At 45.8% G+C, this 144,179-nt stretch overlaps 4 protein-coding genes across 5 annotated transcripts; 1 reads left to right on the top strand and 3 right to left on the bottom strand.

Annotated features, from left to right (window-relative positions):
• Positions 1–11,101: 11,101 nt before the first annotated feature.
• On the bottom strand, positions 11,102–62,185 carry LOC135526797 (protein FAM193B-like). 2 transcript variants are annotated; one of them, XM_064955462.1, is made up of 12 exons: positions 61,665–62,185; positions 59,729–60,007; positions 55,036–55,222; positions 53,867–54,079; positions 50,879–51,768; positions 50,805–50,842; positions 30,212–30,401; positions 20,051–20,287; positions 18,738–18,980; positions 11,977–13,318; positions 11,758–11,833; positions 11,102–11,566 (listed from the first exon to the last, which is right to left on the bottom strand). In XM_064955462.1, exons 1-12 carry the CDS (start codon positions 61,809–61,811, stop codon positions 11,470–11,472), a joined length of 3,939 nt encoding a protein of 1,312 aa, XP_064811534.1. In that variant the 5' UTR covers positions 61,812–62,185; the 3' UTR covers positions 11,102–11,469. The 2 variants fall into 2 exon arrangements, with proteins under 2 accessions (XP_064811534.1, XP_064811533.1); XM_064955461.1 differs by having other exon boundaries at positions 50,805–51,768.
• Positions 62,186–83,627: 21,442 nt separating this feature from the next.
• LOC135526799 (PRELI domain-containing protein 1, mitochondrial-like) lies at positions 83,628–103,563 on the bottom strand. Its single transcript, XM_064955463.1, has 6 exons — positions 103,447–103,563; positions 102,828–102,964; positions 98,223–98,448; positions 95,812–95,925; positions 90,998–91,076; positions 83,628–86,824 (listed from the first exon to the last, which is right to left on the bottom strand). The coding sequence occupies exons 2-6, from the start codon at positions 102,917–102,919 to the stop codon at positions 86,700–86,702; spliced, it is 636 nt and encodes a 211-aa protein (XP_064811535.1). The 5' UTR covers positions 102,920–102,964; positions 103,447–103,563; the 3' UTR covers positions 83,628–86,699.
• A 10,408-nt stretch (positions 103,564–113,971) lies between these two features.
• Positions 113,972–129,574, bottom strand: LOC135526800 (neuropeptide Y receptor type 2-like). Its single transcript, XM_064955464.1, has 2 exons — positions 129,147–129,574; positions 113,972–116,625 (listed from the first exon to the last, which is right to left on the bottom strand). The coding sequence occupies exon 2, from the start codon at positions 116,253–116,255 to the stop codon at positions 115,164–115,166; it is 1,092 nt and encodes a 363-aa protein (XP_064811536.1). The 5' UTR covers positions 116,256–116,625; positions 129,147–129,574; the 3' UTR covers positions 113,972–115,163.
• On the top strand, positions 116,710–126,588 carry LOC135527294 (uncharacterized). Its single transcript, XM_064955882.1, has 4 exons — positions 116,710–116,721; positions 123,323–123,904; positions 124,560–125,330; positions 125,731–126,588. The coding sequence occupies exons 1-4, from the start codon at positions 116,710–116,712 to the stop codon at positions 126,586–126,588; spliced, it is 2,223 nt and encodes a 740-aa protein (XP_064811954.1).
• Positions 129,575–144,179: the final 14,605 nt, after the last annotated feature.

A 144,179-nucleotide genomic window follows, 5' to 3' on the forward strand; every position in this document is an offset into this window, starting at 1 on the left:
AACCCACACATGGTGTCTATGACAGTACAGATAACCAACCCACACATGGTGTCTATGACAGTATAGTTAACCAACCCACACATGGTGTCTATGACAGTATAGATAACCAACCCACACATGGTGGTGTCTATGACAGTACAGATAACCAACCCACACATGGTGTCTATGACAGTACAGATAACCAACCCACACATGGTGTCTATGACAGTATAGATAACCAACCCACACATGGTGTATATGACAGTATAGATAACCAACCCACACATGGTGGTGTCTATGACAGTATAGATAACCAACCCACACATGGTGTATATGACAGTATAGATAACCAACCCACACATGGTGGTGTCTATGACAGTATAGATAACCAACCCACACAAGGTGTATATGACAGTGTAGATAACCAACCCACACATGGTGTCTATGACAGTATAGATAACCAACCCACACATGGTGTCTATGACAGTATAGATAACCAACCCACATATGGTGGTGTCTATGACAGTACAGATAACCAACCCACACATGGTGTCTATGACAGTACAGATAACCAACCCACACACGCTGTATATGACAGTATAGATAACCAACCCACACATGGTGTCTATGACAGTACAGATAACCAACCCACACACGCTGTTAACCAGCCCACACATGGTGGTGTCTATGACAGTGTAGATAACCAGCCCACACATGGTGTCTATGACAGTATAGATAACCAGCCCACACATGGTGTCTATGACAGTATAGATAACCAACACACACCTGGTGTCTATGACAGTATAGATAACCAACCCACACATGGTGTCTATGACAGTACAGATAACCAACCCACACATGGTGTATATGACAGTATAGATAACCAACCCACACATGGTGTCTATGACAGTATAGTTAACCAACCCACACATGGTGTCTATGACAGTATAGATAACCAACCCACATATGGTGTCTATGACAGTATAGATAACCAACCCACACATGGTGGTGGTGTCTATGACAGTACAGATAACCAACCCACAAATGGTGTCTGTGACAGTATAGATAACCAAACCACACATGGTGTATATGACAGTGTAGATAACCAGCCCACACATGGTGGTGTCTATGACAGTACAGAGAACCAACCCACACATGGTGTCTATGACAGAACAGATAACCAACCCACACATGGTGTATATGACAGTGTAGATAACCAACCCACACATGGTGGTGGTGTCTATGACAGTACAGATAACCAACCCACACATGGTGTCTATGACAGTATAGATAACCAACCCACACATGGTGTATATGACAGTGTAGATAACCAGCCCACACATGGTGGTGTCTATGACAGTATAGATAACCAGCCCACACATGGTGGTGTCTATGACAGTGTAGATAACCAGCCCACACATGGTGTCTATGACAGTATAGATAACCAACCCACACATGGTGTCTATGACAGTATAGATAACCAACACACACCTGGTGTCTATGACAGTATAGATAACCAACCCACACATGGTGTCTATGACAGTACAGATAACCAACCCACACATGGTGTCTATGACAGTATAGTTAACCAACCCACACATGGTGTCTATGACAGTATAGATAACCAACCCACACATGGTGGTGTCTATGACAGTGTAGATAACCAGCCCACACATGGTGTCTATGACAGTATAGATAACCAGCCCACACATGGTGTCTATGACAGTATAGATAACCAACACACACCTGGTGTCTATGACAGTATAGATAACCAACCCACACATGGTGTCTATGACAGTACAGATAACCAACCCACACATGGTGTATATGACAGTATAGATAACCAACCCACACATGGTGTATATGACAGTACAGATAACCAACCCACACATGGTGTCTATGACAGTATAGTTAACCAACCCACACATGGTGTCTATGACAGTATAGATAACCAACCCACACATGGTGTCTATGACAGTATAGATAACCAACCCACACATGGTGGTGTCTATGACAGTACAGATAACCAACCCACACATGGTGTCTATGACAGTACAGATAACCAACCCACACATGGTGTCTATGACAGTATAGATAACCAACCCACACATGGTGTATATGACAGTATAGATAACCAACCCACACATGGTGGTGTCTATGACAGTATAGATAACCAACCCACACATGGTGTATATGACAGTATAGATAACCAACCCACACATGGTGGTGTCTATGACAGTATAGATAACCAACCCACACATGGTGTATATGACAGTGTAGATAACCAGCCCACGCATGGTGGTGTCTATGACAGTATAGATAACCAGCCCACACATGGTGGTGTCTATGACAGTATAGATAACCAACCCACACATGGTGGTGTCTATGACAGTATAGATAACCAACCCACACATGGTGTATATGACAGTATAGATAACCAGCCCACACATGGTGGTGGTGTCTATGACAGTATAGATAACCAGCCCACAACATGGTGTATATGACAGTGTAGATAACCAGCCCACACATGGTGGTGTCTATGACAGTATAGATAACCAGCCCACACATGGTGGTGTCTATGACAGTATAGATAACCAACCCACACATGGTGGTGTCTATGACAGTACAGATAACCAACCCACACATGGTGTCTATGACAGTATAGATAACCAACCCACACATGGTGTATATGACAGTATAGATAACCAACCCACACATGGTGGTGGTGTCTATGACAGTATAGATAACCAGCCCACAACATGGTGTATATGACAGTGTAGATAACCAGCCCACACATGGTGGTGTCTATGACAGTATAGATAACCAACCCACACATGGTGTCTATGACAGTATAGATAACCAACCCACACATGGTGTCTATGACAGTATAGATAACCAACCCACACATGGTGGTGTCTATGACAGTACAGATAACCAACCCACGCATGGTGTCTATGACAGTACAGATAACCAACCCACACATGGTGTATATGACAGTATAGATAACCAACCCACACATGGTGGTGTCTATGACAGTATAGATAACCAGCCCACACATGATGGTGTCTATGACAGTATAGATAACCAACACACACATGGTGTCTATGACAGTATAGATAACCAACCCACACATGGTGTCTATGACAGTATAGATAACCAACCCACATATGGTGGTGTCTATGACAGTACAGATAACCAACCCACACATTGTGTCTATGACAGTACAGATAACCAACCCACACATGGTGTCTATGACAGTATAGATAACCAGCCCACAACATGGTGTATATGACAGTGTAGATAACCAGCCCACACATGGTGGTGTCTATGACAGTATAGATAACCAGCCCACACATGGTGGTGTCTATGACAGTATAGATAACCAACCCACACATGGTGGTGTCTATGACAGTACAGATAACCAACCCACACATGGTGTCTATGACAGTATAGATAACCAACCCACACATGGTGTATATGACAGTATAGATAACCAACCCACACATGGTGGTGTCTATGACAGTATAGATAACCAACCCACACATGGTGGTGGTGTCTATGACAGTATAGATAACCAGCCCACAACATGGTGTATATGACAGTGTAGATAACCAGCCCACACATGGTGGTGTCTATGACAGTATAGATAACCAACCCACACATGGTGTCTATGACAGTATAGATAACCAACCCACACATGGTGTCTATGACAGTATAGATAACCAACCCACACATGGTGGTGTCTATGACAGTACAGATAACCAACCCACGCATGGTGTCTATGACAGTACAGATAACCAACCCACACATGGTGTATATGACAGTATAGATAACCAACCCACACATGGTGGTGGTGTCTATGACAGTACAGATAACCAACCCATACATGGTGTCTATGACAGTATAGATAACCAACCCACACATGGTGTATATGACAGTATAGATAACCAACGCACACATGGTGTCTATGACAGTATAGATAACCAACCCACACATGGTGTCTATGACAGTATAGATAACCAACCCACATATGGTGGTGTCTATGACAGTACAGATAACCAACCCACACATGGTGTCTATGACAGTATAGATAACCAACCCACACATGGTGTATATGACAGTATAGATAACCAACCCACACATGGTGGTGTCTATGACAGTATAGATAACCAACCCACACATGGTGTATATGACAGTATAGATAACCAACCCACACATGGTGTCTATGACAGTATAGATAACCAACCCACACATGGTGTCTATGACAGTATAGATAACCAACCCACACATGGTGGTGTCTATGACAGTACAGATAACCAACCCACACATGGTGTCTATGACAGTATAGATAACCAACCCACACATGGTGTATATGACAGTATAGATAACCAACCCACACATGTTGGTGTCTATGACAGTATAGATAACCAACCCACACATGGTGTATATGACAGTGTAGATAACCAGCCCACACATGGTGGTGTATATGACAGTGTAGATAACCAGCCCACACATGGTGGTGTCTATGACAGTATAGATAACCAACCCACACATGGTGTGTATGACAGTATAGATAACCAACCCACACATGGTGTCTATGACAGTATAGATAACCAACCCACACATGGTGTCTATGACAGTATAGATAACCAACCCACACATGGTGGTGTCTATGACAGTATAGATAACCAACCCACACATGGTGGTGTCTATGACAGTACAGATAACCAACCCACACATGGTGTCTATGACAGTATAGATAACCAACCCACACATGTGGATATGACAGTGTAGATAACCAGCCCACACATGGTGGTGTCTATGACAGTATAGATAACCAGCCCACACATGGTGGTGTCTATGACAGTGTAGATAAACAACCCACACATGGTGGTGTCTATGACAGTATAGATAACCAACCCACACATGGTGTCTATGACAGTATAGATAACCAACCCACACATGGTGTCTATGACAGTATAGATAACCAACCCACACATGGTGTATATGACAGTATAGATAACCAGCCCACACATGGTGGTGTCTATGACAGTATAGATAACCAGCCCACACATGGTGGTGGTGTCTATGACAGTATAGATAACCAGCCCACAACATGGTGTATATGACAGTATAGATAACCAACCCACACATGGTGGTGGTGTATATGACAGTATAGATAACCAGCCCACAACATGGTGTATATGACAGTATAGATAACCAACCCACACATGGTGTCTATGACAGTATAGGTAACCAACCCACACATGGTGTCTATGACAGTATAGATAACAAACCCACACATGGTGGTGTCTATGACAGTATAGATAACCAACCCACACATGGTGGTGTCTATGACAGTACAGATAACCAACCCACACATGGTGTCTATGACAGTACAGATAACCAACCCACACATGGTGTATATGACAGTATAGATAACCAACCCACACATGGCGGTGGTGTCTATGACAGTACAGATAACCAACCCACACATGGTGTATATGACAGTGTAGATAACCAGCCCACACATGGTGGTGTCTATGACAGTGTAGATAACCAGCCCACACATGGTGGTGTCTATGACAGTATAGATAACCAACCCACACATGGTGGTGTCTATGACAGTGTAGATAACCAGCCCACACATGGTGGTGTCTATGACAGTATAGATAGCCAGCCCACACATGGTGGTGTCTATGACAGTATAGATAACCAACCCACACATGGTGTATATGACGGTATAGATAACCAACCCACACATGGTGTCTATGACAGTATAGATAACCAACCCACACATGGTGGTGTCTATGACAGTATAGATAACCAACCCACACATGGTGTCTATGACAGTTTAGATAACCAACCCACACATGCTGTCTATGACAGTATAGATAACCAACCCACACATGGTGTCTATGACAGTATAGATAACCAACCCACACATGGTGTCTATGACATTATTGATAACCAACCCACACATGGTGTCTATGACAGTATAGATAACCAACCCACACATGGCGGTGTCTATGACAGTATAGATAACCAACCCACACATGGTGGTGTCTATGACAGTATAGATAACCAACCCACACATGGTGGTGTCTATGACAGTATAGATAACCAACCGGCACATGGTGGTGTCTATGACAGTATAGATAACCAACCCACACATGGTGTCTATGACAGTATAGATAACCAACCCACACACGGTGGTGGTGTCTATGACAGTATAGATAACCAACCCACACATGGTGTCTATGACAGTATAGATAACCAGCCCACACATGGTGTCTATGACAGTATAGATAACCAGCCCACACATGGTGGTGTCTATGACAGTATAGATAACCAGCCCACACATGGTGTCTATAACAGTATAGATAACCAACCCACACATGGTGGTGTCTATGACAGTATAGATAACCAACCCACACTTTCCAGTTAGGAATGCATCTTTCAAGGTAATAAGCATTTTTCTATGGTTGGCCATGCTTTCCATCCGGCTACCCCTACCCCGGTCAACTGCCCAGCACCCTCCACAGCAACCTGCCAAAGCCCCCACCATTTCTCCTTCACCCAAATTCAGATAGCTGATGTTCGGAAAGAGCTGCAAAACCTGGACCTGTACAAATCAGCCGGGCTAGACAATCTGGACCCTCTCTTTCTAAAATGATCTGCCGAAATTGTTGCAACCCCATTTACTAGCCTGTTCAACCTCTCTTTCGTGTCGTCTGAGATTCCCAAAGATTGGAAAGCTGCCGCGGTCACCCATCTTCTTCAAAAGGGGGAGACACTCTAGAAACTGCTATACACCTAAATCTATCCTACCCTGCCTTTCTAAGGTCTTTGAAAGCCAAATTAACAAACAGATGACCAACCATTTCGAATTCCACTGTACCCTCTCCGCTATTCAATCTGGCTTCAGAGCTGGTCATGGGTGCACCTCAGCCACGCTCAAGGTCCTAAACGACATCATAACCGCCATTGATAAGAGACATTACTGTGCAGCCGTATTCATTGACCTGGCCAAGGCTTTCGACTCAACCGCCACTGTCAACCACCACATTCTTATTGGCAGGCTCGACAGCCTTGGTTTCTCAAATGACTGCCTCGCCTGGTTCACCAACTACTTCGCAGACAGTGTGTCAAATCGGAGGGCCTGTTGTCCGGACCTCTGGCAGTCTCTATGGGGGTGCCACAGGGTTCAATTATCGGGCCGACTCTTTTCTCAGTATACATCAATGATGTCGCTCTTGCTGCTGGTGAGTCTCTGATCCACCTCTACGCAGACAACACCATTCTGTATACTTCTGGCCCTTCCTTGGACACTGTGCTAACTAACCTCCAAACAAGCTTCAATGCCATACAACTCTCCTTCCGTGGCCTCCAACTGCTCTTAAATACAAGTAAAACTAAATGCATGCTCTTCAACAGATTGCTGTCCGTACCCACCCACCTGTCCAACATCACTACTCTGGACGGCTCTGACTTAAAATATGTGGACAACTACAAATACCTAGGTGTCTGGCTAGACTGTAAACTCTCCTTCCAGACTCACATTAAACATCTCCAATCCAAAATTAAATCTAGAATCGGGTTTCCTATTTCGCAACAAAGCATCCTTCACTCATGCTGCCAAACATACCCTCGTAAAACTGACCATCCTACCGATCCTCGACTTCGACGATGTCAGTTACAAAATAGCATCCAACACTCTACCCCGCAAATTGGATGCAGTCTATCACAGTGCCATCCGTTTTGTCACCAAAGCACCATATACTACCCACCACTGCGACCTGTATGCTCTCGTTGGCTGACCCTCGCTTCATATTCATCGCCAAACCCACTGGCTCCAGGTCATCTATAAGTCTTTGCTAAGTAAAGCCCCACCTTATCTCAGCTCACTGGTCACCATAGCAGCACCCACCCGTAGCACACACTCCAGCAGGTATATCTCTGTAGTCACCCCAAAACCAATTCTTCCTTTGGCCGCCTCTCCTTCCAGTTCTCTGCTGCCCATGACTGGAACGAACTGCAAAAATCTCAAACTGGAAACACTTATCTCCCTCACTAGCTTTAGGCACCAGAGGTCAGAGCAGCTCACAGATCTCTGCACCTGTACATAGCCCATCTGTAAACAGCCCATCTATCTACCTCATCCCCATACTGTATTTTTTTTTCTGCACCCCAGTATCTCTACTTGCACATTCATCTTCTGCACATCTACCATTCCAGGGTTTAATTGTTATATTATAATTACTTCACCACCATGGCCTATTTATTGCCTTAACTCCCTTTTACCTCATTTACACTCACTGTATATAGACTTTCTTCTACTGTATTATTGATTGTATGTTTTGTTTGTTCCATGTGTAACTTTGTTGTTGTTGTTTGTGTCACACTGCTTTGCTTTATCTTGGCCAGTTGCAAATGAGAACTACCAGGTTAAATAAAGGTTAAATAAAGGTTAAATAAAACGCAAAAAATAAATAAATTAACACACACATGGTGGTGGTGTCTATGACAGTATTCAGTTGAAGTTGGAAGTTTACATCCACTGAGGTTGGAGTCATTAAAACTTGTTTTTCAACCACCCCACAAATGTCTTGTTAACAAACTATAGTTTTGGCAAGTCGGTTAGGACATCTACTTTGTGCATGAGACAAGTAATGTTTCCAACAATTGTTTACAGACAGATTATTTCACTTATAATTCACTGTATCAAAATACCAGTGGGTCAGAAGTGGCTTAAGGACAATGGCTTAAGGACAACAAAGTCAAGGTATTGGAGTGACAAAGCCCTGACACAAAGCCCTGACCTCAATCCTATAGAAAATATGTGGGCAGAACTGAAAAAAAAACACACGTGCGAGCAAGGAGGCCTACAAACCTGACTTAGTTACACCGAGGAATGGGTCAAAATTCACCCAACTTATTGTGGGAAGCTTGTGGAAGGCTACCTGAAACGTTTGACCCAAGTTAAACAATTTAAAGGCAATGCTACCAAATACTAATTGAGTGTATGTAAACTTCTGATCCACTGGGAATGTGATGAAATAAATAAAAGCTTAAAGAAATAATTCTCTATACTAATATTCTGACATTTCACATTCTTAAAATAAAGAGGTGATCCAGACTGGCCTAAGACTGGAATTTTTACTAGGATTAAAAGTCAGGAATTGTGGAAAACTGAGTTTAAATGTATTTGGCCAAGGTGAATGTAAACTTCTGACTTCAATTGTAGATAACCAGCCCACACATGGTGTCTATGACAGTATGGATAACCAACCCACACATGGTGGTGTCTATGACAGTACAGATAACCAGGCCACACATGGTGGTGTCTATGACAGTATAGAAAACCAGCCCACACATGGTGGTGGTGTCTATGACAGTATAGACAACCAGCCCACACATAGTGTTGGTGTCTATGACAGTATGGATAACCAGCCCACACATGGTGGTGTCTATGACAGTGTAGATAACCAACCCACACATGGTGGTGTCTATGACAGTGTAGATAACCAGCTCACACATGGTGTCTATGACAGTATACATAACCAACCCACACATGGTGTCTATGACAGTATAGATAACCAACCCACACATGGTGGTGTCTATGACAGTACAGATAACCAACCCACACATGGTGTCTATGACAGTATAGATAACCAGCACACAAATGGTGGTGGTGTCTATGACAGTATAGATAACCAGCCCACACATGGTGGTGGTGTCTATGACAGTGTAGATAACCAGCCCACACATGGTGGTGGTGTCTATGACAGTGTAGATAACCAACCAACACATGGTGGTGTCTATGACAGTATGGATAACCAGCCCACACATGGTGGTGGTGTCTAAGACAGTATGGATAACCAGCCCACACATGGTGGTGTCTATGACAGTATAGATAACCAACCCACACATGGTGTCTATGACAGTATGGATAACCAGCCCACACATGGTGGTGTCTATGACAGTGTAGATAACCAGCCCACACATGGTGGTGGTGTCTATGACAGTGTAGATAGCCAGCCCACACATGGTGGTGGTGTCTATGACAGTGAAGATAACCAGCCCACACATGGTGGTGGTGTCTATGACAGTGTAGATAACCAGCCCACACATGGTGGTGGTGTCTATGACAGTGTAGATAACCAACCCACACATGGTGGTGTCTATGACAGTGTAGATAACCAGCACACAAATGGTGGTGGTGTCTATGACAGTATAGATAACCAGCCCACACATGGTGGTGGTGTCTATGACAGTATAGATAACCTACCCACACATGGTGGTGTCTATGACAGTATGGATAACCAGCCCACACATGGTGGTGGTGTCTATGACAGTATGGATAACCAGCCCACACATGGTGGTGTCTATGACAGTATAGATAACCAGCCCACACATAGTGTTGGTGTCTATGACAGTATAGATAACCAGCCCACACATGGTGGTGTCTATGACAGTATAGATAACCAACCCACACATGGTGGTGTCTATGACATTATGGATAACCAGCCCACACATGGTGGTGTCTATGACAGTATGGATAACCCGCCCACACATGGTGTCTATGACAGTATAGATAACCAACCCACACATGGTAGTGCCTATGACAGTATGGATAACCAACCCACACATGGTGTCTATGACAGTATAGATAACCAACCCACACATGGTAGTGTCTATGACAGTGTAGATAACCAGCCCACACATGGTGGTGTCTATGACAGTGTAGATAACCAGCCCACACATGGTGGTGTCTATGACAGTGTAGATAACCAACCCACACCTGGTGTTTATGACAGTGTAGATAACCAGCCCACACATGGTGTCTATGACGGTATATTGTGTTTTAACATTTTGTTTTTAAATGCCCGTGTCCTCCACACCGTAAATCAGAAACCTTGTAAAATAGTTCAGAGGCGATTGATCATCTAAACAGTGCCTATCCACAGACAAAGACATATATCCACAGGGTTGTGCGTTGAGCGAGAGATACCCTAAACCTCGTGGGTCGTGGGTCAGTACCTTTGGAGAACAGAAGCACCAAATAAAACCAACCAATAACAATCCAAGAGGTTTTCAACAATGTTAAAATGTGCCACAATTGCAATAAAAACACATTTTTTATTGTATAAGGTAACTGTTTTCCATACTACATAGTGAAGTACACAGATCTGATAAACAGAAGGTTGTCAGTTCTCCCTGTTTCAACCTGGATCTCTTCTCCCTCGTTGCAAAACAGCAAAGTCTAGTCTCAGTCGCCCTTGTGTGTGAATGATCCCTGGCTGTCAGCCAATAGCAACGCAGTATCGCAGTCCTGAATGGAAAATGGTGTTGCACCAGGGTCCCTTGGCTTGGTGAGGAAAAAGAGGAGGAGGACGAAGAGTGGGAATGAGAGAAGGCCTCAGGCCGTCGCGGTTGTATGGACATAGTTGTGTTGGGGGGGGGGTTCTGCATTCTAGAACCCGTCAGTTACTGGGCTGCGTTGGAAGGAACCTTTTTGAGGGTAAAGTTGGACCAGTTTACTGCAACCTTCTGACGGGTCTGTTTAGCAGAGTCAAGGCAAAACCTACAGAGAGACGAGAGATATATCAGTATCTGGTTCAATGAACAGGAGGCTGGTGGCGGCAACACAACAAACAAAACAAGGGCCAGTTTCCCAGACAAGGACCAAGTTTAGTCTTCTTAGACTAAGAATCTCTTGTCTGCTTGGTAAAGCGGCCCTAAATGTTTCGGATTGTCACCGAGGCCGAGCGTTACCTTTTGAAGTATTCCACCTCACGATCAATCTCATCCATTTCTTTTGGGTCCACGTCTTTCGGGAGAAACACATCGTCTGGGGAAGAAAGAAACAGGACAGAAACATCACAACCAACGAACGGTCACGCTGTCTGATTGCTTTAACATTCACACTGACGTCTCCTACAACATGTATAACACAAGAGACAGTCAACTAGAGGGTTATCTAAACTAACGTACCGATGTTGCGGCTGGTTTTCTCTCCCTTGTTCTTGTTCTTCTTATTCTTCCCCTTGGGTTGCTGCTGCTGCTGGGCTTGGTTGTGATTGGTTGAGGTGACAGAGTGACCTTTGGCCTCTTGCTCCTCCCCCTTCCCTCTTTGGGTGCTGGGAGCACCAGAGCTACTCACTGTCCCGTTGGTGGCCTGCTGACGGGTGGGTCTGGTCTCCTCTGCCCTCCTTGCCCCGGTTCTCTGACTCTCAGCTGAGTGAGGTGGTGGTTTGGAACCAGAACCAGCCTTAGAACCCACAGCATCAGAACTGTTGGAAACAGTTTTCTGCAACTCTGCAGCTGCTTTGGATCCGGGTCTGATCTGGTTCTGTTCTGGAGGCAGCTGGTCCTGACGTTGCTGCTTCTTGCCCTTCTTCAGCTTACCAGCCCCAGCACTAACCCCAGACCCAGGGGTAGTAATGTTCTTACCAGCCCCAGCATTAACCCCAGACCCAGGGGTAGTAATGTTCTTACCAGCCCCAACATTAACCCCAGGGGTATGGGTTGTCATGTTCTTACCAGCCCCAACATTAACCCCAGGGGTATGGGTTGTCATGTTCTTACCAGCCCCAGCATTAACCCCAGACCCAGGGGTAGTAATGTTCTTACCAGCCCCAACATTAACCCCAGGTGTAGGGGTTGTCATGTTCTTACCAGCCCCAGCATTAACCCCAGGTGTAGGGGTTGTCATGTTCTTACCAGCCCCAACATTAACCCCAGGGGTAGGGGTTGTCATGTTCTTACCAGCCCCAACATTAACCCCAGGGGTAGGGGTTGTCATGTTCTTACCAGCCCCAACATTAACCCCAGGGGTAGGGGTTGTCATGTTCTTGGGCTCCACTGGGATCTCCTCTTTAGGCTTAGCTACCTTAATAGAGGCCTGGGTCTGGATCGAAGCAGGGGCCTGGTGTTTATTCTCAGGCCTCGCAGAGGGGCACCTCTCTGGGGAGCGCACCCGGATCAGCTTGGAGAGGCTGGGGGTGGTGTGGAGCCTGTGAACATCCTTCGCCCCAGTACCAACCCCTGGTCCCCCTACCCCAGGTACAGTATTACTAGCCGGGGGTGAGATGGGGCCGATGGGGGAGTTGTCCCTGGGGTGGGCCTCCTCCCAGCCGCTGACCAGGTCCAGATGGCTCTTGAAGGTACCCAGGGAGAGAGGGGCCAGATCGAGGTCTATCTGCTGCAGGTCAGAGCAGGAGGAGCCGTTGAGGTGGGAGAGAAGATGGTTGCCCTCCAGAGTAGCAGCTTTTTTGGGGAAGTCATTCACATCCAGGTTGAGATCGTACATGGAGAACGAGGCCCGGATAGAGTCCTGCAAGGTCAAAGGTCAACGTTTTTATTTTGGAAAAGAGAAGAAAAGCGTCAATAAATTTAATAAACCAACATTTAAAACAGCTAAAAATGCCTTAAATCAGGGTTTCAACTGTTTCTCAGATTCAGATTAAGGACTGGTTTCATGGGCAGATTAAGGACTGGTTTCATAGACAGATTAAGGACCGGTTTCATGGACAGATTAAGGACCGGTTTCATAGACAGATTAAGGACCGGTTTCATGGACAGATTAAGGACTGGTTTCATAAACAGATTAAGGACTGGTTTCATAGACAGATTAAGGACTGGTTTCATAGATTAAGGACTGGTTTCATAGATTAAGGACTGGCTTCATAGACAGATTAAGGACTGGTTTCATAGACAGATTAAGGACTGGTTTCATGGACAGATTAAGGACCGGTTTCATGGACAGATTAAGGACTGGTTTCATAGACAGATTAAGGACTGGTTTCATGGACAGATTAAGGATTGGTTTCATAGACAGATTAAGGACTGGTTTCATAGACAGATTAAGGACTGGTTTCATGGACAGATTAAGGACTGGTTTCATGGACAGATTAAGGACCGGTTTCATGGACAGATTAAGGACTGGTTTCATAGACAGATTAAGGACTGGTTTCATAGACAGATTAAGGACTGGTTTCATGGACAGATTAAGGACTGGTTTCATAGACAGATTAAGGACCAGTTTCATGGACAGATTAAGGACTGGTTTCATGGACAGATTAAGGACCGGTTTCATAGACAGGTTAAGGACTGGTTTCATGGACAGGTTAAGGACTGGTTTCATGGACAGATTAAGGACTGGTTTCATAGACAGATTAAAGACCAGTTTCATGGACAGATTAAGGACTGGTTTCATGGACAGATTAAGAACTGGTTTCATAGACAGATTAAGAACTGGTTTCATAGACAGATTAAGGACTGGTTTCATAGATTAAGGACTGGTTTCATAGACAGATTAAGAACTGGTTTCATGGACAGATTAAGGACTGGTTTCATGGACAGATTAAGGACTGGTTTCATAGACAGATTAAGGACCGGTTTCATGGACAGATTAAGGACTGGTTTCATGGACAGATTAAGGACCGGTTTCATAGACAGGTTAAGGACTGGTTTCATGGACAGGTTAAGGACTGGTTTCATGGACAGATTAAGGACTGGTTTCATAGACAGATTAAAGACCAGTTTCATGGACAGATTAAGAACTGGTTTCATGGACAGATTAAGAACTGGTTTCATAGACAGATTAAGAACTGGTTTCATAGGCAGATTAAGGACTGGTTTCATAGATTAAGGACTGGTTTCATAGACAGATTAAGGACTGGTTTCATAGACAGATTAAGGACTGGTTTCATGGACAGATTAAGGACTGGTTTCATAGACAGATTAAGGACTGGTTTCATAGATTAAGGACTGGTTTCATAGATTAAGGACCGGTTTCATGGACAGATTAAGGACTGGTTTCATAGACAGATTAAGGACTGGTTTCATAGACAGATTAAGGACCGGTTTCATGGACAGATTAAGGACTGGTTTCATAGACAGATTAAGGACTGGTTTCATAGACAGATTAAGGACCGGTTTCATGGACAGATTAAGGACTGGTTTCATGGATTAAGGACTGGTTTCAGAGACAGATTAAGGGCTGGTTTCATAGATTAAGGACTGGTTTCATAGATTAAGGACCGGTTTCATGGACAGATTAAGGACTGGTTTCATAGACAGATTAAGGACTGGTTTCATAGACAGATTAAGGACCGGTTTCATGGACAGATTAAGGACTGGTTTCATAGACAGATTAAGGACTGGTTTCATAGACAGATTAAGGACCGGTTTCATGGACAGATTAAGGACTGGTTTCATGGATTAAGGACTGGTTTCAGAGACAGATTAAGGACTGGTTTCATAGATTAAGGACTGGTTTCATAGACAGATTAAGGACTGGTTTCATGGACAGATTAAGGACTGGTTTCATAGACAGATTAAGGACCGGTTTCATGGACAGATTAAGGACTGGTTTCATAGACAGATTAAGGACTGGTTTCATAGACAGATTAAGGACCGGTTTCATGGACAGATTAAGGACTGGTTTCATGGATTAAGGACTGGTTTCATAGACAGATTAAGGACCGGTTTCATAGACAGATTAAGGACTGGCATTCCTGTGTTAGCATCATTGCTAACGGCTCCACAAAGTGGTAGGAAAACAGACAGGGGCATTCCTGTGTTAGCATCATCGCTAACGGCTACACAAAGTGGTAGGAAAACAGACAGGGGCATTCCTGTGTTAGCATCATCGCTAACGGCTCCACAAAGTGGTAGGAAAACAGACAGGGCATTCCTGTGTTAGCATCATCGCTAACGGCTACACGAAGTGGTAGGAAAACAGACAGGGGCATTCCTGTGTTAGCATCATCGCTAACGGCTCCACAAAGTGGTAGGAAAACAGACAGGGGCATTCCTGTGTTAGCAGCATCGCTAACAGCTCCACAAAGTGGTAGGAAAACAGACAGGGGCATTCCTGTGTTAGCATCATCGCTAACGGCTCCACAAAGTGGTAGGAAAACAGACAGGGGCATTCCTGTGTTAGCATCATCGCTAACGGCTCCACAAAGTGGTAGGAAAACAGACAGCGATGATGCTAACACAGGAATGCCCCTGTCTGTTTTCCTACCACTTCGTGTAGCCGTTAGCGATGATGCTAACACAGGAATGCCCCTGTCTGTTTTCCTACCACTTTGTGGAGCCGTTAGCGATGATGCTAACACAGGAATGCCCCTAACGGCTCCACAAAGTGGTAGGAAAACAGACAGGGGCATTCCTGTGTTAGCATCATCGCTAACGGCTCCACAAAGTGGTAGGAAAACAGACAGGGGCATTCCTGTGTTAGCATCATCGCTAACGGCTCCACAAAGTGGTAGGAAAACAGACCGGGGCATTCCTGTGTTAGCATCATCGCTAACGGCTCCACAAAGTGGTAGGAAAACAGACAGGGGCATTCCTGTGTTAGCATCATCGCTAACGGCTACACGAAGTGGTAGGAAAACAGACAGGGGCATTCCTGTGTTAGCATCATCGCTAACGGCTACACGAAGTGGTAGGAAAACAGACAGGGGCATTCCTGTGTTAGCATCATCGCTAACGGCTACACGAAGTGGTAGGAAAACAGACAGGGACATTCCTGTGTTAGCATCATCGCTAACGGCTACACGAAGTGGTAGGAAAACAGACAGGGGCATTCCTGTGTTAGCATCATCGCTAACGGCTACACGAAGTGGTAGGAAAACAGACAGGGGCATTCCTGTGTTAGCATCATCGCTAACGGCTACACGAAGTGGTAGGAAAACAGACAGGGGCATTCCTGTGTTAGCATCATCGCTAACGGCTACACGAAGTGGTAGGAAAACAGACAGGGGCATTCCTGTGTTAGCATCATCGCTAACGGCTACACGAAGTGGTAGGAAAACAGACAGGGGCATTCCTGTGTTAGCATCATCGCTAACGGCTACACGAAGTGGTAGGAAAACAGACAGGGGCATTCCTGTGTTAGCATCATCGCTAACGGCTACACGAAGTGGTAGGAAAACAGACAGGGACATTCCTGTGTTGCCTCTTCAGAAAGTTGAAGGACAATACGCATCACTGATGATGTCCATGTCTTGTGGGTAAATTAATACATTTTCGAATAAATTCAATACATTTACACTGAACGAAAATATAAAAACGCAACTTGCAACAATTTCAAAAGATTTTACCGAGTTTACATTTCATATTATGAAATCAAGTCAATTTAAATAAAATCATTAAACCCTCGATTGACTGGGCTGTGGCGTAGACATGGGTGGGAGTGGGTGGGCCCAGGCCAAACCATTGAGGAGCCATGCCAAACCATTGAGGAGCCAGGACCAGCTAATCTGAATGCGTTTTTCCCCACAAAAAAAGGATTTATTACAGACAGAAATGCTCCTCAGTTTCATCAGCTGTCCGGGTGTCTGGTGACCGACGACCCCGCAGGTGAAGAAGCCGGATGTGGAGGTCCTGGGCTGGTGTGGTTACACGTGGTCTGTGGTTATGAGACTGGTTGGACATACTGCCAAATCTCTAAAACGACTTTGGAGGCAGCTTATGGTAGAGAAATTAACATTAAATTCTCTGGCAACAGCTCTTGCTGACATTCCTGCAGTCATCATGCCAATTGCACAATCTGTCAAAACTTGAGCCATCAGCAGCATTCTGTTGTGTGACAAAACTGCACATTTTAAATTGGCCTTTTACTGTCCCCAGCACAAGGTGCACCTGTGTAATGATCATGATGTTCAATCAGATTCTATGATATGCCACACCTGTCAGGTGGATGTCAACAAATTTGTGCAGAAAATTTGAGAGAAATGAGCTTTATCTGCATGTGGAACATTTCTAGAATCTTTTATTTCAGTTCATGAAACATGGGATCAACACTTTACATGTTGTGTTTATATTTTTGTTCAGTATAGTTGATTTCCAACTAAATTTGATCAAAAAAATGTTGTTGAATTCATTCCGCCTTCCGGATTTTATAGTGCCCTACATATGGACAATGATCATATGAGTCCCAGATGGCTCCCGGACAATGATCATATGAGTCCCAGATGGCTCCCGGACAATGATCATATGAGTCCCAGATGACTCCCGGACAATGATCATATGAGTCCCAGATGGCTCCCGGACAATGATCATATGAGTCCCAGATGACTCCCGGACAATGATCATATGAGTCCCAGATGACTCCCGGACAATGATCATATGAGTCCCAGATGGCTCCCGGACAATGATCATATGAGTCCCAGATGGCTCCCGGACAATGATCATATGAGTCCCAGATGGCTCCCGGACAATGATCATATGAGTCCCAGATGGCTCCCGGACAATGATCATATGAGTCCCAGATGGCTCCCGGACAATGATCATATGAGTCCCAGATGGCTCCCGGACAATGATCATATGAGTCCCAGATGACTCCCGGACAATGATCATATGAGTCCCAGATGGCTCCCGGACAATGATCATATGAGTCCCAGATGGCTCCCGGACAATGATCATATGAGTCCCAGATGGCTCCCGGACAATGATCATATGAGTCCCAGATGACTCCCGGACAATGATCATATGAGTCCCAGATGGCTCCCGGACAATGATCATATGAGTCCCAGATGACTCCCGGACAATGATCATATGAGTCCCAGATGACTTCCGGACAATGATCATATGAGTCCCAGATGACTCCCGGACAATGATCATATGAGTCCCAGATGACTCCCTATTTCCTATATAGTACATTAGTTTTGCCCATGGGCCCTGGTTAAAAGTAGCTCACTATTTAGGGAATAGGGAGTCATTTGGGATGCAGATATCCTTACCTTGATGGTGTTTTTGATCTCCTCTAGCCGAGAGGTCAGGAAGGAGTTGACCCTCTCTAGTTCCAGCTGGGGCCACTCCAGCAGCCGACTAGCCTCCGGGCCCTCACCGTACTCCCCATCCTCCTCCTCCTCCTCCTCCTCCAGGCTGAGGTGGTCTGGGTCCTCACTGGGCTCTGGAGGGGTGGAGGGGGGGTCGCTACCAGCTCCCTCACCATCACCACTACCCGCCTGGGTCTGCTTCTCCTGAAGTGGGGAGAGACAGACAGATGGTTCGACAGGGGGCCGTCATTGTAAATAAGAATTTGTTCTTAACTGACTTGCCTAGTTAAATCAAGGTTAAACAAAAATAAAATTAGACAGGACAGACAGTCTCACTACAGAAACAGGAGATAGACTAGTGTCCTGTCCAGGGGGTGTCCTGGTACATCAAGCTGTCTCACTACAGAAACAGGAGATAGACTAGTGTTCTGGTACATCAAGCTGTCTCTCTACAGAAACAGGAGATAGACTAGTGTCCTGTCCAGGGGGTGTCCTGGTACATCAAGCTGTCTCACTACAGAAACAGGAGATAGACTAGTGTCCTGTCCAGGGGGTGTACTGGTACATCAAGCTGTCTCTCTACAGAAACAGGAGATAGACTAGTGTCCTGTCCAGGGGGTGTCCTGGTACATCAAGCTGTCTCTCTACAGAAACAGGAGATAGACTAGTGTCCTGTCCAGGGGGTGTACTGGTACATCAAGCTGTCTCTCTACAGAAACAGGAGATAGACTAGTGTCCTGTCCAGGGGGTGTCCTGGTACATCAAGCTGCCTCACTACAGTAACAGGAGATAGACTAGTGTCCTGTCCAGGGGGTGTACTGGTACATCAGAAACAGGAGATAGACTAGTGTCCTGTCCAGGGGGTGTACTGGTACATCAGAAACAGGAGATAGACTAGTGTCCTGTCCAGGGGGTGTACTGGTACATCAAGCTGTCTCACTACAGAAACAGGAGATAGACTAGTGTCCTGTCCAGGGGGTGTCCTGGTACATCAAGCTGTCTCACTACAGATCCAGGAGATAGACTAGTGTCCTGTCCAGGGGGTGTCCTGTACATCAAGCTGTCTCTCTACAGAAACAGGAGATAGACTAGTGTCCTGTCCAGGGGGTGTCCTGTACATCAAGCTGTCTCACTACAGAAACAGGCGATTACTACTAATATTACATCCTACTGACACAAATACATATTTCGATGTTCTGAACAAACACCAATACTTTAATATGTATTAACTGATCTGTATTGATGACTATTCCCACCACGTCATGTGACATCACCTTCTTCTTCTGTTTATGGCGTGCCCGCTTGGCAGCCTTAGCGCTGTTGGCTGGTTTGTGCTCTGAGGAGTTGATGAAGTCCAGCAGCTCGTCCACGTCTCGGTGGTCGATGGAGGTGGACACGGCCGGGTCAGAGTCCCGTCTCTGGGGAAGACACTCCTCCTTACGACGCGTCAGACGAGACCGGAGCTTCTCTCGGATCTCTGTGTAGTTACGGCTGGTCGGAGCCGCCGGGGGCTAGGGGGAGGAGAGGAGGGAGGACAGGAGGGAGGAGAGGAGGGAGGACAGGAGGGAGGAGAGGAGGGAGGAGAGGAGGGAGGACAGGAGGGAGGAGAGGAGGGAGGAGAGGAGGGAGGAGAGGAGGGAGGACATGAGGGAGGAGAGGAGGGAGGAGAGGAGGGAGGAGAGGAGGGAGGAGAGGAGGGAGGACAGGAGGGAGGAGAGGAGGGAGGAGAGGAGGGAGGACAGGAGGGAGGAGAGGAGGGAGGACAGGAGGGAGGACAGGAGGGAGGAGAGGAGGGAGGACAGGAGGGAGGACAGGAGGGAGGGAGGACAGGAGGGAGGACAGGAGGGAGGACAGGAGGGAGGACAGGAGGGAGGACAGGAGGGAGGGAGGACAGGAGGGAGGACAGGAGGGAGGACAGGAGGGAGGACAGGGAGGGAGGAGAGGAGGGAGGACAGGAGGGAGGACAGGAGGGAGGACAGGAGGGAGGAGAGGAGGGAGGACAGGAGGGAGGACAGGAGGGAGGACAGGAGGGAGGGAGGACAGGAGGGAGGGAGGACAGGAGGGAGGGAGGACAGGAGGGAGGACAGGAGGGAGGACAGGAGGGAGGAGAGGAGGGAGGACAGGAGGGAGGAGAGGAGGGAGGAGAGGAGGGAGGACAGGAGGGAGGAGAGGAGGGAGGAGGGAGGACAGGAGGGAGGACAGGAGGGAGGAGAGGAGGGAGGGAGGACAGGAGGGAGGACAGGAGGGAGGACAGGAGGGAGGAGAGGAGGGAGGACAGGAGGGAGAGACAGGAGGGAGGACAGGAGGGAGGACAGGAGGGAGGACAGGAGGGAGGGAGGACAGGAGGGAGGAGAGGAGGGAGGACAGGAGGGAGAACAGGAGGGAGGAGAGGAGGGAGGACAGGAGGGAGGACAGGAGGGAGGACAGGAGGGAGGAGAGGAGGGAGGACAGGAGGGAGGACAGGAGGGAGGGAGGACCGGAGGGAGGACAGGAGGGAGGAGAGGAGGGAGGACAGGAGGGAGGAGAGGAGGGAGGACAGGAGGGAGGACAGGAGGGAGGGAGGACAGGAGGGAGGACAGGAGGGAGGACAGGAGGGAGGAGAGGAGGACAGGAGGGAGGACAGGAGGGAGGACAGGAGGGAGGAGAGGAGGGAGGACAGGAGGGAGGACAGGAGGGAGGGAGGACAGGAGGGAGGGAGGACAGGAGGGAGGACAGGAGGGAGGAGAGGAGGGAGGACAGGAGGGAGGACAGGAGGGAGGGAGAGGAGGGAGGAGAGGAGGGAGGAGAGGAGGGAGGACAGGAGGGAGGACAGGAGGGAGGAGAGGAGGGAGGAGAGGAGGGAGGACAGGAGGGAGGAGAGGAGGGAGGACAGGAGGGAGGAGAGGAGGGAGGAGAGGAGGGAGGACAGGAGGGAGGAGAGGAGGGAGGACAGGAGGGAGGAGAGGAGGGAGGACAGGAGGGAGGAGAGGAGGGAGGACAGGATATGATCAGAGGAGAGAGGACAGATAACCCAATGTGTCAAAGGAAAATAAATGCGATTAGAATTCATTTCTAAAAGACAACACGGTGTCAGAAGAATTCACAGTAGCAGCAGTCAAATTACTTTTGTCAATCAATGTTTATATTGTTATTTTAATGCTATTTCAATCAATGACTAAGTGTGCCAAAATGAAAAGTGATCCCAAATACAGCGCCAATCAAAAACGGAAAAATTGGGCATAAAAACAGGTTTCTTGCACGCCCAATTTTTCAGTTTTTGATTTGTTAAAAAAGTTTGAAATATCCAATAAATGTCGTTCCACTTCATGATTGTGTCCCACTTGTTGTTGATTCAAGGGGGCCGAATACTTTCGCAAGGCACTGTACATTAACACTATTGCAATAGTTCTGAATGGTTTTAGATTTCAGGTAGCAAAGTAATCAATATCCTATTCTACAACTTCCTGTCATTATTGGTCATTCTGAGCCACGTCCCATTTCTTGCAGGCCACTTCCTCCTAGATGGAAAAAAGCAACACCAATCTACTGCTTTTAGTCTCCGACGGGGATGAGAAGGGACTGAGTTATCCTCAGTTAGTTGACGTCTCAGAGAAATAGCCATGTTGCTTGTTGTTTGATTTAGCTAGTTGTCATTACTTTGAGCCGTCGGTATGCTCTGGACTACTGCTAATCAAATGACTATTTTACAATGGTCTGTCACTGCATCTCTCCATCCAGGATGAGAGCTTCTTCAACGAGGAACAAGCAAAGTATGTTACGCTAGTTAGCTAGCTAAGTGCACCACATATACATGCTCAAATGCATGTGTGTGTGTGTGTGGGGGGGGACATTGTAGTAAACTAAAACAGAGGGACTCTAGCTCTGCTTTCTATTTGTTGGCGAGTGCTCCAACTCATTTCTACCTCGAATTAGTCCTTTTGGAAGTTTTTCCTTGGAAAGCGCCTCACACAATACATTAATAAAACTAAAATCAGGCCTTCATTACCTGCCTGTATTTTGTTTTGTTGTTTCCTGACCCCTCCTGTCTCAGCCTCCAGTATTTATGCTGCAGTAGTTTATGTGTCGGGGGGGGGGGGGGCTAGGGTCAGTTTGATATATCTGGAGTATTTCTCCTGTCTTATCCGGTGTCCTGTATGAATTTAAGTGTGCTCTCTCTAATTATCTCTTTCTTTCTCTCTCTCAGAAGACCTGAGCCCTAGGACCATGCCTCAGGACTACCTGGCCTGATGACTCCTTGCTGTCCCCAGTCCACCTGGTCCTAGGACCATGCCCCAGGACTACCTGGCCTGATGACTCCTTGCTGTCCCCAGTCCACCTGGTCCTAGGACCATGCCCCAGGACTACCTGGTCTGATGACTCCTTGCTGTCCCCAGCCTGGTTCATTTGAATATCTTGGCCATGTTCTGTTATAATCTCCACCCGGCACAGCCAGAAGAGGACTGGCCACCACTCATAGCCTGGTTCCTGTCTTGGTTTATAATCTCCACCCCTCAGAGCCTGGTTTCTCTCTAGGTTTATAATCACCACCCGGCATAGCCAGAAGAGGACTGGCCACCCCTCATAGCCTGGTTCCTCTCTAGGTTTATAATCTCCACTCGGCACAGCCAGAAGAGGACTGGCCACCCCTCATAGCCTGGTTCCTCTCTAGGTTTATCATCTCCACCCCTCAGAGCCTGGTTTCTCTCTAGGTTTATAATCACCACCCGGCACAGCCAGAAGAGGACTGGCCACCCCTCATAGCCTGGTTCCTCTCTAGGTTTATCATCTCCACCCCTCAGAGCCTGGTTCCTCTCTAGGTTTATAATCACCACCCGGCATAGCCAGAAGAGGACTGGCCACCCCTCATAGCCTGGTTCCTCTCTAGGTTTATAATCTCCAACCGGCACAGCCAGAAGAGGACTGGCCACCCCTCATAGCCTGGTTCCTCTCTAGGTTTATAATCTCCACCCGGCACAGCCAGAAGAGGACTGGCCACCCCTCAGAGCCTGGTTCCTCTCTAGGTTTATAATCTCCACCCCTCAGAGCCTGGTTCCTCTCTAGGTTTATAATCACCACCCGGCACAGCCAGAAGAGGACTGGCCACCCCTCATAGCCTGGTTCCTCTCTAGGTTTATAATCTCCACCCAACACAGCCAGAAGAGGACTGACCACCCCTCAGAGCCTGGTTCCTCTCTAGGTTTATAATCACCACCCGGCACAGCCAGAAGAGGACTGGCCACCCCTCAGAGCCTGGTTCCTCTCTAGGTTTATAATCACCACCCGGCACAGCCAGAAGAGGACTGGCCACCCCTCATAGCCTGGTTCCTCTCTAGGTTTATAATCTCCACCCAACACAGCCAGAAGAGGACTGACCACCCCTCAGAGCCTGGTTCCTCTCTAGGTTTATAATCTCCACCCGGCATAGCCAGAAGAGGACTGGCCACCCCTCATAGCCTGGTTCCTCTCTAGGTTTATAATCTCCACTCGGCACAGCCAGAAGAGGACTGGCCACCCCTCATAGCCTGGTTCCTCTCTAGGTTTATCATCTCCACCCCTCAGAGCCTGGTTTCTCTCTAGGTTTATAATCACCACCCGGCACAGCCAGAAGAGGACTGGCCACCCCTCATAGCCTGGTTCCTCTCTAGGTTTATAATCTCCACCCAACACAGCCAGAAGAGGACTGACCACCCCTCAGAGCCTGGTTCCTCTCGAGGTTTCTTCCTAGGTTCTGGCCTTTCTAGGGAGTTTTTCCTAGCCAACGTGCTTCTACACCTGCATTGCTTGCTGTTTGGAGTTTTAGGCTGGGTTTCTGTACAGCACTTTGAGACATCAGCTGGTATAAGAAGGGCTTTATAAATACATTTGATTTGATATTGTTCAAGGTAGGCTATAGCCCCCGTTGCTGGAATGATAGTACTATTGAAGACAAGCTGCTCAAGCTAACGTTAGCCTAAACGTTTCACTGCCTATTTCACCAGCTGTGGTATTCTTCATCCCTGTTTCCCACAAAACAAAATGAGCTAGCTTACAAGTTCATGTTAATTCATTGAGGGAGAGAGAAAGATACGAAGAGGAAGTGAATCCCCTTCGTCATTGTGTGCGTGAAAACATTATTCATCTCTGTGACAAATGACTTTATTGTAGAGCCTAATAAAAAAGACTGATAAAGTACTGAAACATGTTTTTCTCCCTCAGGTGGTGAAGGGCAGGCTCATAGATCTGGTGTCCAGCACTGGATCCAAGATGGCTGTCAACATGGAACCCTCAGCTCAGGTAAGGGCGATGACCTAGTAGTTTGTTAGTGATCTCTGTGTTCGTTTGTCAAAGAGAGCTCTGTCAGGTTGGATGGGTCGCTGCACAGCTATTTTCAGGTCTCCCCAGAGATGTTCGATCGGGTTCAAGTCAGGGCCACTCAAGGACACAGTCCTTTAGGTGCCTTTTGGCAAACACCAAGCAGGCTGTTATGTGCCTTTTACTGAGGAGTGGCTTCCGTCTGCCCACTCTACCATAAAGGCCTGATTGGTGGAGTGCTGCAGAGATGATTGCCCTTCTGGAAGGTTCAACCATCTCCACAGAGGAACTCTGTCAGAGTGACCATAGTGTTCCTGGTCACCTCTCTGACCAAGGGCCTTCTCCCCTAATTGTTCTGTTTGGCCGGGCGGCCAGCTCTATAAAGAGTCTTGGTGGTTTCAAACTTCATCCATTTAAGAATGATAGCTGTACATAGTCCATCTGTAAATAGCCCACCCAATCTACCTACCTCATCCCCATATTGTTTTTATTTACTTTGCTGCTCTTTTGCACACCAGTATTTCTACTTGCACATCATCATCTGCTCATCTAGCACTCCAGTATTAATCTGCTAAATTGTAATTACTTCACTACTATGGCCTATTTATTGCCTTACCTCCTCACGCCATTTGCACACACTGAATAAAGACTTTATTTTTTCTATTGTGTCATTGACTGTACGCTTGTTTATGTATAACTCTGTTGTTTCTGTAGCATTGCTTTGCTTTATCTTGGCCTGGTCTCAGTAAATGAGAACTTGTTCTCAACTGGTCTACCTGGTTAAATAAAGGTGATCTGGCCTACCTGGTTAAATAGAGGTGATCTGGCCTACCTGGTTAAATAAAGGCGATCTGGCCTACCTGGTTAAATAAAGGTGATCTGGTCTACCTGGTTAAATAAAGGTGATCTGGCCTACCTGGTTAAATAAAGGTGATCTGGCCTACCTGGTTAAATAAAGGTGATCTGGCCTACCTGGTTAAATAAAGGTGATCTGGCCGACCTGGTTAAATAAAGGTGATCTGGCCTACCTGGTTAAATAGAGGTGGAATAAAAAATATATATATCTACACACGATATCCCATAAGGATGAAGTGAAAACAGGGTTTTAGAATTATTTGCAAATATATATATAAAAAAAACAGAAATAGTTTATTTACGTAAGTATTCAGACTCTTTGTTATGAGACTCTAAATTGAGTTCAGGTGCATTCTGTTTCCATTGATCATCCTTGAGATGTTCCTACAAATTGATTGGAGTCCACCTGTGGTAAATTCAATTGATTGGACATGATTTGGAAACAAATACACCTGTCTACATAAGGTCCCACAGTTGACAGTGTATGTTAGAGCATCTGGCTGATGTGTAGCTGACCACGACTCCATTTTGCTGATACCTGCATACAGACAAAAGCTAAAAAAATAAGCTCCCACGCTGAGGTCTGTCCAACGCTGGTCCGACCAAGCTGACTCCACACTCCAAGACTGCTTCCATCACGTGGACTGGGACATGTTTCGTATTGCGTCAAATAACAACATTGACGAATACGCTGATTCGGTGTGCGAGTTCATTAGAACGTGCGTTGAAGATGTCGTTCCCATAGCAACGATTAAAACGTTCCCTAACCAGAAACCTTGGATTGATGGCAGCATTCGCGTGAAACTGAAAGCGCGAACCACTGCTTTTAATCAGGGCAAGGTGTCTGGTAACATGACTGAATACAAACAATGCAGCTATTCCCTCCGTAAGTAGAATCCCAATTCAACGGCTCAGACACAAGAGGCATGTGGCAGGGTCTACAGTCAATCACGGACTACAGGAAGAAATCCAGCCCAGTCACGGACCAGGATGTCTTGCTCCCAGGCAGACTAAATAACTTTTTTGCCCGCTTTGAGGACAATACAGTGCCACTGACATGGCCTGCAACGGAAACATGCGGTCTCTCCTTCACTGCAGCCGAGTAAAACATTTAAACGTGTTAACCCTCGCAAGGCTGCAGGCCCAGACGGCATCCCCAGCCGCGCCCTCAGAGCATGTGCAGACCAGCTGGCTGGTGTGTTTACGGACATATTCAATCAATCCCTATATCAGTCTGCTGTTCCCACATGCTTCAAGAGGGCCACCATTGTTCCTGTTCCCAAGAAAGCTAAGGTAACTGAGCTAAACGACTACCGCCCCGTAGCACTCACTTCCGTCATCATGAAGTGCTTTGAGAGACTAGTCAAGGACCATATCACCTCCACCCTACCTGACACCCTACACCCACTCCAATTTGCTTACCGCTCAAATAGGTCCACAGACGATGCAATCTCAACCACACTGCACACTGCCCTAACCCATCTGGACAAGAGGAATACCTATGTGAGAATGCTGTTCATCGACTACAGCTCGGCATTCAACACCATAGTACCCTCCAAGCTTGTCATCAAGCTCGAGACCCTGGGTCTCGACCCCGCCCTGTGCAACTGGGTACTGGACTTCCTGACGGGCCGCCCCCAGGTGGTGAGGGTAGGTAACAACATCTCCTCCCCGCTGATCCTCAACACTGGGGCCCCACAAGGGTGCGTTCTGAGCCCTCTCCTGTACTCCCTGTTCACCCACGACTGCGTGGCCACGCACGCCTCCAACTCAATCATCAAGTTTGCGGACGACACAACAGTGGTAGGCTTGATTACCAACAACGACGAGACTGCCTACAGGGAGGAGGTGAGGGCCCTCGGAGTGTGGTGTCAGGAAAATAACCTCACACTCAACGTCAACAAAACTAAGGAGATGATTGTGGACTTCAGGAAACAGCAGAGGGAACACCCCCCTATCCACATCGATGGAACAGTAGTGGAGAGAGTAGCAAGTTTTAAGTTCCTCGGCATACACATCACAGACAAACTGAATTGGTCCACTCACACAGACAGCATCGTGAAGAAGGCGCAGAAGCGCCTCTTCAACCTCAGGAGGCTGAAGAAATTCGGCTTGTCACCAGAAGCACTCACAAACTTCTACAGATGCACAATCGAGAGCATCCTGGCGGGCTGTATCACCGCCTGGTACGGCAACTGCTCCGCCCTCAACCGTAAGGCTCTCCAGAGGGTAGTGAGGTCTGCACAACGCATCACCGGGGGCAAACTACCTGCCCTCCAGGACACATACACCACCCGATGTTACAGGAAGGCCATAAAGATCATCAAGGACATCAACCACCCGAGCCACTGCCTGTTCACCCCGCTATCATCCAGAAGGCGAGGTCAGTACAGATGCATCAAAGCTGGGACCGAGAGACTGAAAAACAGCTTCTATCTCAAGGCCATCAGACTGTTAAACAGCCACCACTAACATTGAGTGGCTGCTGCCAACATACTGACTCAACTCCAGCCACTTTAATCATGGGAATTGATGGGAAATGATGTAAAATATATCACTAGCCACTTTAAACAATGCTACCTTATATAATGTTACTTACCCTGCATGATTCATCTCATATGCATACGTATATACTGTACTCTATATCATCGACTGCATCCTTATGTAATACATGTATCACTAGCCACTTTAACTATGCCACTTTGTTTACATACTCATCTCATATGTATATACTGTACTCGATACCATCTACTGTAACTTGCCTATGCTGCTCTGTACCATCACTCATTCATATGTCCTTATGTACATATTCTTTATCCCCTTACACTGTGTATAAGACAGTAGTTTAGGAATTGTTAGTTAGATTACTTGTTGGTTATTACTGCATTGTCGGAACTAGAAGCACAAGCATTTTGCTACACTCGCATTAACATCTGCTAACCATGTGTATGTGACAAATAAATTTGATTTGATTTTTTAGCTGTATAATATGGAGCCATGTGTAGCTGTATAATATGGAGCCATGTGTAGCTGTATAATATGGAGCCCTGTGTAGCTGTATAATATGGAGCCATGTGTAGCTGTATAATATGGAGCCATGTGTAGCTGTATAATATGGAGCCCTGTGTAGCTGTATAATATGGAGCCATGTGTAGCTGTATAATATGGAGCCATGTGTAGCTGTATAATATGGAGCCATGTGTAGCTGTATAATATGGAGCCATGTGTAGCTGTATAATATGGAGCCATGTGTAGCTGTATAATATGGAGCCATGTGTAGCTGTATAATATGGAGCCATGTGTAGCTGTATAATATGGAGCCATGTGTAGCTGTATAATATGGAGCCATGTGTAGCTGTATAATATGGAGCCATGTGTAGCTGTATAATATGGAGCCATGTGTAGCTGTATATTATGGAGCCATGTGTAGCTGTATAATATGGCTGATGTGTAGCTGTATAATATGGAGCCATGAGTAGCTGTATAATATGGAGCCATGTGTAGCTGTATAATATGGAGCCCTGTGTAGCTGTATAATATGGAGCCATGTGTAGCTGTATAATATGGCTGATGTGTAGCTGTATAATATGGAGCCCTGTGTAGCTGTATAATATGGAGCCATGTGTAGCTGTATAATATGGAGCCCTGTGTAGCTGTATAATATGGAGCCCTGTGTAGCTGTATAATATGGAGCCCTGTGTAGCTGTATAATATGGAGCCATGTGTAGCTGTATAATATGGAGCCATGTGTAGCTGTATAATATGGAGCCATGTGTAGCTGTATAATATGGAGCCATGTGTAGCTGTATAATATGGAGCCATGTGTAGCTGTATAATATGGAGCCATGTGTAGCTGTATAATATGGAGCCATGTGTAGCTGTATAATATGGAGCCATGTGTAGCTGTATAATATGGAGCCATGTGTAGCTGTATAATATGGAGCCATGTGTAGCTGTATAATATGGAGCCATGTGTAGCTGAATAATATGGAGCCATGTGTAGCTGTATAATATGGAGCCATGTGTAGCTGTATAATATGGCTGATGTGTAGCTGTATAATATGGAGCCATGGGTAGCTGTATAATATGGAGCCATGTGTAGCTGTATAATATGGAGCCATGTGTAGCTGTATAATATGGAGCCATGTGTAGCTGTATAATATGGCTGTAATGCAGCTGTATAATATGGAGCCATGTGTAGCTGTATAATATGGCTGTAATGTAGCTGTATAATATGGAGCCATGTGTAGCTGTATATTATGGCTGTAATGTAGCTGTATGCATTTTTCCTCCATCACTACTATACATACCGCGTTGTGTCCGAAGAACTCACAGTAGCAGCAGTCACAGTACTTCCCATCCTTCTGGTTGTTTGAGGAGGAAGCACAGGAGCTCCTCTCAGAACTAGAGTCCTCGTCCTCTCCCTCCTCCAGCTCCGAAGGGGGGTGACACAACCCCCCCGCCCCGTTAGACAGCTTATGTCCTTTACACGCCTGGTCCCTGGACACAGGACACAGAGAACACGCAGACAGAACATGCTTAGTGAGGTGACATTTTTAATTGAGCAGTGATGACCGGTTGAAACACCACCATGTCTCATCACTAGATTCTAGAGCAGTGATGACAGGTAGAACCACGACCATGTCTCATCACTAGATTCTAGAGCAGTGATGACCGGTAGAACCACGAGCATGTCTCATCACGAGATTCTAGAGCAGCAAACAGTGATGACAGGAAAAGCCACAACCATGTCTTATCACTAGATTCTAGAGCAGCAGACAGTGATGACCGGTAGAACCACAACCATGTCTCATCACTAGATTCTAGAGCAGTGATGACAGGTAGAACCACGGCCATGTCTCATCACTAGATTCTAGAGCAGTGATGACAGGTAGAACCATGACCATGTCTCATCACTAGATTGTAGAGCAGTGATGACAGGTAGAACCAAGGCCATGTCTCATCACTAGATTCTAGAGCAGTGATGACAGGTAGAACCACGACCATGTCTCATCACTAGATTGTAGAGCAGTGATGACAGGTAGAACCACGGCCATGTCTCATCACTAGATTCCAGAGCAGTGATGACCGGTTGAACCACGACCATGTCTCTTCACTAGATTCTAGAGCAGTGATGACAGGTAGAACCACAACCATGTCTCATCACTAGATTCTAGAGCAGCAAAACAGTGATGACCGGTAGAACCACGACCATGTCTCATCACTAGATTCTAGAGCAGTGATGACCAGTAGAACCACAACCATGTCTCATCACTAGATTCTAGAGCAGTGATGAACGGTAGAACCACGACCATGTCTCATCACTAGATTCTAGAGCAGTGATGAACGGTAGAACCACGACCATGTCTCATCACTAGATTCTAGAGCAGTGATGACCGGTAGAACCACGACCATGTCTCTTCACTAGATTATAGAGCAGTGATGACAGGGAGAACCACGACCATGTCTCATCACTAGATTCTAGAACAGTGATGACCGGTAGAACCACGACCATGTCTCATCACTAGATTCTAGAGCAGTGATGACCGGTAGAACCACTACCATGTCTCATCACTAGATTCTAGAGCAGCAAACAGTGATGACAGGTAGAACCACGACCAAGTCTCATCACTAGATTCTAGAGCAGTGATGACCGGTAGAACCACGACCATGTCTCATCCCCAGACTCTAGAGCAGCAGACAGTGATGACAGGTAGAACCACGACCATGTATTATCACTAGATTCTAGAGCAGCACACAGTGATGACCGGTAGAACCACGACCATGTCTCATCACTAGATTCTAGAGCAGTGATGACAGGTAGAACCACGACCATGTCTCATCACTAGATTATAGAGCAGCAGACAGTGATGACAGGTAGAACCACGACCATGTCTCATCACTAGATTCTAGAGCAGTGATGACAGGTAGAACCACGACCATGTCTCATCGAGATTCTAGAGCAGTGATGACAGGTAGAACCACGACCATGTCTCATCACTAGATTCTAGAGCAGCAGAAAGTGATGACAGGTAGAACCACGACCATGTCTCATCACTAGAGTCTAAAGCAGTGATGACAGGTAGAACCACGACCATGTCTCATCACTAGAGTCTCGAGCAGTGATGACCGGTAGAACCACGACCATGTCTCATCACTAGATTCTAGAGCAGTGATGACCGGTAGAACCACGACCAAGTCTCATCACTAGATTCTAGAGCAGTGATGACCGGTAGAACCACTACCATGTCTCATCACTAGATTCTAGAGCAGCAAACAGTAATGACAGGTAGAACCACGACCAAGTCTCATCACTAGATTCTAGAGCAGTGATGACCGGTTGAACCACGACCATGTCTCATCACTAGATTCTAGAGCAGTGATGACCGGTAGAACCACTACCATGTCTCATCACTAGATTCTAGAGCAGCAAACAGTGATGACCGGTAGAACCACGACCAAGTCTCATCACTAGATTCTAGAGCAGTGATGACCGGTTGAACCACAACCAAGTCTCATCACTAGATTCTAGAGCAGTGATGACCGGTAGAACCACTACCATGTCTCATCACTAGATTCTAGAGCAGCAGACAGTGATGACCGGTAGAACCACGACCATGTCTCATCACTAGATTCTAGAGCAGTGATGACAGGTAGAACCACGACCATGTCTCATCACTAGATTCTAGAGCAGTAATGACCGGTAGAACCACAACCATGTATCATCACTAGATTCTAGAGCAGTGATGACCGGTAGAACCACGACCATGTCTTATCACTAGATTCTAGAGCAGTGATGACAGGTAGAACCACAACCATGTCTCATCACTAGATTCTAGAGCAGTGATGACCGGTAGAACCACAACCATGTCTCATCACTAGATTCTAGAGCAGTGATGACAGGTAGAACCACGACCATGACTCATCACTAGATTCTAGAGCAGTTATGACCGGTAGAACCACAACCATGTATCATCACTAGATTCTAGAGCAGTGATGACCGGTAGAACCACGACCATGTCTTATCACTAGATTCTAGAGCAGTGATGACAGGTAGAACCACGGCCATGTCTCATCACTAGATTCCAGAGCAGTGATGACCGGTTGAACCACGACCATGTCTCTTCACTAGATTCTAGAGCAGTGATGACAGGTAGAACCACAACCATGTCTCATCACTAGATTCTAGAGCAGCAAAACAGTGATGACCGGTAGAACCACGACCATGTCTCATCACTAGATTCTAGAGCAGTGATGACCAGTAGAACCACAACCATGTCTCATCACTAGATTCTAGAGCAGTGATGAACGGTAGAACCACGACCATGTCTCATCACTAGATTCTAGAGCAGTGATGAACGGTAGAACCACGACCATGTCTCATCACTAGATTCTAGAGCAGTGATGACAGGTAGAACCACGACCATGTCTCATCACTAGATTATAGAGCAGCAGACAGTGATGACAGGTAGAACCACGACCATGTCTCATCACTAGATTCTAGAGCAGTGATGACAGGTAGAACCACGACCATGTCTCATCACGAGATTCTAGAGCAGTGATGACAGGTAGAACCACGACCATGTCTCATCACTAGATTCTAGAGCAGCAGAAAGTGATGACAGGTAGAACCACGACCATGTCTCATCACTAGAGTCTAAAGCAGTGATGACAGGTAGAACCACGACCATGTCTCATCACTAGAGTCTCGAGCAGTGATGACCGGTAGAACCACGACCATGTCTCATCACTAGATTCTAGAGCAGTGATGACCGGTAGAACCACGACCAAGTCTCATCACTAGATTCTAGAGCAGTGATGACCGGTAGAACCACTACCATGTCTCATCACTAGATTCTAGAGCAGCAAACAGTAATGACAGGTAGAACCACGACCAAGTCTCATCACTAGATTCTAGAGCAGTGATGACCGGTTGAACCACGACCATGTCTCATCACTAGATTCTAGAGCAGTGATGACCGGTAGAACCACTACCATGTCTCATCACTAGATTCTAGAGCAGCAAACAGTGATGACCGGTAGAACCACGACCAAGTCTCATCACTAGATTCTAGAGCAGTGATGACCGGTTGAACCACAACCAAGTCTCATCACTAGATTCTAGAGCAGTAATGACCGGTAGAACCACAACCATGTATCATCACTAGATTCTAGAGCAGTGATGACCGGTAGAACCACGACCATGTCTTATCACTAGAATCTAGAGCAGTGATGACAGGTAGAACAACAACCATGTCTCATCACTAGATTCTAGAGCAGTGATGACCGGTAGAACCACAACCATGTCTCATCACTAGATTCTAGAGCAGCACACAGTGATGACCGGTAGAACCACGACCATGTCTCATCACTAGATTCTAGAGCAGTGATGACAGGTAGAAGTACGACCATGTGTCATCACTACATTCGAGAGCAGTGATGACCAGTAGAACCACAACCATGTCTCATCACTAGATTCTAGAGCAGTGACGACAGGTAGAACCACGACCATGTCTCATCACTAGATTCTAGAGCAGTGATGACCGGTAGAATCACGACCATGTCTCATCACTAGATTCTAGAGCAGTGATGACAGGAAAAGCCACAACCATGTCTTATCACTAGATTCTAGAGCAGCAGACTGTGATGACCGGTAGAACCACGACCATGTCTCATCACTAGATTCTAGAGCAGTGACGACAGGTAGAACCACGACCATGTCTCATCACTAGATTCTAGAGCAGTGATGACCGGTAGAATCACGACCATGTCTCATCACTAGATTCTAGAGCAGTGATGACAGGAAAAGCCACAACCATGTCTCATCACTAGATTCTAGAGCAGTGATGACAGGTAGAACCACGGCCATGTCTCATCACTAGATTCTAGAGCAGTGATGACAGGTAGAACCATGACCATGTGTCATCACTACATTCTAGACCACGGCCATGTCTCATCCCCAGACTCTAGAGCAGCAGACAGTGATGACAGGTAGAACCACGACCATGTCTCATCACTAGATTCTAGAGCAGTGATGACAGGCAGAACCACGCCATGTCTCATCATTAGATTCTAGAGCAGTGATGACAGGAAGAGCCACAACCATGTCTCATCACTAGATTCTAGAGCAGTGATGACCGGTAGAACCACGACCATGTCTCTTCACTAGATTCTAGAGCAGTGATGACAGGTAGAACCACGACCATGTCTCATCACTAGATTCTAGAGCAGTGATGACAGGTAGAACCACGACCATGTCTCATCACTAGATTCTAGAGCAGTGATGACCGGTAGAACCACAACCATGTCTCATCACGAGATTCTAGAGCAGTGATGACCGGTAGAACCACGACCATGTCTCTTCACTAGATTGTAGAGCAGTGATGACCGGTAGAACCACGACCATGTCTCATCACTAGATTCTAGAGCAGTGATGACCGGTAGAACCACGACCATGTCTCATCACTAGATTCTAGAGCAACAAACAGTGATGACAGGTAGAACCACGACCATGTCTCATCACTAGATTCTAGAGCAGTGATGACAGGTAGAACCACGGCCATGTCTCATCCCCAGACTCTAGAGCAGCAGACAGTGATGACAGGTAGAACCACGACCATGTCTCATCACTAGATTCTAGAGCAGTGATGACAGGCAGAACCACAACCATGTCTCATCACTAGATTCTAGAGCAGTGATGACAGGTAGAACCACGACCATGACTCATCACTAGATTCTAGAGCAGTTATGACCGGTAGAACCACAACCATGTATCATCACTAGATTCTAGAGCAGTGATGACCGGTAGAACCACGACCATGTCTTATCACTAGATTCTAGAGCAGTGATGACAGGTAGAACCACGGCCATGTCTCATCACTAGATTCCAGAGCAGTGATGACCGGTTGAACCACGACCATGTCTCTTCACTAGATTCTAGAGCAGTGATGACAGGTAGAACCACAACCATGTCTCATCACTAGATTCTAGAGCAGCAAAACAGTGATGACCGGTAGAACCACGACCATGTCTCATCACTAGATTCTAGAGCAGTGATGACCAGTAGAACCACAACCATGTCTCATCACTAGATTCTAGAGCAGTGATGAACGGTAGAACCACGACCATGTCTCATCACTAGATTCTAGAGCAGTGATGAACGGTAGAACCACGACCATGTCTCATCACTAGATTCTAGAGCAGTGATGACAGGTAGAACCACGACCATGTCTCATCACTAGATTATAGAGCAGCAGACAGTGATGACAGGTAGAACCACGACCATGTCTCATCACTAGATTCTAGAGCAGTGATGACAGGTAGAACCACGACCATGTCTCATCACGAGATTCTAGAGCAGTGATGACAGGTAGAACCACGACCATGTCTCATCACTAGATTCTAGAGCAGCAGAAAGTGATGACAGGTAGAACCACGACCATGTCTCATCACTAGAGTCTAAAGCAGTGATGACAGGTAGAACCACGACCATGTCTCATCACTAGAGTCTCGAGCAGTGATGACCGGTAGAACCACGACCATGTCTCATCACTAGATTCTAGAGCAGTGATGACCGGTAGAACCACGACCAAGTCTCATCACTAGATTCTAGAGCAGTGATGACCGGTAGAACCACTACCATGTCTCATCACTAGATTCTAGAGCAGCAAACAGTAATGACAGGTAGAACCACGACCAAGTCTCATCACTAGATTCTAGAGCAGTGATGACCGGTTGAACCACGACCATGTCTCATCACTAGATTCTAGAGCAGTGATGACCGGTAGAACCACTACCATGTCTCATCACTAGATTCTAGAGCAGCAAACAGTGATGACCGGTAGAACCACGACCAAGTCTCATCACTAGATTCTAGAGCAGTGATGACCGGTTGAACCACAACCAAGTCTCATCACTAGATTCTAGAGCAGTAATGACCGGTAGAACCACAACCATGTATCATCACTAGATTCTAGAGCAGTGATGACCGGTAGAACCACGACCATGTCTTATCACTAGAATCTAGAGCAGTGATGACAGGTAGAACCACGAACATGTCTCATCACTAGATTCTAGAGCAGTGATGACCGGTAGAATCACGACCATGTCTCATCACTAGATTCTAGAGCAGTGATGACAGGAAAAGCCACAACCATGTCTTATCACTAGATTCTAGAGCAGCAGACTGTGATGACCGGTAGAACCACGACCATGTCTCATCACTAGATTCTAGAGCAGTGACGACAGGTAGAACCAAGACCATGTCTCATCACTAGATTCTAGAGCAGTGATGACCGGTAGAATCACGACCATGTCTCATCACTAGATTCTAGAGCAGTGATGACAGGAAAAGCCACAACCATGTCTCATCACTAGATTCTAGAGCAGTGATGACAGGTAGAACCACGGCCATGTCTCATCACTAGATTCTAGAGCAGTGATGACAGGTAGAACCATGACCATGTGTCATCACTACATTCTAGACCACGGCCATGTCTCATCCCCAGACTCTAGAGCAGCAGACAGTGATGACAGGTAGAACCACGACCATGTCTCATCACTAGATTCTAGAGCAGTGATGACAGGCAGAACCACGCCATGTCTCATCATTAGATTCTAGAGCAGTGATGACAGGAAGAGCCACAACCATGTCTCATCACTAGATTCTAGAGCAGTGATGACCGGTAGAACCACGACCATGTCTCTTCACTAGATTCTAGAGCAGTGATGACAGGTAGAACCACGACCATGTCTCATCACTAGATTCTAGAGCAGTGATGACAGGTAGAACCACGACCATGTCTCATCACTAGATTCTAGAGCAGTGATGACCGGTAGAACCACAACCATGTCTCATCACGAGATTCTAGAGCAGTGATGACCGGTAGAACCACGACCATGTCTCTTCACTAGATTGTAGAGCAGTGATGACCGGTAGAACCACGACCATGTCTCATCACTAGATTCTAGAGCAGTGATGACCGGTAGAACCACGACCATGTCTCATCACTAGATTCTAGAGCAACAAACAGTGATGACAGGTAGAACCACGACCATGTCTCATCACTAGATTCTAGAGCAGTGATGACAGGTAGAACCACGGCCATGTCTCATCCCCAGACTCTAGAGCAGCAGACAGTGATGACAGGTAGAACCACGACCATGTCTCATCACTAGATTCTAGAGCAGTGATGACAGGCAGAACCACGCCATGTCTCATCACTAGATTCTAGAGCAGTGATGACAGGAAGAGCCACAACCATGTCTCATCACTAGATTCTAGAGCAGTGATGACCGGTAGAACCACAACCATGTCTCTTCACTAGATTCTAGAGCAGTGATGACAGGTAGAACCACGACCATGTCTCATCACTAGATTCTAGAGCAGTGATGACCGGTAGAACCACGACCATGTCTCATCACTAGATTCTAGAGCAGTGATGACAGGTAGAACCACGACCATGTCTCATCACTAGATTCTAGAGCAGTGATGACCGGTAGAACCACAACCATGTCTCATCACGAGATTCTAGAGCAGTGATGACCGGTAGAACCACGACCATGTCTCATCCCCAGACTCTAGAGCAGCAGACAGTGATGACAGGTAGAACCACGACCATGTCTTATCACTAGATTCTAGAGCAGCACACAGTGATGACCGGTAGAACCACGACCATGTCTCATCACTAGATTCTAGAGCAGTGATGACAGGTAGAACCACAACCATGTCTCATCACTAGATTCTAGAGCAGCACACAGTGATGACCGGTAGAACCACAACCATGTCTCATCACTCGATTCTAGAGCAGTGATGACAGGTAGAACCACGACCATGTCTCATCACTAGATTCTAGAGCAGTGATGACAGGTAGAACCACGGCCATGTCTCATCACTAGATTCTAGAGCAGTGATGACAGGTAGAACCACGGCCATGTCTCATCACTAGATTCTAGAGCAGTGATGACAGGTAGAACCATGACCATGTGTCATCACTACGTTCTAGAGCAGTGATGACTGGTTGAACCACGACCATGTCTCATCACTAGATTCTAGAGCAGTGATGACAGGAAGAGCCACGACCATGTCTTATCACTAGATTCTAGAGCAGTGATGACAGGTAGAACCACAATCATGTCTCATCACTAGATTCTAGAGCAGTGATGACTGGTAGAACCACAACCATGTCTCATCACTAGATTCCAGAGCAGTGATGACCGGTAGAACCACGACCATGTCTCTTCACTAGATTGTAGAGCAGTGATGACCGGTAGAACCACGACCATGTCTCATCACTAGATTCTAGAGCAGTGATGACCGGTAGAACCACGACCAAGTCTCATCACTAGATTCTACAGCAGTGATGACCGGTAGAACCACTACCATGTCTCATCACTAGATTCTAGAGCAACAAACAGTGATGACAGGTAGAACCACGACCATGTCTCATCACTAGATTCTAGAGCAGTGATGACTGGTAGAACCACGGCCATGTCTCATCCGCAGACTCTAGAGCAGCAGACAGTGATGACAGGTAGAACCACGACCATGTCTCATCATTAGATTCTAGAGCAGTGATGACAGGCAGAACCACGCCATGTCTCATCACTAGATTCTAGAGCAGCAAACAGTGATGACAGGTAGAACCATGACCATGTCTCATCACTAGATTCTAGAGCAGTGATGACCGGTAGAACCACGACCAAGTCTCATCACTAGATTCTACAGCAGTGATGACCGGTAGAACCACTACCATGTCTCATCACTAGATTCTAGAGCAACAAACAGTGATGACAGGTAGAACCACGACCATGTCTCATCACTAGATTCTAGAGCAGTGATGACAGGTGGAACCACGGCCATGTCTCATCCCCAGACTCTAGAGCAGCAGACAGTGATGACAGGTAAAAACCACAACCATGTCTCATCACTAGATTCTAGAGCAGTGATGACAGGTCGAACCACAGCCATGTCTCATCACTAGATTCTAGAGCAGTGCTGACAGGTAGAACCACGACCAATCCCATCACTAGATTCTAGAGCAGCAGACAGTGATGACCGATAGAACCACGACCATGTCTCATCACTAGATTCTAGAGCAGTGATGACAGGTTGAACCACGACCATGTCTCATCACTAGATTCTAGAGCAGTGATGACAGGCAGAACCACGCCATGTCTCATCACTAGATTCTAGAGCAGTGATGACAGGAAGAGCCACAACCATGTCTCATCACTAGATTCTAGAGCAGTGATGACCGGTAGAACCACAACCATGTCTCTTCACTAGATTCTAGAGCAGTGATGACAGGTAGAACCACGACCATGTCTCATCACTAGATTCTAGAGCAGTGATGACCGGTAGAACCACGACCATGTCTCATCACTAGATTCTAGAGCAGTGATGACAGGTAGAACCACGACCATGTCTCATCACTAGATTCTAGAGCAGTGATGACCGGTAGAACCACAACCATGTCTCATCACGAGATTCTAGAGCAGTGATGACCGGTAGAACCACGACCATGTCTCATCCCCAGACTCTAGAGCAGCAGACAGTGATGACAGGTAGAACCACGACCATGTCTTATCACTAGATTCTAGAGCAGCACACAGTGATGACCGGTAGAACCACGACCATGTCTCATCACTAGATTCTAGAGCAGTGATGACAGGTAGAACCACAACCATGTCTCATCACTAGATTCTAGAGCAGCACACAGTGATGACCGGTAGAACCACAACCATGTCTCATCACTCGATTCTAGAGCAGTGATGACAGGTAGAACCACGACCATGTCTCATCACTAGATTCTAGAGCAGTGATGACAGGTAGAACCACGGCCATGTCTCATCACTAGATTCTAGAGCAACAAACAGTGATGACAGGTAGAACCACGACCATGTCTCATCACTAGATTCTAGAGCAGTGATGACCGGTAGAACCACGACCATGTCTCTTCACTAGATTGTAGAGCAGTGATGACCGGTAGAACCACGACCATGTCTCATCACTAGATTCTAGAGCAGTGATGACCGGTAGAACCACGACCATGTCTCATCACTAGATTCTAGAGCAACAAACAGTGATGACAGGTAGAACCACGACCATGTCTCATCACTAGATTCTAGAGCAGTGATGACAGGTAGAACCACGGCCATGTCTCATCCCCAGACTCTAGAGCAGCAGACAGTGATGACAGGTAGAACCACGACCATGTCTCATCACTAGATTCTAGAGCAGTGATGACAGGCAGAACCACGCCATGTCTCATCACTAGATTCTAGAGCAGTGATGACAGGAAGAGCCACAACCATGTCTCATCACTAGATTCTAGAGCAGTGATGACCGGTAGAACCACAACCATGTCTCTTCACTAGATTCTAGAGCAGTGATGACAGGTAGAACCACGACCATGTCTCATCACTAGATTCTAGAGCAGTGATGACCGGTAGAACCACGACCATGTCTCATCACTAGATTCTAGAGCAGTGATGACAGGTAGAACCACGACCATGTCTCATCACTAGATTCTAGAGCAGTGATGACCGGTAGAACCACAACCATGTCTCATCACGAGATTCTAGAGCAGTGATGACCGGTAGAACCACGACCATGTCTCATCCCCAGACTCTAGAGCAGCAGACAGTGATGACAGGTAGAACCACGACCATGTCTTATCACTAGATTCTAGAGCAGCACACAGTGATGACCGGTAGAACCACGACCATGTCTCATCACTAGATTCTAGAGCAGTGATGACAGGTAGAACCACAACCATGTCTCATCACTAGATTCTAGAGCAGCACACAGTGATGACCGGTAGAACCACAACCATGTCTCATCACTCGATTCTAGAGCAGTGATGACAGGTAGAACCACGACCATGTCTCATCACTAGATTCTAGAGCAGTGATGACAGGTAGAACCACGGCCATGTCTCATCACTAGATTCTAGAGCAGTGATGACAGGTAGAACCACGGCCATGTCTCATCACTAGATTCTAGAGCAGTGATGACAGGTAGAACCATGACCATGTGTCATCACTACGTTCTAGAGCAGTGATGACTGGTTGAACCACGACCATGTCTCATCACTAGATTCTAGAGCAGTGATGACAGGAAGAGCCACGACCATGTCTTATCACTAGATTCTAGAGCAGTGATGACAGGTAGAACCACAATCATGTCTCATCACTAGATTCTAGAGCAGTGATGACTGGTAGAACCACAACCATGTCTCATCACTAGATTCCAGAGCAGTGATGACCGGTAGAACCACGACCATGTCTCTTCACTAGATTGTAGAGCAGTGATGACCGGTAGAACCACGACCATGTCTCATCACTAGATTCTAGAGCAGTGATGACCGGTAGAACCACGACCAAGTCTCATCACTAGATTCTACAGCAGTGATGACCGGTAGAACCACTACCATGTCTCATCACTAGATTCTAGAGCAACAAACAGTGATGACAGGTAGAACCACGACCATGTCTCATCACTAGATTCTAGAGCAGTGATGACTGGTAGAACCACGGCCATGTCTCATCCGCAGACTCTAGAGCAGCAGACAGTGATGACAGGTAGAACCACGACCATGTCTCATCATTAGATTCTAGAGCAGTGATGACAGGCAGAACCACGCCATGTCTCATCACTAGATTCTAGAGCAGCAAACAGTGATGACAGGTAGAACCATGACCATGTCTCATCACTAGATTCTAGAGCAGTGATGACCGGTAGAACCACGACCAAGTCTCATCACTAGATTCTACAGCAGTGATGACCGGTAGAACCACTACCATGTCTCATCACTAGATTCTAGAGCAACAAACAGTGATGACAGGTAGAACCACGACCATGTCTCATCACTAGATTCTAGAGCAGTGATGACAGGTGGAACCACGGCCATGTCTCATCCCCAGACTCTAGAGCAGCAGACAGTGATGACCGGTAGAACCACGACCATGTCTCATCACTAGATTCTAGAGCAGTGATGACAGGCAGAACCACGCCATGTCTCATCACTAGATTCTAGAGCAGTGCTGACAGGTAGAACCACGACCATGTCCCATCACTAGATTCTAGAGCAGTGATGACCGGTAGAACCACGACCATGTCTCATCACTAGATTCTAGAGCAGCAGACCGTGATGACAGGTAGAACCACAACTATGTCTCATCACTAGATTCGAGAGCAGCAGACAGTGATGACAGGTAAAAACCACAACCATGTCTCATCACTAGATTCTAGAGCAGTGATGACAGGTCGAACCACAGCCATGTCTCATCACTAGATTCTAGAGCAGTGCTGACAGGTAGAACCACGACCAATCCCATCACTAGATTCTAGAGCAGCAGACAGTGATGACCGATAGAACCACGACCATGTCTCATCACTAGATTCTAGAGCAGTGATGACAGGTTGAACCACGACCATGTCTCATCACTAGATTCTAGAGCAGTGATGACAGGCAGAACCACGCCATGTCTCATCACTAGATTCTAGAGCAGTGATGACAGGAAGAGCCACAACCATGTCTCATCACTAGATTCTAGAGCAGTGATGACCGGTAGAACCACAACCATGTCTCTTCACTAGATTCTAGAGCAGTGATGACAGGTAGAACCACGACCATGTCTCATCACTAGATTCTAGAGCAGTGATGACCGGTAGAACCACGACCATGTCTCATCACTAGATTCTAGAGCAGTGATGACAGGTAGAACCACGACCATGTCTCATCACTAGATTCTAGAGCAGTGATGACCGGTAGAACCACAACCATGTCTCATCACGAGATTCTAGAGCAGTGATGACCGGTAGAACCACGACCATGTCTCATCCCCAGACTCTAGAGCAGCAGACAGTGATGACAGGTAGAACCACGACCATGTCTTATCACTAGATTCTAGAGCAGCACACAGTGATGACCGGTAGAACCACGACCATGTCTCATCACTAGATTCTAGAGCAGTGATGACAGGTAGAACCACAACCATGTCTCATCACTAGATTCTAGAGCAGCACACAGTGATGACCGGTAGAACCACAACCATGTCTCATCACTCGATTCTAGAGCAGTGATGACAGGTAGAACCACGACCATGTCTCATCACTAGATTCTAGAGCAGTGATGACAGGTAGAACCACGGCCATGTCTCATCACTAGATTCTAGAGCAGTGATGACAGGTAGAACCACGGCCATGTCTCATCACTAGATTCTAGAGCAGTGATGACTGGTTGAACCACGACCATGTCTCATCACTAGATTCTAGAGCAGTGATGACAGGAAGAGCCACGACCATGTCTTATCACTAGATTCTAGAGCAGTGATGACAGGTAGAACCACAATCATGTCTCATCACTAGATTCTAGAGCAGTGATGACTGGTAGAACCACAACCATGTCTCATCACTAGATTCCAGAGCAGTGATGACCGGTAGAACCACGACCATGTCTCTTCACTAGATTGTAGAGCAGTGATGACCGGTAGAACCACGACCATGTCTCATCACTAGATTCTAGAGCAGTGATGACCGGTAGAACCACGACCAAGTCTCATCACTAGATTCTACAGCAGTGATGACCGGTAGAACCACGACCATGTCTCATCACTAGATTCTAGAGCAACAAACAGTGATGACAGGTAGAACCACGACCATGTCTCATCACTAGATTCTAGAGCAGTGATGACTGGTAGAACCACGGCCATGTCTCATCCGCAGACTCTAGAGCAGCAGACAGTGATGACAGGTAGAACCACGACCATGTCTCATCACTAGATTCTAGAGCAGTGATGACAGGCAGAACCACGCCATGTCTCATCACTAGATTCTAGAGCAGCAAACAGTGATGACAGGTAGAACCATGACCATGTCTCATCACTAGATTCTAGAGCAGTGATGACCGGTAGAACCACGACCAAGTCTCATCACTAGATTCTACAGCAGTGATGACCGGTAGAACCACTACCATGTCTCATCACTAGATTCTAGAGCAACAAACAGTGATGACAGGTAGAACCACGACCATGTCTCATCACTAGATTCTAGAGCAGTGATGACAGGTGGAACCACGGCCATGTCTCATCCCCAGACTCTAGAGCAGCAGACAGTGATGACCGGTAGAACCACGACCATGTCTCATCACTAGATTCTAGAGCAGTGATGACAGGCAGAACCACGCCATGTCTCATCACTAGATTCTAGAGCAGTGCTGACAGGTAGAACCACGACCATGTCCCATCACTAGATTCTAGAGCAGTGATGACCGGTAGAACCACGACCATGTCTCATCACTAGATTCTAGAGCAGCAGACCGTGATGACAGGTAGAACCACAACTATGTCTCATCACTAGATTCGAGAGCAGCAGACAGTGATGACAGGTAAAAACCACAACCATGTCTCATCACTAGATTCTAGAGCAGTGATGACAGGTCGAACCACAGCCATGTCTCATCACTAGATTCTAGAGCAGTGCTGACAGGTAGAACCACGACCAATCCCATCACTAGATTCTAGAGCAGCAGACAGTGATGACCGATAGAACCACGACCATGTCTCATCACTAGATTCTAGAGCAGTGATGACAGGCAGAACCACGCCATGTCTCATCACTAGATTCTAGAGCAGTGATGACCGGTAGAACCACGACCATGTCTCATCACTAGATTCTAGAGCAGTGATGACAGGTAGAACCACGACCATGTCTCATCACTAGATTATAGAGCAGTGATGACAGGTAGAACCACGGCCATGTCTCATCCCCAGACTCTAGAGCAGCAGACAGTGATGACCGGTAGAACCACGACCATGTCTCATCACTAGATTCTAGAGCAGTGATGACAGGCAGAACCACGCCATGTCTCATCACTAGATTCTAGAGCAGTGATGACAGGAAGAGCCACAACCATGTCTCATCACTAGATTCTAGAGCAGTGATGACCGGTAGAACCACGACCATGTCTCATCACTAGATTCTAGAGCAGTGATGACAGGTAGAACCACGACCATGTCTCATCACTAGATTATAGAGCAGCAGACAGTGATGACAGGTAGAACCACGACCATGTCTCATCACTAGATTCTAGAGCAGTGATGATAGGTAGAACCACGACCATGTCTCAGCACTAGATTATAGAGCAGCAGACAGTGATGACAGGTAGAACCACGACCATATCTCATCACTAGATTCTAGAGCAGTGATGACAGGTAGAACTACGACCATGTGTCATCACTAGATTCTAGAGCAGCAGACAGTGATGACCGGTAGAACCACGACCATGTCTCATCACTAGATTCTAGAGCAGTGATGACCGGTAGAACCAGGACCAATCCCATCACTAGATTCTAGAGCAGCAGACAGTGATGACCGGTAGAACCAGGGCCATGTCTCATCACTAGATTCTAGAGCAGTGCTGACAGGTAGAACCACGACCATGTCTCATCACTAGATTCTAGAGCAGTGCTGACAGGTAGAACCACGACCATGTCCCATCACTAGATTCTAGAGCAGTGATGACCGGTAGAACCACGACCATGTCTCATCACTAGATTCTAGAGCAGCAGACAGTGATGACAGGTCGAACCACGACCATGTCCCATCACTAGATTCTAGAGCAGTGATGACAGGTAGAACCACGACCATGTCCCATCACTAGATTCTAGAGCAGTGATGACCGGTAGAACCACGACCAATCCCATCACTAGATTCGAGAGCAGCAGACAGTGATGAAGGGTAAAAACCACAACCATGTCTCATCACTAGATTCTAGAGCAGTGATGACAGGTAGAACCACGGCCATGTCTCATCACTAGATTCTAGAGCAGTGCTGACAGGTAGAACCACGACCATGTCTCATCACTAGATTCTAGAGCAGTGCTGACAGGTAGAACAACGACCATGTCCCATCACTAGATTCTAGAGCAGTGATGACCGGTAGAACCACGACCATGTCTCATCACTAGATTCTAGAGCAGCAGACCGTGATGACAGGTAGAACCACAACTATGTCTCATCACTAGATTCGAGAGCAGCAGACAGTGATGACAGGTAAAAACCACAACCATGTCTCATCACTAGATTCTAGAGCAGTGATGACAGGTCGAACCACAGCCATGTCTCATCACTAGATTCTAGAGCAGTGCTGACAGGTAGAACCACGACCAATCCCATCACTAGATTCTAGAGCAGCAGACAGTGATGACCGATAGAACCACGACCATGTCTCATCACTAGATTCTAGAGCAGTGATGACAGGTAGAACCACGACCATGTCTCATCACTAGATTCTAGAGCAGTGATGACAGGTTGAACCACGACCATGTCTCATCACTAGATTCTTGAGCAGTGATGACCGGTAGAACCACGACCATGTCTCATCACTAGATTCTAGAGCAGCAGACAGTGATGACCGGTAGAACCACGACCATGTCTCATCACTAGATTCTAGAGCAGTGATGGCAGGTAGAACCACGACCATGTCTCATCACTAGATTCTGGAGCAGCAGACAGTGATGACTGGTAGAACCACGACCATGTCTCATCACTAGATTCTAGAGCAGTGATGGCAGGTAGAACCACGACCATGTCTCATCACTAGATTCTAGAGCAGCAGACAGTGATGGCAGGTAGAACCACGACCATGTCTCATCACTAGATTCTAGAGCAGTGATGACAGGTAGAACCACGACCATGTCTCATCACTAGATTCTAGAGCAGTGATGACCGGTAGAACCACGACCATGTCTCATCACTAGATTCTAGAGCAGCAGACAGTGATGGCAGGTAGAACCACGACCATGTCTCATCACTAGATTCTAGAGCAGTGATGGCAGGTAGAACCACAACCATGTCTCATCACTAGATTCTAGAGCAGTGATGGCAGGTAGAACCACGACCATGTCTCATCACTAGATTCTGGAGCAGCAGCGATATTTCACTCATTATTTGTCATTAAAACAGTCTCCATATACAGTATACTTCCATTCATTTTATTCCCAAATGGTACCGGGGGACAATCAGGGGCACAGAAATCGACTCTCGGGTGTAAAACAGCATGATCATTACACAGGTGCACCTTGTGCTGGGGATAATAAAAGGCCACACTGAAATGTCAAGTTTGTTCTCACAACGCCACAGATGTCTCATGTTTTGAGGGAGCGTGCAATTGGCATGCTGACTGCAGGAATGTCCACCAGAGCTGTTGCCAGAGATTTTATGTTAATTTCTCTACCATAAAATGTTGTTTTTGAGAATTTGGCAGTGTGTCAAACCGGCCTCACAACCGCAGACCATGTGTAACCACGCCAGCCCAGAACCTCCACATACAGCTTCTTCACATGCAGGATCATCTGAGGAGTATTTCGGTCCGTAATAAAGCCCTTTTGTGGGGGAAAAGTCATTCTGATTGGCTGGGCCTGGCTCCCCAGTGGGTGGGCCTGGCTCCCCAGTGGCTGGGCCTGGAAAAATCTTTGAAATTGTTGCATGTTGCATTTTAAATTTAGTGTATATCAACTTCCATTATTATACTAGACAAGGTGTCTATTACCGTAGAAACATCAACCTATCAACGGAACACCATTACCGTAGAAACATCAACCTATCAACGGAACACCATTACCGTAGAAACATCAACCTATCAACGGAACACCATTACCGTAGAAACATCAACCCATCAATGGGAACACCATTACCGTAGAAACATCAACCCATCAATGGGAACACCGCTATCTCTCTCAGAATGACCTTCTTGATCCAAATCAGTCAGGTTTCAAGACTAGTCATTCAACTGAGACTGCTCTTCTCTGCATCACGGAGGCGCTCCGCACTGCTAAAGCTAACTCTCTCTCCTCTGCTCTCATCCTTCTAGACCTATCGGCTGCCTTCGATACTGTGAACCATCAGATCCTCCTCTCCACCCTCTCCGAGTTGGGCATCTCCGGCGCGGCCCACGCTTGGATTGCGTCCTACCTGACAGGTCGCTCCTACCAGGTGGCGTGGCGAGAATCTGTCTCCTCGCCACGCGCTCTCACCACTGGTGTCCCCCAGGGCTCTGTTCTAGGCCCTCTCCTATTCTCGCTATACACCAAGTCACTTGGCTCTGTCATAACCTCACATGGTCTCTCCTATCATTGCTATGCAGACGACACACAATTAATCTTCTCCTTTCCCCCTTCTGATGACCAGGTGGCGAATCGCATCTCTGCATGTCTGGCAGACATATCAGTGTGGATGACGGATCACCACCTCAAGCTGAACCTTGGCAAGACGGAGCTGCTCTTCCTCCCGGGGAAGGACTGCCCGTTCCATGATCTCGCCATCACGGTTGACAACTCCATTGTGTCCTCCTCCCAGAGCGCTAAGAACCTTGGCGTGATCCTGGACAACACCCTGTCGTTCTCAACCAACATCATGGCGGTGGCCCGTTCCTGTAGGTTCATGCTCTACAACATCCGCAGAGTACGACCCTGCCTCACACAGGAAGCGGCGCAGGTCCTAATCCAGGCACTTGTCATCTCCCGTCTGGATTACTGCAACTCGCTGTTGGCTGGGCTCCCTTCCTGTGCCATTAAACCCCTACAACTCATCCAGAACGCCGCAGCCCGTCTGGTGTTCAACCTTCCCATGTTCTCTCACGTCACCCCGCTCCTCCGCTCTCTCCACTGGCTTCCAGTTGAAGCTCGCATCCGCTACAAGACCATGGTGCTTGCCTACGGAGCTGTGAGGGGAATGGCACCGCAGTACCTCCAGGCTCTGATCAGGCCCTACACCCAAACAAGGACACTGCGTTCATCCACCTCTGGCCTGCTCGCCTCCCTACCATTGAGGAAGTACAGTTCCCGCTCAGCCCAGTCAAAACTGTTCGCTGCTCTGGCCCCCCAATGGTGGAACAAACTCCCTCACGACGCCAGGACAGCGGAGTCAATCACCACCTTCCGGAGACACCTGAAACCCCACCTCTTCAAGGAATACCTAGGATAGGATAAGTAATCCTTCTCACCCCCCCCTTAATGATTTAGATGCACTATTGTAAAGTGGCTGTTCCACTGGATGTCAGAAGGTGAATTCACCAATTTGTAAGTCGCTCTGGATAAGAGCGTCTGCTAAATGACTTAAATGTAAATGTAAATTACCGTAGAAACATCAACGGAACACCATTACCATAGAAACATCAACCCATCAATGGGAACACCATTACCGTAGAAACATCAACAGAACACCATTACCGTAGAAACATCAACCTATCAACGGAACACCATTACCATAGAAACATCAACCTATCAATGGAACACCATTACCGTAGAAACATCAACCTATCAACGGAACACCATTACCGTAGAAACATCAACCTATCAACGGAACACCATTACCGAAGAAACATCAACCTATCAACGGAACACCATTACCGTAGAAACAACAGAACACCATTACCGTAAAAACATCAACCCATCAATGGGAACACCATTACCGTAGAAACATCAACGGAACACCATTACCATAGAAACATCAACAGAACACCATTACCGTAGAAACATCAACCTATCAACGGAACACCATTACCATAGAAACATCAACCTATCAATGGAACACCATTACCGTAGAAACATCAACCTATCAACGGAACACCATTACCGTAGAAACATCAACCTATCAACGGAACACCATTACCATAGAAACATCAACCTATCAACGGAACACCATTACCGTAGAAACATCAACCTATCAACGGAACACCATTACCGTAGAAACAACAGAACACCATTACCGTAGAAACATCAACCTATGAATGGAACACCACTAAGAGCTGTCTTATCACTAGATAGATACTATCACTACATTTTATGAACCTACAGAGTTTCACAGGATGGAGAAGAACAATCTATCAAACTACCAACCTGCAGGCGCCAGCGGTCAGGTGTTGCCCAGCGGTCAGGTGTTGCCCAGCAGTCAGGTGTTGCCCAGCAGTCAGGTGTTGCCCAGCGGTCAGGTGTTGCCCAGCGGTCAGGTGTTGCCCAGCGGTCAGGTGTTGCCCAGCGGTCAGGTGTTGCCCAGCGGTCAGGTGTTGCCCAGCGGTCAGGTGTTGCCCAGCGGTCAGGTGTTGCCCAGCGGTCAGGTGTTGCCCAGCGGTCAGGTGTTGCCCAGCGGTCAGGTGTTGCCCAGCGGTCAGGTGTTGCCCAGCGGTCAGGTGTTGCCCAGCGGTCAGGTGTTGCCCAGCGGTCAGGTGTTGCCCAGCGGTCAGGTGTTGCCCAGCGGTCAGGTGTTGCCCAGCGGTCAGGTGTCCCACGTTGGAAGAGGGCAGCGCCCCCCCACTGTGACCATTGCAGGGGTGGTTACAGCCCATCAGGGAGGGGCCCAGTTTGCTGTGCTGGCCGTTCACAGGAGGAATGTGTGAGTTCTTACATGCCAAGGGCTTATGGAGGGCCGCTGCAGAGCAGTCAGGGCCACCCAGGGCCCCCAGCTTGGCCCCTGTTGGGCAGTCAGGGCCACCCAGGGCCCCCAGCTTGGCCCCTGTTGGGCAGTCAGGGCCACCCAGGGCCCCCAGCTTGGCCCCTGCTGAGCAGTCAGGGCCACCCAGGGCCCCCAGCTTGGCCCCTGCTGAGCAGTCAGGGCCACCCAGGGCCCCCAGCTTGGCCCCTGCCGCGGGGACGTGGAGGTTTGGTACCAGCGGGGAGAAGGGGGCGTGAGCAGCTAGACCGGGAGAGGAGGAGGATGTGACATGGCCGTACTGCTGCCCTCCGGAGCTCTGCTGGAGGGGCAGGAGAGAGGACTGCTGAGAGGAGGAGGAGAGGCCAGTGGGGCTGTTGGGGGGGACAGACAGGTCTGAGTGTTGGTGGTGGTCGCTGGGGTGGAATGATTCCCCTGGAGGACAGAGGAGAGACAAGTGTTGACTGGAATATTGGACAAACATAGTTGTGATTCCCAGTGGATACAGATGTCTGCTTCTCTCCAGAGCTGTAATCAATGGGCCATATCTCTGCTTCTCTCTAGATTAATAATCTATGGGCCATATCTCTGCTTCTCTCTAGATTAATAATCTATGGGCCATATCTCTGCCTCTCTCTAGATTAATAATCTATGGGTCATATCCTTGCTTCTCTCTAGATTAATAATCTATGGGCCATATCTCTGCCTCTCTCTAGATTAATAATCTATGGGCCATATCTCTGCTTCTCTCTAGAGCTGTAATCTATGGGCCATATCTCTGCTTCTCTCTAGATTAATAATCTATGGGTCATATCTCTGCTTCTCTCTAGAGGTGTAATCTATGGGCCATATCTCTGCTTCTCTCCAGAGCTGTAATCTATGGGCCATATCTCTGCTTCTCTCTAGAGGTGTAATCTATGGGCCATATCTCTGCTTCTCTCCAGAGCTGTAATCTATGGGCCATATCTCTGCTTCTCTCTAGATTAATAATCTATGGGCCATATCTCTGCTTCTCTCTAGAGCTGTAATCTATGGGCCATATCTCTGCTTCTCTCTAGATTAATAATCTATTGGTCATATCTCTGCTTCTCTCTAGAGGTGTAATCTATGGGCCATATCTCTGCTTCTCTCTAGATTAATAATCTATGGGCCATATCTCTGCTTCTCTCTAGAGGTGTAATCTATGGGCCATATCTCTGCTTCTCTCTAGATTAATAATCTATTGGTCATATCTCTGCTTCTCTCTAGAGGTGTAATCTATGGGCCATATCTCTGCTTCTCTCTAGATTAATAATCTATGGGCCATATCTCTGCTTCTCTCCAGAGCTGTAATCTATGGGCCATATCTCTGCTTCTCTCTAGAGCTGTAATCTATGGGCCATATCTCTGCTTCTCTCCAGAGCTGTAATCTATGGGCCATATCTCTGCTTCTCTCTAGAGCTGTAATCTATGGGCCATATCTCTGCTTCTCTCTTTTTTTTCCTTTTTCTTTTTACCTTTATTTTACTAGGCAAATCAGTTAAGAACAAAATTCTTATTTTCATTGATGTCCTAGGAACAGTGGGTTAACTGCCTGTTCAGGGGCAGAACGACAGATGTGTACCTTGTCAGCTCGGGGGTTTGAACTTGCAGCCTTCCGGTTACTAGTCCAACGCTCTAACCACTAGGCTACCCTGCCCTCTCTAGAGGTGTAATCTATGGGCCATATCTCAGATTACACTTCTAGAGAGAAGCAATGGGCCATATCTCTGCTTCTCTCTAGATTAATAATCTATGGGCCATATCTCTGCTTCTCTCTAGATTAATAATTTATGGGCCATATCTCTGCTTCTCTCTAGAGGTGTAATCCATGGGCCATATCTCTGCTTCTCTCTAGAGGTGTAATCTATGGGCCATATCTCTGCTTCTCTCTAGAGGTGTAATCCATGGGCCATATCTCTGCTTTTCTTTAGATTAATAATCTATGGGTCATATCTCTGCTTCTCCCTAGATTAATAATCTATGGGCCATATCTCTGCTTCTCTCTAGAGGTGTAATCCATGGGCCATATCTCTGCTTCTCTCTAGATTAATAATCTATGGGTCATATCTCTGCTTCTCCCTAGAGGTGTAATCCATGGGCCATATCTCTGCTTCTCTCTAGAGGTGTAATCCATGGGCCATATCTCTGCTTCTCTCTAGAGGTGTAATCCATGGGCCATATCTCTGCTTCTCTCTAGAGGTGTAATCCATGGGCCATATCTCTGCTTCTCTCTAGATTAATAATCTATGGGTCATATCTCTGCTTCTCCCTAGATTAATAATCTATGGGCCATATCTCTGCTTCTCCCTAGAGGTGTAATCCATGGGCCATATCTCTGCTTCTCTCTAGAGGTGTAATCTATGGGCACAATCCTTCCCTGAGATTTGTGTGTGTATGCATTAATAATGCGCTATTGTCAACAGGACACGTGAACTGTAATTCAGGTTAGATGCCGGTATGTCTTGAATTCTCTGTGTCCTAAAAAGGGTGGAGAGAAAGAGAGAGATCTCACCAGGCGGTGTTGGTCGTCGGCACATGGTCTTGAAGTGCTTTGGGGTGGTCTTACAGAGGTCCCCGGAGGTAGAGAGCGGGTTCCCGGGGGAAGAACCACTGGAATTCTGGGAAGGGTGACTGTAGGGGCACACTTTGGCCCCAGGCGTTTTAGCAGATTTCCCAGGAGCCTCATGAGAGCCTCGCTTCTCATGACACGCTGGTCCCCCTGTTCCTATTGGACCAGAGGAGGGAGGGATAATGAATTAGAGGAAGATGAACGTTTGAACATCTTGGCCATGTTCTGTTATAATCTCCACCCGGCACAGCCAGAAAAGGACTGGCCACCCCTCATAGCCTGGTTCCTCTCTAGGTTTATAATCTCCACCCCTCATAGCCTGGTTCCTCTCTAGGTTTATAATCTCCACCCCTCATAGCCTGGTTCCTCTCTAGGTTTATAATCTCCACCCCTCATAGCCTGGTTCCTCTCTAGGTTTCTTCCTAGGTTCTGGCCTTTCTATGGGAGTTTTTCCTAGCCACCGTGCTTCTACACCTGCATTGCTTGCTGTTGTGGGGGTTTTAGGCTGGGTTTCTGTAGCAACGCTTTGTGACATCGGCTGATGTAAGAAGAGATTTATAAATACGATTGATTGATTGAAGAAAGTTTTACTCAGGGGAGTAACAGGTTGTGTTTCAGTAGACACACACTGGAGTATAGTTCCCTCCATGTTGTCAGTGTAAATGTTACAATTCTGTTACAGTAAATGAACTGAAAACCAAAAAATGAAATGTCTACAGTAGTTTGCATCCGTGTAGGACTTAACCTTGAGAGACCCGAGCAGAGAGGTGTGGGGTCAAGATGTGACAATTCTGTTACAGTAAATGAACTGAAAACAAATTTTTAATTTTTATTTTACCAGGCAAGTCAGTTAAGAACAAATTCTTATTTTCAATGACGGCCTAGGAACAGTGGGTTAACTGCCTGTTCAGGGGCAGAACGACAGATTTAACATTGACCTTGTCAGCTCGGGGGTTTGCAGCCTTCCGGTTACTACTCCAACGCTCTAACCACTAGTCTACCCTGCCGCCCCGGTAGCCTAAATAATGAAATGTCTACAGTAGTTTGCATCCGTGTAGGACTTAACCTTGAGAGACCCGAGCAGAGAGGTGTGGGGTCAAGGTGCGTTTTACCTTGCTGTGCGTGCGAGGCAGTGCTGTGGTTGCAGTGGATCCCTCCGTTGCTGTGAGCCGAGTTCCAGAGACCAGAAAGCTTGTGGGCCGAGAGGAAGGAGGATGGGTCCCAGTCTACCGAGCTCTGCTCTGGGTAACCATTCCCACAACTCTGAGCCTTACACAACGACGAGTGGGACAACGGAACCTGGGGAGGGGGGGGGAGAGAGAAGATGCTAGTTCAGGACATGGTTGATTAGGTATAGCAGCCCCCCCCCCCCCCACTAACATTTGATGTTGTAGACAGAGCAGAAATGGAGGAAGATACAATGTTATTAATTGGAGCTGTCTGACTGGTACCTGGGAGAGGAGGAGACAGGAGAAACATGATATGTTATATGTTAGTTCAATTGCATTATTTATGTCTGTGTTCACACTTCTGTTCATAAGTTTGGGGTCACTCAGAAATGTCCTTTTTATTTTGAAGAAAAACATTTTTTTGGTCCATTAAAATAACATCAAATTGATCAGAAATACAGTGTAGACATTGTTAATGTTGTAAATGACTATTGTAGCGGGAAACGGCTGATTTTTAATGGAATATCTACATAGACGTACAGAGGCCCATTATCAGCAACCATCACTCCTGTGTTCCAATGGCACATTGTGTTAGCTCATCCAAGTTTATCATTTTAAAAGGCTAATTGATCATTAGAAAACCCTTTTGTAATTATGTTAGCACAGTTGAAAACTGTTGTGCTGATTGAAGAAGCAATAAAACTGTCCTTCTTTAGACTCATTGAGTATCTGGAGCATCAGCATTTGTGGGTTCGATTACAGGCTCAAAATGGCCTGAAGAACTTTCTTCTGAAACTCGTCAGTCTATTCTTGTTCTGAGAAATGAAGGCTATTCCATGTGAGAAATTGCCAAGAAACTGAAGATCTCGTACAACGCTGTGAACTACTCCCTTCACAGAACAGCACAAACTGGCTCTAACCAGAATAGAAAGAGGAGTGGGAGGCCGCGGTGCACAACTGAGCAAGAGGACAAGTACATTAAAGTGTCTAGTTTGAGAAACAGACACCTCACAGGTCCTCAACTGGCAGCTTCATTAAATAGTACCCGCAAAACACCAGTCTCAAAGTCAACAGTGAAGAGGTGACTCCGGGATGCTGGTTTTCTAGGCAGAGTTGCAAAGAAAAAGCCACATCTCAGACTGGCCAAAAAAAAGAAAAGATTAAGATGGGCAAAAGAGCACAGACACTGGACAGAGGAATTCTGCCTAGAAGGCCAACATCCCGGAGTCGCCTCTTCACTGTTGAAGTTGAGACGGCTGTTCTGTGGGTACTATTTAATGAAGCTGCCCCACAGTTCATAACATCAATGAGCCCCACAGTTCATAACATCAATGAGCCCCACAGTTCATAACGTCAATGAGCCCCACAGTTCATAACATCAATGAGCCCCACAGTTCATAACGTCAATGAGCCCCACAGTTCATAACATCAATGAGCCCCACAGTTCATAACATCAATGAGCCCCACAGTTCATAACATCAATGAGCCCCACAGTTCATAACATCAATGAGCCCCACAGTTCATAACATCAATGAGCCCCACAGTTCATAACATCAGTGAGCCCCACAGTTCATAACATCAATGAGCCCCACAGTTCATAACATCAATGAGCCCCACAGCTCATAACACCAATGAGCCCCACAGTTCATAATATTAAAGAGCCCCACAGTTCATAACATCAGTGAGCCCCACAGTTCATAACATCAGTGAGCCCCACAGTTCATAACATCAGTGAGCCCCACAGTTCATAACATCAGTGAGCCCCACAGTTCATAACATCAGTGAGCCCCACAGTTCATAACATCAGTGAGCCCCACAGTTCATAACATCAGTGAGCCCCACAGTTCATAACATCAGTGAGCCCCACAGTTCATAACATCAGTGAGCCCCACAGTTCATAACATCAATGAGCCCCACAGTTCATAACATCAATGAGCCCCACAGTTCATAACATCAATGAGCCCCACAGTTCATAACATCAATGAGCCCCACAGCTCATAACATCAATGAGCCCCACAGTTCATAATATTAATGAGCCCCACAGCTCATAACATCAATGAGCCCCACAGCTCATAACATTAATGAGCCCCACAGTTCATAACATCAATGAGCCCCACAGTTCATAACATCAATGAGCCCCACAGTTCATAACATGAGCCCCACAGCTCATAACATCAATGAGCCCCACAGTTCATAACATCAATGAGTCCCACAGTTCATAACATCAATGAGCCCCACAGTTCATAACATCAATGAGTCCCACAGTTCATAATATTAATGAGCACCACAGTTCATAACATCAATGAGCCCCACAGTTCATAACATCAATGAGCCCCACAGTTCATAACATGAATGAGCCCCACAGTTCATAACATGAATGAGCCCCACAGTTCATAACATGAATGAGCCCCACAGTTCATAATATTAATGAACCCCACAGTTCATAATATTAATGAGCCCCACAGTTCATAACATTAATGAGCCCCACAGTTCATAACATTAATGAACCCCACAGTTCATAACATTAATGAACCCCACAGTTGTTTTTTAATATAATCCTTTTAAACTAATACTACCAGTCTGATGGTTGTAGGCATTCATTGTCTCATTAACAATCACCAATATTAGCAAACGCATTTACTTTCCAAACTTGACATTTCTCTAGTGTATGTATATATATATATATTCATTAACAATCACCCATATTAGCAAACGTATCTAGTATATATATATACACATTTCTCTAGTATAGAGCTACTTATCATAACGAACGCTATCAGCTAAACGCCTCTGATAAATGATCGGTCGTGTCGATCGTTTTAGGTTCGTCGCCCTCTTCTCAAACCCGATGGGCCGTTCTGTCTCTGACGACACTAGTTATTTACCTTACCTTGAGCACAGAGCAATCTCTTAGATTTGTATTGCATTTAAATACGGACATAGTTTTTTTTTTATTATATAAAAAAAACGCCTCTTAAGACGAAAAGTATATTTTCTCCAGAATCCACATGAATAAGACTACCTCTGCTTGTGACGAGAGAAGGCCAAGTCTGACAGAGAACAAACAGCTTTAGAAGAGGCTAATCTTATGTCAGGATGCTTAGATGTGGTATTCATTTAGTCGTGCAGAATGAAGCACTGTAACACCATAAAGAGTCACGGCATAACAGTCCCAAAGCTGTCGGTCTCCACCACCACCAAATCCAGTGCCTTTCAGCTTGTTGGCGTATAAGCTGACCAAACACACACACACTATTGTAAAAACATTTTTTTTTTTTTTTAAATTTAAAGACCTTCAGAAAACAGCCATTTCCATAAACACAACCCATAGCGTGCAGGCTGGAACACGGGTGTTGTGAAACGTAACTGTAGATAGTGCTAATACTAGGCTTGAGGTGCATGCATGGTCTTGTCATATGCAGCAGTGCAGACGTCTCCTCACCTCTCTCCTCTCCCCTCCTCTCCCCTCCCTCTCCTCTCACTCACCTAACTCTTCCACTCCCCTACGTCCCCCCCTCCCTGCCTCACTCATTCTTCTCCTCATGGCGCAGGTGACTCCTGGGCACTCTCTCTCTCATCTTCTCCCCCCTACCTCCTCCTCCCCCTCTTACCGGTTCAGGTGTTTCCTGGGCGCTCAGTCTCTCATCTTCCACCCCTCCCTACCTCCTCTCCCCTCCCTCCCTCCTCCTCTCCCCTCCCTCCCTCCTCTCCCCTCCCCTCACCACCTCCTCCCCTCCCCTCACCACCTCCTCCCCTCCCTAACTCCTCTCCCCCCTCCTCCCTCCCTTCCTTCTTACCGGTTGAAGGCGTTTCCTGGGTGCTCTGTCTCTCCTCCTCCCTACCTCCCTCCCCTTCTTACTGGTGCAGGCGTTTCCTGGGCGCTCAGTCTCTCCTCATCTTCCACCCCTCCCTCCCTCCTCCTCCTCTCCCCTCAACACCTCCTCCCCCCTCTCCACCTCCTCCCCCCTCCATACCTCCTCTCCCGTCCATACCTCCTCTCCCTACCTCCTCCTCCCTCCTTACCGGTGAAGGCGTTTCCTGGGTGCTCTGTCTCTCCTCCTCCCTACCTCCCCTTCCCCCTCCCTCCCTCCCCTTCTTACTGGTGCAGGCGTTTCCTGGGTGCTCTGTCTCTCCTCATCTTCCTCTCTGCATACCACCTTCTATCCCCTTCCCCCTCCTCCCTACCTCCTCTCCCCTCCCAACTCCCTCCCCTTCTTACTGGTGCAGGCGTTTCCTGGGCGCTCTGTCTCTCCCCTCCCTACCTCCTCCTCCCTACCTCCCTTCTTACCGGTGAAGGCATTTCCTGGGTGCTCCGTCTCTCCTCCTCCCTACCTCCTCCTCTCCTCTCCCTCTCCCCTCCCTCCCCTTCTTACCGGTGCAGGTGTTTCCTGGGCGCTCTGTCTCTCCTCATCTTCCACACTCTCCCCATACCACCTCCTCCCTACCTCCCTTCTTACCGGTGCAGGCATTTCCTGGGTGCTCTGTCTCTCCTCCCTCCCTACCTCCTCTCCCCTTCCCCCTCCCTCCCTCTTACCGGTGCAGGCGTTTCCTGGTTGCTCAGTCTCTCCTCATCTTCCTCTCCGCATACCACCTTCTATCCCCTTCCCCCTCCACCCTACCTCCTCCCTCTTCTTACCGGTGCAGGCGTTTCCTGGGTGCTCTGTCTCTCCTCTTCCTCAACACTCTTCCGGCAGCTCTGGCAGATCCAGAGCGGAACCTCTCCCAGTAGAGACTGGCTCAGCGAAGGCACGGTGTCGGACAGCTTCTGACCCGGCACCTCTCGGAGCAGGGCCTGGGACAGGGCTGGGACAGCGTCAGATAGCTTCGCCCCGTGGCCCCCAGGCAGACCGTTGGCAGAGCTCGCCCCCCAGTCCTTAAACTCACGGTGACACAGGAGGCAGCAGGTGTGCCTCGGCTGGGAGAGAGCAACAGAGAGGTGAGCCGGTGACATTAGGAATGCAGCGGAGAGGAGGAGAAAGAAAGGTCAAACATCTAGGTGAGGGGCAGGAGAGAAGGAGAGAAGGGGAGGAGAAGAGAGGGTTGGAGAGGAGGACGGGTGAAGAGGAGAATGGATTTGGTCAATAAGATTAGGGGGGGGGGGGGGGAGAGGATGGAATCTGAGGAGAGGTGGATGTCAGTGAGACAGACATGGAGCATGATGAAGTTGCCCTCTGGACACTGATCTGAGGTCAGGTTTTTAACAGACAAGAATTTCACGAGTAAGATCTGACTATGTTGACCACAATCACAACGTCTATATAGCAAAGAGGAAATAAAGGTTGGCCATGGAGGCAGCTTGGCACATGCACAGTGGCAAGTTTGTAGTGATTTAATGTGGCCCAGGTCCACACTAGCTAGTGGTCTGCTGGTAAAGTATGCTTTGTTGACCACAAAACCCCATACCTAAACATTACATGGACGCCTTTGTAGGTGTAACAACTTCGACTCATGCATATGACACTTCAGAGTAGAAATGCGCGCAGAGAAAATGTATGGAAATACTCCAGACGCTGATCTCGCATGCAAAGTGCAAACATAAGAAAGCAAGCCATGCATGGTGCTAGCCAAACGTTAAAACCATTTTCAGCTGGCCAGATGAATACCCCCGGGATGTAGTGCGTTGGCCAACTAGCTACAACATGTAGTAACAGCACCGGTGCTCAGTATATGGTGTACCAACTGCGGTTAAAATGTAAGCAAACTTGCAATACCACGGCGAGCTAGGAGCTAACAAGCTAGATGGCAACATTTTACAACTTATCCGTGGCAGGCGATTGCAACGATGTCAATCTTGTGGATGACACGAACTACTACCAGCACATGCAGACTGGATGTAGTTGGTTACTGTAGCTAGTCTATTTGGCTAAATGCAGACTGGCTGTAGTTAGTTACTGTAGCTAATCTATTTGGCTAAATGCAGACTGGATGTAGTTAGTTACTGTAGCTACTCTATTTGGCTAAATGCAGAGTAGATGTAGTTGGTTACTGTAGCTAGACTAGTTGGCTAAATGCAGACTGGATGTAGTTAGTTACTGTAGCTACTCTATTTGGCTAAATGCAGAGTGGATGTAGTTGGTTACTGTAGCTAGACTAGTTGGCTAAATGCAGACTGGATGTAGTTAGTTACTGTAGCTAGACTAGTTGGCTAAATGCAGACTGGATGTAGTTAGTTACTGTAGCTACTCTATTTGGCTAAATGCAGAGTGGATGTAGTTAGTTACTGTAGCTAGACTAGTTGGCTAAATGCAGACTGGATGTAGTTAGTTACTGTAGCTAGACTAGTTGGTTAAAACTGATGCGAATGGGTCTTTATTGTCGACTTGCTGGCTAAGTTTTAATGATGTATTATGCTAGTGGAGCTAGCTCTAATTCCGCCCCGATCACAAATAGTAAATGAACGAAAATACAAAACCTGGAGCACAAGCTAGTTATACAACTGAGCTAGAATCAACCATCCAAACCCCCTCTCTAAAGAAATAAGCAGAACTACAGGATGGCTCTAACTGATCGGTAGGTTAGCTAACCTTTTAACTAGCCCGCTGGTAGTTTTGTCTGCTTGCTAGGCTAGTTACCTGATTCGCCCTGGCCGCCAGTCTATCCAGCCCTGCATCCCCGCCAGCTGCATCTCCGGGAGAGACGGGGCTCTTCGATATGCTCTGTTGTCCGGACACTAACTCCTTGCTCGCGACTCCTTGTTGTTTGCTTTTCTTCCTCGCCATCACGCAGATATCCGATATATCCTTTGGTCACGGTTGCACTAGTTTAGAGATGTTTAAAAGCACGGTTTCTATTTGTTCTAGGATCACAAATGTTTCCCTATCTTCTCCAGTCAAGACAACAGTCAATATGGCGGTGCGCTGCCACACTCTGGGGGTTCATAGGTCAAAGCTAGTGCTGGCAAAATGGCTTCACTGTGATGACGCTAAGCAGTCGCCATGTTGAATGAGGGCAACCGTTCCAGGTTAGTCTCACACAGTATGGCATGTTGTACATAATCTCTGGTTACAGGACACAAACTAGTGAATTTATTGGCATAATGAATCTATCAATGATTGGCTACCACATCATTCAACGTCATGTTATTACACACGTATTATATGAATTGCATTAATATATAATAATAATATGTCCCATTTAGCAGACGCTTTTGTCCAAAGCGACTTACAAGTCGGCTGGGGCCACTACTTTTACATATGGGTGGCCCCAGCGGGAATCGAACCCACGACGCTTGGCGTTGCAAGCGCCATGCTCTACCGACTGAGCCACACAGCACATTATATGTCTAAGATATCTAAATGTTGTCTAAGATCTAAATGTAAACTAGAAAATAACAATTCAGATTTTATGCAGCCATACTTTTGCATATGCGTTTCAATATGCCAGTGTAATCTTGTAAAATGTTGCTCAAGTGTTCAAACCATAGAGTTGGGTCATGTCTATGTCTATGTTCCCTGGGCCTTATATGTTCCCGGTGGCTGAGGGAACATAGGAGTGTACCGTACCTAGGGGTCATTCAATTTTGCATTAGGAGAACATTTTGTATCAAGCTATTGATGTCAGTGTACAATTAAATACGTTGTATCTTCTTCGCAATAATGCTCAGATTTGTTGGTCCTTTGGATGACCATGGCAGCCCTAGATGAGGGTTCCCCCAACTCTCGGTTTTATTTGGACCCCAAAGTTTTTGGAGAAAAAAAAATAGTTTCATTGTTGGACATAAAAGACTGTAAAAAAAAGAAGAAGAAAAAGCTCCAAGTGATTCATTTCAGAGATCCTTTCCCAAGTATTCCCACATAATAGACAAGGGATGGATACAAATGTCAGCAAGGTTTGAAATGATTATGTTTTAGTCAAACAGTATATTTGTTTGTGTTTCTTGTGGTCAATTTGCAGTGTAGAAATGATTTGTAATTATGTTCTGGCCCCCGACCTGCTCAAGAAACAAATCGTCCAGCAGCTGAAACCAGTTGATGATCCCTGCCCTAGACTTGTGGAACAATTATTGATATGAAAACACAATTCAAATCAGAAGACCAAACGACTGACTGGGCATAACAGTTTCTCTCTTGAAATTGTTTTCAGTTTCAATGTGCATAAAAACTGTAGGTACAACGTCTCATTATAAAGAACAAAACATTGAAAACTGCTATATATTTTTTTAGATGTCAATACAATACAACCATTTTTTTTTAAAACGTTATCGTTCAAGGTCTTATTTCGAGAATATCAGTCGATCAGTTCTGTTCTATTAATAGGCTGCTCATAATTCAAAGTCAAAATCGCGCCGGCTCCGACTGAGGCCGATGGAAAACAAGAGAGCGCTTGTCGAGGAGGACCGGAGCGGATGACGTCATTACGTAGCGGAAGAAGGTGAATTCTTTGCTGAAGTGCAGAAGACTTAGCACATCGTCTTGCGGCACTCTGTCGTCGAGATACATCTTTCTTGGTATATTTACCTATATTCCAACCAGTGGCGATTTTAGCATGTAGATCTTGGTGGGGCAAAAAAAAAAAAGTGGGACGCTTGCCAGCAAAGTCACTACACAAAAGAACACTAAACAAAACATGAATTGCACTATAACGGTGACAAACGATGCCCACAAACTGTTAGGGCCTACGGTACATAACGCTATCCCAACAGCGGAGTCACAACAGCAGTCCCAACTCCCCCTACACCTGGCTATCAGCAGAGGCTTGACTGGCAGCGAAGTTCATTGAGCCTCATTTACTGCCTTTAAAAAAAACATAGCTGATATGGCTGACTTGCTTAAACAAATGTGGTTTCTACTGACAATTGAGATGTACAAACTATGGCATAAGGTATAAGAGACCATCTGTAATTTTGATTAAGACATTAATGAGTGAGCCAGGATTGACATAGTTAATATAACTATTTGTTCAGCACTTTTGAAATGTACAGTAACATAATTCAGAACATGGGCCGTTCTTAGTGTTCTCCCTGTACACCAAGTCAGAACCGTAGGATAAATAAAGGGGGCATATAAGCAGACATCAAAACTCTTACAATATTCAATGATTATATTTCTCAAAACAGATTATAGGCTACATGTGCACCACCGAGTCAGAACAGTAACGTCAGGTGAAATTAAGAGGTGAAAATAGACCAAGTTATTAGGGTGAGGCACATGGGATACTAACAGCTTACTACACAACATACACTTAGTATTACTTTCTCAGCTACAGTATACATATCTCCCTGGCATATTACATCATTTATGCAGCAGCATACAAGACATTTTTGGACTCACCTTGTTGTCATGTGCTTACTTGAACAGAAAGGAGGCACGACGATCCTTTGTGGGCAAATTTTGTCATCAAAGAAAGACAAAGAGGCCGGATTTACAATTCTAAGTTGGATTTGAATGACTGTTCAAAACGTATGATGATGACTGCTAGCTAAGATTTTGAAAGTAAGATGTTAACCTGATCCGTCCAATCAAAGCTACTGTACATTTAACGTGATTTGACATAATTTTATCCGTTAGCCAATGACCTTGAACCTTCTTGGAAGGGCACTACTAATGTAATTCTATGGCAGGAGCCAAAGGGCTTGAATGTTCGATGAATGTCTAATCTACTTGGCTGTGACATAAGGTCCCCATGAGTGACAGAAGACTGATCCAATCACGGCGCAACGCTCCTATTTTCTGCTGGCTTGACCCACCACCCCAGAAAGCACTGAGCCAGGCTGAAACACCTGCATTTTGGAGCTGCCTTACTCAAGAAAACAAAAAAGAGACCATGTTTGTTTGCAGCTTTTTAACTCCATGATGTATATATATATATTTTTACATTGTTTGCCAAGTGATATGTGACTCGTATTAATGCCAAAATAACGTGCAAAACAGGTAAGCCCCCCCAAAATATATATATAAAGAAAATTTAAAAAATGTGGGGCTCAAAACCTGCCCTGAATGACAGATCACCACTTATTTAAACTATTTAAAATGGACGCGAACACTTGCAACATTCAGGTTCTCCTGCAAGCTGTTGAATTCTTGGAGAGAAGAAAACGAGGGAGTTTTCTATTCTGTCTATCAAATTCACTTGTCAATCAGCAATAATGTAGGCCTATGCCATTGCACAATCTAACAGAAAGAGTCAACTACAGGCCTGCTGTCATTAACGTGTACTTGTTGGATGGATTGGATGTGCATTAGTGTCGAGCTGTATGCTAGTTGTCTAGTGATATTGGTGTCGAGCTGTATGCTAGTTGACTAGTGATATTGGTGTCTAGCTGTAGGCTAGTTGTCTAGTGATATTGGTGTCTAGTGATATTGGTGTCGAGCTGTATGCTAGTTTAGTAGCGATATTGGTGTCTAGCTGTAGGCTAGTTGTCTAGTGATTTTGGTGTCTAGCTGTAGGCTAGTTGTCTACTGATATTGGTGTCTAGCTGTAGGCTAGTTGTCTAGTGATTTTGGTGTCTAGCGGTAGGCTAGTTGTCTAGTGATTTTGGTGTCTAGCGGTAGGCTAGTTGTCTAGTGATATTGGTGTCTAGCTGTCGACTAGTTGTCTAGTGATATTGGTGTCAGGCTGTAGGCTAGTTGTCTAGTGATATTGGCATCAAGTGATATTGGTGTCTAGCTGTAGACTAGTTGTCTAGTGATATTGGTGTCTAGTGATGTTGGTGTCTAGTGATTTTGGTGTCTAGCGGTAGGCTAGTTGTCTAGTGATATTGGTGTCTAGCTGTCGACTAGTTGTCTAGTGATATTGGTGTCGAGCTGTAGGCTAGTTGTCTAGTGATATTGGTGTCTAGCTGTAGACTAGTTGTCTAGTGATATTGGTGTCGAGCTGTCGGCTAGTTGTCTAGTGATATTGGTGTCTAGTGATATTGGTGTCTAGCTGTAGACTAGTTGTCTAGTGATATTGGTGTCTAGTGATGTTGGTGTCTAGTGATGTTGGTGTCTAGTGAGATTGGTGTCTAGCTGTAGACTACTTGTCTAGTGATGTTGGTGTCCAGCTGTAGGCTAGTTGTCTAGTGATATTGGTGTCTAGCTGTAGACTAGTTGTCTAGTGATGTTGGTGTCTAGTGATATTGGTGTCTAGTGATATTGGTGTCTAGCTGTAGACTAGTTGTCTTGATGTTGGTGTCTAGTAATTTACATTTACATTTAAGTCATTTAGCAGACGCTCTTATCCAGAGCGACTTATCCAGAGCGACTTAGTAATATTGGTGTCTAGCTGTAGACTAGTTGTCTTGTGATGTTGGTGTCTAGTGATATTAGTGTCTAGTGATATTGGTGTCTAGTGATGTTGGTATCTAGTGATGTTGGCGTCTAGTGATATTGGTGTCAAGCTGTAGACTAGTTGTCTAGTGATTTTGGTGTCTAGCGGTAGGCTAGTTGTCTAGTGATATTGGTGTCTAGCTGTAGACTAGTTGTCTAGTGATATTGACATCTAGTGATATTGGTGTCTAGCTGTAGACTAGTTGTCTATTGATGTTGGTGTCTAGTGATATTGGTGTCTCGTGATATTGTTGTCTAGTGATGTTGGTGTCTTGTGATATTGGTGTCTACGGATATTGGTGTCTAGTGATGTTGGTGTCTAGTGATGTTGGTGTCTAGTGAGATTGGTGTCTATAAATATTGGTGTCTAGCTGTAGACTAGTTGTCTATATATGTTGGTGTCTAGTGATATTGGTGTCTAGTGATATTGGTGTCTTGTGATATTGGTGTCTAGCTGTAGACTAGTTGTCTAGTGATGTTGGTGTCTAGGGATGTTGGTGTCTAGTGATATTGGTGTCTCGTGATATTGGTGTCTAGCTGTAGACTAGTTGTCTAGTGATGTTGGTGTCTAGGGATGTTGGTGTCTATTTATATTGGTGTCTAGTGATATTGGTGTCTAGCTGTAGACTAGTTGTCTAGCGATATTTGTGTCTAGTGATATTGGTGTCTAGCTGTAGACTAGTTGTCTAGTTATATTGGTGTCTAGTGATATTGTTGTCTAGTGATATTGTTGTCTAGTGATATTGGTCTCTAGTGATATTGTTGTCTAGTGATATTGTTGTCAAGTGATATTGTTGTCTAGTGATATTGGTGTCTAGTGATATCGGTGTCTAGTGATATTGGTGTCTAGTTATTGGTGTCTAGTGATATTGTTGTCTAGTGATGTCTAGTGATATTGTTGTCTAGTGATATTGGTCTCTAGTGATATCGGTGTCTAGTGATATTGGTGTCTAGTTATTGGTGTCTAGTGATATTGTTGTCTAGTGATGTCTAGTGATATTGTTGTCAATCTTCAGCTGATTCAGGAAATACAACAAATATTGATATAAAATAATAAGCTAAATAAAAGGTTTACTACTTCTGGTCACGGATGGAGCAGACCAGTACCCACGGTGCACCTGAAAAAACAACGAGTGCTCTAAACAGCTGACTGACAAAAGCAAACAATGATAAATTAAGGGATACATCTACTGCATTGGAATAAAGGCACGGTCTTGGAAATGAGCGGACCAAGGTGCAGCGCGAGTACAGTTCCACATATTTATTTAAGTGAAACTAACAAAACCAAAATAACAAAGACCGTGAGGACGTAGTGCCCAAACACACTAACAAACAATCAATATCCCACAAAACACAGGTGGGGAAATAGCTCCCTAAATATGAACCCCGGTCATAACGAAGGCTGAGAGGCTTGCGTTGCCAACTTCCCTTGACTAATCATTTGGACCAACGATGAATATGTCAACGTGGATTCCCCGAAGGGCACAAGGCGAGGTCAAGTAGAGGAGGGGTTTTTATCACTTTGAAACGCAGCCCAGATTTCAGTCCTGGAGGTGTGATCCCTGGCAGATTTGGTTATTGATGATTGTCCCCCACTGTAGCCACTGTAGACGTGATAGCCTATTTCGCAATCTAAGATGATTCAAGAAATCTATACATTTTTAGATTTATTTTGCCAAGGATGTTTTATTTGCGCAATTTTACATCTAACTAAGTTGTTTTGGTGCAGTAATTTCTCAAGTAAAAAAAAAGGTGCAAAGTGTTGTCTTCTGTAGACAAAGTCAGAGCTAGTGGACAGGTCTGTCTAACTGTCTGTGCTAGTGGACAGGTCTGTCTAACTGTCTGTGCTAGTGGACAGGTCTGTCTAACTGTCTGTGCTAGTGGACAGGTCTGTCTCACTGTCTGTGCTAGTGGACAGGTCTGTCTAACTGTCTGTGCTAGTGGACAGGTCTGTCTCACTGTCTGTGCTGGTGGATAGAGTGCAATCACTGCAGCTGTTCACCTTATGTTAGTGAGCAAATGGACATCGGCAAAATCAAAACCCAACTGTCATTTACCCGCTGTGATTCATGGCTCTTCCAAACTCTGTTTTAGACAGACTGACTTGATCCTATTTACACGTTGTAGTCAAGGTTGAACCTAAAACAATTGTTTGTGAATCATATCGATGCCACAGCCTGTTGTCAAAGGGATTTGTTGCTTTTTAAAGGCAATCGCTTTTTAAGGTCTTAATTCATTTAATCTCTAATTGCAACTGGGCTTTTGTTTTATTTAGTAAAGTAAGTAGCCTTATCCGAGCCAGAATGGCCCATAGGGCAGGAGTCCCTCTCCTGTTTCTGTAGAGTGAACCAGAACGGCCCGTAGGGCAGGAGTCCCTCTCCTGTTTCTGTAGAGTGAACCAGAACGGCCCGTAGGGCAGGAGTCCATCTCCTGTTTCTGTAGAGTGGACCAGAACGGCCCGTAGGGCAGGAGTCCATCTCCTGTTTCTGTAGAGTGGACCAGAACGGCCCGTAGGGCAGGAGTCCATCTCCTGTTTCTGTAGAGTGAACCAGAACGGCCCGTAGGGCAGGAGTCCATCTCCTGTTTCTGTAGAGTGAACCAGAACGGCCCGTAGGGCAGGAGTCCCTCTCCTGTTTCTGTAGAGTGAACCAGAACGGCCCGTAGGGCAGGAGTCCATCTCCTGTCTCTGTAGAGTGAACCAGAACGGCCCTTAGGGCAGGAGTCCATCTCCTGTTTCTGTAGAGTGAACCAGAACGGCCCTTAGGGCAGGAGTCCATCTCCTGTTTCTGTAGAGTGAACCAGAACGGCCCTTAGGGCAGGAGTCCATCTCCTGTTTCTGTAGAGTGAACCAGAACGGCCCTTAGGGCAGGAGTCCATCTCCTGTTTCTGTAGAGTGAACCAGAACGGCCCGTAGGGCAGGAGTCCATCTCCTGTTTCTGTAGAGTGAACCAGAACGGCCCTTAGGGCAGGAGTCCCTCTCCTGTTTCTGTAGAGTGAACCAGAACGGCCCGTAGGGCAGGAGTCCATCTCCTGTTTCTGTAGAGTGAACCAGAACGGCCCGTATGGCAGGAGTCCATCTCCTGTTTCTGTAGAGTGAACCAGAACGGCCCTTAGGGCAGGAGTCCCTCTCCTGTTTCTGTAGAGTGAACCAGAACGGCCCGTAGGGCAGGAGTCCATCTCCTGTTTCTGTAGAGTGAACCAGAACGGCCCGTATGGCAGGAGTCCATCTCCTGTTTCTGTAGAGTGAACCAGAACGGCCCGTAGGGCAGGAGTCCATCTCCTGTTTCTGTAGAGTGAACCAGAACGGCCCGTACGGCAGGAGTCCATCTCCTGTTTCTGTAGAGTGAACCAGAACGGCCCGTACGGCAGGAGTCCATCTCCTGTTTCTGTAGAGTGAACCAGAACGGCCCGTAGGGCAGGAGTCCATCTCCTGTTTCTGTAGAGTGAACCAGAACGGCCCGTAGGGCAGGAGTCCATCTCCTGTTTCTGTAGAGTGAACCAGAACGGCCCGTAGGGCAGGAGTCCATCTCCTGTTTCTATGGTGTGAGGCAGCTTGATGTTCAGTACACCTCCTGGATAATACACTCGTCTATGGCAGGTTCTAGTTTACAAATAGTTGTATTATTGTAACAAACGTGCTCAGTTGAGACATTGTTGTACTGTGTTATTGTGTTGTATTGTGTTGTTATGTTGTATTGTTGTATTGTGTTGTATTTTGTTGTTGTGTTGTAACAGACATGCTCAGTTGAGACATTTTTGTATTGTGTTGTTGTATTGTGTTGTTGTGTTGTTGTATTGTGTTGTTGTGTGGTTGTATTGTTGTGTGGTTGTATTGTATTGTGTTGTTGTGTTGTGTTGTATTGTTGTTTTTGTGTTGTGTTGTTGTATTGTATTGTTGTGTTGTATTGTGTTGTTGTGTTTTTGTGTTGTGTTGTGTTGTGTTGTTGTATTGTGTTGTTGTGTGGTTGTATTGTATTGTTGTGTGGTTGTATTGTATTGTGTTGTTGTGTTGTGTTGTTGTATTGCATTGTTGTGTTTTTGTATTGTATTGTTGTGTTGTATTGTGTTTTTGTGTTGTGTTGTGTTGTATTGTTGTATTGTGTTGTTGTGTTGTTGTAGTGTGGTTGTATTGTGTTGTTGTGTTGTTGTATTGTATTGTTGTACCACGCTCAAGGTACTAAACGATATCATAACCGCCATCGATAAAAGACAGTACTGTGCAGCCGTCTTCAACGACCTTGCCAAGGCTTTCGACTCTGTCAATCACCATATTCTTATCGGCAGACTCAGTAGCCTCGGTTTTTCAGATGACTGCCTCGCATGGTTCACCAATTACTTTGCAGACAGAGTTCAGTGTGTCAAATCGGAGGGCATGTTGTCCGGACCTCTGGCAGTCTCTATGGGGGTGGCACAGGGTTAAATTCTCGGGCCGACTCTTTTCTCTGTATATATCAATGATGTTGCTCTTGCTGCGGGCGATTCCCTGATCCACCTCTACGCAGACTAAACCATTCTGTATACTTCCGGCCCTTCCTTGGACACTGTGCAATCTAACCTCCAAACGAGCTTCAATACCATACAACACTCCTTCTGTGGCCTCCAAATGCTCTTAATCGCTAGTAAAACCAAATGCATGCTTTTCAACCGTTCACAGCCTGCACCCGCACGCCCGACTAGCATCACCACCCTGGATGGTGTCTGGCTAGACTGTAAACTCTCCTTCCAGACTCATGTCAAACATCTCCAATCGAAAATCAAATCTAGAATCAGCTTTCTATTCCGCAACAAAGACTCTTTCACTTACGCCGCCAAACTTACCCTAGTGAAACTGACTATCCTACCGATCCTCGACTTCGGCTATATCATCTACAAAATAGCTTCCAACACTCTACTCAGCAAACTGGATGCAGTTTATAACTACCATTAATTACCAACATCTCTTTATATATCACTCAAGGTGAGGGAAACTACCATACATTACCAACATCTCTTTATGCTGTATATCACTCAAGGTGAGGGAAACCACCATCCATTACCAACATCAGCAATAGTCCCTATAGTTATATCATTGATAGTCCCTACAGTTATCATCTATAGTCCCTGTAGTTATATCATCTATAGTCCCTGTAGTTATATCATCTATAGTCCCTATAGTTATATCATCTATAGTCCCTATAGTTATATCATTTATTGTCCCTAAAGCATCTATAGTCCCTGTAGAAATATAATCTATAGTCCCTGTAGTTATATGATCTATAGTCCCTATAGTTATCATCTATAGTCCCTATAGTTATATCATCTATAGCCCCTGTAGTTATATCATCTATAGTCCCTATAGTTACATCATCTATAGTCCCTGTAGTTATATCATCTATAGTCCCTGTAGTTATATCATCTATAGACCCTGTAGTTATATCATCTATAGTATATGTAGTCCCTGTAGTTCTCATCTGTAGCCCCTGTAGTTATATCATCTATAGCCCCTGTAGTTATATAATCTATAGTCCCTGTAGTTATATCATCTATAGTCCCTGTAGTTAAATCATCTATAGCATATATAGTCCCTGTAGTTATCTCATCTGTAGCCCCTGTAGTTATATCATCTATAGCCCCTACAGCATATATAGTCCCTTTAGTTATATCATCTATAGTCCCTGTAGTTATATCATCTATAGTCCCTGTAGTTATATAATCTATAGTCACCGAGAGTTATATCATCTATAGCCCCTACAGCATCTATAGTCCCTGGAGTTATACCATCTATAGTCTCTACAGCATCCATAGTCCCTGTAGTTGTATCATCTATAGTCCCTAGAGTTATATCATCTATAGTCCCTATAGTTATATAATCTATAGTCCCTGTGGTTATATCATCTATAGTCCCTGTAGTTATATCATCTATAGTCCCTGTAGTTATATCATCTATAGTCCCTGTAGTTATATCATCTATAGTCCCTAAAGCATCTATCGTCCCCATAGTTATATCATCTATAGCCGCTTCAGTTATATCATCTATGGTCCCTATAGTTATATAATCTATAGTCCCTGTAGTTATATGATCTATAGTCCCTATAGTTATATCATCTATAGTCCCTGTAGTTATATCATCTATAGTCCCTACAGCATACATAGTCCCTATAGATATATCATCTATAGTCCCTACAGCATACATAGTCCCTATAGTTATATCATCTATAGTCCCTGTAGTTATATCATCTATAGTCCCTACAGCATACATAGTCCCTATAGATATATCATCTATAGTCCCTACAGCATACATAGTCCCTATAGATATATCATCTATAGTCCCTATAGTTATATCATCTATAGTCCCTACAGCATACATAGTCCCTATAGATATATCATCTATAGTCCCTACAGCATACATAGTCCCTGTAGTTATATCATCTATAGTCCCTGTAGTTATATCATCTATAGTCCCTATAGTTATATCATCTATAGTCCTTATAGTTATATCATCTATAGTCCCTATAGTTATATCATCTATAGTCCCTGTAGTTATATAATCTATAGTCCCTTTAGTTATATCATCTATATTCCCTATAGTTATATCATCTATAGCCCCTTCAGTTATATCATCCATAGTCCTTGTTGTTCTATCATCTATAGTCCCTATAGTTATATAATCTATAGTCCCTTTAGTTATATCATCTATATTCCCTATAGTTATATCATCTATAGCCCCTTCAGTTATATCATCCATAGTCCTTGTTGTTCTATCATCTATAGTCCCTATAGTTATATGATCTATAGTCCCTATAGTTATATAATCTATTGTCCCTGTAGTTATATCATCCATAGTCCCTAAAACATCTATAGTCCCTATAGTTATATAATCTATAGTCCCTATAGTTAAATTATCTATAGTCCCTATAGTTATATCATCTATAGTCACTATAGTTATATCATCTATAGTCACTATAGTTATATCATCTATAGTCCCTATAGTTAAATCATCTATAGATCATCCATAGTCCCTAAAGCATCTATAGTCCCTATAGTTATATAATCTATAGCCCCTGCAGTTATATTATCTATAGTCCTTGTTGTTCTATCATCTATAGTCCCTATAGTTATATAATCTATAGTCCCGGCAGCATCTATAGTCCCTATAGATATATCATCTATAGTCCCCTATAGTTATATCATCTGTAGTCCTTGTAGTTATATCATCTATCGTCCCTAAAGCATCTATAGTCCCTATAGTTATATCATCTATAGTCCCTATAGTTATATAATCTATAGTCCCTATCGTTATATCATCTGTAGTCCTTGTAGTTATATCATCTATCGTCCCTAAAGCATCTATTGTCCCTATAGTTATATAATCTATAGTCCCTGTAGTTATATAATCTATAGTCCCTAGTTATATAATCTATAGTCCCTGTAGTTATATCATCTATAGTCCCTGTAGTTATATCATCTATAGTCCCTATAGCTATGTCATCTATAGTCCCTACAGCATCTATAGTCCCTGTAGTTATATCATCTATAGTCCCTATAGTTATATCATCTATATTCCATGTAGTTATATCATCTATAGTCCCTGTAGTTATATCATCTATAGTCCCTGTAGTTATATACATAGTCCCTATAGATATATCATCTATAGTCCCTATAGTTATATCATCTATATTCCATGTAGTTATATAATCTATAGTCCCTATAGTTATATCATCTATAGTCCCTGTAGTTATATCATCTATAGTCCCTGTAGTTATATACATAGTCCCTATAGATATATCATCTATAGTCCCTATAGTTATATCATCTATATTCCATGTAGTTATATAATCTATAGTCCCTATAGCTATGTCATCTATAGTCCCTGTAGTTATATAATCTATAGTCCCTATAGCTATGTCATCTATAGTCCCTGTAGTTATATCATCTATAGTCCCTATAGTTATATCATCTATAGTCCCTATAGTTATATCATCTATAGTCCCCTATAGTTATATCATCTATAGCCCCTACAGCATCTATAGTCCCTGTAGTTATATCATCTATAGTCCCCTATAGTTATATCATCTATAGTCCCTATGGTTATATCATCTATAGCCCCTACAGCATCTATAGTCCCCTATAGTTATATAATCTATAGTCCCTATGGTTATATCATCTATAGTTCCCTATAGTTATATCATCTATAGCCCCTACAGCATCTATAGTCCCTGTAGTTATATCATCTATAGCCCCTACAGCATCTATGGTCCCCTATAGTTATATAATCTATAGTCCCTATAGTTATATCATCTATAGTCCCTATAGTTATATCATCTATAGCCCCTACAGCATCTATAGTCCCCTATAGATATATCCTCTATAGTCCCTGTAGTTATATCATCTATAGTCCCTGTAGTTATATCATCTATAGTCCCAATAGTTATATCATCTATAGTCCCTATAGTTATATCATCTATAGCCCCTACAGCATCTATAGTCCCCTATAGATATATCATCTATAGTCCCTGTAGTTATATCATCTATAGTCCCTGTAGTTATATCATCTATAGTCCCTGTAGTTATATCATCTATAGTCCCTGTAGTTATATCATCTATAGTCCCTATAGTTATATCATCTATAGTCCCTATAGTTTATGGTCTCTATATTCTCTTTATGATCTCTATATTCTCTATGGTCTCCATGGTCTTATTGCTTCCCATACATGTAAATAACACCCCTTATTCAAAAACACCTTGTGTTATTTTGTAAGCTAGTTGTACCCTCCTTCTACATCTGTATGTTACATTTTATATGTTCTAATATATGTTCTAATATATATATATATATTTTTTTTTATACAGATTCATTAAAATTGACTTCCTGAAATCAGTTGCCGTCCCTCAATTGTTGGCAGATGAGGAGTCTCCTCCTGGGCAGCTCCCAGTAACGGTCTGTTCTGGATGGGTCCTCGTCCTCTGTTGGTCAGACAGGAATTTCCCTCACAGACCCCCACTGGAAAGCTGCGCCGGCAGAATCAATCATCCTATTCATTGACGCCAAATTGTCGTGGAAATTCGTACACAGGGACACTCGAATCCAAATCTTAGATTAATAAGGGTTTATTTGTCGGCGAGCTGGAGAGTTTCCAACCAACATCACCATAGTAAACATGTCATCAGGAGCTCTTCCCGGGCAGTCCCAGTCATCAGGAGCTCTTCCCGGGCAGTCCCAGTCATCAGGAGCTCTTTCCCGGGCAGTCCCAGTCACCAGGAGCTCTTCCCGGGCAGTCCCAGTCATCAGGAGCTCTTCCTGGGCAGTCCCAGTCATCAGGAGCTCTTCCCGGGCAGTCCCTGTCATCAGGAGCTCTTCCTGGGCAGTCCCAGTCATCAGGAGCTCTTCCCGGGCAGTCCCAGTCATCAGGAGCTCTTCCCGGGCAGTCCCAGTCATCAGGAGCTCTTCCCGGGCAGTCCCAGTCATCAGGAGCTCTTCCCGGGCAGTCCCAGTCACCAGGAGCTCTTCCTGGGCAGTCCCAGTCACCAGGAGCTCTTCCTGGGCAGTCCCAGTCATCAGGAGCTCTTCCCGGGCAGTCCCAGTCATCAGGAGCTCTTTCCCGGGCAGTCCCAGTCATCAGGAGCTCTTCCCGGGCAGTCCCTGTCATCAGGAGCTCTTCCTGGGCAGTCCCAGTCATCAGGAGCTCTTCCTGGGCAGTCCCAGTCATCAGGAGCTCTTCCCGGGCAGTCCCAGTCATCAGGAGCTCTTTCCGGGCAGTCCCAGTCATCAGGAGCTCTTCCTGGGCAGTCCCAGTCATCAGGAGCTCTTTCCCGGGCAGTCCCAGTCATCAGGAGCTCTTCCCGGGCAGTCCCAGTCATCAGGAGCTCTTCCTGGCAGTCCCAGTCATCAGGAGCTCTTCCTGGGCAGTCCCAGTCATCAGGAGCTCTTCCCGGGCAGTCCCAGTCATCAGGAGCTCTTCCCGGGCAGTCCCAGTCATCAGGAGCTCTTCCTGGCAGTCCCAGTCATCAGGAGCTCTTCCTGGGCAGTCCCAGTCATCAGGAGCTCTTCCCGGGCAGTCCCAGCAGTTGTTTTATATACGGCCATACAGAGACAAGTTATATTTGTATGGTTTAGCATAATTAATGAATCATTACCATTTTGCTTCATAACATTTAACAGACCCATACTGGTTCACAACGTTTAACAGACCCATACTGGTTTATAACATGACAGACCCATACTGGTTCATAACATAACAGACCAATACTGGTTTATAACATGACAGACCCATACTGGTTCATAACATTTAACAGACCCATACTGGTTTATAACATGACAGACCAATACTGGTTTATAACATGACAGACCAATACTGGTTTATAACATGACAGACCAATACTGGTTCATAACATGACAGACCCATACTGGTTCATAACATTTAACAGACCCATACTGGTTTATAACATGACAGACCAATACTGGTTTATAACATGACAGACCAATACTGGTTTATAACATGACAGACCCATACTGGTTCATAACATTTAACAGACCAATACTGGTTCATAACATTTAACAGACCCATACTGGTTTATAACATTTAACAGACCCATACTGGTTTATAACATGACAGACCAATACTGGTTTATAACATGACAGACCAATACTGGTTCATAACATGACAGACCCATACTGGTTTATAACATTTAACAGACCCATACTGGTTCATAACATGACAGACCCATACTGGTTCATAACATGACAGACCCATACTGGTTCATAACATGACAGACCCATACTGGTTCATAACATGACAGACCCATACTGGTTCATAACATTTAACAGACCCATACTGGTTCATAACATGACAGACCCATACTGGTTCATAACATGACAGACCCATACTGGTTCATAACATGACAGACCCATACTGGTTTATAACATGACAGACCCATACTGGTTTATAACATGACAGACCCATACTGGTTTATAACATGACAGACCCATACTGGTTTATAACATTTAACAGACCCATACTGGTTTATAACATGACAGACCCATACTGGTTCATAACATAACAGACCAATACTGGTTTATAACATGACAGACCCATACTGGTTTATAACATGACAGACCCATACTGGTTTATAACATGACAGACCCATACTGGTTTATAACATGACAGACCCATACTGGTTTATAACCTGACAGACCCATACTGGTTTATAACATTTAACAGACCCATACTGGTTTATAACATGACAGACCCATACTGGTTCATAACATGACAGACCCATACTGGTTCATAACATTTAACAGACCCATACTGGTTCATAACATGACAGACCCATACTGGTTTATAACATGACAGACCCATACTGGTTCATAACATGACAGACCCATACTGGTTCATAACATTTAACAGACCCATACTGGTTCATAACATTTAACAGACCCATACTGGTTTATAACATTTAACAGACCCATACTGGTTTATAACATTTAACAGACCCATACTGGTTCATAACATTTAACAGACCCATACTGGTTTATAACATGACAGACCCATACTGGTTCATAACATTTAACAGACCCATACTGGTTTATAACATGACAGACCCATACTGGTTTATAACATGACAGACCCATACTGGTTCATAACATGACAGACCCATACTGGTTCATAACATGACAGACCCATACTGGTTCATAACATGACAGACCCATACTGGTTCATAACATGACAGACCAATACTGGTTCATAACATAACAGACCCATACTGGTTCATAACATTTAACAGACCCATACTGGTTTATAACATGACAGACCCATACTGGTTCATAACATTTAACAGACCCATACTGGTTCATAACATGACAGACCCATACTGGTTTATAACATGACAGACCCATACTGGTTCATAACATTTAACAGACCCATACTGGTTCATAACATGACAGACCCATACTGGTTTATAACATGACAGACCCATACTGGTTCATAACATGACAGACCCATACTGGTTCATAACATGACAGACCAATACTGGTTCATAACATGACAGACCAATACTGGTTCATAACATTTAACAGACCCATACTGGTTTATAACATGACAGACCCATACTGGTTCATAACATTTAACAGACCCATACTGGTTCATAACATGACAGACCCATACTGGTTTATAACATGACAGACCCATACTGGTTCATAACATGACAGACCCATACTGGTTCATAACATTTAACAGACCCATACTGGTTTATAACATGACAGACCCATACTGGTTTATAACATTTAACAGACCCATACTGGTTTATAACATGACAGACCCATACTGGTTCATAACATTTAACAGACCCATACTGGTTCATAACATAACAGACCCATACTGGTTCATAACATTTAACAGACCAATACTGGTTCATAACATGACAGACCCATACTGGTTCATAACATGACAGACCCATACTGGTTCATAACATGACAGACCCATACTGGTTTATAACATGACAGACCAATACTGGTTTATAACATGACAGACCAATACTGGTTCATAACATTTAACAGACCCATACTGGTTCATAACATTTAACAGACCCATACTGGTTCATAACATGACAGACCCATACTGGTTTATAACATGACAGACCAATACTGGTTTATAACATGACAGACCCATACTGGTTCATAACATGACAGACCCATACTGGTTTATAACATGACAGACCCATACTGGTTCATAACATTTAACAGACCCATACTGGTTTATAACATGACAGACCCATACTGGTTCACAACATTTAACAGACCCATACTGGTTCATAACATGACAGACCCATACTGGTTCATAACATTTAACAGACCCATACTGGTTCATAACATTTAACAGACCCATACTGGTTCATAACATGACAGACCCATACTGGTTCACAACATTTAACAGACCAATACTGGTTTATAACATGACAGACCCATACTGGTTCATAACATTTAACAGACCCATACTGGTTCATAACATTTAACAGACCCATACTGGTTTATAACATGACAGACCCATACTGGTTTATAACATGACAGACCCATACTGGTTTATAACATTTAACAGACCCATACTGGTTTATAACATTTAACAGACCCATACTGGTTCATAACATGACAGACCCATACTGGTTTATAACATGACAGACCAATACTGGTTTATAACATGACAGACCCATACTGGTTCATAACATTTAACAGACCCATACTGGTTCATAACATTTAACAGACCCATACTGGTTTATAACATGACAGACCCATACTGGTTTATAACATTTAACAGACCCATACTGGTTCATAACATGACAGACCCATACTGGTTCATAACACGTAACAGACCCATACTGGTTTATAACATGACAGACCCATACTGGTTCATAACACGTAACAGACCCATACTGGTTCATAACATGACAGACCCATACTGGTTTATAACATGACAGACCCATACTGGTTTATAACATGACAGACCCATACTGGTTCATAACACGTAACAGACCCATACTGGTTCATAACATGACAGACCCATACTGGTTCATAACATGACAGACCCATACTGGTTCATAACATTTAACAGACCCATACTGGTTCATAACATTTAACAGACCCATACTGGTTCATAACATAACAGACCCATACTGGTTCATAACATGACAGACCCATACTGGTTCATAACATTTAACAGACCCATACTGGTTCATAACATGACAGACCCATACTGGTTCATAACATGACAGACCCATACTGGTTTATAACATGACAGACCCATACTGGTTTATAACATGACAGACCAATACTGGTTTATAACATAACAGACCCATACTGGTTTATAACATTTAACAGACCCATACTGGTTCATAACATTTAACAGACCCATACTGGTTTATAACATGACAGACCAATACTGGTTTATAACATGACAGACCAATACTGGTTCATAACATGACAGACCCATACTGGTTCATAACATGACAGACCCATACTGGTTCATAACATGACAGACCAATACTGGTTCATAACATGACAGACCCATACTGGTTTATAACATGACAGACCAATACTGGTTCATAACATGACAGACCCATACTGGTTCATAACATGACAGACCCATACTGGTTTATAACATGACAGACCCATACTGGTTCATAACATTTAACAGACCCATACTGGTTCATAACATGACAGACCCATACTGGTTCATAACATGACAGACCCATACTGGTTCATAACATTTAACAGACCCATACTGGTTTATAACATAACAGACCCATACTGGTTCATAACATTTAACAGACCCATACTGGTTCATAACATGACAGACCAATACTGGTTCATAACATTTAACAGACCCATACTGGTTTATAACATGACAGACCCATACTGGTTCATAACATGACAGACCAATACTGGTTCATAACATGACAGACCCATACTGGTTCATAACATGACAGACCAATACTGGTTCATAACATGACAGACCAATACTGGTTCATAACATGACAGACCAATACTGGTTCATAACATTTAACAGACCCATACTGGTTTATAACATGACAGACCAATACTGGTTCATAACATGACAGACCAATACTGGTTCATAACATGACAGACCAATACTGGTTCATAACATGACAGACCAATACTGGTTCATAACATTTAACAGACCCATACTGGTTTATAACATGACAGACCCATACTGGTTTATAACATGACAGACCAATACTGGTTCATAACATGACAGACCCATACTGGTTTATAACATGACAGACCAATACTGGTTCATAACATGACAGACCAATACTGGTTCATAACATTTAACAGACCCATACTGGTTTATAACATGACAGACCCATACTGGTTTATAACATGACAGACCAATACTGGTTCATAACATTTAACAGACCCATACTGGTTTATAACATGACAGACCCATACTGGTTCATAACATGACAGACCAATACTGGTTCATAACATGACAGAACAATACTGGTTTATAACATTTAACAGACCCATACTGGTTCATAACATGACAGACCCATACTGGTTTATAACATTTAACAGACCCATACTGGTTTATAACATTTAACAGACCCATACTGGTTCATAACATGACAGACCCATACTGGTTCATAACATGACAGACCCATACTGGTTCATAACATGACAGACCCATACTGGTTCATAACATGACAGACCAATACTGGTTTATAACATGACAGACCAATACTGGTTCATAACATTTAACAGACCCATACTGGTTCATAACATGACAGACCCATACTGGTTTATAACATGACAGACCCATACTGGTTTATAACATTTAACAGACCCATACTGGTTTATAACATGACAGACCCATACTGGTTTATAACATTTAACAGACCCATACTGGTTCATAACATTTAACAGACCCATACTGGTTTATAACATGACAGACCCATACTGGTTTATAACATGACAGACCAATACTGGTTCATAACATGACAGACCCATACTGGTTCATAACACGTAACAGACCCATACTGGTTCATAACATGACAGACCAATACTGGTTTATAACATGACAGACCAATACTGGTTTATAACATTTAACACACCCATACTGGTTCATAACACGTAACAGACCAATCTCACCAGTCTTCTTCTCTCTAAGCTGAGACCTTGAAACGGAGAAATCTCTTTCTCTAAACAAGGTTGTGGGCATACTGCCATATTGCAGATACTGATAGTTAGCATTCGTTAAATCAGTCACTTGCATGAACACAGAAATAAGTTATTAGAACTGCACAAACATTACAATTCCATTACAAGGCATTGTTGTATTGTAACAGACGTGCTCAGTTGAGACGTTGGCTTGTGCACTATATAGGGCAGGGTTTCTCTCAGGACCCCCCTAATAAATCAGAACACAACTGGAGATAACAATAATAGCATACAAGTAGTTCTACTACGACGAACCAGTGCATGGCCCGACGAACCAGTGCATGGCCCGACGAACCAGTGCATGGCCCGACGAACCAGGTCTCGGGCCCTCGGAAGGAACATTTTACAGGCCCATCTCTTGGCATCGGAGGGAGCATTGAGCAGTTTAAGCAAATGTCTTGCGCAATTCTACACGTTTTGCCATGAGTGAAGAGTTTTAAAGCTTAAATTACAGTGCATTTAAAAATATCTATATTTTTTTAATGGAATACAAGAAGTATCGAGCTGAAAAATGTATAGAAGGCGGAGTACTGTGGATATCAATGTCCTTGTGAATCTCCCAGGTCTTGTTGCCCGAGGTTAAAGGTGCTGGTCAACCCGACGTCTGCATTGGTCGTACAGTATTTACGGTGACACGGCCTCTGCAGACGTCAGGGCATCCATACTTATTGCGCTTCACGGAGCAGAGCTGTTTGGAAAGGAATTTATCAAAGAAGTGAGTGTGTGTTTATAGAGGACCTCCCGCCCCTACCTACCGTCAACCAATCAAAGCCCTAAGGCATTGTAACAAAATTTGGGAGCTGCACGACGACGCGGTACGGAGCTCAATTTGACCTCTGCATGCCTCCGTAGGATCCAAAGTGGCTTTACATCCTCCATACGGAGACTCCGATCGCACCGAGCATAAATTTGCTCCTAAGAACAGAACTTTGTAGACTCATAATACTACATTGATCTCTAAACTTATTCCACGGATCTCTTGGCCAAAATGAATCAAATCTGTAGTCCGTAACATTTACATGAATATCAGGCTGCAGACCCCTTGCAGTACAGACCCCACTTTGAGAACCCCTGGTACAGGGGATAGGGTGCCATTTGGTGATGTATCCCTTATATCTTGTAAGGGTTGTGGGTAATATCACTCTGAGCAGTGCTTCTACTGAACTGGGGTAAAAATTCTCCAGAAAACAAACTATATTTAGCATTAAGATCATGGACTACCAATGGATTTAAGATGTTCTTTCTGGTCTTAAGAAACACGGACACAGATTAAGATTACTGTACCTGTCCCGCAGGTGTGATGTTCGGATGTACCGATCCTGTGCAGGTGTTACACGTGGTCCGCCATCAGATTTGGAAGGATGGCTCCGCGAGACGCTGCAGGATGTTTATACCCCAAACAGGATGTTGTATGACCTAACAGGATGTCATCGCAACAAGAACATGTCTGTCTGAAGGCACGCGGTCTTCCTCTGTCCCAGTGGAAGGGTAGGCATGCCTTTTGTACGAATACATATTTAAACACCAATCACTTCCGTGTTATTCAAGTTACTATTTGAGGGAAAACAAAATTGACAAAAGGATCCAGTAACAAAATATTTTATTGTTATTCATCAATAAGCCGATACCGTTGCTCAAACATCGCACATTCATAATTTGTATGCATTCATTTAAAAAAACAACAAATAATTCAACAGTACTTTGTTTACCTTTCAGCCAGTGGTTCTGATAGGAGCACTCTCAAGCCAAAAGTGGTCCCCGAATATTGTGTACAACATCATGTATGTGCACCACGCCATTGCTCCTCTCTCTGCTGCGTTAGCATCTTGCTAGCTGTCACTCAAAATGTCAAGTGGCTGAAACCCGCGGACTAGAACTAATTGCTGGCCCATGTGGCGGAAAAGGGTTATAAACGAGGGATTTCGTGGCTAATTGAGGTCAGACAGTAATTCTGCATGTTTATAAACTGGGTGGTTCGAGCCCTGAATGAGGATTGGCAAACAGCCATGGTATATCAGAACGTATAGCATGGATATGACAAAACAATTTGATTTTTTACTGCTCTCATTACGTTGGTAACCGGTTTCTAATAGCAATAAGGCACCTCTGGATTTGTGATGTATGGCTTAGGAACAGCACGGAGCTGTGGTATATTGGCCACGTGCCAACGACCCCTCGAGCATTATTGATGAAACGACAGACACATCCAGCCCAAAGCGGGAGGTTGAAAAACAAAAACAGGATCTCTTTAAGTGTCATTAACAACTTCAGCAATTTGACTACCTTTCTGGAGCTAATTTCTTCAAGCATGCCTCATACAGACATCGATGTCAACAGCAATCTTGTCTGTTCACAATGTCAAGAGCGAGGTTCACTTTCAAGCAACGTGGACCCCCTCATCACACTTGTAACAACTTTAAATTTGAAGCAATGAAAACGCCATAACTAAAAATGAATGAATATATCAGCGAAGAGATGAATCAAGAGATGTCTTTTGAGATGTGCTTTTTTTGAGCAGTCTAGCTAGCAGAAACAAAAGATTGGATTTTGAAATGAAAAAAATATATATATTTAAAATCGTAAGGCTAAAACAAAAATGTAAATGAAGATATGTAGTCAGTCTCATCTACAGTGTGAGAAACAACTATATGAAGGTCAAGGAATTACAACAGACAGCAGAAATGCTTCTTGTGACAGAGAAGACAGAAGAGCACAAGACGTTAAAGAGCTGAAGAGAGCACTGAGGCTCAGTCCCAAAATGGCACCCTATTCTTTATTTAGGGCACTACTTTCTATCAGGGTCTATGGGACTCTGGGACACTACTTTCTATCAGGGTCTATAGGAGTCTGGAACACTACTTTCTATCAGGGTCTATAGGACTCTGGGACACTACTTTCTATCAGGGCCTATAGGACTCTGGGACACTACTTTCTATCAGGGTCTATGGGGCACTACTTTATATCAGGGTCTATGGGGCACTACTTTATATCCGGGTCTATGGGGCTCTGGGACACTACTTTATATCAGGGTCTATGGGGCTCTGGGACACTACTTTATATCAGGGTCTATGGGGCTCTGGTAAAAAGTAGTACACTATATAGGGAGGGAATAAGGGTGCCATTTGGGATACAGCCTTTGAGTTGGGCGGGAATGGCGGGTAGGCCTCCAGGTCGAGGATCAGCTTGACCCACGACAACAGGACCTGCTTCACTGTGCGGAACAACATCCTCGTGGTGGTTAGACTTTAAGACGATGAAAGTATTCAGTTGGTCACAAAAACAGCCAGATGGAAACCTAACTCGAGTCACAAGTCATTTCTAGAGACACGAACCAGGCTCTTGTACTCGCTCCCGATAAAATAAAAAAAAGGTACAAGACAAGACCGACCAAGACCAACGTCGGCCGTGCACAGTAGACCACCTGCTGGGTGAGACTGGTGTCGTCCTGTCCCGAATGCTGCCGATGCCTCCAACCATTACAGTCAGTTTACATTCGGTGATGTACAGTCACCACTTCCATAGTGTTTAGCCTCGTCGCGGCCACTTTCTGCTACTAGTATGTAACCTTCATTTCTGCAGGTTTGTCTCATTAAGATAAGCATGTACACCCCAACTGTTAAGACCACGGACACGTGGAGGAAGTAGAATGGAAAGAAGCCCAGTGACTTCACCTACCTGTTAAAGAGTACCGTCCCGAAGGAAAGGAGACAAGGACGCTAGCTAGGACTATTGTGACATTAGACACTTTGTGGTAGAAGACAAAGTCTAAAAAGCTCTGCATGGTCAAAACGTCATCTGTAGTGGCCTGTACGCTGCTTACTGTGTTACAGCCTCTGCAGAAGTCAGAACTACTGTTAAGGAAGTTGTCATGGCAGTGAGCCCTTTGCATTGTTACAACATTTCAGAGGCGTTACGGAGTTTGATTCAGACTCTGCATGCCTCCGGAGGAGCAGTAATTGCATCTCACCCTCCGTACGAAGCCTCCGGCCACATTTTGATTAAATCAAGCTTTTAACTGTAATGGTCCTGAGCTCAGTCACACCGAGAGTAGCAACATTTAAGAGGCGTAACGGAGTTTGACATCGAGAGTAGCAACATTTCTTCAAAGCATTTACAACATTTCCCAGAAACCCTGGTTGGAGGATTTCAGATTTCCAGCTTATTACCTTATTATACTATATATATTAATATATTATTATATATATTATATTGTTCTGGGAATCTTCCAACTGGTATTTCTGGAAGTTACCGGAATTTTGCAACCTTAATCACAGATCTGGGATCAGATTCCCCTCCCTCCAAATGTAATCATTAGGTAAATAAGATCTGACTCTGGTCCAGCAGTTCGGGCCAAACAGATCTGGGTTCAAATACTATTCAACATTTTTTTGTAATTGCTTGAGCCTGCCTGGAGTGCCAGATGAGCAGGGGTTTTCAGCATTCTATTGGTTCCAGGAATACTTAAAATCGATCCCAGATAAAGTAGTTAATTATTCTTGAATAGTCTTTGAATCCAGGCAGGTCTGACAGGGGCCAATGTCTACTTCCTCCCACTGGCACCTCGGGCTCCAGGATAAAGTTTCTAGGAAGACATTTAGGATCAGCTTCCCCTGCCCCAATCCTAATCCTAACCATATCAGCAGCTCACTGGCAGCTCAGACATACTGTTGTTTCTTGTGAGCCTGTGAGGCCAGGCCTTTGGCTTTGTCTTTAGCTACCAGAGCAGTCTCCCTGGCCCTCTCTGCAGCATGCTCAGCCAGGGTCCTGGATGGGGTATCACCTGGAAGAGAGAGGAAACGTGGTGGTTAGTGGGGAGAGAGAGAGAGAGAGAGAGAGAGGAAACGTGGAGAGAGAGAGAGAGGAAACGTGGTGGTTAGTGGAGAGAGACAGAGACAGAGAGAGAGAGAGAGAGAGAGAGAGAGAGAGAGAGCGAGGAAACGTGGTGGTTAGTGGAGAGACAGAGAGAGAGAACGTGGTGGTTAGTGGAGAGAGGGAGAGAGAGAGGAAACGTGGTGGTTAGTGGAGAGAGAGAGAGAGAGAGAGAGACAAAGAGGAAACATGGTGGTTAAAACATGGCTGGACTCAAATTAAAACCCGACCTGGAAGCCAGTTCCACTGCTTTGTTCCATTGTTCCCTGTAATCAGGGCCTGGTTTAGACCTGGGACACCAGCCATTGTTCCCTGTAATCAGGGCCTGGTTTAGACCTGGGACCCCAGCCATTGTTCCCTGTAATCAGGGCCTGGTTTAGACCTGGGACCCCAGCCATTGTTCCCTGTAATCAGGGCCTGGTTTAGACCTGGGACACCAGCCATTGTTCCCTGTAATCAGGGCCTGGTTTAGACCAGAAAACCTCATAGGATACAAATTAAATGTGGTCGTTGGTTGAATATTATTGTAATTGATGATAAGACTCGACTCCAGCATGTCTTGTTGCTATGAAAGATTCAAGTGAAGAGCCAGCTCATTTTATAGCAAAAACTGTAAAAGTAGAGAGTCGAGCCAGTCTCACTCTCTGTACTGAACTAATAAAAACAACAGTTCATACATCTGATTCAACTGTTTCCACCCACGACAACCGCTACCCCACGACAACCGCTACCCCACGACAACCGCTACCCCACGACAACCGCTACCCCACGACAACCGCTACCCCACGACAACCGCTACCCCACGACAACCGCTACCCCACGACAACCGCTACCCCACGACAACCGCTACCCCACGACAACCGCTACCCCACGACAACCGCGCCGTGTCTACCGCTCCCCCACCACACAGTGCCGTGTCTACCCACCACACAGTGCCGTGTCTACCGCTCCCCCACCACACAGTGCCGCGTCTACCGCTCCCCCACCACACAGTGCCGCGTCTACCGCTCCCCCACCACACAGTGCCGCGTCTACCGCTCCCCCACCACACAGTGCCGTGTCTACCGCTCCCCCACCACACAGTGCCGTGTCTACCGCTCCCCCACCACACAGTGCCGCGTCTACCGCTCCCCCACCACACAGTGCCGCGTCTACCGCTCCCCCACCACACAGTGCCGTGTCTACCGCTCCCCCACCACAGTGCCGCGTCTACCCACCACACAGTGCCGTGTCTACCGCTCCCCCACCACAGTGCCGCGTCTACCGCTCCCCCACCACACAGTGCCGCGTCTACCGCTCCCCCACCACACAGTGCCGCGTCTACCGCTCCCCCACCACACAGTGCCGCGTCTACCGCTCCCCCACCACAGTGCCGTGTCTACCGCTCCCCCACCACACAGTGCCGTGTCTACCGCTCCCCCACCACACAGTGCCGTGTCTACCCACCACACAGTGCCGTGTCTACCGCTCCCCCACCACAGTGCCGCGTCTACCGCTCCCCCACCACAGTGCCGCGTCTACCGCTCCCCCACCACACAGTGCCGCGTCTACCGCTCCCCCACCACACAGTGCCGTGTCTACCGCTCCCCCACCACACAGTGCCGCGTCTACCGCTCCCCCACCACAGTGCCGCGTCTACCCACCACACAGTGCCGCGTCTACCGCTCCCCCACCACAGTGCCGCGTCTACCGCTCCCCCACCACACAGTGCCGCGTCTACCGCTCCCCCACCACAGTGCCGCGTCTACCGCTCCCCACCACACAGTGCCGCGTCTACCGCTCCCCCACCACACAGTGCCGCGTCTACCGCTCCCCCCACCACACAGTGCCGCGTCTACCGCTCCCCCACCACAGTGCCGCGTCTACCCACCACACAGTGCCGCGTCTACCGCTCCCCCACCACACAGTGCCGTGTCTACCGCTCCCCCACCACACAGTGCCGTGTCTACCGCTCCCCCACCACACAGTGCCGTGTCTACCGCTCCCCCACCACACAGTGCCGTGTCTACCGCTCCCCCACCACACAGTGCCGTGTCTACCGCTCCCCCACCACACAGTGCCGCGTCTACCCACCACACAGTGCCGCGTCTACCGCTCCCCCACCACACAGTGCCGTGTCTACCCACCACACAGTGCCGTGTCTACCGCTCCCCCACCACACAGTGCCGCGTCTACCGCTCCCCCACCACACAGTGCCGCGTCTACCGCTCCCCCACCACACAGTGCCGTGTCTACCGCTCCCCCACCACACAGTGCCGTGTCTACCCACCACACAGTGCCGCGTCTACCGCTCCCCCACCACAGTGCCGCGTCTACCGCTCCCCCACCACAGTGCCGCGTCTACCGCTCCCCCACCACACAGTGCCGCGTCTACCGCTCCCCACCACAGTGCCGCGTCTACCGCTCCCCACCACACAGTGCCGCGTCTACCGCTCCCCCACCACACAGTGCCGCGTCTACCGCTCCCCCACCACAGTGCCGCGTCTACCCACCACACAGTGCCGCGTCTACCGCTCCCCCACCACACAGTGCCGCGTCTACCGCTCCCCCACCACACAGTGCCGCGTCTACCGCTCCCCCACCACACAGTGCCGCGTCTACCGCTCCCCCACCACACAGTGCCGCGTCTACCGCTCCCCCACCACACAGTGCCGCGTCTACCCACCACACAGTGCCGTGTCTACCGCTCCCCCACCACACAGTGCCGTGTCTACCCACCACACAGTGCCGCGTCTACCGCTCCCCCACCACACAGTGCCGCGTCTACCGCTCCCCCACCACACAGTGCCGCGTCTACCGCTCCCCCACCACACAGTGCCGCGTCTACCGCTCCCCCACCACACAGTGCCGCGTCTACCCGCCACACAGTGCCGCGTCTACCCGCCACACAGTGCCGCGTCTACCCGCCACACAGTGCCGCGTCTACCCGCCACACAGTGCCGCGTCTACCCGCCACACAGTGCCGCGTCTACCGCTCCCCCGCCACACAGTGCCGCGTCTACCCACCACACAGTGCCGCGTCTACCCACCACACAGTGCCGCGTCTACCCACCACACAGTGCCGCGTCTACCCACCACACAGTGCCGCGTCTACCCACCACACAGTGCCGCGTCTACCCACCACACAGTGCCGCGTCTACCCACCACACAGTGCCGCGTCTACCCACCACACAGTGCCGCGTCTACCCACCACACAGTGCCGCGTCTACCCACCACACAGTGCCGCGTCTACCCACCACACAGTGCCGCGTCTACCCACCACACAGTGCCGCGTCTACCCACCACACAGTGCCGCGTCTACCCACCACACAGTGCCGCGTCTACCCACCACACAGTGCCGCGTCTACCCACCACACAGTGCCGCGTCTACCCACCACACAGTGCCGCGTCTACCCACCACACAGTGCCGCGTCTACCCACCACACAGTGCCGCGTCTACCCACCACACAGTGCCGCGTCTACCCACCACACAGTGCCGCGTCTACCCACCACACAGTGCCGCGTCTACCCACCACACAGTGCCGCGTCTACCCACCACACAGTGCCGCGTCTACCCACCACACAGTGCCGCGTCTACCCACCACACAGTGCCGCGTCTACCCACCACACAGTGCCGCGTCTACCCACCACACAGTGCCGCGTCTACCCACCACACAGTGCCGCGTCTACCCACCACACAGTGCCGCGTCTACCCACCACACAGTGCCGCGTCTACCCACCACACAGTGCCGCGTCTACCCACCACACAGTGCCGCGTCTACCCACCACACAGTGCCGCGTCTACCCACCACACAGTGCCGCGTCTACCCACCACACAGTGCCGCGTCTACCCACCACACAGTGCCGCGTCTACCCACCACACAGTGCCGCGTCTACCCACCACACAGTGCCGCGTCTACCCACCACACAGTACCGCGTCTACCCACCACACAGTGCCGCGTCTACCCACCACACAGTGCCGCGTCTACCCACCACACAGTGCCGCGTCTACCGCTCCCCCACCACACAGTACTGCTAATAATAAGGAACTGCATTGATCGCCCCAACTTATTTTACAGAGTAATAAAACTGACCTCCATCTTACCTTGCATTTTGGCCAGGACGTATTCAAACCCTTTCATGGTCTTTGCAACACTGGTCTTGAACCGGGCAAGGCCGAATTCCTGTACAATGAGGCCAGACATTAATGATGGTTAGGGTATGACAGACAGGGAGTGCTGGTCTTGTTGTGTGGTATAACTGACAGTGACATTAGTTCCTATGGTGCTATTTGTATTTATTATGGATCCCCATTAGTTCCTATCAAGTCAGCAGCTACTCTTCCTGGGGTTTATTATGGATCCCCATTAGTGTTGTCAAGGCAGCAGCTACTCTTCCTGGGGTTTATTATGGATCCCCATTAGTTCCTATCAAGTCAGCAGCTACTCTTCCTGGGGTTTATTATGGATCCCCATTAGTGTTGTCAAGGCAGCAGCTACTCTTCCTGGGGTTTATTATGGATCCCCATTAGTTCCTGCCAAGGCAGCAGCTACTCTTCCTGGGGTTTATTGTGGATCCCCATTAGTTCCTGCCAAGGCAGCAGCTACTCTTCCTGGGGTTTATTATGGATGCCCATTAGTTCCCGCCAAGGCAGCAGCTACTCTTCCTGGGGTTTATTATGGGTCCCCATTAGTTCCCGCCAAGGCAGCAGCTACTCTTCCTGGGGTTTATTATGGATCCCCATTAGTTCCCGCCAAGGCAGCAGCTACTCTTCCTGGGGTTTATTATGGGTCCCCATTAGTTCCCGCCAAGGCAGCAGCTACTCTTCCTGGGGTTTATTATGGGTCCCCATTAGTTCATGTCAAGGCAGCAGCTACTCTTCCTGGGGTTTATTATGGGTCCCCATTAGTTCCCGCCAAGGCAGCAGCTACTCTTCCTGGGGTTTATTATGGATCCCCATTAGTTCCTGTCAAGGCAGCAGCTACTCTTCCTGGGGTTTATTATGGATCCCCATTAGTTCCTATCAAGTCAGCAGCTACTCTTCCTGGGGTTTATTATGGGTCCCCATTAGTTCATGTCAAGGCAGCAGCTACTCTTCCTGGGGTTTATTATGGGTCCCCATTAGTTCATGTCAAGGCAGCAGCTACTCTTCCTGGGGTTTATTATGGGTCCCCATTAGTTCATGTCAAGGCAGCAGCTACTCTTCCTGGGGTTTATTATGGATCCCCATTAGTTCATGTCAAGGCAGCAGCTACTCTTCCTGGCGGTTTATTATGGATCCCCATTAGTTCCTGCCAAGGCAGCAGCTACTCTTCCTGGGTTTATTATGGATCCCCATTTGTTCCTGCCAAGGCAGCAGCTACTCTTCCTGGGGTTTATTATGGATCCCCATTAGTTCCCGCCAAGGCAGCAGCTACTCTTCCCGTGGTCCAGCAAAATTAAGGTAGTTATGAATGTAATGTTTTTAAAATTGTATAGCAGAATTCACTACACACTAAGTATGTGCCCTCAGGCCTCTACTACCACATATCTGTAACACAAAATTCATGTGTACAAGTCTGTATAGCGCGTATGTTATCATGTGTCTGTGCCTGTGTTTGTGGTGCTTCACAGTCCCAGTTGTTGCATAATTTGTATTTTCATCTGGTTTTTAAATCTGATTCTACTGCTGCATCAGTTACCTGATGTGGAATAGAGTTCCATGTAGTCATGGCTCTATGTGGTACTGTGGAATAGAGTTCCATGTAGTCATGGCTCTATGTAGTACTGTGGAATAGAGTTCCATGTAGTCATGGCTCTATGTAGTACTGTGGAATAGAGTTCCATGTAGTCATGGCTCTATGTAGTACTGTGGAATAGAGTTCCATGTAGTCATGGCTCTATGTAGTACTGTGGAATAGAGTTCCATGTAGTCATGGCTCTATGTAGTACTGTGGAATAGAGTTCCATGTAGTCATGGCTCTATGTAGCACTGTGGAATAGAGTTCCATGTAGTCTTGGCTCTATGTAACACTGTGGAATAGAGTTCCATGTAGTCATGGCTCTATGTAGTACTGTGGAATAGAGCTCCATGTAGTCATGGCTCTATGTGGTACTGTGGAATAGAGTTCCATGTAGTCATGGCTCTATGTAGTACTGTGGAATAGAGTTCCATGTAGTCATGGCTCTATGTAGTACTGTGGAATAGAGCTCCATGTAGTCATGGCTCTATGTAGTACTGTGCACCTCCCATAGTCTGTTCTGGACTTGGGGACTGTGAAGAGACCTCTGGTGGCATCTCGTGGGGTATTTTTTATTATTTAACTGGGCAAGTCAGTTAAGAACAAATTCTTATTTTCAATGACGGCCTGGGAACAGTGGGTTAACTGCCTTGTTCAGGGGCAGAACGACAGATTTTTACCTTGTCAGCTCGGGGATTCGATCTAGCATCCTTTCGGTGACTGGTCCAACCCTCTAACCACTAGGCTACCCGCCGCCCCTGCCGGTATGAATGGGTGCCTTTCAACATGTCAATACCTCTCATAAATACCAGTAGTGAGGAGTGCCTCCACTTTGAGCCAGGAGAGATTGGCATGCATGTCATTAATGTTAGCTCTCCTTGTACTTTTAAGGGCCAGCCGTGCTGCCCTGTTCTGATTGCAATTTTCCTAAGTCCCTCTTTCACCACATGACTGAACAGGAGTCTTGGTGCGACAAAACAAGGCCCTGTAGGACCTGCCAAGAAGGTAGAGCAGCGCTTTATTATGGACAGACTCCCCCCATCTTAGATACTGTTGTATCAATATGTTTTGACCATGACAGTCACCCCAACTTGCTCAATTTCCACATTATTCATTACAAGATACAGTTGAGGTTTATGGTTTAGTGAATTATTTGTCCCAAATACAAAGCTTTTAGTTATTGAAATATTTAGGACTAACTTATTCCTTGCCACCCACTCTGAAACTAACTGCAGCTCTTTGTTAGGTGTTGCAGTCATTTCGATTGCTGTAGTAGCTGACGTGTATAGTGTTGAGTCATCCGCAAACACTGGCTATACTCAAAACCAGTGGCATGTCGTTAGTAAAGATTTTTTTAAAGGGGCCTAGACAGCTGCCCTGGGGAATTCCTGATTCAACCGGAATTATGTTGGAGGCTTCCATTAAATAACACCCTCTGTGTTTTTCATAACTCTTTATCCACAATATGTGACCCGTTTCCGGAAACTAGGCATATGTCACAGCTCAGTTCCTTCGCAGGAGAGCCGTTTGAACGTAAAACAGTTGTAAAAAATCTAAATGTGTTTTTTTTGTGGCAGAAATACCATCTCGAACATGTGAACTTTCATGTGCCTTAATAACAAACTTGTATGCACATGTAAATACAAATACAATTGTTAAAATTACGAGGCAAGTAGGTTTAGCCACAGAAAGAGACAGCAACCTTCCCGCTAGCCATGGTAGGCTGAGATAATGAGTGGGCTGAACATGCCGAGAGATGAGTTTGGATTGGTCTGCCATATAGCACGCTTCTGTCTATTTGAGCTGGTCAGTAGGTCTAGGTAATCCTGTCTAACGCGGCTTTTTAAATGCATCTTGTATTAAAACTGCTGAAGTTTTGAAAAATCAGTGTAATTTGAGTATTATAGCTTAGGAGAAAACATCTGTCTCTGGATTACATCTTCAAACTAAAGGCAACCATGACATCCATCTAGCTTGGATGAAAAGGTGCCCATTGTAAACAGCCAGCTCCTCAGTCGCTAATATATGCATATTATTATTAGTATTGGACAGAAAACACTAAAGTTTCCAAAACTGACAAAATATTGTCTGTGAGTATAACAGAACTGATATTGCAGGTGAAACCCTGAGGAAAATCAAAACAGGAAGTGGCTTCCATTTTGAAAACTCCATGTACCATAGCCTCCCTTTGCTGGATTTAAAGGAATATGAACCAGGTTCCTTTTCCTATCGCTTCCTCAAGGTGTCAGTCTTCGGACATAGTTTCAGGCTTTTATTTGAAAAATGAGACAGAAAGATAACATCGCGTCAAGTGAGTTTTGTTCGCGCAACAGAGTTTGGACAGTCATTGTTTTCCCCTCTCCTACTGTAAAATACATTTGCGGTTGATATATTATCGATTATATATTTTAAAAAGCAACCTGAGGACTGATTATAAAAAAAACATTTGACATGTTCTGTGGACATTATGTAAACTATTTGGAATTTGTCTGCGTTGTCGTGACCGCTCTTTCCTGTGGTTTTCTGAACATAACACGACAAACAAATTGAGGTATTTTGGATATTTGTTGTGTAACTGGGAGTCTTGTGAGTGAAAACATCCGAAGATCATCAAAGGTATACTATATACGATACATGGCTACATAGCTATATACGATACATGGCTACATAGCTATATACAATACATGGCTACATAGCTATATACTACACATGGCTACATAGCTATATACTACACATGGCTATATACTACACATGGCTACATACTACACATGGCTATATACTACACATGGCTACATAGCTATATACTACACATGGCTACATAGCTATATACTACACATGGCTACATAGCTATATACCATACATGGCTACATAGCTATATACCACACATGGCTACATAGCTATATACCACACATGGCTACATAGCTATATACTACACATGGCTACATAGCTATATACGATACATGGCTACATAGCTATATACGATACATGGCTACATAGCTATATACGATACATGGCTACATAGCTATATACGATACATGGCTACATAGCTATATACGATACATGGCTACATAACTATATACTATAGATGGCTACATAGCTATATACGATACATGGCTATATACTACATGGCGGTAGAAAGATTGGGGTCCCTAGAAAGTCCCTGACTTGACACCCTTCCAGTACCACTTAGTACACACACCTGTATAGCTCTGGAGAGCCCGTAGAGGTTAGACGAGATCCAGGCCTCTCTGTTAATCTCCGTCCAGCTGGTGTTGTCAGGGTTAATTCTGTACTCACAACGCTCCTCCACGGACTGACAGGGGAATCAAAACATTATTAGGACTAAAAGTACGGTGAATATAGTGCATTCAGAAAGAACAACATTACAGCCTTATTCTAATGGATTAAATAAAAAAAATTTTTCCCCCTCATCAATCTACACACAATATACCCCATAATGATAAAGCGAAAAACAGGTTGACATTTTTGCTAAAATATTAAAAATAGAAAACTTGACTTTCCATAAATATTCAGACCCTTGACAGGATCTGCAGAGAATGGGAGAAACTCACCAAATACAGGTGTGCCAAGTTTGTAACATCATACCCAAGACTCTGGGCTGTAATCGCTGCCAAAAGGTGCTTCAACAAAGTACTGAGTAAAGGGTCTGAATACTTATGTAAATGTGATCGTTTTTTAAGTTTGAAAAACATTTAACAATTTCTGTGTATTGTGTGTAGATTGATGTGGGGGGGGAAAAAAACAATTTAATCCATTTTAGAATGAGGCTGTAACAAAATGTGGAAAATGTCAAGGGGCCTGAATATTTTTCAAATGCTAGAGTAGGAGAAATACAGTAATTAGTCATGATTTATTAGGATCCCCATTCGCTAACGCCGTAACGCTGGCTAATCTTCTTGGGGTCCACGTTGTATTAAGAGCTGGTTCATGTCTTCGTAGTGAGGGGGGACTCCCACCAGAGAAGTACTGCTCAAATTCATAGACACTGAGCCAAAGTACGTGGACACTCCAAATTAGTAGATTTGGCCATTTCCTCCAAACGTTGCCGACAGGTTAAAAATAATAATTAAAAAATAAAATAAAAATTGAGCACACAGCCATGCAATCTCCATAGACAAACATTGGCAGTAGACTGAAGAGCTCAGTGTCTTAACGTGTCACCATCACAGGATGCCACCTTTCCAACAAGTCACTTCGTCAAATATCTTCCCTGCTAGAGCTGCCCCGGTCAACTGTAAGTGCTGTTATTGTGAAGTGGAAACGTCTAGGAGCAACAACGGCTCAGCTGCAAAGTGGTAGGCCACACAAGTTCACAGAACGGGACCACCGAGTGCTGAATCGCGCTAACAATTGTCTGTCCTTCTTGTTGCAAAACTCACTACCGAGTTCCAAACTGCCTCTGGAAGCAACGTCAGCACAACTGTTCGTCGGGAGCTTCATGAAATTTCCATGGCCGAGCTGCCGCACACAAGCAGAAGATCACCATGCTCAATGCCAAGCATCGAGTGGTGTAAAGCTCGCCGTCTCAGTGGTTCTCTGGAGTGATGAATCATGCTTCACCATCTGACAGTCCGACGGACTAATCTGTGTTTGGCGGATGCCAGAACGCTACCTGCCCCAATGCATAGTGCCAACTGTAAAGTTTGGTGGAGGAGGAATAATGGTCTGGGGCTGTTTTTCATGGTTTGGGCCCCTTAGTTCCAGCAAAGGGAAATCTTAACGCTACAGCATTCTAGAGGATTCTGTGCTTCCAATTTTGTGGCAACAGTTTGAGGAAGGCCATTTCCTGTTTCAGCATGTCAATGACCCCGTGCACAAAGCGAGGTCCATACAGAAATGGTTTATCGAGATCGATGTGGAAGAACTTGACTGGCCTGCAGAGCCCTGGCCTCAACACCATCAAACACCTTCCCAGAAAAGTGGAGGCTGTTATAGCAGCAATGTTCCAACATCTAGTGGAAAGCCTTCCCAGAAGAGTGGAGGCTGTTATAGCAGCAATGTTCCAACATCTAGTGGAAAGCCTTCCCAGAAGAGTGGAGGCTGTTATAGCAGCAATGTTCCAACATCTAGTGGAAAGCCTTCCCAGAAGAGTGGAGGCTGTTATAGCAGCAATGTTCCAACATCTAGTGGAAAGCCTTCCCAGAAGAGTGGAGGCTGTTATAGCAGCAATGTTCCAACATCTAGTGGAAAGCCTTCCCAGAAGAGTGGAGGCTGTTATAGCAGCAATGTTCCAACATCTAGTGGAAAGCCTTCCCAGAAGAGTGGAGGCTGTTATAGCAGCAATGTTCCAACATCTAGTGGAAAGCCTTCCCAGAAGAGTGGAGGCTGTTATAGCAGCAATGTTCCAACATCTAGTGGAAAGCCTTCCCAGAAGAGTGGAGGTTGTTATAGCAGCAAAGGGGGGACCAACTCCATATTAATGCACATGATTTTGGAATGAGATGTTCGACGTGCAGGTGTCCACATACTTTTGGTCATGTAGTGTAGATTCAAAGATGAAGACTTGCGTTGGCTCCCTGAGCTAACACCAAGGCTTTAGCTCAGCAGGCTAGCACAGTCACAGTACGAATCCCAGTTGGTCACACGTACCATCATTCGTGCGTGGCTGATGTTCCAAGTCAGCGTTGTCATGGTTCTGTTCTGGGGGTCCACGATGGAATCCTCGATGATGTAGGCGTGCCTGGCCATGGTAACCGGAAGGTACTTCTCCATCCAGCGAGGGGCGCGGTTAGTTTTGGTCAGCAGTCGCCTAGAGACCAGACGGTTACCGGGAGTTACATCCCTGAAGATGATGTCCTCCGTTAGGACATGGTTACTGTGGGGAGAGATGAGTTAATTGTAATATTTATAGTTCATTGTAATATCGTATTACAGTTAGAGACATGCTGGGGAGAAAGGAGATGGGAGTGGGTAAATTAGGTATCATTTAGAGACAATTTACAGCTTAAAAGGTTAGAGGTCGAAACGTATCAATCAATACCACCACAACAACAACAAAAGGGGTATTAACCAAAGTCCCAGAATGCCCCTTGATCCAAACAGCTAAACTCAGATACTGCTCAGTTCAATCATTGGGCATCTTTGAGTTCATTATCATTATATTATATATTTCATTTTCAAATAAGAGACAGCCATGTATGCATTAATTCATAAATTATACAAATCTAAGTACTGTGTCATTAGGTTCAGACCCCTTCACTTTTTCCACCTTTTGTTACAGCCTTATTCTAAAATTTATTGAATTAAATATTTTCCTCAATCTACAAACAATACTCTAATGAAAAAGTGGAAATTATTATTTTTGCAAATGTATAACAAACAGAAATACCTTATTTACGTAAGTATTCAGACTTTGCTATGAGACTTGAAATTCAGCTCAGGTGCAAAATGTTTCCATTGATCATCATTGAGATGTTTCTACAACTTGATTGGAGTCCACCTGTGGTATATTCAACTAATTGGACATGATTTGGAAAGGCACACACACACACACACACACACCTGTCTATATAAGGTCTGACAGTTGACAGACCATGTCAGAGCAAAAACCAAGCCATGAGGTGGAAGGAATAGTCCGTAGAGCACCGAGACAGGATTGTGTCAAGGCACAGATCTGGGGAAGGGTACCAAAATGTTTCTGCAGCATTGAAGGTCCCCAAGAACACAGTGGCCTCCATCATTCTTAAATGGAAGAAGTTTGATACCATCCAGAATCTTCCTGGAGCTGGCCGTCTGGCCAAACTGAGCAATACGGGGACATCTGCTGCGCTGACCGGTTTGATCCGCGAGACACATTTGACAGAAGTGCCGAAAGTTCAAAATAAATCTAGTGCCAAAACCAGTGGAGGCCAGCTCATAATAATGCCTTGAAATACAGTCAATGGAATGGTATCAAACATGTGGTTGATACCAGTCCATTGACTCCATTCTAGCCATTACTATGAGCCGTCCTCCCACCAAAACATTTCATGTTCTAGTACTGGGGGGGGGGGGGATTTCCAGTAATTGCGCTCAGCTCACGATATGCTAACTTCAATCATCTCCAGACTGCACGCAGAAAAAAAAATGGCTTCCATGAGTTCGTCTGACTGGGTAAGTATCTTGCAGTAAACCTCAATCACTGACAGTGAATGTTTTCCAGGTGTGTGTGTGTGTGCACCAACAATGCTTAAACTTCACTATGACTTTAGTGATACAGCAAACAACCTGTTTTACAGGTTGGGCATTTATATGGGTTTGTCGAGGTCTATTTATAGTACAGCCTAGTGTCATTAGGAGGGTTAGTCGAGGTCTATTTATAGTACAGCCTAGTGTCATTAGGAGGGTTAGTCGAGGTCTATTTATAGTACAGCCTAGTGTCATTAGGAGGGTTAGTCGAGGTCTATTTATAGTACAGCCTAGTGTCATTAGGAGGGTTAGTCGAGGTCTATTTATAGTACAGCCTAGTGTCATTAGGAGGGTTAGTCGAGGTCTATTTATAGTACAGCCTAGTGTCATTAGGAGGGTTAGTCGAGGTCTATTTATAGTACAGCCTAGTGTCATTAGGAGGGTTAGTCGAGGTCTACTTATAGTACAGCCTAGTGTCATTAAGAGGGTTAGTCGAGGTCTATTTATAGTACAGCCTAGTGTCATTAAGAGGGTTAGTCGAGGTCTATTTATAGTACAGCCTAGTGTCATTAGGAGGGTTAGTCGAAGTCTATTTATAGTACAGCCTAGTGTCATTAGGAGGGTTAGTCGAGGTCTATTTATAGTACAGCCTAGTGTCATTAGGAGGGTTAGTCGAGGTCTATTTATAGTACAGCCTAGTGTCATTAGGAGGGTTAGTCGAAGTCTATTTATAGTACAGCCTAGTGTCATTAGGAGGGTTAGTCGAGGTCTATTTATAGTACAGCCTAGTGTCATTAAGAGGGTTAGTCGAGGTCTACTTATAGTACAGCCTAGTGTCATTAAGAGGGTTAGTCTAGGACTATTTATAAACGGGGTAGTTTGAGACCGGAATGCTTATTGGCGGACAGCTGTGGTATATCAGACCACATACCACGGGTATGACACATTTTTATTTTTTACTGCTCTAATTACAGACGGGCGGTATATGGTTCTCTCTGCTTCTATTTTCAATCACTTGATACATTCACACCTGATGCACACTACGTAAACACTAGCCGAAAGGAACCGTGAAAATACACACCCGGAAATACAAAGCTACAGATAATTATATTATTATTATATTATACCAGCGTTCTAGAAGTCGATTTAATAACACTGGATATTTTGTCTCGTATTTCCACCCGATGAAATTAGCAGACAACAGGTAACAGTAAGTTTAACTTAAGTTTATTCAACATTCTGACTTGAAAATGGGTCTTTTGGGGATTTATGAACACAGAGACAGGCAGTGGTGGAAAAAGTACCCAACTGTCATACTTCAGGAAAAGTATAGAAACCTTCATAGAAAGTTGCTCAAGTGAAAGTCACCCAGTAAAATACTACTTGAGTAAAAGTGAGTCACCCAGTAAAATACTACTTGAGTAAAATCCAAAATTTTGGGTTTTAAATATACTTAAGTATCAAAAGTATTAATATTTCAGCTTTCTTATATTAAGCATACGGCACCATTTATTTTATTTATTTATAAAAGATGCATTTATGTTTAGTGAGGCCGCCAGAACAGAGGCCGTAGGGATGACCATGTGTTCTCTTTATAAGTGCATGAATTTCACAATTTTCCTGTACTACTCAGCATTCATAATGTAACGAGTACTTCGAGTTGTCAGGGAAAATGTATGGAGTAAAAAGTAAAATATTTTCTTTAGGAATGTAGTGATGTAAAAGTTTTCAAAAATATAAATAGTTAAGTACAGACACGCCCAAAAGAAAACTACTTAAAAAGTAGACGGGTTGGTTGTTTAGCAACAAAACATGCACAGCTATGGGGCAAAACAAACGGGATTGGCATAGTGTGTTGACAACATGTTAAATATATTTAGTCTCCAATGTTTATTGAAAACATACATTTCCACAATGAGCACTCATTATACATCTTTACAGTTGTTAGCTAGCTAGCTAATATTAGTAATATTAGCATAGGGGTGACAGTCAAAACAAGTCATTGTATCAAGAAGATAAAAACGTGACACCTAGCTATCTGGTCGCTATCTGGAACCACAACAACAGACGGACTTCTGCCCCACCATTTTCCCGATGTCAGCTAACACGTCTATAAAATGCGCGGTGGTGTCTCGATAATTTGAATGCATCACACGTTCCGTGGCTAGGGTTGTGATATCTTTTTTTTACCTGTAGAGGGTTAGCCCTTTACCATAACTCTCAGTTCCATGGGGTTAAGGTTCCCACACAAACAATTATATACTACAGCGCTTGCATACAGATGGAAGACAGAGTGTGCTAGTGTACCTGTGCTATTGTCAATGAAAAATACTGCTGGCTGCAACTGTGTACATAAATGTGTATTTTTACATTTGTGAAATAATTTTGATGTGATATGAAAGTAGAGAGCTGTATGTTTCTAGAACCGTACCGCAATTGAGGATCGATTCACATTTAGATGGGATTATTTGTCCGTTTTGGCTTCCAGAGACAATTCGCCCTATAAAACAGAACATGTAAGGTCCTTGGACAAAGGCAACGTTTCCCAAACGCCAAGGGGTGAACGTTTAGATGTTTGCTCTAGCACTACACAGCTGATTCAAATAACTAACTCATCATCAAGCTTCGATTATTTTAATCCGCTGTGCAGTGCAAAAAAAAAAAAAACGTGGTTGTGGTCGTCGGGCCGAGTTTGTTAAATGCTCGACTAAAGAGTAAGGTGAGGCTCCTTTTGTCCAGTATTGGGCTAGGTATCTGTCTTACCTGTAGGGGTTGGGGTATCTGTCTTACCTGTAGGGGTTGGGGTATCTGTCTTACCTGTAGGGGTTGGGGTATCTGTCTTACCTGTAGGGGTTGGGGTATCTGTCTTACCTGTAGGGGTTGGGGTATCTGTCTTACCTGTAGGGGTTGGGGTATCTGTCTTACCTGTAGGGGTTGGGGTATCTGTCTTACCTGTAGGGGTTGGGGTATCTGTCTTACCTGTAGGGGTTGGGGTATCTGTCTTACCTGTAGGGGTTGGGGTATCTGTCTTACCTGTAGGGGTTGGGGTATCTGTCTTACCTGTAAGGGTTGGGGTATCTGTCTTACCTGTAAGGGTTGGGGTATCGCTCCCAGAAAGCAATACAGACTTGGTCCCAGGAACTTTTCAGAAGACCCACACAGGCAAAGTACTTCACCATTGTTCCCGTAAAAAGACGACTTTATATCTACACTTTGGTAAATACCTGTTAGAAGAATAGTACACGTGAGTAAACTCAGATTAACCAGTATAGTATCAATTACATGCACATTTGCCCAATTAATCGTGAAATGAGAAGGCTGCACTAAAAAGCGAAACTCCTAGATAAAGCATAGAAAGTGGAATGTTGACAGCTGTCAATCAACTTCGGTAAAATGTTAAACAGTTAACGTGACCTAAGTTAACGTTTACCCGTCTGTGCATATTCTCTCTCTATATGCATGTCCACATAACGCTCGATATGCAACCCAGTATTGCTAACGACGTTAGTGACAGGTTGACAGGAAACGGTTACGTCTTCACGCAGTCCCTCGAGTATTACTGGAATGCTAACGAGCTAGTTAGCTTAGCATAGAGTGGGTGGTCAACGCCGTCAATTAATTAGCTACATAGCTCAAGTGACCCATTTTCATATGAAGGAAAACACATCTTTCCGCTTGAATATGAAATGCTAAGAAAGCCACTTACCTCGTTGGCAATACCATTTACAGCGGAGATAATTGCATTTTTCTACTAGTTTTAGAAGAATGTAGCTTGCAGCTACACGACAGACTGATTCCGGCCAATTGAAAGGGAAGGTCAAGAACAACGACATATCCGGTGCGACCAAGAGCAGAGCGGAAGCGGTGAAGCGAGAGCGATCCAAAATCTGGCTTCTCCACGGCAGGTGGCGTTGTTTGGCGGAAGGAGGATGGCGGAAGCAGAGAAGGCGCTTGATTCTGATAGCGGTGGAAATAAGAATGAATGGGCTTTTGTCCAAAATGATGAAATATTTTAAGTAAAATTATTGTGGGAAAGGAATCGTCCAGTGTGGGTTTTTACCCCTTTTGTATCTGGTAGGAGTTGGTTTTCTGGGAGTATTGGGGCTGTTCTTATTATATCACAGTGATTGGGGGCCTGATTTGGTGGATCAGGGAGAGGATCTCAAATGGTGAAAAAAAACCTTGGATAAAATTGTCAGTGAAATACAAGAGGAGTGTGCTTGCATTGATTTTGTGTGTTTCAGCTGACCAGAATGAACATTTGTTGGCCTCACTCTCAAGTGAATTATTATTCTGTGTCGTGTTTTGAGCTACAGAGCAGGGAACCCGTCAAAGGACTAACCCTAAAAAAGAAATCCTGGATTGGTCGACGTTCATAGGATGACATTGTGTGGCTAATTGAAGGAAGGAGAAGAGTTTGTCTGTTCTGTCTTTCGATGATTTCCTAAACTGGGTGCAGCTGTGATATGTGTACTACTCTGTCAGAGCTTTTGTATCAAATCAAATCAAATTGTATTTGTCACATGCGCCGAATACAACAAGTGTAGACTTTACTGTGAAATGGTTACAGACAAGCACTAAAATAAAAAGCAATAACAAAAGTAACACGATAAGAATAACGAGGCTCTTCTTCCGGCGCCGACAGAGATGGCCGCCTCGCTTCGCGTTCCTAGGAAACTATGCAGTTTTTTGTTTTTTTTACGTGTTATTTCTTACATTAGTACCCCAGGTCGTCTTAGGTTTCATTACATACAGTCGAGAAGAACTACTGTATATAAGATCAGCGTCAACTCACCATCAGTACGACCAAGAATATGTTTTTTGCGACGCGGATCCTGTGTTCTGCCTTACAAACAGGACAACGGAATGGATCGCATGCAGCGACCCAAAAAAACGACTCAGAAAAAGAGGGAAATGAGGCGGTCTTCTGGTCAGACTACGGAGACGGGCACATCGTGCCCCACTTCCTAGCATTCTTCTTGCCAATGTCCAGTCTCTTGACAACAAGGTTGATGAAATCCGAGCATGGGTAGCATTCCAGAGGGACATCAGAGACTGTAACGTTCTGTGCTTCACGGAAACATGGCTCACTGGAGAGAAGCTATCCGAAGCGGTGCAGCCAACGGGTTTCTCCACGCATCGCGCCGACAGAAACAAACACCTTTCTGGTAAGAAGAGGGGTGGGGGTGTATGCCTTATGGCTAACGAGGCATGGTGCGATGAAAGAAACATACAGGAACTCAAATCCTTCTGTTCACCTGATTTAGAATTCTTCACAATCAAATGTAGACCGCATTATCTACCAAGAGAATTCTCTTCGATTATAATCACAGCCGTATATATCCCCCCCAAGCAGACACATCGATGGCTCTGAACGAACTTTATTTAACTCTTTGCAAACTGGAAACCATTTATCCGGAGGCTGCATTCATTGTTGCTGGGATTTTAACAAGGCTAATCTGAAAACAAGACTCCCTAAATTTTATCAGCATATCGATTGCGCAACCAGGGGCGGAAAAACCTTGGATCACTGTTACTCTAACTTCCGCGACGCATATAAGGCCCTGCCCCGCCCCCTTTCGGAAAAGCTGACCACGACTCCATTTTGCTGATACCTGCCTACAGACAAAAACTAAAAAAAGAAGCTCCCACGCTGAGGTCTGTCCAACGCTGGTCCGACCAAGCTGACTCCACACTCCAAGACTGCTTCCATCACGTGGACTGGGACATGTTTCGTATTGCGTCAGATAACAACATTGACGAATACGCTGATTCGGTGTGCGAGTTCATTAGAATGTGCGTTGAAGATGTCGTTCCCATAGCAACGATTAAAACATTCCCTAACCAGAAACCGTGGATTGATGGCAGCATTCGCGTGAAACTGAAAGCGCGAACCACTGCTTTCAATCAGGGCAAGGTGTCTGGTAACATGACTGAATACAAACAGTGCAGCTATTCCCTCCGTAAGGCTATCAAACAAGCTAAGCGTCAGTACAGAGACAAAGTAGAATCTCAATTCAACGGCTCAGACACAAGAGGCATGTGGCAGGGTCTACAGTCAATCACGGACTACAGGAAGAAATCCAGCCCAGTCACGGACCAGGATGTCTTGCTCCCAGGCAGACTAAATAACTTTTTTGCCCGCTTTGAGGACAATACAGTGCCACTGACATGGCCTGCAACGGAAACATGCGGTCTCTCCTTCACTGCAGCCTAGGTGAGTAAAACATTTAAACGTGTTAACCCTCGCAAGGCTGCAGGCCCAGACGGCATCCCCAGCCGCGCCCTCAGAGCATGCGCAGACCAGCTGGCTGGTGTGTTTACGGACATATTCAATCAATCCCTATACCAGTCTGCTGTTCCCACATGCTTCAAGAGGGCCACCATTGTTCCTGTTCCCAAGAAAGCTAAGGTAACTGAGCTAAACGACTACCGCCCGTAGCACTCACTTCCGTCATCATGAAGTGCTTTGAGAGACTAGTCAAGGACCATATCACCTCCACCCTACCTGACACCCTAGACCCACTCCAATTTGCTTACCGCCCAAATAGGTCCACAGACGATGCAATCTCAACCACACTGCACACTGCCCTAACCCATCTGGACAAGAGGAATACCTATGTGAGAATGCTGTTTATCGACTACAGCTCGGCATTCAACACCATAGTACCCTCCAAGCTCGTCATCAAGCTCGAGACCCTGGGTCTCGACCCCGCCCTGTGCAACTGGGTACTGGACTTCCTGACGGGCCGCCCCCAGGTGGTGAGGGTAGGTAACAACATCTCCTCCCCGCTGATCCTCAACACTGGGGCCCCACAAGGGTGCGTTCTGAGCCCTCTCCTGTACTCCCTGTTCACCCACGACTGCGTGGCCACGCACGCCTCCAACTCAATCATCAAGTTTGCGGACGACACAACAGTGGTAGGCTTGATTACCAACAACGACGAGACGGCCTACAGGGAGGAGGTAAGGGCCCTCGGAGTGTGGTGTCAGGAAAATAACCTCACACTCAACGTCAACAAAACTAAGGAGATGATTGTGGACTTCAGGAAACAGCAGAGGGAACACCCCCCTATCCACATCGATGGAACAGTAGTGGAGAGAGTAGCAAGTTTTAAGTTCCTCGGCATACACATCACAGACAAACTGAATTGGTCCACTCACACAGACAGCATCGTGAAGAAGGCGCAGCAGCGCCTCTTCAACCTCAGGAGGCTGAAGAAATTCGGCTTGTCACCAAAAGCACTCACAAACTTCTACAGATGCACAATCGAGAGCATCCTGGCGGGCTGTATCACCGCCTGGTACGGCAACTGCTCCGCCCTCAACCGTAAGGCTCTCCAGAGGGACAACGCATCACCGGGGGCAAACTACCTGCCCTCCAGGACACCTACACCACCCGATGTTACAGGAAGGCCATAAAGATCATCAAGGACATCAACCACCCGAGCCACTGCCTGTTCACCCCGCTATCATCCAGAAGGCGAGGTCAGTACAGATGCATCAAAGCTGGGACCGAGAGACTGAAAAACAGCTTCTATCTCAAGGCCATCAGACTGTTAAACAGCCACCACTAACATTGAGTGGCTGCTGCCAACACACTGACACTGACTCAACTCCAGCCACTTTAATAATGGGAATTGATGGGAAATGATGTAAATATATCACTAGCCACTTTAAACAATGCTACCTTATATAATGTTACTTACTCTGTACTCTATATCATCGACTGCATCCTTATGTAATACATGTATCACTAGCCACTTTAACTATGCCACTTTGTTTACATACTCATCTCATATGTATATACTGTACTCGATACCATCTACTGTATCTTGCCTATGCTGCTCTGTACCATCACTCATTCATATATCCTTATGTACATATTCTTTATCCCCTTACACTGTGTATAAGACAGTAGTTTAGGAATTGTTAGTTAGATTACTTGTTGGTTATTACTGCATTGTCGGAACTAGAAGCACAAGCATTTCGCTACACTCGCATTAACATCTGCTAACCATGTGTATGTGACAAATAAAATTTGATTTGATTGAGGCTAAATACAGGGTATTACAGTACAGAGTCAATGTGGAGGCTATATACAGGGTATTACGGTACAGAGTCAATGTGGAGGCTATATACAGGGTATTACGGTACAGAGTCAATGTGGAGGCTATATACAGGGTATTACGGTACAGAGTCAATGTGGAGGCTATATACAGGGTGTTACGGTACAGAGTCAATATGGAGGCTATATACAGGGGGTACCGGTACAGAGTCAATGTGGAGGCTATATACAGGGTGTTACGGTACAGAGTCAATGTGGAGGCTATATACAGGGTATTACGGTACAGAGTCAATGTGGAGGCTATATACAGGTTATTACGGTACAGAGTCAATGTGGAGACTATATACAGTAGGCACCGGTACAGAGTCAATGTGGAGGCTATATACAGGGTGTTACGGTACAGAGTCAATGTGGAGGCTATATACAGGGGGTACCGGTACAGAGTCAATGTGGAGGCTATATACAGGGTGTTACGGTACAGAGTCAATGTGGAGGCTATATACAGGGTATTACGGTACAGAGTCAATGTGGAGGCTATATACAGGGGGTACCGGTACAGAGTCAATGTGGAGGCTATATACAGGGGGTACCAGTACAGAGTCAATGTGGAGGCTATATACAGGGGGTACCGGTACAGAGTCAATGTGGAGGCTATATACAGAGGGGTACCGGTACAGAGTCAATGTGGAGGCTATATACAGGGGGTACCGGTACAGGGTCAATGTGGAGGCTATATACAGGGGGTACCGGTACAGAGTCAATGTGGAGGCTATAGACAGGGGTCATGGTACAGAGTCAATGTGGTGGCTATATACAGGGGGTACCGGTACAGAGTCAATGTGGAGGCTATATACAGGGGTCATGGTACAGAGTCAATGTGGTGGCTATATACAGGGGGTACCGGTACAGAGTCAATGTGGAGGCTATATACAGGGGTCATGGTACAGAGTCAATGTGGAGGCTATATACAGGGTATTACGGTACAGAGTCAATGTGGAAGCTATATACAGGGGGTACCAGTACAGAGTCAATGTGGAGGCTATATACAGGGGGTACCAGTACAGAGTCAATGTGGTGGCTATATACAGGGGGTACCGGTACAGAGTCAATGTGGAGGCTATATACAGGGGGTACCGGTACATAGTCAATGTGGAGGCTATATACAGGGTATTACGGTACAGAGTCAATGTGGAAGCTATATACAGGGGGTACCAGTACAGAGTCAATGTGGAGGCTATATACAGGGGGTACCAGTACAGAGTCAATGTGGAGGCTATATACAAGGGGTACCGGTACAGAGTCAATGTGGAGGCTATATACAGGGTATTACGTTACAGAGTCAATGTGGAAGCTATATACAGGGGGCCACGAGTCGGTGTGCGGGGGTACAGGTTGAGGTAATCTATACATGTAGGTAGGGGCAACGTGACTATGCTAGGTAACAAACAAATAGCGAGTGTACAAAAGGGAGGGGGCATCAATGTAAATTGTCCAGTGGTGATTTTCAGCAGGCTTATGGCTTGGGGGTAGAAGCTGTTGAGGAGCCTTTTGGTCCTAGACATGGTGCTCCAGTACTGCTTGCCGTGCAGTAGTAGAGAAAACAGTATATGACTTGGATGACTGGAGTCTCTGACAATGTTTTAGTCTTCCTCTGACACCGCCTGGTTTAGAGGTCCTGGATGGCATGAAGATTGGCCCAAGTGATGTACTGGGCCGTTCGCACTACCCTCTGTGGAGCCTTACGGTCAGATGCCGAGCAGTTGCCATACCAGGCGGTGATGCAACCAGTCAGGATGCTCTCAATGGGGCAGCTGTAGAACCTTTTGAGGATCTGGGGACCCGTGCCAAATCTTTTCAGTTTCCTAAGGGGGAAAAGGTTTTGTCGTGCCCTCATCACAACTGTCTTGGTATGTTTGGACCATGATAGTTCGTTGGTGATGTGGAGACCAAGGAACTTGAAACTCTCGACCAGCTCCATTACAGCCCCGTTGATGTTAATGGGGGCCTGTTCGGCCCGTCTTTTCCTGTAGTCCACAATCAGCTACTTAGTCTTGCTCGCATTGAGGGAGAGGTTGTTGTCCTGGCACCACACTGCCAGTTCTCTGACCACCTCCCTATAGGCTGTCTAATCGTTGTCGGTGATCAGGCCTACCACAGGCCTACCACTGTTATGTCGTCAGCAAACTTAATGATGGTGTTGGAGTCGTGTTTGGCCACACAGTTGTGGGTGAACAGGGAGTACAGGAGGGGACTAAGTACACACCCCTGAGCGGCCCCAGTGTTGAGGATCAGCGTGGCAGACATATTGTTGCCTACTCTTACCACCTGGGGGCGGCCCGTCAGGAAGTCCAGCATCCAGTTGCAGAGGGGAGGTGTTTAGTCCCAGGTTCCTTAGCTTAGTGATGAGCTTTGTGGGCACTATGGTGTTGAACACTGAGCTGTAGTCAATGAACATCATTCTCACATAGGTGTTCCTTTTGTTCAGGTGAGAAAGGGCAGTGTGGAGTGCAATAGAGATGGCGTCATCTGTGGATCTGTTGGGGCGGTGTGTGAATTGGAGTGTGTCTAGGGTGTCTGGGATGATGCTGTTGATGTGAGCCATGACCAGCCTTTCAAAGCACTTCATGGCTATTAATCATTTGGGCAGGTTACCTTCGCTTCCTTGGGCGCAGGGACTATTGTGGTCTGCTTGAAACATGTAGGTTTTACAGACTCAGTCAGGGAGAGCTTGAAAATGTCAGTGAAGACACTTGACATTTGGTCCGCCGCGCATGCTTTGAGTACATGTCCTGGTAATCCGTCTGGCCCCGCGACTTTGTGAATGTTGACCTGTTTAAAGGTTTTGTTCACATCGGCTACCGAGAGCGTTATCACACAGTCATCCAGAACAGCTGGTGCTCTCGTGCATGCTTCAGTGTTGCTTGCCTCGAAGTGAGCATAAAAGGCATTTAGCTCATCTGGTAGGCTCACATCACTGGGCAGCTCGCGTCTGTGTTTTCCCTTTATAGTCCGTAATAGTTTCCAGGCCAATGCAGTGTAAGAGATGTTAACATTTGGGTCATGTAGAGAGTGTCTGCAGAAGGAAGGAGCCCAGATTTGGGACATGTGGGGAAGATCACTTTGATGGAGACTGTATTAAAGAAAAGAATTGCAAATGAATAAAGTGTTGTAACTGTGGATGAGAACCCGAGGCAACATCTTTGGATAGGGTGAAACAAATGGAGAAACTCTGTCTCCTATTATCTATGCAGAGGCAGCAGAAAGAGCAGAAGGCTGGTAGGGAATATACAGCAACATGCCTCCAGGCCTGCGTGTCGCCAGCAGGATCCAGACACGTGAAGAAAGTGGACTTTGTTGCTTTGGTGATAAATGTTCCTGCACAAGTAAAAACATGTTTTTTAAAGTTAAGATAGATTGACATTATTGTTTCTGCAGGGGGGAATAACATATTTAACATCTGATGAGCTATATGGATTACTGCCTCATACAGGCCCCAGAGCCTGAAGAGGGGATTTGAGCTTTCAAATGACTGAAGGAGGGGGAATATACAGTGCCTTGCGAAAGTATTCGCTACAAAGTATTAACTTAAGGGGGCTGAATAATTTTGCACGCCCAATTTTTCAGTTTTTGATTTGTTAAAAAAGTTTGAAATATCCAATAAATGTCGTTCCACTTCATGATTGTGTCCCACTTGTTGTTGATTCTTCACAAAAAATACAGTTTTATATCTTTATGTTTGAAGCCTGAAATGTGGCAAAAGGTCGCAAAGTTCAAGGGGGCCGAATACTTTCGCAAGGCACTGTATATAAATATAAATTATTTCGCAGTTTGTGTGGATTTATGTTAATTTTCTCTTCCCCATAGTGGAATTTACTTTTATTTTTGGTAAATGTTTTCACCCCTGTCCAGTTGGTGGCGACACCTTGCGTGTATGTTCGCCAATACACCCAAAGAAGAGGAAGTAGAAGGCGGCGTTGTTTTGTTTCGTTCACCAAGCCAGGTTGTTTTCTTGTATGGATGTCAATGAGAGGGTTGAATTCGATCAACAACTAAAATGAATAGATTATGTGAATCCGTGAGGCTTATGTGACAAATAAACATTTCAGAATGCTGAAGTTGTCACGAGTCGTAAGTAGGACACGTGATACCCCGGCAACTTTGTGAAAAAACACATATAGGAGTTGAGCCAGAGATCCTTTTGCTAATATCTCTGGTTGTGCCTGTTCTCCACATGCGTATCTGCCCTCTAATTCCCACCTGGCCTCCCGACCTCCTTCCAATTTCTGAAGACATTTCATTTCATTGTTAGAGCGGCCTGTTAACTGGGTTAGCGATGTGGGTACACAGACCCACGAGCCACTGTAGCTCCTAATGAGGAGTTTAGTTTTTTTGCGTGGCCCCGAGCCCCATTAAAGTCCTGGTGTAGAGGATCATTGTACCATCTAAACCGCTGTGAAATATATTTTCCATTACCAAAAATATTGTATTTTCAGCTGTTTGAAGTTGGTGAACAAAACCGAAAGCAAAAGATGCACAAACGAAACTTAAGAACGGGAAGCATAGAAATAGCACACATAGAACAGACCTACTGCTTCTTAGACTGTCTTTCAATGAGCATGACAGATCTATAACACATAGAACAGATATACAGCTTCTTAGACTGGCTTCCAATGAGAATGACAGATCTATAACATTTAGAACAGACCTACTGCTTCCTAGACTGGCTTTCAACGAGAATGACAGATCTACTGCTTCTTCTTAGACGTTTCTATGCGAATATTACAGTATTAAAACGCTTTTGCCTGGTCAATATAATGCATAATCTGTGGCTGAAGCCATCCCTGTGCATCCTCATATTGACAGCCAGGTGGCAGTACAAGACCTGTTAACGTTTCAGAAACGCAACACTTTGTTGTTGTTGTGAATACAAACGTCGACCAATTTCTATTTATTTGGGGTTTATACCTAATAAGGAAATCTATTTAATCTCACAGCCTATTAGACCATTTTCCTATTACAACAACAATGGTTTGGTTTTGAGATGTACCTTAATAACAAACGTTTTACTGGAGGAAAAAGAGACGCGACCTGCGTTACCTGGGTGTGTACAGTTCAAGGTGTTTTGAAAGATCCAGCTCTAGAGTTCAGTGACCTAGCTGTCTTACCTGTCTAATTAAAGGTTTAAGACCGTGACTGTGCAATGAGTCAGGATCATCCTCCGAACCATATAAACCTCTCTTATTCGATGTAGCTACCTCAGTTCAGAATACAAATATTTACCTCTTCCTTGTCTGCTTGTGTCAAACGGTGTGGAATGTTGGGCTAGTTAAAACTCTATGTCCCTTATGTACATATTCTTCATCCCTTTACACTTGTAAAGGTTGTTGTTGTGAAATTGTTAGGTTAGATTACTTGTTGGTTATTACTGCATTGTCGGAACTAGAAGCACAAGCATTTCGCTACACTCGCATTAACATCTGCTAACCATGTGTATGTGACCAATAACATCTGCTGACAATGTGTATGTGACCAATAACATCTGCTAACCATGTGTATGTGACCAATAACATCTGCTAACCATGTGTATGTGACCAATAACATTTGATTTGATTTAATCTTCACTTTATTGTTGAAGTATGTTGTATAGCCCACAACGCTGAAGGCCTGCGACGCTGAAGGCCCGCGACGCTGAAGGCCCACGACACTGGCTAATATATTAGCCACATCTTGTTGTGAAGTGAACGTTGTAGAGCGTTGACACTGGCTTGAGTGTCAAATGACACGCTATTCCCTTTCTAGTGCACTACTAATGACCAGGTACTCTGATCTAAAGAAGTCCACTATATAGGGAATAGGGTGCCGTGTGGGACTCACACACAGTGAATAGCAAATCAATTTCATTATGCTGCCAATTATATCCCTTTGTCTAACGATCCACTTCAACTAGAGTAGGCGTGAACATTTTTACTGTGTCCCTTAGTGAACAGTGACAGGGTCGACGTCCAAAATGGCACCCTACTCTATATATAGTGCACTACCTTAGACCATAGGACTCTGTTCAACAGTAGTGCACTGTATAGGGAATTGGGAGCCATTTTGTACACAATCACTGATTTAAACAAGTCTATTTTTCCTTGAATGTAAATAACCATGTGTTCTCTCTGCTCATCCTGTTATAGTCAGTTTTAATGAGTTCTGTTACAACCAAAGATAACGGGCTTGATCAATCAACACGTCTTTGAATTCATTGGACAAGAGTAGTTTAATTATTTAGAATAGACAGTTAGATGGGAGTATAAAACATGCACCTTCTCTCAACTCTGAACTTCAGTCAGGCAGTCATTTTAAGGTAGGTATTCAATGTCAGGTCATTCGATTCAGACAGTTTCACCAGGTTTCATAAGGTCCCTGTAAAGTCCCATATTAATCCTCAAAGAGGACCAAGAGTTTTTCCTGATCCATACCACATGATCTGACCAAGGCTATATAACTAGGACCCAGAGTTTATCCTAGTTATACCACACGGTCAGGTAATTATAGGGTCCAGAGTTTATCCCAGTTATACCACACGGTCAGGTAATTATAGGGTCCAGAGTTTTTCTTGCTCAGGTCGGTGGTGAGGTCAGGAAAAACTCCTGGTCCTAGTCATCATCATTGTTGTGATGCTTTAACAATAATAAGTGCAGCAATTCCTGATTTCCTTTCGGTTGGCACTAATATCACTCCACACAGCAGTATAGTGTCCTGTCCAGTATAGTGTCCTGTCCAGTATAGTGTCCTGTCCAGTATAGTGTCCAGGGGGTGTACTTATTCATCAATATATTATATTAACAGATGCTTTAATCCAAAGTGATTTATGGGCCGTTCTGGTTCACTCTACAGAAACAGGAGATGGACTCCTGCCCTACGGGCCGTTCTGGTTCACTCTACAGAAACAGGAGAGGGACTCCTGCCCTACGGGCCGTTCTGGTTCACTCTACAGAAACAGGAGATGGACTCCTGCCCTACGGGCCGTTCTGGTTCACTCTACAGAAACAGGAGATGGACTCCTGCCCTACGGGCCGTTCTGGTTCACTCTACAGAAACTGGAGATGGACTCCTGCCCTACGGGCCGTTCTGGTTCACTCTACAGAAACAGGAGAGGGACTCCTGCCCTACGGGCCGTTCTGGTTCACTCTACAGAAACAGGAGATGGACTCCTGCCCTACGGGCCGTTCTGGTTCACACAAGGCTTTTTAATTTTTTTTTATAGCAGCCTCAGATTCTCTTTCCAATGGTGCTAATATCACTCCATACAGCAGCCTCAATCAGACGGCAGATCAATCAATCAATCAGACGGCAGATCAATCAACCAATCAGACGGCAGTAGGAGGGTGTCCTCCGTTCCTCCTGTTCAGAGACATCCTCCTTAGTGACCGGGTCCTGAAGGATCCCTCAGGGTGAATACTGTCTGGTTTAGCCTCACACCTGAACACCATGAGGAACCCATTCCTGTAGTTCTTATTCATCCAGCCGTACAGGAGCGGGTTGGCGAAGGTGGAGCACATGGCTACGATGTGGAAGAGAGTATAGATGAGCTTGTATTGTCTTAAGCTGAGGACCAGGTCTAGGTCGCTGGCTAGTTGAAACACGTGGAAGGGTAGCCAGCATGTGGCGAAGACTACAACCACCATAACCAGCATCTTGGTGGTCTTCTTCCTGCGCTGGATGGCGTCGATGCGGCTCGCTGGACTCACGTGGTTCTTCAGCTTCACCCAGATGCAGATATAGGCATAACTGATGATGGAGAGTGGCAGCACGTACTGCAGCAGTAACATAGACAGGCTGTAAATGACCCCGTCTCTGCTGCTGCCGTAAGGCCACTTCTCATAGCAGACTGAGATCCTCAGGTTGATGGACGGGATCTCCTCCTGACGGTACTCTCTGAAGATGGCGAGCGGGCTGGCCAGCACGGCGGACAGCGTCCAGGTGAGAGCCATGATGAGCAGGCTGCTTCGCCAGGTGAGGCGTTGGCCCAGGTGGAACACGATACACCTGTAACGCTCCAGAGCGATGACGGTCAGCGTCAGGATCGATACGTGCACGCTCAGCGCCTGGGCGAACGGGACCATGTGACACAGCACCGCGCCGAACTTCCACTCGTCGAGCAAGGTATAAACCAGTGTGAAGGGTAAACACAGCGTATCCACCAACAGGTCGGCCAGGGCCAGGTTCGCTATGAAGAAGTTAGTGACTGTCCTCATGTTCCGGAAGCGGATGATCATGTAGATGACAAGGGCGTTGCCTACTAGACCCAGTAGGATGATCAGACTATACGCTGTGATCAAAGCAGCCTGGACTCCTACATGCTTGGTGATGTCAGAGTGGAACCCCGGCCGGTCGAGGTGGAGGCTGAGACTGTCGTTACCCAGGATGCCTAGCTGCCAGTGGGTGGAGGTGGTGTCCATGTGGACTGGCTGTTGGAGGGGTCTGTGTTTAAAGGGTTTGAGAGGTCATGTTTTCTGCTGGGAGGGAAGGAGGGAGGATCACTGGAGATGGTCAGTTAGTCCGAATACAGTTTATATAGTCCAAAACTGATGGTAACACTGCAGAGTCCAGTCACTGAGGCCAAATAGTCCCTGGTCCAGATACACTGGGAGCACTGCCTGGTCTGGTCATTCAGTCTACTGGTAGGGAAGACAACACAGCCTGGTCTGGTCTGGTCATTCAGTCTACTGGTAGGGAAGACAACACAGCCTGGTCTGGTCTGGTCATTCAGTCTACTGGTAGGGAAGACAACACAGCCTGGTCTGTCAGTCAGCTGGAAAGTTCAGATACCTGCAGTGGGAAAAAGAACAGATGGAACATTCTCAGTGATAACACAGAGGAGAGAGGTCAGGGGTCAGGTGAAAGACAAATACTATGACGACCAGGGTAAAACATGAGTCTAATATGGGTTGTTAGCTCTCTGATTCTGCAGGAGGTTACAGCTAACTGAGGGAGGTTCATAGATATCCTTGGCTCTCAATATACACCCTGATATACAACATTACTCACCTCCCTCTCTCTGGTCTATCTCTCTCTCTGTCTGTCTCAGGTCTACCTTCCTCTCGATCTCTCTCTGTCTCTCTCTCTCGATCTCTCTCTGTCTCTCTCTCTCTAACTCTCTCTCTCTATCTCGCTCTCTCTCTCGATCTCTCTCGCTCTCTCTCGCTCTCTCTCTCGCTCTCTCTCACTCTCACTCTGTCTCTCTCTCTCTCTGTCTCCATCTCTCTCTCTCTCTCTCTCTCTCTCTCTCTCTCTCTCTCTCTCTCCCCCTCTCTCTCTCTGTCTCCATCTCTCTCTCTCTCTCTCTCTCTCTCTCTAACACTCTCCCTCTCTCTGTTTATCTCTCTCTGTGTACCTGCAATAATGTGCTCTTCATTCTAGGTTGTAATTTGTGGAAGTCTATATAAATCATGACCAGTGGGCATCTCTCCTATAGTTCCCTACCGTCCGGGTTTATGGTCTGTGTGTGTGTGTTTATAATTCATAATCAGTGGGCATCCCTCCTCACTGTGTGTTTATAGGAGAGGGCTTGAGGAGAGAGATGTACTGCTTCATGGCGAACACTGTTTACTGTCTGTGTGTCCTGTGTCTCCACCACACAACCAGAACACTGAAATGACACTCGTACTGCAAAAACATTTCCCAGGTCCAGAAATCTTTAGTTTAGTTTGGAAGATTCCTGATTCTATGGAATCAGAAGGGAGTAATGAATGAAATCCAGAATACTCCCATTTATGGAAAACCTGAGAATTTTAGGAATGTTACTGGTAGTTTGCAACCCCAAATTACACCCTAATCCCTAAATAGTGCACTACTTTAAAGCCCAAGTAGGGTGCTGTTTTATAACTTTCAGAGTTATGAACCTCCCCTTGATCAGCACTAAATTAGCCAGGAGAGGAGTTAATTATTTTATTATATTTTTTATTTAACTTTCATTGAACTAGGCAAGTCAATTAAGAACAAATTCTTATTTACAATGATGGCCTACCAGGAGGCAAAAGTCCTCCTGCGGAGATGGGGGCTGGGATTAAATACCCAATCTAAAACCGTTTTAAAGTAACCTTAAATATCCAATCTAAAACAGTTTTAAAGTAACCTTAAATACCCAATCTAAAACCGTTTTAAAGTAACCTTAAATACCCAATCTAAAACCGTTTTAAAGTAACCTTAAATACCCAATCTAAAACCGTTTTAAAGTAACCTTAAATACCCAATCTAAAACCGTTTTAAAGTAACCTTAAATACCCAATCTAAAACCGTTTTAAAGTAACCTTAAATACCCAATCTAAAACCGTTTTAAAGTAACCTTAAATACCCAATCTAAAACCGTTTTAAAGTAACCTTAAATACCCAATCTAAAACCGTTTTAAAGTAACCTTAAATACCCAATCTAAAACCGTTTTAAAGTAACCTTAAATACCCAATCTAAAACCGTTTTAAAGTAACCTTAAATATCCAATCTAAAACAGTTTTAAAGTAACTTTAAATACCCAATCTAAAACCGTTTTAAAGTAACCTTAAATATCCAATCTAAAACCGTTTTAAAGTAACCTTAAATATCCAATCTAAAACAGTTTTAAAGTAACCTTAAATATCCAATCTAAAACAGTTTTAAAGTAACCTTAAATATCCAATCTAAAACAGTTTTAAAGTAACCTTAAATATCCAATCTAAAACAGTTTTAAAGTAACCTTAAATATCCAATCTAAAACCGTTTTAAAGTAACCTTAAATATCCAATCTAAAACAGTTTTAAAGTAACCTTAAATATCCAATCTAAAACAGTTTTAAAGTAACCTTAAATATCCAATCTAAAACAGTTTTAAAGTAACCTTAAATATCCAATCTAAAACAGTTTTAAAGTAACCTTAAATATCCAATCTAAAACAGTTTTAAAGTAACCTTAAATATCCAATCTAAAACAGTTTTAAAGTAACCTTAAATATCCAATCTAAAACAGTTTTAAAGTAACCTTAAATATCCAATCTAAAACAGTTTTAAAGTAACCTTAAATATCCAATCTAAAACAGTTTTAAAGTAACCTTAAATATCCAATCTAAAACAGTTTTAAAGTAACCTTAAATATCCAATCTAAAACAGTTTTAAAGTAACCTTAAATATCCAATCTAAAACCGTTTTAAAGTAACCTTAAATATCCAATCTAAAACAGTTTTAAAGTAACCTTAAATATCCAATCTAAAACAGTTTTAAAGTAACCTTAAATATCCAATCTAAAACCGTTTTAAAGTAACCTTAAATACCCAATCTAAAACCGTTTTAAAGTAACCTTAAATATCCAATCTAAAACAGTTTTAAAGTAACCTTAAATATCCAATCTAAAACAGTTTTAAAGTAACCTTAAATATCCAATCTAAAACAGTTTTAAAGTAACCTTAAATATCCAATCTAAAACAGTTTTAAAGTAACCTTAAATATCCAATCTAAAACAGTTTTAAAGTAACCTTAAATATCCAATCTAAAACAGTTTTAAAGTAACCTTAAATATCCAATCTAAAACAGTTTTAAAGTATCTTTAAGAATGTATCTCAAATGGCACCTTATCCCCTAAATAGGGTATCTGGTCAAAATTGGTGAAAAATAGGGGATAGGGGATAGGGGCACTATATAGGGGACAGGTGCACTATATAGGGGACAGGGGCACTATATAGGGGACAGGTGCACTATATAGGGGACAGGGGCACTATATAGGGGATAGGGGCACTATATAGGGGACAGGTGCACTATATAGGGGACAGGGGCACTATATAGGGGACAGGGGCACTATATAGGGGACAGGGGCACTATATAGGGGACAGGTGCACTATATAGGGGACAGGTGCACTATATAGGGGACAGGTGCACTATATAGGGGACAGGTGCCCTATATAGGGGACAGGTGCACTATATAGGGGACAGGTGCAATATATAGGGGACAGGTGCACTATATAGGGGACAGGTGCCCTATATATGGGACAGGTGCCCTATATAGGGGACAGGTGCACTATATAGGGGACAGGTGCACTATATAGGGGATAGGTGCACTATATAGGGGACAGGTGCACTATATAGGGGACAGGTGCACTATATAGGGGACAGGTGCACTATATAGGGGACAGGTGCACTATATAGGGGACAGGTGCACTATATAGGGGACAGGTGCCCTATATATGGGACAGGTGCACTATATAGGGGACAGGTGCCCTATATAGGGGACAGGTGCACTATATAGGGGATAGGTGCACTATATAGGGGACAGGTGCACTATATAGGGGACAGGTGCACTATATAGGGGACAGGTGCCCTATATATGGGACAGGTGCCCTATATAGGGGACAGGTGCACTATATAGGGGACAGGTGCACTATATAGGGGATAGGTGCACTATATAGGGGACAGGTGCACTATATAGAGGACAGGTGCACTATATAGAGGACAGGTGCACTATATAGGGGACAGGTCTGAGATCATTTCCTGAGTGAGGTCGTTTCCCGAGTGAGGTCGTTTCCTGTCTGAGATCGTTTCCTGTGTGAGGTCGTTTCCTGTCTGAGATCGTTTCCTGAGTGAGGTCGTTTCCTGTCTGAGGTCGTTTCCTGTCTGAGGTCGTTTCCTGTCTGAGGTCGTTTCCTGTCTGAGGTCGTTTCTCGAGTGAGGTCATTTCCCGAGTGAGGTCGTTTCCCGAGTGAGGTCATTTCCCGAGTGAGGTCGTTTCCCGAGTGAGGTCGTTTCCCGAGTGAAGCTTTGGGACCTAGCGGTTATTTTGTCGTTGTTTAATTGCCTTCCTTATTCTTCTTCCTCCCGATTGTCGTGCGATCCCGCGGCCACCGTTTCTCAGTCAAGTATTCTGCTAATCCTTAACCACTGATTGCGCGTCTCGTCTATTCTCTGCACCTGGGTCCAACCTCACCACTTCCCAGTAGGGTGCCATTTGGGACTCACGAAACACAGCGTGAAGAAAGCTCCTTGATTATTTGCACAAGGGAAAAACTCTATAGATGGTCTCTAAATAGAATCTATTAATTGAAATTCAGCGCACATACCACGCGCATGCAGTGTACTCACCATCTTCCTGCCAGGTAGCTCGCTCAATAGCTGATGATGCCAAATTAAATGTACACGTTGAATTACGTGCAAGTTTGAGGGTGTTCTTGGACCGTGTGTTTGGGGAAACAGAATCATTACTGGCTCAAAAAACAAGCAAGTACGGATGCATCCCAGACCGTACCCTATGCCATGTACACTTCACCACTTTGGTAGGACCTATTACCTGATATGATCTGATATGACCTATTATCTGATAAGATCTGATATGATCTATTACCTGATATGATATGATCTATTATCTGATATGATTTGATATGATCTATTATCTGATATGATCTATTATCTGATATGATATGATCTATTATCTGATATGATTTGATATGATCTATTATCTGATATGATATGATCTATTATCTGATATGATCTATTATCTGATATGATCTGATATGATCTATTATCTGATATGATATGATCTATTATCTGATATGATTTGATATGATCTATTATCTGATATGATCTGACATGATCTATTATCTGATATGATATGATCTATTATCTGATATGATTTGATATGATCTATTATCTGATATGATTTGATATGATCTATTATCTGATATGATATGATCTATTATCTGATATGATTTGATATGATCTATTATCTGAGATGATATGATATGATCTATTATCTGCTATGATATGATATGATCTATTATCTGATATGATCTATTATCTGATATGATATGATATGATCTATTATCTGAGATGATATGATATGATCTATTATCTGATATGATCTGATATGATCTATTATCTGATATGATATGATCTATTATCTGATATGATTTGATATGATCTATTATCTGATATGATTTGATATGATCTATTATCTGATATGATATGATCTATTATCTGATATGATTTGATATGATCTATTATCTGAGATGATATGATATGATCTATTATCTGCTATGATATGATATGATCTACTATCTGATATGATCTATTATCTGATATGATATGATATGATCTATTATCTGAGATGATATGATATGATCGATTATCTGCTATGATATGATATGATCTATTATCTGCTATGATATGATATGATCTATTATCTGATATGATCTATTATATGATATGATATGATCTATTATCTGAGATGATATGATATGATCTATTATCTGATATGATCGGATATGACCTATTATCTGATATTAGGGGTGAGCTAAGTTATCTACCCTCTCAGCACCTCATCCCTCCTAGCCCCAGCCTCCAACCCTCCCAGCCTCAACCTCCATCCCTCCCAGCCTCAGCCTCCATCCCTCCCAGCCTCAGCCTCCAACCCTCCCAGACTCAGCCTCCAACCCTCCCAGCCTCAGCCTCCAACCCTCCCAGACTCAGCCTCCAACCCTCCCAGCCTCAGCCTCCAACCCTCCCAGCCTCAGCCTCCAACCCTCCCAGCCTCAGCCTCCAACCCTCCCCGGCTCATTCTCCAACCCTCTCAGCCTCCAACCCTCCCAGCCTCAGCCTCCAACCGTCCCAGACTCAGCCTCCAACCCTCCCAGCCTCAGCCTCCAACCCTCCCCGGCTCATTCTCCAACCCTCTCAGCCTCCAACCCTCCCAGCCTCAGCCTCCAACCGTCCCAGACTCAGCCTCCAACCCTCCCAGCCTCAGCCTCCAACCCTCCCAGCCTCATCCAACCCTCCCAGCCTCAACCTCCATCCCTCCCAGCCTCAGCCTCCATCCTCCCAGCCTCAGCCTCCAACCCTCCCAGACTCAGCCTCCAACCCTCCCAGACTCAGCCTCCAACCCTCCCAGCCTCAGCCTCCAACCCTCCCAGACTCAGCCTCCAACCCTCCCAGCCTCAGCCTCCAACCCCCCAGCCTCAGCCTCCAACCCTCCCAGCCTCAGCCTCCAACCCTCCCAGCCTCAGCCTCCAACCCTCCCCGGCTCATTCTCCAACCCTCTCAGCCTCAGCCTCCAACCGTCCCAGACTCAGCCTCCAACCCTCCCAGCCTCAGCCTCCAACCCTCCCTGCCTCAACCTCCATCCCTCCCAGCCTCAGCCTCCATCCCTCCCAGCCTCAGCCTCCAACCCTCCCAGCCTCAGCCTCCAACCCTCCCAGCCTCAGCCTCCAACCCACCCCGGCTCATTCTCCAACCCTCTCAGCCTCCAACCCTCCCAGCCTCAGCCTCCAACCGTCCCAGACTCAGCCTCCAACCCTCCCAGCCTCAGCCTCCAACCCTCCCAGCCTCATCCAACCCTCCCAGCCTCAACCTCCATCCCTCCCAGCCTCAGCCTCCATCCCTCCCAGCCTCAGCCTCCAACCCTCCCAGACTCAGCCTCCAACCCTCCCAGCCTCAGCCTCCAACCCTCCCAGACTCAGCCTCCAACCCTCCCAGCCTCAGCCTCCAACCCTCCCAGTCTCATTCTCCAACCCTCTCAGCCTCCAACCCTCCCAGCCTCAGCCTCCAACCCTCCCAGACTCAGTCTCCAACCCTCCCAGCCTCAGCCTCCAACCCTCCCAGACTCAGCCTCCAACCCTCCCAGCCTCAGCCTCCAACCCTCCCAGGCTCAGCCTCCAACCATTCCAGTCTCAGCCTCCAACCCTCCCAGCCTCCAACACTCCCAGCACCTGATCCCTCCCAGCCTCAGTCTGCAACACTACCAGCACCTGATCCCTCCCAGTCTCAGCCTCCAACCCTCCCAGCACCTGATCCCTCCCAGCCTCAGCCTCCATCCCTCCCAGCTTCAGCCTCCAACACTCCCAGCACCTGAACCCTCCCAACCTCAGTCTACAACACTACCAGCACCTGATCCCTCCCAGACTCAGCCTTCAACCCTCCCAGACTCAGCCTCCAACCCTCCCCGGCTCATTCTCCAACCCTCTCAGCCTCCAACCCTCCCAGCCTCAGCCTCCAACCGTCCCAGACTCAGCCTCCAACCCTCCCAGCCTCAGCCTCCAACCCTCCCCGGCTCATTCTCCAACCCTCTCAGCCTCCAACCCTCCCAGCCTCAGCCTCCAACCGTCCCAGACTCAGCCTCCAACCCTCCCAGCCTCAGCCTCCAACCCTCCCAGCCTCATCCAACCCTCCCAGCCTCAACCTCCATCCCTCCCAGCCTCAGCCTCCATCCCTCCCAGCCTCAGCCTCCAACCCTCCCAGACTCAGCCTCCAACCCTCCCAGACTCAGCCTCCAACCCCCCCAGCCTCAGCCTCCAACCCTCCCAGCCTCAGCCTCCAACCCTCCCAGCCTCAGCCTCCAACCCTCCCCGGCTCATTCTCCAACCCTCTCAGCCTCAGCCTCCAACCGTCCCAGACTCAGCCTCCAACCCTCCCAGCCTCAGCCTCCAACCCTCCCAGCCTCAACCTCCATCCCTCCCAGCCTCAGCCTCCATCCCTCCCAGCCTCAGCCTCCAACCCTCCCAGCCTCAGCCTCCAACCCTCCCAGCCTCAGCCTCCAACCCTCCCCGGCTCATTCTCCAACCCTCTCAGCCTCCAACCCTCCCAGCCTCAGCCTCCAACCGTCCCAGACTCAGCCTCCAACCCTCCCAGCCTCAGCCTCCAACCCTCCCAGCCTCATCCAACCCTATCAGCCTCAACCTCCATCCCTCCCAGCCTCAGCCTCCATCCCTCCCAGCCTCAGCCTCCAACCCTCCCAGACTCAGCCTCCAACCCTCCCAGCCTCAGCCTCCAACCCTCCCAGACTCAGCCTCCAACCCTCCCAGCCTCAGCCTCCAACCCTCCCAGTCTCATTCTCCAACCCTCTCAGCCTCCAACCCTCCCAGCCTCAGCCTCCAACCCTCCCAGACTCAGTCTCCAACCCTCCCAGCCTCAGCCTCCAACCCTCCCAGACTCAGCCTCCAACCCTCCCAGCCTCAGCCTCCAACCCTCCCAGGCTCAGCCTCCAACCATTCCAGACTCAGCCTCCAACCCTCCCAGCACCTGATCCCTCCCAGCCTCAGTCTGCAACACTACCAGCACCTGATCCCTCCCAGTCTCAGCCTCCAACCCTCCCAGCACCTGATCCCTCCCAGCCTCAGCCTCCAACCCTCCCAGCACCTGATCCCTCCCAGCCTCAGCCTCCAACCCTCCCAGCACCTGATCCCTCCCAGCTTCAGCCTCCAACACTCCCAGCACCTGAACCCTCCCAGCTTCAGCCTCCAACACTCCCAGCACCTGAACCCTCCCAACCTCAGTCTACAACACTACCAGCACCTGATCCCTCCCAGACTCAGCCTCCAACCCTCCCAGCCTCAGCCTCCAACCCTCCCCGGCTCATTCTCCAACCCTCTCAGCCTCCAACCCTCCCAGCCTCAGCCTCCAACCCTCCCAGCCTCAGCCTCCAACCGTCCCAGACTCAGCCTCCAACCCTCCCAGACTCAGCCTCCAACCCTCCCCGGCTCATTCTCCAACCCTCTCAGCCTCCAACCCTCCCAGCCTCAGCCTCCAACCGTCCCAGACTCAGCCTCCAACCCTCCCAGCCTCAGCCTCCAACCCTCCCAGCCTCATCCAACCCTCCCAGCCTCAACCTCCATCCCTCCCAGCCTCAGCCTCCATCCCTCCCAGCCTCAGCCTCCAACCCTCCCAGACTCAGCCTCCAACCCTCCCAGACTCAGCCTCCAACCCTCCCAGACTCAGCCTCCAACCCTCCCAGCCTCAGCCTCCATCCCTCCCAGTCTCAGCCTCCAACCTACCCAGCCTCAGCCTCCATCCCTCCCAGCCTCAGCCTCCAACCCTCCAAGCCTCAGCCTCCAACCCTCCCAGCCTCAGCCTCCAACCCTCCCAGCCTCAGCCTCCAACCCTCCCAGCCTCATCCTCCAACCCTCCCAGTCTCATTCTCCAACCCTCTCAGCCTCCAACCCTCCCAGCCTCAGCCTCCAACCCTCCCAGACTCAGTCTCCAACCCTCCCAGCCTCAGCCTCCAACCCTCCCAGACTCAGCCTCCAACCCTCCCAGCCTCAGCCTCCAACCCTCCCAGGCTCAGGCTCCAACCATTCCAGACTCAGCCTCCAACCCTCCCAGCCTCCAACACTCCCAGCACCTGATCCCTCCCAGTCTCAGCCTCCAACCCTCCCAGCACCTGATCCCTCCCAGTCTCAGCCTCCAACCCTCCCAGCACCTGATCCCTCCCAGTCTCAGCCTCCAACCCTCCCAGCACCTGATCCCTCCCAGCCTCAGCCTCCAACCCTCCCAGCACCTGATCCCTCCCAGCTTCAGCCTCCAACACTCCCAGCACCTGAACCCTCCCAGCTTCAGCCTCCAACACTCCCAGCACCTGAACCCTCCCAACCTCAGTCTACAACACTACCAGCACCTGATCCCTCCCAGACTCAGCCTCCAACCCTCCCAGACTCAGCCTCCAACCCTCCCCGGCTCATTCTCCAACCCTCTCAGCCTCCAACCCTCCCAGCCTCAGCCTCCAACCGTCCCAGACTCAGCCTCCAACCCTCCCAGCCTCAGCCTCCAACCCTCCCCGGCTCATTCTCCAACCCTCTCAGCCTCCAACCCTCCCAGCCTCAGCCTCCAACCGTCCCAGACTCAGCCTCCAACCCTCCCAGCCTCAGCCTCCAACCCTCCCAGCCTCATCCAACCCTCCCAGCCTCAACCTCCATCCCTCCCAGCCTCAGCCTCCATCCCTCCCAGCCTCAGCCTCCAACCATTCCAGTCTCAGCCTCCAACCCTCCCAGCCTCCTACACTCCCAGCACCTGAACCCTCCCAACCTCAGTCTACAACACTACCAGCACCTGATCCCTCCCAGACTCAGCCTCCAACCCTCCCAGCCTCAGCCTCCAACCCTCCCCGGCTCATTCTCCAACCCTCTCAGCCTCCAACCCTCCCAGCCTCAGCCTCCAACCCTCCCAGCCTCAGCCTCCAACCCTCCCAGCCTCATCCAACCCTCCCAGCCTCAACCTCCATCCCTCCCAGACTCAGCCTCCAACCCTCCCAGCCTCAGCCTCCAACCCTCCCAGCCTCAGCCTCCAACCCTCCCAGCCTCAGCCTCCAACCCTCCCAGCAATTCAGCTCCAGGGGAGACCAACACAGATACAATGGAAGGCCAGAAGGAAGTCAGACTGAAATATGCAATCAGAAGCCTGCATGTGCCTGGGTCAGAAATACGGCTTGTCGATGAATACATCTATCTGGGTTGGTGGGTTTGTGTTTATTATGGGTTATGGTTTTATTAGGGTTTGTGTTTATTATGCAGGCTATACTAAGATTGGGACCAGAACAACTGCCTTCCTACACTTAGCATTATAAAACAACCTTCCTTCGGTCTCAGCTTTAACCACTCTTTGTCAACGTGTCGCTGTCAGCAGACATATGGTAATAACATTCAGCCAGACAGACAGACAGGGGGATAGACGGACAGACAGGGGGACAGACAGACAGACAGGGGGATAGACGGGGATAGACAGACAGACAGGGGGATACAGGGGGATACAGGGGGATAGACGGGGATAGACAGACAGACAGGGGGATACAGGGGGATAGACAGGCAGACAGACAGACAGGGGGATACAGGGGGATAGACAGGCAGACGGGGGGATCGACAGACAGACAGGGGGATACAGGGGGATAGACAGACAGACAGGGGGATAGACAGACAGACAGACAGACAGGGGGATAGACAGACAGACAGACAGACAGACAGACAGACAGACAGACAGACAGGGGGATAGACAGGGGGATAGACGGGGATAGACGGACAGACAGACAGACAGACAGACAGACAGACAGACATACGGGGGGATAGACAGACGGGGGGATAGACAGACAGACGGGGGGATAGACAGACAGACGGGGGGATAGACAGACAGACAGGGGGATAGACAGACAGACAGACAGACAGACAGACAGACAGACAGGGGGATACAGGGGGATAGACAGACAGACAGGGGGATAGACAGACAGACAGGGGGATAGACAGACAGACAGACAGACAGACAGACAGGGGGATAGACAGACAGACAGACAGGGGGATAGACAGACAGACAGACAGGGGGATAGACAGACAGACATACAGGGGGATAGACAGACAGACAGGGGGATAGACAGACAGACAGGGGGATAGACAGGGGGATAGACAGACAGACATACAGGGGGATAGACAGACAGACATACAGGGGGATAGACGGGGATAGACGGGGAGACAGACGAGGACAGACAGACAGGGGGACAGAGAATGGGTGCTATCTCAAGTATTTGGTGCTTAGTAATTGTCTCCAGGGCTTTCTAAAGAGCAGGCGTTTGTCTGCAATAAGCTGTAACCAGCCATGAACCAACACATACAAAAAACTACTAGTAAAATGTATGTCTCTCTCTCTCTCAACTAGTAAAATGTATGTCTCTCTCTCTCTCAACTAGTAAAATGTATGTCTCTCTCTCTCTCAACTAGTAAAATGTATGTCTCTCTCTCTCAACTAGCAAAATGTATGTCTCTCTCTCTCTCTCAACTAGTAAAATGTATGTCTCTCTCTCTCTCTCTCAACTAGTAAAATGTATGTCTCTCTCTCAACTAGTAAAATGTATGTCTCTCTCTCTCTCTCTCAACTAGTAAAATGTATGTCTCTCTCTCTCTCTCAACTAGCAAAATGTATGTCTCTCTCTCTCTCTCTCAACTAGTAAAATGTATGTCTCTCTCTCTCAACTAGCAAAATGTATGTCTCTCTCTCTCTCTCTCAACTAGCAAAATGTATGTCTCTCTCTCTCTCTCTCAACTAGTAAAATGTATGTCTCTCTCTCAACTAGTAAAATGTATGTCTCTCTCTCTCTCTCTCTCAACTAGCAAAATGTATGTCTCTCTCAACTAGCAAAATGTATGTCTCTCTCTCTCTCTCAACTAGTAAAATGTAGACTTTGATGTAGACTTTACTATCGATGTGTAAATCTCACGATTTATGTACGACACTATCACTAACTCACCATCGTAGATGTTTAAAGGTTACTTTAATCACCCTATTCATGATTTAATGACTGTCTGTTATTGTGTTTTAGGGCTTGAGGCTATATGCTTGTTATTTCATTATGCCTCAGTAGCCACTATTTACCAAAGACAGTGCTGATACATTGAGTCAGAATCCATCACTGAACCGGGAGGTGATGAAAGTGTGTTGGATGTAACTATTGAATAATTACCCTATTCACCGTGACATACACCGTCCCTCTTTGATCATCACATTATCAAGAGAAATGTTTCATCATGTCAATGCTTCAAATCAGTTCAATAAATAAAACTGCGTACATCTTCCACACGTTCAAGTACTCACCTTCCCCACGTCTGAGTCGCTCCTTGGTAAACGAGTCAAATGAGGTGTTGCACGGAAACAAGTGAAAATCCTGAAGCTCCTCTGAAGCAGAGAGCGGAGTGAAGCACGGAGTGAAGCACGGAGTGAAGCACGGAGTGAAGCACGGAGTGAAGCACGGAGTGAAGCACGGAGTGAAGCACGCATATGCTGCATGTGCTCTCTCTCCTTTTATTTCTCTCTCTCCCTCCTCTCCCTCTCTCTCTCTCCTTCAATTTATCTCTCCTTTTCTCCCTCTCGGTCTCTGTCTCTCTCTCTCCTTTTCTTTATCTCTCCCTCTCTCTCTCTCCTTTTCTTTCTCTCTCTCCTTTTCTTTATCTCTCCCTCTCTCTCTCTCCTTTTCTTTCTCTCTCTCCTTTTCTTTATCTTTCCCTCTCTCTCTCTCTCCTTCAATTTATCTCTCCTTTTCTACCTCTCGGTCTCTCTCTCTCTCTCCTTTTCTTTATCTCTCCCTCTCTCTCTCTCCTTTTCTTTCTCTCTCTCCTTTTCTTTATATCTCTCTCTCTCCTTTTCTTTCTCTCTCTCCTTTTCTTTATCTATCCCTCTCTCTCTCTCCTTTTCTTTCTCTCTCTCCTTTTCTTTATCTATCCCTCTCTCTCTCCTTTTCTTTCTCTCTCTCCTTTTCTTTATCTCTCCCTCTCTCTCTCTCCTTCAATTTATCTCTCCTTTTCTCCCTCTCGGTCTCTGTCTCTCTCTCTCCTTTTCTTTATCTCTCCCTCTCTCTCTCCTTTTCTTTCTCTCTCTCCTTTTCTTTATCTCTCCCTCTCTCTCTCCTTCAATTTATCTCTCCTTTTCTACCTCTCGGTCTCTGTCTCTCTCTCCTTTTCTTTATATCTCTCTCTCTCCTTTTCTTTCTCTCTCTCCTTTTCTTTATCTATCCCTCTCTCTCTCTCCTTTTCTTTCTCTCTCTCCTTTTCTTTATCTCTCCCTCTCTCTCTCTCCTTCAATTTATCTCTCCTTTTCTCCCTCTCGGTCTCTGTCTCTCTCTCTCCTTTTCTTTATCTCTCCCTCTCTCTCTCCTTTTCTTTCTCTCTCTCCTTTTCTTTATCTATCCCTCTCTCTCTCTCCTTTTCTTTCTCTCTCTCCTTTTCTTTATCTCTCCCTCTCTCTCTCTCTCCTTCAATTTATCTCTCCTTTTCTACCTCTCGGTCTCTCTCTCTCTCTCCTTTTCTTTATCTCTCTCTCTCCTTCAATTTATCTCTCCTTGTCTCCCTCTCAGTCTCTCTCCTTTTATTTCTCTCTCTCCTTGTCTCCCTCTCAGTCTCTCTCTCCTTTTATTTCTCTCTCTCCTTTTCTCCCTCTCGGTCTCTCTCTCTCTCTCTCCTTTTCTTTATCTCTCTCTCTCCTTTTTTTCTCTCTCTGTCTCCTTCAATTTCTCTCCTTTACTCTCTCTCTCTCTCTCCTTCAATTTATCTCTCCTTTTCTCTCTCTCTCTCTCCTTTTCTTTCTCTCTCTCTCCTTTTCTTTCTCTCCCTCTCTCTCTCTCCTTCAATTTATCTCTCATTTTCTCTCTCTCTCTCGCTCTCCTCCAATTTATCTCTCCTTTTCTCTCTCTCTCTCTCTCTGTATATATCTCTCTCTCTCTCTCTCTGTATCTCTCTCTCTCTCTCTCTCTGTATTTCTCTCTCTCTCTCTCCTTTTCTTTATATCTCCCTCTCTCTCTCTCCTTCAATTTCTCTCTCCTTTTTTCTCTCCCTCTCTTCCTCTCTCTTTCTCTCAATTCAATTCAAGGGCTTTATTGGCATGGGAAACATGTGTTAACATTGCCAAAGCAAGTGAGGTAGATAATTATATAAAGTGAATATATAAAGTGAAATAAACAATAAAAATTAACAGTAAACATCACACATACAGAAGTTTCAAAACAATAAAGCCATCATTACAAATGTCATATTATATATATATATATATATATATATATATATATATATATACAGTGTTTTAACAATGTACAAATGGTAAAGGACACAAGATAAAATAAATAAGCATAGATATGGGTTGTATTTAGTGTTCTTCACTGGTTGCCCTTTTCTCGTGGCAACAGGTCACAAATCTTGCTGCTGTGATGGCACACTGTGGAATTTCAACCAGTAGATATGGGAGTTTTTCAAAATTGGATGTGTTTTGAAATTCTTTGTGGATCTGTGTAATCTGAGGGAAATATGTCTCTCTAATATGGTCATACATTGGGCAGGAGGTTAGGAAGTGCAGCTCAGTTTCCACCTCATTTTCTGGGCAGTGAGCACATAGCCTGTCTTCTCTTGAGAGCCATGTCTGCCTACGGCGGCCTTTCTCAATAGCAAGGCTATGCTCACTGAGTCTGTACATAGTCAAAGCTTTCCTTAAGTTGGCGTCAGTCACAGTGGTCAGGTATTCTGCCACTGTGTACTCCCTGTTTAGGGCCAAATAGCTTTCTAGTTTGCTCTGTTTTTTTGTTAATTCTTTCCAATATGTCATGTAATTATCTTTTTGTTTTCTCATGATTTGGTTGGGTCTAATTGTGCTGCTGTCCTGGGGCTCTGTAGGGTGTGTTTGTGTTTGTGAACAGAGACCCAGGACCAGCTTGCTTAGGGGACTCTTCTCCAGGTTCATGGGCTCTATGACTGATTCAAGTATTTTTAGCCAAATCCTAATTGGTATGTTGAAATTTATGTTACTTTTGATGGCATAGAATGCCCTTCTTGCCTTGTCTCTCAGATCGTTCACATCTTTGTGGAAGTTACTTGTGGCGCTGATGTTTAGGCCAAGGTATGTATAGTCTCTCCCTCTCTCTCTCTCCTTTATCTCTCCCTCTCTCTCTCATTTTCTTTATTATCTCTCTCCTTTTATTTCTCTCTCTCCTTTTATTTCTCTCTCCTTTTATTTCTCTCTCTCTCTCTCTCTCTCTCTCTCTCTCTCTCTCGATCTCCTTTTATTTCTCTCTCTTTCTCGATCTCCTTTTATTTCTCTCTCTCTCTCGATCTCCTTTTATTTCTCTCTCTCTCTCGATCTCCTTTTATTTCTCTCTCTCTCTCTCTCGATCTCCTTTTATTTCTCTCTCGATCTCCTTTTAATTCTCTCTCTCTCTCGATCTCCTTTAATTTCTCTCCCTCTCTCTCCATTTCTTTCTCTCTTTCTCTCTTTCTCTCTCTCTCCTTTCTCACTCTCCTTTCTCTCTCCTTTTATTTCTCTCTCTCCTTTATTCCTCTCTCTCCCTCTCTCCATTTCTTTCTCTCTCTCTCCCTCTCTCTCCCTCTCTCCATCTCTTTCTCTCTCTCTCTCTTTTTATTTCTCTCTCTCTTCTTTTATTTCTCTCTCTCTCTCCCTCTCTCTCCATTTCTTTCTCTCGCTCTCCTTTCTCTCTCTCCTTTCTCTCTCTCTCTCTCTCTCTCTCTCTCTCTCTCTCTCTCTCTCTCTCTCTCTCTCCTTTTATTTCTCTCTCTCTCACTCTCGCTCTCTCTCGATTTCTTTCTCTCGCTCTCCTTTCTCTCTCTCCTTTCTCTCTCTCTCCCTCTCTCCTTTTATTTCTCTCTCTCGATCTCCTTTAATTTCTCTCCCTCTCTCTCCATTTCTTTCTCTCTTTCTCTCTTTCTCTCTCTCTCTCCTTTCTCACTCTCCTTTCTCTCTCCTTTTATTTCTCTCTCTCCTTTATTCCTCTCTCTCCCTCTCTCCATTTCTTTCTCTCTCTCTCCCCATCTCTTTCTCTCTCTCTCTCTCTCTCTCTCTCTCTCTTTTTATTTCTCTCTCTTCTTTTATTTCTCTCTCTCCCTCTCTCTCCATTTCTTTCTCTCGCTCTCCTTTCTCTCTCTCCTTTCTCTCTCTCTCCCTCTCTCCTTTTATTTCTCTCTCTCTCACTCTCGCTCTCTCTCCATTTCTTTCTCTCGCTCTCCTTTCTCTCTCTCTCTCTCTCTCCTTTCTCTCTCTCCTTTCTCTCTCTCTCTCTCTCTCTCTCTCTCTCTCTCTCTCTCTCTCTCTCTCTCTCTCTCTCCTTTTATTTTGGTCAACTGTTTTTCCATTACTGTGGTTGATGCATAATGCTGCCTGATTGTTAGGTTCAATATCTCAAGAACTCTTCTTCTTCAGGTTTCTGGGTCCACAGCGTTACGGCACACAGACAAATACAGTGTTTTTGTTAGATCACGGAGACAGAGTCAGCTCTCAGGAGATCACGGAGACAGAGTCAGCCACGTAAAAAGAGAAAGATACATTGAATAATTAATGATTAATGAGCAAAAAGTAGTGCACTACATAGGGAATAGGGTGCATTTGGGAGACAGAAATATCAGATGTTGGTGTTATCCAACTCACCTTCACATATTCAGAATGGGTCTGCTGTCTACATCACAACATGTGTGGGTGTTTGACTGCCCGAAACAAGGCTGCACCTGGTAGTGTTCTGAGATGTAATAATAGACCTTGGCGGAATAACTCTGTTGTATGTTCCAAATGGCACCCTATTCCCTATGGGCTCTGGTCCAAATGGCACCCTATTCCCTATGGGCTCTGGTCCAAATGGCACCCTATTCCCTATGGGCTCTGGTTAAAATGGCACCCTATTCCCTATGGGCTCTGGTCCAAATGGCACACTATTCCCTATGGGCTCTGGTCCAAATGGCACCCTATTCCCTATGGGATCTGGTCAAATGGCACCCTATTCCCTATGGGCTCTGGTCCAAATGGCACCCTATTCCCTATGGGCTCTGGTTAAAATGGCACCCTATTCCCTATGGGCTCTGGTCCAAATGGCACACTATTCCCTATGGGCTCTGGTCCAAATGGCACCCTATTCCCTATGGGCTCTGGTCCAAATGGCACCCTATTCCCTATGGGCTCTGGTTAAAATGGCACCCTATTCCCTATGGGCTCTGGTTAAAATGGCACCCTATTCCCTATGGGCTCTGGTCCAAATGGCACCCTATTCCCTATGGGCTCTGGTCCAAATGGCACCCTATTCCCTATGGGCTCTGGTCCAAATGGCACCCTATTCCCTATGGGCTCTGGTCAAAATGGCACCCTATTCCCTATGGGCTCTGGTCAAAATGGCACCCTATTCCCTATGGGCTCTGGTCAAAATGGCACCCTATTCCCTATGGGCTCTGGTTAAAATGGCACCCTATTCCCTATGGGCTCTGGTTAAAATGGCACCCTATTCCCTATGGGCTCTGGTTAAAATGGCACCCTATTCCCTATGGGCTCTGGTTAAAATGGCACCCTATTCCCTATGGGCTCTGGTTAAAATGGCACCCTATTCCCTATGGGCTCTGGTCCAAATGGCACCCTATTCCCTATGGGCTCTGGTTAAAATGGCACCCTATTCCCTATGGGCTCTGGTCAAAATGGCACCCTATTCCCTATGGGCTCTGGTTAAAATGGCACCCTATTCCCTATGGGCTCTGGTCCAAATGGCACCCTATTCCCTATGGGCTCTGGTTAAAATGGCACCCTATTCCCTATGGGCTCTGGTTAAAATGGCACCCTATTCCCTATGGGCTCTGGTCAAAATGGCACCCTATTCCCTATGGGCTCTGGTCAAAATGGCACCCTATTCCCTATGGGTTCTGGTCAAAATGGCACCCTATTCCCTATGGGCTCTGGTCCAAATGGCACCCTATTCCCTATGGGTTCTTGTCAAAATGGCACCCTATTCCCTATGGGCTCTGGTCAAAATGGCACCCTATTCCCTATGGGTTCTGGTCAAAATGGCACCCTATTCCCTATGGGCTCTGGTCAAAATGGCACCCTATTCCCTATGGGCTCTGGTCAAAATGGAACCCTATTCCCTATGGGTTCTGGTCAAATGGCACCCTATTCCCTATGGGATCTGGTCAAATGGCACCCTATTCCCTATGGGATCTGGTCAAATGGCACCCTATTCCCTATGGGATCTGGTCAAATGGCACCCTATTCCTTATGGGCTCTGGTCAAAATGGCACCCTATTCCCTATGGGATCTGGTCAAATGGCACCCTATTCCCTATGGGATCTGGTCAAATGGCACCCTATTCCCTATGGGCTCTGGTCAAATGGCACCCTATTCCCTATGGGATCTGGTCAAATGGCACCCTATTCCCTATGGGCTCTGGTCAAAATGGCACCCTATTCCCTATGGGCTCTGGTCAAAATGGCACCCTATTCCCTATGGGCTCTGGTCAAAATGGCACCCTATTCCCTATGGGATCTGGTCAAATGGCACCCTATTCCAGTTTGTTATCCAATGATTGCACGTTGGCTAATAGGATGGATGGTAGAGGCAGGTTACCCACTCACCGTCGGATCCTTACAAAGCACCCCGACCTACATCCCTGATATCTCTGTCTCCTCTTTATTACAATGACGGGGAATTGAGCCTTGTCCAGTTAAGAGAACTGTTTTCTGCCCCTCCCAAAATATGTAATTTGTGGATAATTGACCCTCTTTCATGGTACTCCCCCACAAACAGGACCAAGCCTGGCCTGCTGAGGAGTGATGTACTCCATCCTAGCTGGAGGGGTGCTCTCATCTTATCTATCAACAACCCCTCTAGCTCCACAATGAGATAGGGTGGAGGCTAGGCAGCAGGCTGTCAGCCAGGCTGTTAGCCAGCCTGCCATCTTAGTGGAGCCCCGAGCACAGTCAGTGTCGTCAGCTCAGTTTTCCACATCAAATTAAATCAAATGATACAACCGCCCCCCAAAAACATATTTTAATTCCAGGTTGTAAGGCAACAAAATAGGAAAAATGCTTAGTTTAAATACTTTCGCAGCCACTGTATGTTGAACATAATAAATGGCTCCCTGTCCTCTGGATGACCAAACTCACTAAAAGTGGCAATAATAAAGCCTCTCCTGAAAAAGCCAAATCTTGACCCGGATAAAAATACAAAATACAAAAGTTTTAGAACACTGTCGTGTCTTTACTATCGGTTACGGTTTTCTTCTGGTGAAAGAGGAGGACCAAAACGCAGTGTGGTTATCTTTATACATCTTTAATGAAAGATGAAAAATAGAACAATATACAAAACAAGAAATGTGAAAAACCGAACCAGCCCTATCTGGTGCAACAAACACAGAGACAGGAACAATCACCCACGAACTAACCAAAGAATATGGCTGCCTAAATATGGTTCCTAATCAGAGACAACGATAAACACCTGCCTCTGATTGAGAACCACTTCAGACAGCCATAGACTTTCCTGGACAACTGTACTGAACACAACCCCATAAATCTAATAAACCCCTAGACAATTCGAAACACAATAAATCACCAATGTCAAACCCTGGCCTAACCAAAATAATAAAGAAAACACAGAATACTAAGGCCAGGGCGTGACACTATCATTAAATGAAAACTTTTAGTTTTTATTAAAGATTCTCTGTAATCAGTATTACGCGATTAAACTGATTAATCATGTAACTGTAATTAACTAGGAAGTCGGGGCACCAAGGAAAATATTCAGATCGCAAAGTTATAATTTCCTAATATAACTTTTCAGATATTTTATCTGGTCAATTAGTCTTCTGATTAATGAATTATTTACTTTACCTCACGTTAGTCTCATTCCAAACGTCGTAAATTGTTGGTTATCTGCACGAACCCAGTCTTCACTATGAGTCATCCATACATCAATTGTCTTAAATCATTTATTTATTACTAAGTAATTCACAGAAATGCATAAAAAAACTAAGTGAATATGGTTACAAGAAATGATGGGGGAATGTGCCCCTAGTGGGCTGAACCGGCATGGCGGCTTGTTGTACAAAAGGGAAGTGGGGGTCGACTGAGAAGACACTACAGAGTTGATAATTATAACAATTGAAATGCTAATCCTTTGCACATGAATGCTCACTAATTTGGGAACAATTGCAATCGATATATATATTTACTCTCAGTGTGTCGTCGGGAACTCTGCTGAAAAGTTAGTTTCTGTTGGAGAGTTTCCGTCCTCTCTCTCTCTCTCTGGTGGTTAGAATGGATAGTTCAGAGTGACGTTCATTCATTTCCTTATAGAATGGATGTTTCGGCAGTTGTCGTTCAATGATACCGAATTCCTAGCTGCAGACTAGTAATTAATATCAAGACTTGCTCTTATTCTGTCGGTATCGATAGTCTAAGAGTTTAACCACGTGGGATGTTTAAAAGATTCAGCAATCGTCTAAAAACCTTGGCACTCTTGTTATCGAGGTAAGTTGGTCTGCAACCTTTGTCCTCTCGTAATTAAGAGAAACATGGTCTCGTGATAGAAAACCCGAGTGGGGGTTTTATTCGGAAGGGCAGAAAAGGGCCTGTCCTTGGGCTCAGATCCTCTGATTTAGTTAAACTCAAAAGGGAATTGGAGTTTCCTTCATTAAACAGTCCAAAATCACATGACACAATTTTACAAACAGTATCATCCTCACTCATTCATCTTATACAACAATTAGATGTAAACCTCATATCTGAGGCTATTATATAAACAGCGTTATGGTATGTGGCCGCACCGTCTCCCATGAGCTTCCCCAAGTAGTGACAAACGGACCAGTTCGTAGCTGGATTCTTCACCCATCTTTTATACTTTCTCCAGAACATAAATGTTGTTCGGACCTCAAGTTCTGTGAGGTGGAAGAAATTCCTTTGTTCTCTATGAAAATTCAGGATCTTCCCTAGGAATTTATGGCCTCTCTGACCACAGCAGCCTGGTTGTAGGAGGCAGAGAGAGGCACCCAAAGAGTGCAACGTCATGACAACACCTACGCATTCAAGGATTTTTCTTTATTTGTACTATTTTTTACATTGTAGAATAATAGTGAAGACATCAAAACTATGAAATAACACATATGGAATTATGTAGTAACCAAAAGAAAGTGTTAAAAAAATCTAAATACCTTTTATATTTGAGATTCTCCAAATAGCCACCCTTTGCCTCGATGACAGCTTTGCACACTCTTGGCATTCTCTCATTCTTAGCCCAGGGGTGTGAAGGTAAACAAGAAGGCAATGGAGTGACAAACCACCCTTGCGGTCTCTGCCTGACCTGCCCCCCGTCTCTCCACTGGGATTATCTGACCCGGGGGCTGAGTCACTGCTAATCCCTAGGAGAGGTGCCTCACGTCGTGCCAAGCTTTTTTCCCGATATACTCAACCCGATTGGGTTCAGTCACTGACGTAATCTCCCTTTCTGTTCTTGTGCTGTGGTAGAAGATCTTTGTGGGTTGTACTCGGCCTTGTATCAGGGTAGTAAGTTAGTGGGCATTTAATATCCCTTCGGTGTGGTCTATGGAAAAGTAACTTTGGATGAGGCACAGTGTTACCTGACCCCCCCGTCTCAGCCTCCAGTAACTATGCTGCAATAGTCTATGTACCGGGGGGCTGGGGTCAGTCTGTCCAATCTGGTGTAATTCTCCTGTCTTATCTGGTGTCATGTGTGATCTTACAAATGCTCCCTCTAATCCCCCCCATGCCTTAGGATTACCTGACCTGATGACTCCTGGCTGTTTAGAGAGAGAGAGACTCACTCAGCCTCAATGACATAAGAATGTGACCTGCCTCCGGTGATGTCAGAGGGCAGGAGATCTTTGTTGGCTATACTCGGCCTTGTCTCAGGATGGTAAGTTGATGGTTGAAGATATCCCTCTAGTGGTGTGGGGGCTGTGCTTTGGCAAAGTGGGTGGGGTTATATCCTGCCTGTTTGCCCCTGTCCGGGGGTGTCATCGGACGGGGCCACAGTGTCTCATGACCCCTCCTGTCTCAGCCTCCAGTATTTATGCTGCAGTAGTTTGTCGAGGAGCTAGGGTCAGTTTGTACTTCTCCTGTCTTATCCGGTGTCCTGTGTGAATTTAAGTATGCTCTGTCTAATTCTCTCTCCCTCTCCTCCCGGAGGACCTGAGCCCTAGGACCATGCCTCAGGACTATCTGGCATGACTCCTTGCTGTCCCCAGTCCACCTGGCCGTGCTGCTGCTCCAGTTTCAACTGTTCTGCCTGCGGCTATGGAACCCTGACCTGTTCATCGGACGTACTACCTGTCCCAGACCTGCTGTTTTCAACTCTCTTTCACTCACTCCTGAGGTGCTGACCTGTTGCACCCTCTACAACCACTGTGAGTATTATGTGACCCCGCTGGTCATCTATGAATGTGTGAACATCTTGTAGAACGATCTGGCCTTAATGTCCATGTCCACTTACAATCTCCACCTGGCCAGAACAGGACAGGTTCTTCTCTAGGTTTCTTCATAGGTTCCAGCATTTTTAAGGAGTTTTCTTTAGCCACCGTGCTTCTACATCTACAGCTCAGCGTTTAACAACATAATGCATCACTAAGCTAAGGACCCTGGGATTGAACACCTCCCTCTGCAACTGAATCCAGGACATCCCGACGAGCCCCAGGTGGTGAGGAACACATCCACCATGCTGATCCTCAAGACAGGGGCCCCTCAGGGGTGCGTGCTTAGTCCCCTCCTGTACGTGGCCGCACATGACTCCGACACCATCATTAAGTTTGCAGACGACACGAAAGTGGTCTGATCACCAACAACATTGAGACAGCCTATAGGGAGGAGGTCAGAGACCTGGCAGTGTGGTGCCAGGACAACAACAAACAAACAAAAAGGAAAACTTGGCTTCATCATTCATTGAATCAGATGCCAGATATTGCCAACTATTTTAATTATTTTTTTTATTGGCAAGATTAGCAAATGTAGGCATAACATGCCATCAACAAACGCTGACACTACACATCCAAGTATATCTGACCAAATTATGAAAGACTAGAATTGTACTTTTGAATTCTGTAAAGTGAGTGTGAAAGAGGTGAAAAAATAGTTGTCTATAAACAATGACAAGCCAACACTTAACAAAGAATTGCAGTTAGTTTCAGAATGGGTGGCAAGGAATAAGTTAGTCCTAAATATTTCTGAAACTAAAAGTATTGTATTTACGACACAGAATTCACTAAACCCTAAACCTCAACTAAATCTTGTAATAAATCATGTAGAAATTGAGAAACTTGAGGTGACTAAACTGCTTGGAGTAACCCTGGATTGTAAACTGTCATGGTCAAAACATATTAATACAACAGTAGCTAAGATGGGGAGAAGTCTGTCTATAATAAAGCACTGCTCTGCCTTCTTAACAACACTATCAACAAGGCAGGTCCTACAGGCCCTAGTTTCTACCTTCTTAACAACACTATCAACAAGGCAGGTCCTACAGGCCCTAGTTTCTGCCTTCTTAACAACACTATCAACAAGGCAGGTCCTACAGGCCCTAGTTTCTACCTTCTTAACAACACTATCAACAAGGCAGGTCCTACAGGCCCTAGTTTCTACCTTCTTAACAACACTATCAACAAGGCAGGTCCTACAGGCCCTAGTTTCTGCCTTCTTAACAACACTATCAACAAGGCAGGTCCTACAGGCCCTAGTTTCTACCTTCTTAACAACACTATCAACAAGGCAGGTCCTACAGGCCCTAGTTTCTACCTTCTTAACAACACTATCAACAAGGCAGGTCCTACAGGCTCTAGTTTCTACCTTCTTAACAGCACTATCAACAAAGCAGGTCCTACAGGCTCTAGTTTCTACCTTCATAACAACACTATCAACAAGGCAGGTCCTACAGGCTCTAGTTTCTACCTTCTTAACAACACTATCAACAAGGCAGGTCCTACAGGCCCTAGTTTCTACCTTCTTAACAACACTATCAACAAGGCAGGTCATACAGGCTCTAGTTTCTACCTTCTTAACAGCACTATCAACAAAGCAGGTCCTACAGGCTCTAGTTTCTACCTTCCTAACAGCACTATCAACAAAGCAGGTCCTACAGGCTCTAGTTTCTACCTTCATAACAACACTATCAACAAGGCAGGTCCTACAGGCCCTAGTTTCTACCTTCTTAACAACACTATCAACAAGGCAGGTCCTACAGGCCCTAGTTTCTACCTTCTTAACAACACTATCAACAAGGCAGGTCCTACAGGCTCTAGTTTCTACCTTCTTAACAGCACTATCAACAAGGCAGGTCCTACAGGCTCTAGTTTCTACCTTCTTAACAACACTATCAACAAGGCAGGTCCTACAGGCCCTAGTTTCTACCTTCTTAACAGCACTATCAACAAGGCAGGTCCTACAGGCTCTAGTTTCTACCTTCTTAACAACACTATCAACAAGGCAGGTCCTACAGGCTCTAGTTTCTACCTTCTTAACAACACTATCAACAAGGCAGGTCATACAGGCTCTAGTTTCTACCTTCTTAACAACACTATCAACAAGGCAGGTCCTACAGGCCCTAGTTTCTACCTTCTTAACAACACTATCAACAAGGCAGGTCCTACAGGCCATAGTTTCAACCTTCTTAACAGCACTATCAACAAGGCAGGTCCTACAGGCCCTAGTTTCTATATTCTTAACAGCACTACCAACAAGGCAGGTCCTACAGGCTTTAGTTTCTACCTTCTTAACAACACTATCAACAATGCAGGTCCTACAGGCCCTAGTTTCTACCTCCTTAACAACACTATCAACAAGGCAGGTCCTACAGGCTTTAGTTTCTACCTTCTTAACAACACTATCAACAAGGCAGGTCCTACAGGCCCTAGTTTCTACCTTCTTAACAACACTATCAACAAGGCAGGTCCTACAGGCCCTTGTTTCTACCTTCTTAACAGCACTATCAACAAGGCAGGTCCTACAATGTCAATCTCTCCTGGCTCAAAGTGGAGGAGAGATCGACTTCATCACTGTTTATTTTCCTAAGAAGTGTTGATAAGCTGTTTAAACTACTAACACACAGCTCAGACACCCAACATACCCCACTAGACATGCCACCAGAGGTCTGTTTAAACTACTAACACACAGCTCAGACACCCATACATACCCCACTAGACATGCTACCAGAGGTCTGTTTAAACTACTAACACACAGCTCACACACCCAACATACCCCACTAGACATGCCACCAGAGGTCTGTTTAAACTACTAACACACAGCTCAGACACCCATCCATACCCCACTAGACATGCCACCAGAGGTCTGTTTAAACTACTAACACACAGCTCAATCACCCATCCATACCCCACTAGACATGCCACCAGAGGTCTGTTTAAACTACTAACACACAGCTCAGACACCCATTCATACCCCACTAGACATGCCACCAGAGGTCTGTTTAAACTACTAACACACAGCTCAATCACCCATCCATACCCCACTAGACATGCCACCAGAGGTCTGTTTAAACTACTAACACACAGTTCAGACACCCATCCATACCCCACTAGACATGCCACCAGAGGTCTGTTTAAACTACTAACACACAGCTCAGACACCCATCCATACCCCACTAGACATGCCACCAGAGGTCTGTTTAAACTACTAACACACAGCTCAGACACCCATCCATACCCCACTAGACATGCCACCAGAGGTCTGTTTAAACTACTAACACACAGCTCTGATACCCATCCATACCCCACTAGACATGCCACCAGAGGTCTGTTTAAACTACTAACACACAGCTCAGACACCCATCCATACCCCACTAGACATGCCACCAGAGGTCTGTTTAAACTACTAACACACAGCTCAGACACCCATCCATACCCCACTAGACATGCCACCAGAGGTCTGTTTAAACTACTAACACACAGCTCAGATACCCAACATACCCCACTAGACATGCCACCAGAGGTCTGTTTAAACTACTAACACACAGTTCAGACACCCATCCATACCCCACTAGACATGCCACCAGAGGTCTGTTTAAACTACTAACACACAGCTCAGATACCCAACATACCCCACTAGACATGCCACCAGAGGTCTGTTTAAACTACTAACACACAGCTCAGACACCCAACATACCCCACTAGACATGCCACCAGAGGTCTGTTCACAGTCCCCACGTCCAGAACAGACTATGGGAGGTGCACAGTACTACATAGAGCCATGACTACATGGAGCTCTATTCCACAGTACTACATAGAGCCATGACTACATGGAGCTCTATTCCACAGTACTACATAGAGACACACAGGTACAGACACACACACACACACACACACACACACACACACACACACACACACACACACACACACACACACACACACACACACACACACACACACACACACACACACACACACACACACACACACACACACACACGTACATTGTGATATTTTGTATGGTGGTATTATACATTTCGTATTGAGCATTTCCACATGTTGTTACAGCCTTATTCTAAAATGGGGTAAATCATATTTTCCCCCTCATCAATCTACACACAATACCCCATAATGACAAAGCAAAAACAGGTTTTTAGACATTTTTGCAAATATATAAACCCCCCAAAAACTGTAATATTGGTAAGTTTCCCCTCACTATAGCTGCACTTCTCCACATGGCCAGACTTCTATTGGTATTCTCCACATGGCTAGGCTTCTAGTGGTATTCTCCACATGGCCAGACTTCTAGTGGCCTTCTCCACATGGCCAGACTTCTAGCAGTCTTCTCCACATGGCCAGACTTCTATTGGTATTCTCCACATGGCTAGGCTTCTAGTGGTATTCTCCACATGGCCAGACTTCTAGCAGTCTTCTCCACATGGCCAGACTTCTAGTGGTATTCTCCACATGGCCAGACTTCTAGTGGCCTTCTCCACATGGCCAGACTTCTAGCAGTCTTCTCCACATGGCCAGACTTCTATTGGTATTCTCCACATGGCCAGACTTCTAGTGGTCCTCTCCACATGGCCAGACTTCTAGTGGTCCTCTCCACATGGCCAGACTTCTAGTGGTCTTCTCCACATGGCCAGACTTCTAGTGGCCTTCTCCACATGGCCAGACTTCTAGTGGTCTTCTCCACATGGCCAGACTTCTAGTGTTCTTCTCCACATGGCCAGACTTCTAGTGTTCTTCTCTCCTGATGATAATCCTAAAATGCCATATGGTCCAAAAGTCAACATACTGTACAAACAATTATCTCGGTAATAAAAATGTGTTTTTGTATCTACCGCTCTGTTAACGAGCAAGCTTAAGTGTAGTCAGTGGCTAGCTAAGACAGAGAA

This window comes from Oncorhynchus masou, chromosome 32 (assembly GCF_036934945.1).
Source record: "Oncorhynchus masou masou isolate Uvic2021 chromosome 32, UVic_Omas_1.1, whole genome shotgun sequence".
Taxonomy (NCBI): domain Eukaryota; kingdom Metazoa; phylum Chordata; class Actinopteri; order Salmoniformes; family Salmonidae; genus Oncorhynchus; species Oncorhynchus masou.

Bases quoted from the DNA above. Each gene is read 5' to 3' on its own strand.
- LOC135526799 (XM_064955463.1), bottom strand. From the start codon at position 102,919: ATGGTGAAGTACTTTGCCTGTGTGGGTCTTCTGAAAAGTTCCTGGGAC. The intron at 95,926-98,222 runs GTACGTGTGACC...TTCCCCTGTCAG, and splicing joins TCAGCCACGCACGAATGATG to TCCGTGGAGGAGCGTTGTGA. The intron at 86,825-90,997 runs GTAAGATGGAGG...TCTCTCTTCCAG, and splicing joins CGTCCTGGCCAAAATGCAAG to GTGATACCCCATCCAGGACC.
- LOC135527294 (XM_064955882.1), top strand. The intron at 123,905-124,559 runs GTCCCAGACTCA...CAACCCTCCCAG, and splicing joins CCCAGCCTCAGCCTCCAACC to CCTCAGCCTCCAACCCTCCC. The intron at 125,331-125,730 runs GTCCCAGACTCA...CAACCCTCTCAG, and splicing joins CCCAGCCTCAGCCTCCAACC to CCTCCAACCCTCCCAGCCTC.
- LOC135526797 (XM_064955461.1), bottom strand. From the start codon at position 61,811: ATGGCGAGGAAGAAAAGCAAACAACAAGGAGTCGCGAGCAAGGAGTTA. The intron at 54,080-55,035 runs GTAAAACGCACC...CTGGTCCAATAG, and splicing joins TGCCTCGCACGCACAGCAAG to GAACAGGGGGACCAGCGTGT. The intron at 30,402-50,804 runs GTTGGTAGTTTG...TCCTGTGTCCAG, and splicing joins CTGACCGCTGGCGCCTGCAG to GGACCAGGCGTGTAAAGGAC.
- LOC135526800 (XM_064955464.1), bottom strand. From the start codon at position 116,255: ATGGACACCACCTCCACCCACTGGCAGCTAGGCATCCTGGGTAACGAC.